Source organism: Vipera ursinii, assembly GCF_947247035.1.
Source record: "Vipera ursinii genome assembly, chromosome: 3".
NCBI lineage: Eukaryota > Metazoa > Chordata > Lepidosauria > Squamata > Viperidae > Vipera > Vipera ursinii.
In genome coordinates, this window is record NC_139516.1 from 7,273,042 (window position 1) to 7,417,220 (window position 144,179).

At 44.3% G+C, this 144,179-nt stretch overlaps 1 protein-coding gene across 1 annotated transcript; it reads left to right on the top strand.

Moving 5' to 3' along the window:
• Positions 1-5,993: 5,993 nt before the first annotated feature.
• On the top strand, positions 5,994-119,416 carry NKAIN4 (sodium/potassium transporting ATPase interacting 4). Its single transcript, XM_083361002.1, has 6 exons — positions 5,994-6,133; positions 49,423-49,560; positions 55,013-55,093; positions 75,952-76,149; positions 111,842-111,902; positions 119,255-119,416. Exons 1-6 carry the CDS (start codon positions 6,080-6,082, stop codon positions 119,341-119,343), a joined length of 621 nt encoding a protein of 206 aa, XP_083217128.1. The 5' UTR covers positions 5,994-6,079; the 3' UTR covers positions 119,344-119,416.
• Positions 119,417-144,179: the final 24,763 nt, after the last annotated feature.

Sequence of the window (144,179 nt, forward strand, 5' to 3'; positions counted from 1 at the left end):
AGACCCTCCCTCTGCCAGAGACCCCCAGATCTGTCCCACTCCTGCCCAGGCCCCCATAGGCACCCTTGATGCGAACGATGTAGAGCTGGCCACGCCCACCCAGTAGGCCATATGCACTCTAGCCACGCCCACCCAATAGGCCACGCCCACCCTGGCCATACCCACCTGGTCCCGAGGGCAACCGCAATGCTGATGCGGCCCTCAATGAAATTGAGTTTGACACGCCTGTGTTAAGTGAATGACAGCTCTGATTCTGTTCATCTAGATGGGCAACAATTATTCTTTTCCTTAAGATGGTAGGTTCTCAGTTTCCTCTCACCCCATCCATTCACTCAAAGAAAGTGGGTGTCTTCCAGCCAGCCCTGATAAAATATATTAAGCATTTAGAATTCATTACCATTGGCATGCTGGTCTTCAAGGAGCTGGGATGACTTTGGGAAACCACAGAGAACTTTGTATCTAAAGGTTGTCACACAGAAGACAGCATGGGCTTATCCTCTGTTACTGTTCTGAACCAGCCAACTACCGGCCTTGTAATAAGGCAAACCCCTATTCAAACAGTAGAGACTGGAGAGCGTCCAAGGCTGAAAAGCGTCTGCCAAGATTTATTAGTCAATTAACAGAACAAGAAACAAAAACACTGGAACTTGAATCCTCAAGCGGAAGGGTTGCTTTCAGCAACCAGCCCTTCCCCAAACACTCCTTTTATTTAGAGTTCAGGGCGTGGCCTCCCTCTGCCTCCTCCCGAGGAGACCCGCAGCCTTTCTCTGCTTGGTCCTGCTCGACTGCCTCCTGCGTCGGGCGTCCTTGAACAGGGCCAGCTGTGGGTCATCATCCTCCGCACTATCGGGCTCACGCAGCTGAGAAGAGGGCCCCGGCTGGGAGCTCTGCCAAGCCTGCAAGCCATCATCAGCCGGTTCGTCTCCCACACACTCCTCCTCCCCCTCATCTGAGTCATCCGATACATCCGAGCCGGCTGCCGAACCCACAGACTGGCCCTGAGTCACAACAGTTACCCCCCACATAACCTGTACAGGTAAATCCTCTACTTATGACCACCGTTGAGGCCACATTTTCTGTTGTTAAGGAGAGAGTTGTTAAGGGAGTTTGGGCCCATTTTACGACCTTTCTTGCCACCACTGTTAAGCGACTCACCGCAGTTGTTCAGCTAGTAGCACAGTTGCTTCCCCATTGATTTTGCTTGTCAGAAGGTCACAGAAGGGGACCGCGTGACCCCAGGACTATCCCAAGCATCATAAATTTGAGTCATTTGCCAAGAGGCTGAACACTGACCCTGTGGCCGTGGGGATGCTGCTAACAGTCATAAGGGTGAAAAATGGTCATAAGTCACTTTTTTTTTTCAGTGCTGTTGTAACTGATCAGTCACTAAATGAACTTCGGCCATTGTAAATCGAGGACTACCTATAATGCTGGCCTTGAGGGACACGGAGGGCAGAAATTTAGGAAGGGCCTGCCTTAATTGATTGGATGGTTAAAAATGACGGTGGAATATTTGCATTTTCAATTTTGGAACAGTTCTGTTAAATTTAACTGTGCAACGCAAGAAAATTAGCTCATCTGGTCAGGATTCCTGTCTGCTTTCCCTGGGATTGCTGACAGAACCAGTGAGTTAAAACTACAAGGCTAACAAGGTTGAAGCCAGATGTCAGGAGGAACTTCCTGATTCCATGAATTACAAGCCAGTGCAACAGGCTAACACTTGAAGTGGCAACTTGGCCTTCCTTGAAGTTCTTCCAACGGACCTTATATGTTCACCTTCAGAAATGCTTTAGAGCAGGGCTATCCAACTTTGGCCACTTGTAAGACTTGTGGACTTCAAGTCCCAGAATTCCCCAGCCAGCATTTACAGCAGACATGTCAAACACAAGGCCCGGGGGCCAGATCCGGCCCGCAAAGTGGTTTCATGTGGCCCGCGAAGCCATCCTGGAAAGAGTGGGGGAACGGCCCCCATTGCCTTGGCCCTGGCCCAGAGACCCTCCTTCTGCCAGAGACCCTCAGATCTGGCCCACTCCTGCCCGGGCCCCCATAGGCACCCTTGATGCGAACGATGTAGAGCTGGCCACACCCACCCAGTAGGCCATACACAGTCTAGCCACGCCCACCCAGTAGGCCACACCCACCCAATAGGCCATACGCACTCTAGCCATGCCCACCCAGTAGGCCACGCCCACCCTGGCCATACCCACCCGGCCCCCTGAGGGCAACCGCAATGCTGATGCGGCCCTCAATGAAATTGAGTTTGACACCCCTGATTTAGAGGATCCAGCATTGAAAGGTGTAGTCCAGGGGTCTTCAAACCTGGCCATTTTATGACTTGTGGACTTCAACTCCCAGAATTCCTCAGCCAGCCTGCCTGGCTGAGGAATTCTGGAAGTTGAAGTCCACAAGTCATAAAAGGGTCATGTTTGAAGACCCCTGGTTTAGTCTAAAGTAGATGACTATTAAGGTGCTTTCCCAATGTATGATTCTATGATTGTATGATATGTCATTGATTATTAATCCTACAAATTAAGATCAGCCCCTCTGAATGTCTTTCATTAGGAAATTAAGCTCTAAATCATTGGTCTTCAAACTTGGCCCTAGTAGGCAGTGCGGTTTGCTGTCAGTTTATAGTCTGGTGATTTGCCTGTCAGTCTTGGTGGGGGTGGTCTTAGAGGTCCTTTGATTGAGCTGTTTACTGTTGGCTTCTTTGGCAGATTCTTGAACATCGCATAGGCCACAGGTCTGCAACCCGCGGCTCCGGAGCCGCATGCGGCTCTTTCAACCATCTCCTGCAGCTCCCAGTCCTCTGCCATGTGCAGTCCAAAAAAAAAAAGTGGGACTAAAAAAGTTCAACCAATCAATTCAAATATGCAGGGTAGGTGCATATCTCGCCTTGGCTCCACTCTTCAGTCAAACCCTGTTCTGCGCATGCGCGCATATATGCGCATGTGCACACGTTTTTGGCGGCTCCCAGTTTTTCCTTTTGTGAGGAAACCGGTTCCGAGTGGCTCTTTCACTGTTTCAGGTTGCTGACCCCTGGCATAGGCAGACATCAACTAGCAGTCAGAAGACATGATGAAAATCCTTTACCAACAAACAGACAATTTTAACTATAGTTTCAATTGGGGAAATGTAATCATCCTAGGGACGCGGTGGCTCAGTGGGTTAGGACGCTGAGCTTGTCGATCAGAAGGTCGGCAGTTTGGTGGGTCGAATCCCGAGTGCCACGTAACAGAGTGAGCGCCTGTTACTCGTTCCAGCTTCTGCCAACCTAGCAGTTTGAAAGCACGTAAAAATGCAAGTAGAAAAATAGGGACCACTACGGTGGGAAGGTAACAGCGTTCCGTGCACCTTTGGCATCTAGTCATGCCGGCCACAACTACGGAGACGTCCTCGGACAAGCGCTGGCTCTTCGGCTTTGAAACGGAGATGAGCACCGGCCCCTAGAGTCGGAAACGACTAGCACGCATGTGCGGGGGAACCTTTACCTTTACCTTTACCTTTAATCATCCTAGAACTAGGCAAGTGAGCCATCAGCAGACACATAGACGCTAACAACATCTACAGACTATGCAAAAGGGACAATCAAGCAGTCCAAAAGGGAACAAAAAGACCCAAGCAGCTCCCCACCAGCATTCAGCACCCAGATCAGCCTAGATTTAACTCCAAGGTTAACATCAGACCCACAATCAAGTAAACAAATGCCCCCAAACTGCCAAAGAAGCCAACAGCAAACCGATCAACCAAAGTGGATGTTTTCTTGCAGACGTTTCACTACCCAACTAGAGAACATCATCAGTGCTAGAAGGCAGTGTGGGGTTTGCAGGGAGGAGAAGGAGGAGGACTGTGGGCTCCTTGGTGCTCTCTGAGCTTGGCGGTTTTCTTGCAGATGTTTCATTACCCAGATTAGGCAGACATCAACAGTGTACGTGTGCCGGTGGCCAAGCACCCAAAGTTCGACCACAGGTCCGTTGAGGGTGCTTTGACCGCCATAAATCCGGGGCACAATCCCCCAGTGACTTTTTCGGTACCGCCGTTAACTTCCGGCCGTCACTAAAGGCATGGTTGTACAGAGCCTTGGTGGAGCAGTGGGCTAATGCCTCCTTAAGTAACACCATCTGCCTGCAATTAGTGCAGGTTCGCATCCCACCAGGCTCAAGGTTGACTCAGCCTTCCATCCTTCCGAGGTAGGTAAAATGAGGACCCAGATTGTTGGGGGGCAATTAAGCTGACTTTGTAATAATACCGCTTGGGGGGGGGTGTGAAAGCCCTAATAAGCAGGCATATACATAGAATGAAGGCTACTGCTAAGCTTGTAAGCCGCCCTGAGTCTTCGGAGAAGGGCGGGATATAAATGGAATTTTTTTAAAAAAAAAAAAGTCGAGGACCACCTGCAAAGGGCAGAATTGGATTAACCCAGTTACCAGGTTACGGGGGTGGTAGGGGACTCTTTTCCTGGGCTCCAAGATCACTGCAGATGGGGACTGTAGCCAAGAAATTAAAAGACGCTTGCTCCTGGGGAGGAAAGCCATGGCAAGTCTAGACAGCACACTAAAAAGCAGAGACATCACCCTGCCAACAAAAGTGCATATAGTCAAGGCTGTGGTCTTCCCAGTTGCAATGTATGGCAGTGAAAGCTGGACCATAAGAAAGGCTGAGTGCCAAAGAATTGAGGCCTTTGAAATATGGTGCTGGAGAAGACTCCTGAGAGTCCCTTGGACTGCAAGGCGATCAAACCGGTCAGTCCTAGAGGAGATCCACCCTGACTGCTCTTTAGAAGGCCAGATCCTGAAGCTGAAACTCAAATCCTTTGGCCACCTAATGAGAAGGAAGGAGTCACTGGAGAAGAACCTAATGCTGGGAAAGATTGAGGGCAAGAGAAGAAGGAGACGACAGAGAATGAGGTGGTTGGATGGAGTTACTGAAGCAGTAGGCGTGAGCTTAAGTGGACTCCAGAAGATGGTAGAGGACAGGAAGGCCTGGAGCAGGGGTGTCAAACTCAATTTCATTGAGGGCCGCATCAGCATTACAGTTGTCCTCAGGGGGCCGGGTGGGTATGTTCAGGGTGGGCGTGGCCTGCTGGGTGGGCGTGGCTAGAGTGCGTATGGCCTACTGGGTGGGCGTGGCCAGCTCTACATTGTTCGCATCAAGGGTACCTATGGGGGCCTGGGCAGGAGTGGGACAGATCTGAGGGTCTCTGGCAGAAGAAGGGTCTCTGGGCCAGGGCCAAGGCAGTGGGGGCCGTTCCCTCACTGTTTCCAGGATGGCTTCGCGGGCCACATGAAACCACTTCACGGTCCGGATCCGGCCCCCGGGCCTTGTGTTTGACATGTCTGGCCTGGAGGAACATTGTCCATAGGGTCGCGATGGGTTGGACGCGACTTCGCAACTAACAACAACAAAGGGGACTCTGGACAGACACCCGGCACGGGAGAGCATCTAGCTCAGGCAGGAGGGTTTATTTTATTTATTTTCTTTTAATCCCATTTATATCCCGCCCTTCTCCGAAGACTCAGGGCGGCTTACCATCTAAGAAGCACAAATCAAATGTGCTTAGCAGTAGCCTTCATTCTATGTATATGCCTGCTTATTAGGGCTTTCACACACACACCCCCCAAGCGGCATTATTACAAAGTCAACTTATTGCCCCCAACAATCTGGGTCCTCATTTTACCTACCTCGGAAGGATGGAAGGCTGAGTCAACCCCCCCCCCCCTGTAGCCGGCGTTGCCCTTTTAAGAAGCGCTCGCCCCTCGCCCACCTACCCACCCCTCCCTCCCTTCCTTTCTCCGCCGAGGAAAGAGTTTGCAAACCGGGTTCTTCTCCAAAGCGTCCCCAGCAGCTGTTAGTAGCAGAGCGCAGCCGGGCTTGTTTCCCCCGGGCAAGAGAGAGCGAGGAGGGTTGCTTGGCGGCCGGGAAAGAGGTTCGCTCTCCGGCCGCTTTTCCGGCGCTCTCCCCTTCTTTCCAGCCGAGCCGAGCCGGAGAACGAGCGATGGTGGCTCTTTGGAGCGCAGCTCGGTGAAATCCGCGCCCGGAGCCAGCGCGGATCTCCCGGGGAACCCGGGAAGGGGCCAAGATGGGATGTTGCACCGGCCGCTGCACTTTGATCTTCCTCTGCACTTTACAGCTGGTAAGCGGCGAGGGGCTGCGTCTCTGTCCGGGAGTAGTAGTAGTGGTGGTGGGGGGGAGGTGTCGGATGCTAAGCTCTTGGGGCAGCGCGTTCCGCAGGCGCAGGCCGGACTACACTACCCATCCTCGGACGCCTGGGCTTTCGAATCCACTCGCCTCCGGGATGCGCCCAGCGAGGGCTGTCCGCTTGGCGAGGCTCTCTCTCTCTCTCCAGCCGCCCTCGGCCACCACCGAGTTGTGCCCGTGACAACCTTCGCGGATGGGTTCACACGACATCCCGAAGGGGCCTTGAGTGAGTGCAATGCGCCATGGGTCTTCTAAAGGAGTCTAGGGAGTGGGACTGGCTTCGCGTGGCGCGTGAATTCCCCCTTTCCAACTCATCGCGGCTGGTAGGTACTCTGGCGAAGCTCAGCGTATCGTGTGAATGCGGCCGCTTAGTTCTTCTGAAACCGGCGAAGCGTGTAGCGTGGATAGGAGCGCTGGGAAGGTTGCCTAGGTGGGGTTTTCGCTTTTCCCCTGCTGAGTTTTGGCAGCCTTAGAGAAACCCCAACGTACATTTCGGATGCATAAATCCCAATGTTTTGTGTTTTGTTTTTTCTTCATCCTGATCTGTCGCGGAGACTTTGGGGGAGGTGCCCGACTTTTTCTCTCTACTCCATGAATGAAAGAGTAAAATTAAAAGATAGCGACTCCCTAAACTCCTTGAAATTGGCTTGTGCATCCAAAAGTGATCAGAAAACTTGGATGATGATGATGATGATGATGATTACTATTATTTTAAAAAAGAAAAAAACAACAATGCTAGTGTTCCAATTTAGCTAGAGGAAGCAGATGGAAATCAGATTGATTGCACCGTGCAGCTCTGTGTGTGTGTGTGTGTGTGTGTGTGTGTGTGTTTTCCATTGGGGAAAAAAATCCTATGGAGGTGAACGTGGAACAGCCATCCACCCACACAGGATACACAGATTTGCCTTCGAAAGGAGTTGTGTTTCAAGTGGAATTGTTTTCTAAAGGCTTTCAAACTACAGCAATCCGCAACTTACATTTTGTTTACTGACCTTTCAAAGTTAACAACAGCACTGTTGTTAACTGACTTATGACCATTTTTCACACTTATGACTATTGCACATGAGCAAAATTCAGACGCTTGGCCACTGACTCATATTTATGACGGTTGCACTGTCCCAGGGTCACGTGATCCCCCTTTTGTGACGTAGGGCAAGCAAAGTCAACGGGGAAGCCGGCTTCACTTAACAACCAGGTTACTAACTTAGCAACTGCAGTGATTCGCTTAATAACTGAGGCAAGAAAAAGTGTAGAATGGGGCAAAATTCCCTTAACTGTCTCGTTTAGGAACAGAAATTTTGGGCCCAGTTGTGGACGGAAGGATCCTTATCCAGATGATCAAAACAGTGACCTCCAAACGGGTTCCGGCATCACCAAACTTTTTCCAGGTTATTTTGTAAGGTCGGAATGGAGAAATTCCTTAACAATGGAGGCAAGTCCTGAGCTTGTCCCGATGGATTAAAAAGGGGATTGCAGCTTGCAAACAAAGTGTGTTTATCTCTCCCACGCAATTCTGTGTGGACTTAGACCCTGTCAATCATTGTCCTCTTTGCCATCTGAAGGCCCGTTCTGAAATTTTGGCATGGCATTTTGCCTTCGTTTGTCTTTCCTGCTTAATTAAAAAAAAAAAATCATTGGGTTACGGGGGGGGGGAAGAGACACCCTTCTTGATCGTCACAACTCCCTTTAGAAACTTTCAAAAAGGGATCAACTGTCTCTCCCTAGAATTCCAGGGTGCCAAAATATTCCAGCCAGCAACCTTTTTATTCCCTCCTAATTTTGCATTCACCCCCAGTAGCTCCAAGAAGTCTAATTTGGACTCTCCATTGTTAGGGAAAGCCTTTGTGCGTCTGGCGCAATTCAGAACGCAAATCAATGGATTGGGGGCAAATTAATACCCTGGAAGAAAACCTTAAAGCAAGGAAAAAAAACTGCCAAACAAAGGACACCAACTTGCCAAATTTATTCCCAACCCTTTTTTTTGTTTTGCAAATACATATAACCAACCAAATCGTTGCTTGCTTTTTTTCTACCCACCTTATTTTTATTACATATATGGGGATATTTTGGAAGGGTTTAAGGTTTTTTTTAAAAAAAAAAAAACAACGTACAGTAAAGAAAATATCTCTCTCTCTCTCTCTCTCTTTCTCCCTCTCTTCTCCTCTCCCCCCTTTCTTCTTCTTCTTCTTCTTCTTCTTCTTCTTCTTCTTCTTCTTCTTCTTCTTCTTCTTTCTTTCTTTCTTTCTTTCTTTCTCTCTCTCTCTCTCTCTCTCTCTCTCTCTCTGCATGTTTTTCAGGGAGGAGAGAAATAAGAATCTGTTTCTCTTTTGTTTTCGAAAACGACAAGCTTAGTTATTCAGCTCCATTTGATTTTTTTAAAAAAAAAATTCTTTAGGGTTTTATCTTTTAAAGTGGGGCGGTCCTTTTTTTCTGTCAATGCCCTGCGAACTGTTGGACTTTCCTTTTGCATTCCCTGGAATAGCCAAAATGGGATTTTGCCAAGGGTCATTATTTATCCTTTGAGTAATGTATAAAACTCCATTGAGTGTGTTAATTCCTTTTTTTTTTTTTTTTGCTGCTAGATTGCACTACTTGCATTTGGCCGAAAGCCTGGGATCTCAGCCAGCTAGAAACAAACAACTTAAACACACATCCACGTACACGTACACACGCGCGCGCGCACACACACACACACAACATTAGGGATTGGGAATTCAGAATAGTGGATGCTTGTCTGAAGAGGGTCTGGAACATAGATTTCTGCACACAAAAAACCCCGCCCAAAACAAAACAAAAAAAAATGATTTTCTGTCCCTTTAGGCATTTCTCATACTTGGTGATCAGGGACGAACAAAGATTCGGCTGTTTTTCGATTGTGGTTTAAGTCTGGTGGCTAGGGGGGGGGTCTCTTGTCTCTGTCCACTCTGGAAATCAGGATCTTTCTCTCTTTAAAAGGGCAACGTCTGTTCGCCTTTCTTTAGGAAATCTCCCGTACTCTCAAGCACAAAATCCAAAAAAAAGGGGGGGAGAGAGAGAAATGAGGCAGGGGGGAGGAAAAGAAAAAAAGAAATTTTGATTTTGGGGTTTTGCTGATTAGATAGATTTCTTGTTATAGAAATGGCTGGTAGACAAGCAGTCCTCGACTTACGACCACCACAGTGCCCAAAATTTATGTTGCTAAAGGAGACGTTTGTTAAGTGAGTTTTGCCCCCATTTTACCACCTTTCCTACCAGAGTTGTTAAGTGGATCGGTGCAGCTGTTAAGCTAGTAACACGGTTGTTAAGTGAATCTGCCTTTCCCCATTGACTGTGCTTGTCAGAAGGTTGCAAAAAGGGATCCCGTGAGCCCAGGGATCCCATGCACCCCGTCACAAATATGAGCCAGTTTCCAAGTGTCTGGCTTTTGATCATGTGACCCTGGGGTCTCTGCAACGGTTGTAAGTGTGAAAAAATAGCCATTACTCCTTTTTTTCCAGCACTGTTGTAACTTTGAACGATCACTAAATGGATTGTTGTAAGCCGAGGACTTCCTCTAACTTCGAAACTGGAGCCTTTAAGAAAGGACACAAATGGGATTTTTATTTGGATATAAAACTGGGGGAGGGGGGGAGAAGGAACCGTAGAACATAAGGGTGGGAGAAATGGAGAGAGGTTTACAGGCATTGTCCTAATCCATATTTAATAAGCTACAGTGGGCTCAGTTTATGTAAATAAACATACTAAGTCTTAAAAAAATAAAAATAAAGCCAAAAATCTTCAGTGACTGGGTGGATCCCAGTCCAAATCAAACTCATCCTATCCTGGCTTGATGGTCAGGTGTTGAACACTGCTGGCAGAGTGGGGCGTTTGTTTAAACGCAAATGCATTTTATTCACGAAATATGCCCTTTCGACTAGCAGCCGTTCACTCGAGAAGAATGGATGATCCCTCTACCTTTCTCATTGTAGGAAATGAGGCTTGAACTATTTAAAAAAAGAGAGAGAGAAAAGAAAAGAAGAAAAGAAAGCAATGCCGTGGCATGGTCTTCTGTCATACTTGCCCTTTGTCCACTAACAGCTATAACTCCATCATTTGATTTAGTGCTCCCACATTTTTTTTATCCATCTCCCCCCCCTCCCCAGGTTGTGGGGTTTCCCCCCCCCCACAAGCGTGGGAGATCCTTGGTATCCAAGATACTAGACAAAGAAACTCAGGAATGCTTTTTTTTAAAAAAAATGGGAAAAGAAAAATGGTCTATGTATATTGAAGGCAGACGTATCCTTTTGAAACAGTCTGCATCCTCTTCTAAAGTTGCCATCACTCTGGACATGTCATCCCACACTTTGCCTTAATGGGGGAAAAAGACACCCCAAAATCTGCAGAATGAGTACAGAGAAGAGAAAGAATAGAATAGAATAGAATAGAATAGAATAGAATAGAATAGAATAGAATAGAATAGAATAGAATAGAATAGAATAGAATAGAATAGAATAGAAAATATGGGATGGAATGGAATGGAATGGAATGGAATGGAATGGAATGGAATGGAATAGAATAGAATAGAATAGAATAGAATAGAATAGAATAGAATAGAATAGAATAGAATAGAATAGAATAGAATAGAATAGAAATTGGAGAATAGAATAGAATAGAATAGAATAGAATAGAATAGAATAGAAAATAGAATAGAATAGAATAGAATAGAATAGAAAATATGGGATGGAATGGAATGGAATGGAATGGAATGGAATGGAATGGAATAGAATAGAATAGAATAGAATAGAATAGAATAGAATAGAATAGAATAGAATAGAATAGAATAGAAATTGGAGAATAGAATAGAATAGAATAGAATAGAATAGAATAGAATAGAAATTGGAGAATAGAATAGAATAGAATAGAATAGAATAGAATAGAATAGAAATTGGAGAATAGAATAGAATAGAATAGAATAGAATAGAATAGAATAGAATAGAATAGAAATTGGAGAATAGAATAGAATAGAATAGAATAGAATAGAAATTGGAGAATAGAATAGAATAGAATAGAATAGAATAGAATAGAATAGAATAGAATAGAATAGAATAGAAATTGGAGAATAGAATAGAATAGAATAGAATAGAAGAATAGAATAGAATAGAAATTGGAGAATAGAATAGAATAGAATAGAATAGAATAGAATAGAATAGAATAGAATAGAATAGAAATTGGAGAATAGAATAGAATAGAATAGAATAGAATAGAATAGAATAGAATAGAATAGAATAGAAATTGGAGAATAGAATAAAATAAAATAGAATAGAATAGAATAGAATAGAATAGAATAGAATAGAATAGAATAGAATAGAAATTGGAGAATAGAATAGAATAGAATAGAATAGAAATTGGAGAATAGAATAGAATAGAATAGAATAGAATAGAATAGAATAGAAATTGGAGAATAGAATAGAATAGAATAGAAGAATAGAATAGAATAGAAATTGGAGAATAGAATAGAATAGAATAGAATAGAATAGAATAGAATAGAATAGAATAGAATAGAATAGAATAGAAATTGGAGAATAGAATAGAATAGAATAGAATAGAATAGAATAGAATAGAATAGAATAGAATAGAATAGAATAGAATAGAGCTTGAAGGGACATTGGAGGTCTTCTAGTCCAGCCCCCCTGCTCGAGCCGATGATTAGGGGACTAGAGGCTAAAACATGAGGAACGGGAGCAGGAATTGTGTATGTCTACTCTAGGTTAATGAAAAGAAAGACTGGCGGTGACAGGATAGCAGTGTTTCTATATTTGAGGGGCAGCCGCCAAGAAAGGGGGGGGTTTCCACCTCTTCTCCAAAGCACCAGAAGGCAGGACAAGAAGCCACGGGTATGGAAACCAATCAAGCAGAGAAGTAACCTAGAATATAGCAGTATTCCAGCATTAGAGGGGCTGCCACAAAGAAGAGGTGGTGTGGTGATGGGTGGGGGTCAACTTATTATACAAAACACGAGAGGTCAGGAGAAGAAGCAACGGATGGAAACCAATCAAGGAGAGAAGCAACCTAGAACTAAGGAGAAACTTCCTGACAGTGAGGACAATTAACCAGTGGAACTGCTTGCCTCCAGAAGTTGTGAATGCTCCAACACTGGAGATTTTTAAGGAGAGATTGGACAACCATTTGTCTGAAATGATCTAGAGTTTGCTGCCTTAGCAGGGGGTTGGACTAGAAGACCTCCAAGGTCCCTCCCAATCCATTCTGTTATTCTGTTAAATGCATCAGGGGGAATTTCTAAATAATTTGTTCAATGCCTGGTGTCTGAACGTTTCTCCTTTCCACCATTCCCAGTCTTCCGAGAGAGATTTGGCCTGCTCCCAAGGAGTTCCTGGCTAACATTTTGACATTCCTCACCCCTCACCCCCCACCCCACCCCGGTGCTTGGCCTGCAGCCTTCTCCAACTTGTCCTCCTCCCAGATGTAGCCCACTCAGGAATACTATCGTTGTGTGGGTCGAGCACATCTGGCCACCACCTGGTTGGAGATGTTTGCCCCTGTCAGTTTCCAGTCCCTCGGGCAACTGTGTGACATCATGTGTCGGGATGACAATAGAATGTTGTGATCGCGCCAATGATTGATTTGGGAAGGCGGAATGTCGCTCCGTCCAAGCGCATTCATAGATTACACTGAGAGTGATGGTTCTTTGTTTGCTACCAGATTTATCATAGTTGGGTACTTTCAAGGCTGGGAGGGGTTGTCAGACTCTTCTCCAAGGCATCTGAAGGAAGGACAAGAAACAATGGATGGAAACTAATCAGCAAGAGAAGCACCTGGTGCAAAGGAGGAATTTCCTGACGTTTAGGGACAATTAACTAGTGGAACAGCTTGCCACCAGAAGTTGTGGGTGCTCCATCATTGAAGGTTTTAAAGAAGTGATTGGACAGCCACCTGTCTGAAATGGTAGAGGCCTATAGGGTATCCTGCTTGAGCAGGGGGTTGGACTAGAAGACCTCCAAGGCCCCTTCCAACTCTTTTATTTTGTTCTCATTGTTCAGCTTTTCCCTGAGAACAGTGTGAATTCTTCTGGAGGCAAGAGGTTTCTGAATAGTTACTGATTCCAAGCTGTGGGGTGGCATGGCCTAATAGTTAAGGCAGAGGTCTCCAAACTTGGCTGCTTTCACCCAACTGGTGACTTTGGTCCACTCACGAGAAGACAGCGAGTTCTAGTCCCACCGTAGGACACCTGAAGGCAGGACAAGAAGCAATGGATGGAAACTAACCAAAGAGAGAAGCAACCTAAGAACTAAGGAGAAATTTCCTGACAGTGAGAACAATTAACCAGTGGAACAACCTGCCTCCAGAAGCTGTGAATGCTCCAACACCGGACGTTTTTAAGAAGAGACTGGACAGCCATTTGTCTGAAGTGGTATATAGGGTTTCCTGTCTGAGCAGGGGGTTGGACTAGAAGACCTCCAAGGTCCCTTCCAACATCATCACCATCATCATCATCATCATCATTAATAATAATAATCCCGTGCCTATGGGGATGCTGCAATACCCATAAGTGTGAAAAATGGTCATGTCACTTTTTTCACTGCCATTGTAACTTCAAATGGTCAGTAAATGAATGGTTATAAGTTGAAGGCAACCTGTATTTTAACATAACTCCCTGGTTCTTTGCCTGGATCCCATGGGTCCTACAAAATTGGCCTAATTTTTAACACTGCTTAAAAACCTGCAAACATTATTATTATTATTATTATTATTATTATTATTATTATTATTATTGTTGTTGTTGTTGTTGTTGTTGTTGTTGTTATTATTATTATTATTATTATTATTATTATTATTATTATTATTATTATTATTATTATTATTTGCCAAAACTGCGAAGAGGTCTCGCAACGTGAGATTTCATTCCTGTTTAATACAGAACCGAGAAGAAGAAGTCAAGATTTAGGGGTGTTTCTATTTTACTTCTTAATCTCAAAAAACATTTTTTTTTTACATTGGTCGTCTCTGTCCCAATTTTGCATGACAGAGGAAAATTAGATGGCCGGGTGGGGAGAAGGTCATGGGAAAACTAACAATCGGAAAGAAAAGTTCAATTTCGCGGCTGGGGTGGGAGAATAATTTAGACTTTTCCAGGGACTACAGCTAAGCAAGGGATAGGAAAGCTATATTAAACTGGGTACTGTGGGAGCGACCATGATAACAGGGTCTTGAGAATCTTTGGCAAAGCGGCTGTTTTGACTTGTAATTTTTCTATGTGAAAAAAAGCCACGTGGGTAAATACTTTTGGGATTCGACCACAGTATTACTTTGGGGCCTGCTGTTTCTTGCATCTTCTGCATGGATAGCTGCCCTGAGTGGTTTGGAGTTGAACAGAGCCAAAATTCATTCATTCAATCAAACAGTCAAGCAAATTAACAAATACAGGTAGTCCTTGACTTACAACAGTTCATTCGGTGACCGTTCGAAGTTACAACGGCAGTGGAAAAAAAAGGGACTTATGACCGTGTTTAAGACCCTTGCAGCATCCCCGCGGTCACTGTGATCAAAATTCAGACGCTTGGCATCTGACTCGTATTTATGACGGTTGCAGTGTTCCCGGGGTCACGTGATCCCCTTTTGCGACCTTCTGACAAGCAAAGTCAATGGGGACACCAGATTCACTTTAACAACCGTGTCACCGATTTTACAACTGCAGTGATTCCCTTAACAAATGCGGCAAGAACAGTCGTAAAATGAGACAAAACTCACTTAGCAAATTTCTCACTTAGCAGCCTACATTTTTTTGAGCAACCTACATTTTGGGCTCAGTGGTGGTCGTAAGTCGAGGACTACCTGTATCTTCTGGTAGATTTCCACTTACTTCAATGACAAAATAGTGGGCATTGTATGTTTCCCTTCATCCTTAGGCTTCTCACATCAGGGGAGCGAAGCAAGGCGTCAGCTACTGCCACCAATTCCTAAAGTGCAGGATACAATTGGTTGCAATCCTCTTACAGGATTTAGAGCTAAGTTAACAACTACGCCAAAGACATGTTTCCTAGAAATCTTGCTGATTGAGAAAGAACGACAGACAAATACATTTTTGTAGTGGAGGGATTGAGCCGGTTCGCACCACTTCGGCAGAACTGGTAGCTAATTTTTTTGTTGCCTAGGCCCAGAATGAACTTCCGGAAGCGGCATGCACACAGAGAACTGGTTGCTCACCTATTTTTTTTATTTTTATTATTACATTTATATCCCGCCCTTCTCCGAAGACTCAGGGCGGCTTACAAGCTTAGCAGTAGCCTTCATTCTATGTATATGCCTGCTTATTAGGGCTTTCGCCCCCCCCCCCCAGTGGCATTATTACAAAGTCAGCTTATTGCCCCCAACAATCTGGGTCCTCATTTTACCTACCTCGGAAGGATGGAAGGCTGAGTCAACCTTGAGCCTGGTGGGATGTGAACCTGCACTAATTGCAGGCAGCTGGTGTTACTTAAGGAGGCATTAGCCCACTGCTCCACCAAGGCTCATATTTGAATCCCACCACTGCATTTTTCCTAATAAATAATAATATAAGAGCCGTGGTACTGCAGTGGTTAAAAGGCTACTCCAGGGGGCAGTATTGCAGGCTAACTCTGCTGACTGCCAGCAGTTCGATCCTGACCAGCTCAAGGTTGACTCATCCTTCCATCCTACTCAGTTCGGTAAAATGAGGACCCAGATTGTTGGGGGCAAGAGGCTGTAAAGCACTTAGAGAGGGCTGTAAAGAACTGCGAAGCAGTATATAAGTCTAAGCACTACTACTATTGCTAATATTGGATGAGAAGAAATAAAATCTGGACCGAGTAGCAAATCTGGATGATTAACAAGCATTTCTGATTTCTGACTGTCTGGTAAAACACATATGCGTGGAGATTAGAAGTGGATAACAGAATAATAGAACAACAGAGTTGGAAGGGATCTTGGAGGTTCTCCAGTCCAACTCCCTGCTCAAGCCGGAGACTGTATACTATTCCAGATAAATGTTGTCCAATCTCTTCTTGAAAACCTCCAGTGTTGGAGCATTCACCGCTTCCAGAGGCAGTTTGTTCCACTGATTAATTGTTCTAACTGTCAGAAAGTTTCTCCTTAGTTCCAGGTTGCTTCTCTCCTTGACGAGTTTCCATCCGTTGCTTCTTGTCCTGACTTCAGGTGCTTTGGAGAATAGCTTGGCTCCGTCTTCTTTGGGGTAACCCCTGAGATACTGGAACACTGCTATCATGTCCCCCCTCGTCCTTCTCTTCATTAAACTAGACATACCCAATTCCAGCAACCGTTCCTTATATCTTTTAGCTTCCAGTCCCTTAATCACCTTTGTTGCTTTTCTCTGTGCTCTTTCTAGAGTCTCAAGATCTTTTTTTATATTGTGGTGACCAAAACTGGACGCTATATTCCCAGTGTGGTCTTCTCAAGGCCGTTATAAAGTGATATTAACAGATTTGAGCAAATTTTCTTTTGCAACAGGTGGCAAAACGAAATTTGGTCTTTAATGCAAACCATTTCCGTAGGCCAGTTCACAGATTTGGTCACCGTAATCAACAGACCAGTAATAAACATAGAAAACAAGAGATGAAGGAGATTACTTGTGCCAAGAAAAAATACAATCAGCACAATAATTTTGGAGGCAAATGCATAATAAAGACAGGCAAAAATTGATATTGCTTTAGGGCAGAGGTAGGCAACCTTGGCCGTTTTATGATTCGTGGACTTCAACTCCCAGAATTCCTGAGCCAGCATGGGGGAACTATGGCCCCTTCATGACTTGTGGACTTCAACTCCCAGAATTCCTGAGCCAGCATGGCTCAGCTTGGAAATCTCTCCCTTACCCCTCAGCATGGCTGGCTCAGGAATTCTGGGAGTTGAAGTCCACGAGTCATAAAAGAGCCAACGTTGCTTACCGCTGCTTTAGGGTATCTAGAATGTCTTTCATGCTTTCTAGCTACATCACAGCTGTAATCTTTATGCTATTTTAACTTTTAGTTGGGAGACGCACAGATGCATGGCCCGATAAAGGTTTGAAATAAAAGAAATAAAATAATTCATGATCTGAAATTCACCCTCTCCTGGAATATTTGTTTTTTTCTGTTGTAATTAATTTATACGCCACCCATATCATCTCACGACTCTGGATGGCTTACAATCCTATAAAAATAATAATATACAAGATTAAAAGAGCAACACAATAAATAAAAAGTTAAACACCACATGAAATAGAAGCGAGTTATAATTCTGAATTAAAAGGAATGGGACTGTCCTTGGCAGCTGCTGTTCCAGATGTTTAAGCTGGTCCCCAAATTCATTCATTTTCTGGAGTCTCACGATGGATGAAAAATAAAATAAACAAGCGGGGCTGAACTTGCACAAGGCCCTCCGCTCGCCCTTCGAAAAATTCATCACCACGAACAGGGTCCAGCTTCGCATTTTATGCAAATGAGGCGCGGAGGCCTTTCGCTGACCCGATTAATTATTTGGTGTGAACACAACCCGAGGCATCCAGCATCAGTGTCACAATTGTTCGTTCATATTTCTTTTTAAATTTTGTGAACGAGAACCGGGATTGGGGGAGGGGGAGAGAGAGAGAGAGAGAGAGAGAGAGAGAGAGAGAGAGAGAGAGAGAGAGAGAGAGAGAGAGAGAAGATTGACAAGAAGGATCTGGAGTCCCCCCCCCAAAAATGCCTTTATCTTTTTTTGCCAGGCTTCGATAATAATGGCAGCATTTGCCTCTGGCCCATTTGCAAAAAACAAAACAAAAACACAACAACAACCCTTCAATTCCCTTTCAAATGAGGCATCAGTTGCGGGGAGGGAGAACATCAGCAGGGGTAGTGGAAATACATGGAGCAGCTGCACATTTGCACAAGATATACACACACCCAGGACGGTGGTGCCCTGAGACCTAATTGGAGTATATGTTGGTTGGAGGGGATCAGAAACGCACTGGTAATAATGGACCGCGGGACTCAAGAGTGCTGGTCGAAGATCAGCGGGGAACCAAAACGGATTGTATTAGGATGACAGGAGAGATAAATGATTCTCTTCTCTGAGTGTACACTACTTAAGCCTTGCTAAACGTAGGAAGAGTAGTTGCAGGAACTGGGTATGTCCAGTCTGGTGAAAAGGAGCAGGGGAGATGTGATAGCAGTCTTCCACTATTTGAGGGGCTCATCTCCATTTTTTAGCCGGAGGGAGCCAGTGTTGTCTGAAGACATTTCCGTGGTCATGTGGACAGCATGACTATAGGCCAAGGTGCATGGAACGCTACTACCTTCTCACCAAAGTGGTACCTATTTATCTACTCGCATTTGCATGATTTTGAACTGCTAGATGGGCAGGAGCTGGAGCAAGGAACGGGAGCTCACCCAGTCATGTGGCGCTAAGGTCTCGAACCCTGGCTATCAGATTTCCAGCTGGCAAGCTCAGTGTCTTTAATCACTGAACCATCGCACCTCGCAAAGACTCCATAGTTCAACCCTAAGCTACAAATATTCTCTTCTACGACAGCAATTCAGAAATAAACCTCTGTTTGGTTGTCAGTGAGACACTTGCAGATACTTTTATTAGAAAACTACAACATTACATTACTTTTCGACATAATCACCATTCAAACTGAGGCACTTGTCACAACGTCTTACAAGGTTTGAAATTCCTTAGTAGCAGTCACTCGGCGCCAAATCTGGGCACGTGTGTGTGTGTGTGTGTGTGTGTGTGTGTGTGTGTGTGATCAAAAACATCCCAATGGAACTGCTTCAGAAGTTCTTGGGTGCGTCTAGCGGTGTGTGGGCGAGCATTATCGTGAACCAACACCACACCGAAAGTCAGCAGGCCCCGATGCTTGTTATTGTTCTGTACCAGCCTGCTACCGGCCCTGCAGAAAAGGCAGGGACAACCCCTTTTACAAGTAGGCAAGAGGCTGGAATTACGCCTGCCAAATTTATTACCACAAACAAACGGAACAAGACAAACCAAGAAACAGGAGCTTTAAGAAACATGAACTATCTAAGCGGTTGCCTTCAGCAAACCAGCCCTCCCACACATTCCCCTTATATAGAGTTCAGGGCGTGGCTTCTCTGTGCCTCCTTCCGAGGAGCCCCATTGCCTTCCTCTACTCCTAATTGACTGCCTCCTGCGTCGGGCGTCCTTGAACAGGGCCAGCTGTGGGTCATCTTCATCCACACTGTCAGGCTCACACAGCTGGGTCTCCATGGTGACCAAGTGGGAGGGGCCTGCTGAGGGCTCTCATCAGCAAAATCTTCAACCCCCTCAGCAAGGTCTTCAACACCCCCCTCCTCCTCTGAGTCGTCCGACCCAACTGCCGAACCCACAGGCTGATCCTGAATCACAACAGTTATGGATGGTTCATCTGAGTTTTTGTAATGTTTCACAGTAGACTTCTGAATTGATGGTCGCACCGCGCTCCGTGAAATTCACTAGCAGTACTCCTTTGGCATCTTCACATTTGGCGGGATTTTCTATGGCACCACTTCCAGTGTGCTGTTGGTTCACAATAATGCTTGCCCGCACGCCCCTAAATGCACCCAAGAATTTTTGAAGCAGTTCCGTTGGGATGTTTTTGATCAAACCCCCACCCCCACCCCGCATAGCCCAGATTTGGAACCAAGAGACTGCAACTAAGGAATTTCAAAACTTGTAAGACGTTATGACAAGTGCCTCAATTTGAATGGCCGTTATGTTGAAAAGTAATGTTGTAGTTTTCTAATGTGTATAATAAAAGTTCTGTATCTGTGAGTGTCTGCCATTGGTAACCAAATGGAGGTTTATTTCCGAATTGCCCTTGTATCAATGTCCACAGTCTTAGTATTCTCTTCCTAAAATGAATTTGCGGTCCCTGTTGCACAGATTGCCATGCCAACTCAAGTTAGCCCTTCATGGCTAGCAGTGCAATTACTAACATTTATGCAGAATAACAGAGTTGGAAGGGACCTTGGAGGTCTTCTAGTCCAACCCTCTGCTCAAGCAGGAGACCCTAGACCATTGCTGGCAATGGAAAAAAAAGTCACGATACGTCGCGACACGTCATGAGCTAGACTGTGATGTTTCTTTGTGTCATTATATGTGTGTATGTGGGTATATGCTTAATGGTACTTTTTTGAGAGCTGAATGCAATGAAATTTCATTTTAATGTATGCTGATTAGTGTATATTTAAAGTGACAATATTCTATTCTATTCTATTCTATTCTATTCTACAATTTCTGTTCTATTCTGTTCTCTTCTACTCTATTCTATTCTGTATTTCTGTTCTGTTCTGTTCTGTTCTGTTCTACTCTACTCTACTCTACTCTACTCTACTCCACTCCACTCCACCTTATTCCTATTCCTATTCCTACTCCTACTCCTACTCCTACTCCTACTCCTATTCTTATTCCTATTCCATGCTAATGTTTTTACAAGGAGAAGAAATATTGAGCTCCATTGTGGCCATAAGTTCAGGACTACTATTAGCCTGTACGTCATTGGTTCCCAGGTTAGGTTTACCTTGAAGGACTGACACAATGATCTCTCAAGTTGCGATGTGTAAATGTGAAATTGCTGTATTACTCAGCACCTACAGAAGCAAATTCAGGAGGGGGAGGCTTGTGGTGTCTTGATTCTGTGGCTAAGGTCAGGATGTGTTCAGGTTTAAACTTGGTTGAATTCTTGGAGCATGTTTTGCTGTTCAGATTAGTGAATAAAAGATAAGACCCACAGCTGAGAAAGAAAAGAGTTAGAATTGTTGTGTAGCTATCCTTACAAATGTAGTTAAATCAGTTATGTAATGGATTTTCAACCCTTGGGGTAATTAGAACTGGGGAAATCAATGGGGAATGATTCTCTGTTGTTCTCCTCCTTGTAAAAAATGGTTACCCTTAAAATGATAATACTTGTATATTTATATACCGGTATATGTTTGTGTGTATATATAAATATACAAGTATTATCATTTTAAGGGTAACCATGTTTTACAACCATGTTTTATATATATGTTTGTGTGTATATAAGGGACGCGGTGGCTCAGCCGGTTAGGACGCTGAGCTTGTCGATCAGATGGTCGGCAGTTTTGCGGGTCGAATCCCGAGTGCTGCGTAGCAGAGTGAGCGCCTGTTACCCGTCCCAGCTTCTGCCAACCTAGCAGTTCGAAAGCACGTAAAAATGCAAGTAGAAAAATAGGGACCACTCTGGTGGGAAGGTAACAGCGTTCCGTGCGCCTTTGGCGTCTAGTCATGCCGGCCACATGACCACGGAGACGTCCTCGGACAAGCGCTGGCTCTTCGGCTTTGAAACGGAGATGAGCACCGGCCCCTAGAGTCGGAAATGACTAGCACGCATGTGCGGAGGAACCTTTACCTTTTTTTACCTTGTGTGTATATATAAATACAGGTAGTCCTCAACTTACAGCAGCTTGTTTAGTGACCGTTTGAAGTTACAACAGCACTTATGACCGTTTTTCACAGTTACGACCTTTGCAGCATCCCCAGGATCATGTGACCACATGATCAAAATTCAGATGCTTGGCAACTGGTTCATATTTACGACGGTCGCAGTGTCCCGGGGTCATGTGATCATCTTTTGCGACCTTCTGACAAGCAAAGTCAGCGGGGAAGCCAGATTCACTTAACAACCCAGTGACTAAATTAACAACTGCAGTGATTCTCTTAACCAGTGTGACAAGAAAGGTGGTAAAATGGGGCAAAATTTGCTTAAGAGGTCTCTCACTTAGTGACGGAAATGTTGGGCTCAGTTGTGGTCCTACTTTGAGGACTACCTATAAACAAAAAAAGACCGGGAAATAAAGAATCAGCGAACAATTTCCAAAATACAGGCAGTCCTCGACTTACAAGCATCACTAAGCCCAAAGTTTCCATCGCTAAGCAAGACAGCACTTAAGTGAGTTGCGACTCGTTTTACAACCTTTCATACCACGGTGGTGCCATTTTTAAATTAGGAGGGCGGTTGTTAAGGGAATCTGTTTTTTTCCCTTGACTTTGCTTGTCAGAAAGAGATCATGTGACTCCGGGACATTGCAACCATCATAAAGACGAGCCGATTGCCAAGCATCTGAATTTTTATCACATGACCATGAGGGTGCCTCAATGGTCATAAGTGTGAAAATGGTCATACTCACTTTTTTAATGCTGTTGTAACTTTCAATAGTCAATAAACAAATGGTTGTAAGTCATGGAGTACCTGTACTTAACAGTAAATTAGGGATCTTCCAACTTGGCCCTTTTATGACTTGTGGACTTGTGCCTGGCTGAGGAATTCTGGGAGTTGAAGTCCACAAGTATTAAAAGGGCCAAGTCGGAAGACCCCTGCAGTAAGTAAATGAACTGCTTAAAAGTTCTCTTTTTTATCCTGTTGGGGGGGAAAAAGGAAGAACTCTAGTTCAAACCTTGACTGATAACACAATTCAGTGATGTAGCCAAACAGAATAAATGCATTCAAGCCTCATAATCCCAACAGAAGATAATATTATCTTAGCTATTATTAATATTATCTGAGCTAAAATTAGCTCAGGATTGAACTGTCAGGTCCTTGATTATCTCTGAGCTTTCCTTGATTGGAACAAGCCATTTGTACATAAAGAGAGAGCAAACCCCCAACACCCTTCTAGCCCTGATGGTGTTACCTAGTTGGGTAATGAAATGTCTGAAAGAAGATAACCAAGCTCAGAGAGCACCAAGCATCTCCTCCTCCTCCTCCTCCCATAACCCACTCCCTTCTAGCACTGGTGATGTTACTTAGTTGGGTCATGAAACATCAGCAAGAAAACAACCAAGCTCAGAGAGCACCAAGCATCTCCTCCTCCTCCTCCTCCTCCTCCTCCTCCTCCTCCTCCTCCTCCTCACATAACCCACTCCCTTCTAGCACTGGTGATGTTACTTAGTTGGGTCATGAAACATTAGCAAGAAAACAACCAAGCTCAGAGACCACCAACGGTTCCATAAACCCCCATAATGATAGGTATCTTAGCAGAGTTGTGTAGTTTGGGATGTGAAATGAACGAAGTGCTTTTCAGGGCACAGGAAGACACATATAGCCCATAACAGCAATTTCTTAAAGCAGCTGTTATCTTTCCCTGGAAGTTCCCAGTGCTTTTTTGCCTTCAAATCTGAAGCACATGTCCACCCTAATGTGCAGTGGTGAAAAGAAGATCAGATTACGTGGTTTGCATTTGCAACTCCAGCACCAAGACAATTGCAATCAATCCTTGGGTTTCTAGTATACCCAAAACATATTTTTCCTGCATAATTAACTTATAATTAATTGGGGTTAATTAACTTATATTATTTGGGGTTAATTAACTTAATTAACTTATATTATTTGGGGTTAATAAATTTAAGGTTCTTGGTTAGGGCTTGAATTATTAAGTTTCCACTGCTTTTTAGACTATGAATCTAATTGCTGATTACTCAGACATAACAATAATGTATTCATGAATGGTACATCTAAAATAGATTGCTGTCTTCTTACTGAAAATCTGAATTTCCTTTTGCAATCTTCATTTGAATTTCTTAATTAGTCTGAAGTTTTAACTTTTATTTGTTGCAGCTAATTCGCCTCTGCAGAGCAAACTTGTTTGGTTCTCTCTGCATAGACCTTGAAACAGGATATATTTTCAAACAGATTATGACCTTTAATCATGGTGTCATGGCTATCATCTTGACTTTTTGTTTTGTCTGCCTCCCTCTCAAATTTAAGATCAAAAGAAACCAACTTTCCATCACTTGATAAAAATGTAAATGCAAGTTCCACAAGCTGTACAGGGTTAATATCATTCAGCTTTTGCTGAAATTGATGTCCTTGGATGTTCAGTGGATTGAGGGAGGGAAGGGAAGGGAAGGGAAGGGAAGGGAAGGGAAGGGAAGGGAAGGGAAGGAAGGAAGGTAGGTCTTGAGGGAGGGAGGGTGATCTTGAGGGAGGGAGAGAGGAAGGAAGGAAGAACGATCTTGAGTTAGGGAGGAAGAAAGAAGGAAGATCTTGAAGGAGGGAGGGAGGGAGGAAAGGAAGGAAGGAAGGAAGGAAGGTCTTGAGGGAGGGAGAGAGGAAGGAAGGAAGAACAATCTTGAGGGAGGGAGGAAGGAAGATCTTGAAGGAGGGAGGGAGGAAAGGAAGGAAGGAAAAAAGGAAGGAAGGAAGGAAGGAAGGAAGGAAGGTCTTGAGGGAGGGAGGGTGATCTTGAGGGAGGGAGAGAGGAAGGAAGGAAGAACAATCTTGAGGGAGGGAGGAAGGAAGATCTTGAAGGAGGGAGGGAGGAAAGGAAGGAAGGAAGGAAAAAAGGAAGGAAGGAAGGAAGGAAGGAAGGAAGGAAGGAAGGAAGGAAGGAAGGAAGGAAGGTCGGTCTTGAGGGAGGGAGGGTGATCTTGAGGGAGGGAGAGAGGAAGGAAGGAAGAACAATCTTGAGGGAGGGAGGAAGGAAGATCTTGAAGGAGGGAGGGAGGAAAGGAAGGAAGGAAGGAAGGAAGGAAGGAAGGAAGGAAGGAAGGAAGGAAGGAAGGAAAGAAGGAAGGGTCTAATAATAGGAACTAGCATCAGGATGAAATGTCCACATAACAAGTGATTAAGTTGAATAAATTGCCAACAATCCTTCTGAGGTATAATTCAGATTTAAATTCCAGAAAGGAATTTTAAAAACAGCATCTAAACTCCTTTGGTTCAGTGACATTACGAGAGGACCAATTTACTTTAAAACAGCATTTAAAAAAAATATCAAGATTATCCCATAATACAAGTTTGCCATGTGTAAAAAGGCTCAGCTATTTATCCACAACCCAATACTTTAAATGTCTATCGTGCAATATTAAATCCAGATACCAAAACAATTATACAAAACCCAATACTGGCTAGAATTCCAGTGAGATTAAAAAGTAGCTCACAAGTTGAAGTTAAAGAAAAGTGGAATTCTGAAAAAAAAAATCCTTATTCCAGCCAATGTCCAGGGCTAAAAAAAAAAAACAAGAACAAAAGCCCAATAATAAATCTTCAAGTGTGGAAAATGAAATCCACTTTTGCATAATAGATAGATCTAATTTTTACAGTGAGATTCTGGAACGATGCTCTTGACGATAATATTTACATTCACTAAAAGTTGTGGAAAAGAAATAAAAAGAGCTCTTGATAAATAATTTTGCCTGCAAATTAAATTAATCTTAATCACATTTATCTTACCCCAAACACTCAAAGAATGCTGGATCATCTATCTTGATTTTCTTTCATTGGTATCGTTGGCTGAGGAATTCTGGGAGTTGAAGTCCACAAGTCTTTAAAGTTGCCAAGTTTAAAGACCCCTGGGATAGGGATATGTTCAATTTTAGCAGCATAGCAAATGTTGTAGGGATATTTGACAAGCAATAGGGAGAAAGCAGAACTATTTAATTCGTTTTTTGCATCTGTCTTTACACAAAGGGAAAAAACAGTCCAACCTACCCAAACCAGTGCCATAAAAAACAGAATAGAAACGCAAGTTAAGATAGGCAAGAAAATGGTAAGTGAACACCTGTCCAGCCTAGACGAGTTCAAATCACCAGGACCAGATGGATTACACCCCAAGGTTCTCAAGGAACTGGCAGACGTGATCTCAGAACCACTGAACTATATTTTTCAAAGATCCTGGAGCACTGGGGAGCTACCAGAGGACTGGAAGAGAGCTGATGTAGTTCCCATCTTCAAAAAAGGGAAAAAATAGATCCAGGAAACTACAGACCTATCAGCCTGACCTCAATACCTGGGAAGATTCTGGAAAAGATAATCAACAAATCAGCGAATACCTTGATGCAAACAAAGTCATCACTAAAAGCCAACATGGGTTTGTCAAAAGCAGATCATGCCAGACAAATCTTATTACATTCTTTGACCAAGTGACAAAATTAGTGGACCAGAGGAACGCTGTAGATATAATTTACTTGGACTTCAGTAAGGCATTTGATAAAGTAGATCACAACCTACTACTTGATAAGATAGAAAAATGTGGGTTAGATAGCATTACCACCAGATGGATTCGTAGCTGGCTGACAGGCCGTACTCAGCGTGTGGTCCTCAATGGAACCGCATCTACATGGAAGGAAGTGTGTAGTGGGGTGCCCCAGGGCTCTGTTCTGGGCCCAGTGCTCTTCAATATCTTCATTAATGATTTGGATGAGGGGATAGATGGGGAACTCATCAAATTTGCAGACGACACCAAGCTGGCAAGAATAGCCAATACTCCAGAAGATAGGCTTAAGATACAGAAGGATCTGGACAGACTCGAACACTGGGCACTATCTAACAAAATGAAATTCAATGGTGAAAAAAGTAAGGTTCTACATTTAGGCAGGAAAAATCAAATGCATAGGTATAGTATAGGTGGTACCTTGCTCAATAGTAGTAACTGTGAGAGGGATCTCGGAGTCTTAGTAGACAATCACTTCAATATGAGCCAGCAGTGTGCTGCAGCTGCCAAAAAAGCCAACACAGTGCTAGGCTGCATTAACAGAGGGATAGAATCAAGATCAAGTGAAGTACTAATACCACTTTACAATGCTTTGATAAGGCCACACCTGGAATACTGCATCCAGTTTTGGTCACCACGATGTAAAAAAGATGTCGAGACTCTAGAAAGGGTACAGAGAAGAGCAACCAAGATGATTAGGGGGCTGGAGGCTAAAACGTATAGGAAACGGTTGCTGGAATTGGGTATGTGTAGTTTAATGAAGAGAAGGGTGAGGGGTGACATGATAGCAGTGTTCCAATATCTGAGGGGCTACCACAAAGAAGAGGGAGTCAAGCTATTCTCCAAAGCACCTGGAAGCAGGACAAGAAGCAACGGATGGAAACTAGTCAAGGAGAGAAGCAACCTAGAACTAAGGAGAAACTTCCTGACAGTGAGAACAATTAACCAGTGGAACAACCTGCCTCCAGAGGTGGTGAATGCTCCAACACTGGAGGTTTTTAAGAAGAGACTGGACAGCCATTTATCCGAAAGGGTGTTGGATCTCGTGCTTGAGCAGGGGGTTGGACTAGATGACCTCCAAGGTCCCTCCCAACTCTCTTATTTTGTTGTCATTGTTCAGCTTTTCCCTGAGAACAATGTGAAATCTTCTTAAGGAAATCTTCCTTTCTGACTCTGTTAATTCCGTTATTATCTTTAGAACAGCAGTCAAATTCTCTCTCTCTCTCTCTCTCTCTCTCTCTCTCTCTCTCTCTCTCTTACTGGGACTTTAATTGATACTGAATAAATTGGTGCTTGAAGTTTTAATTCTTAACCACCTTGTCTTTCAACTGAGAAAGACAAGATCTAAATCCGATAAATAAGCTTCAGAGAGCTTTTCAAGGTAAATGGGACTTTTGCCATTTTTGAGCCATTGGGAGCATGGAAAATCCTCCTTTGGGTGAATTTTCACGAAAACACGAAGATCGTATAGCTTTCCCGTTTTGGTGCAATGGACACGATTTTATCACGGCCTTGATCTTTGCGCTGTTGCAAAATGCACTTTCTCAAAGGAAAATTCCAGATTCCTCCCTTGTTTCTCTTTTGCTGAATTCCGGTCTGAAAACTATTCCAAATGTACACAACTCCCAAATGTACAGCAAAATCAGTTTCTGCAGATTCTGTCCTCAGCCCTTTTTTGAGCATACAAGGTTGTCCTCGATTTAGGGCCATAACCAAGCCCAACATTTCTGTTGCTACCCGAGACATTTATTAAGTGACTTTTGCCTCCCTTTTGTGACCTTTCTTGCAACGGTCCTTAAGGAAACCCCTGCAGTTGTTAAGTGAATCTGGTTCGCCCATTGACTTTGCTTGTCAGAGGTGATCACATGACCCTGGGACACTGCCGCCGTCATAACTACGAGTCAGTTGTGTCTGAATTATGATCATGTGACCATGGGGATGCTGCAACGGTCGTAAGTGTGAGAAATAGTCACAGGTCACTTTTTTCAGTGCCATTGTAACAGGGACATTGGAGGTCATCTAGTCCAACCCCCTGCTCAGGCAGGAAACCCTATACCATTTCAGACAAATGGTTGTCCAGTCTCTTCTTAAAAACTTCCAGTGTTGGAGCATTCACCACTTCTGGAGGCAGGTTGTTCCACGGGTTAGTTGTTCTCACTGTCAGGAAGTTTCTCCTTAGTTCTAGGTTGCTTCTCTCCTTGACTAGTTTCCATCTGTTGCTTCTTGTCCTGCCTTCAGGCGCTTTGGAGAATAGCTTGACTCCCTCTTCTTTGGGGCAGCCCCTGAGATATTGGAAGACTGCTATCGTGTCCCCCCTCGTCCTTCTCTTCATTAAACTAGACATACCCAATTCCAGCAACCGTTCCTTATATGTTTCAGCCTCCAGTCCCCTGATCATCTTTGTTGCTCTTCTCTGCTCTCTTTCTAGACTCTCAACCTCTTTTTTTTACTAAATTAACCGTTGTAGGTTGAGGACCACATGTACAGAGAACAAGGAGCAGGTGTAGTCATTGTTTTTGCTTCATCAGATTGGAACATGCCCGCCTTAACACTCCAGTTCCTTCGGATGCGTATTTGGGGAGTCTGCTCTGAAACTCTCCGTTTCATTGAGTGATGGACGTGACCTTTTGCCACTCAGAATGTGATGCTGAGATCCGACTTTGTCTCGGGGAAACCTTGGGGAAACACCGCAAAGAGGCCTATAATGATGGTGTTGGAAAAAGCCGGAGACATGACAATCCATAATGTAAATTTTACTAGGCACAGCAAACGAGTACGATAGAAGGAAAGCTAGCTCTGGCATTATGCCAGAAAACTGATAATTAAAAGAGTGAAACTTTCCCTCCGCCCCCACCCCCACCCCCTTCGACACTTCAGCTCACATTGTCCAATAAATCTTCCAGCAATTGTTATGAGAAGAAAACTTCAGTTCGCCAAAACATCTCTTCTTCGGGTTCTCAAGCTGATAGGGAACACCTGTGGATCCCAAGCTCTCTCTCTCTTTCTCTGCCCCCCTACAACTCTAGGCAACCTCGACCATCTTTGGTCTACACAACATTTGGATTTAAATAAGTTCTTAACACATTTTTAGTATTGTATTCTTGGGCATAATTATTTATTTATTTTTAATCTCTTTTTTAACTTTTGTATTTACACTTTTGATATTTATTGCCCTGTACACCGCCCTGAGTCCTTTGGAAGAAGGGCGGTATAAAAATTTAATAAATAAATAAAATAAATAAATAAAATTAGAATTTACTTCACCAATTTATCTTTGTTTTTTTTACTCTGGACAGGACATAGTTGGAAATAGGGCTATGGTCACCCCTCATTTTTATTTGATGATTGAAGAACCTCTTAAGACCACCCCCACCAACGCAGCTAGGGCAAGCCACAAAAATAAACTGGGAGCAAATCCCACTCCTTCTAGCACTGATGATGTTACCTAGTTGGGCAATGAAACATCTGCAAGAAACCAACCGAACTCAGAGAGCACCAAGGAGTCCACAGTTCTCCTCCTCCTCCTCCTCCTCCTCCTCCTCCTCTTCTTCTTCTTCTTCTTCCTCCTCCTCCTCTTCACAAAAATAAACTGGGAGCAAATCCCACTCCTTCTAGCACTGATGAGGTTGCCTAGTTGGGCAATGAAACATCTGCAAGAAACCAACCGAACTCAGAGAGCACCAAGGAGTCCACAGTCCTCCTCCTCCTCCTCCTCCTCCTCCTCCTCCTCCTCTTCTTCTTCTTCTTCTTCTTCCTCCTCCTCTTCACAAAAATAAACTGGGAGCAAATCCCACTCCTTCTAGCACTGATGATGTTACCTAGTTGGGCAATGAAACATCTGCAAGAAACCAACCGAACTCAGAGAGCACCAAGGAGTCCACAGTTCTCCTCCTCCTCCTCCTCCTCCTCCTCTTCTTCTTCTTCTTCTTCTTCTTCTTCTTCTTCCTCCTCCTCCTCTTCACAAAAATAAACTGGAAGCAAATCCCACTCCTCTACCACTGATGATGTTACCTAGTTGGGCAATGAAACATCTGCAAGAAACCAACCGAACTCAGAGGGCACCAAGGAGTCCACAGTTCTCCTCCTCCTCCTCCTCCTCCTCCTCCTCCTCCTCCTCCTCTTCTTCTTCTTCCTCCTCCTCCTCTTCACAAAAATAAACTGGGAGCAAATCCCACTCCTTCTACCACTGATGATGTTACCTAGCTGGGCAATGAAACATCTGCAAGAAACCAACCGAACTCAGAGAGCACCAAGGAGTCCACAGTTCTCCTCCTCCTCCTCCTCCTCCTCCTCCTCCTCCTCCTCCTCCTCCTCTTCTTCTTCTTCTTCCTCCTCCTCCTCTTCACAAAAATAAACTGGGAGCAAATCCCACTCCTTCTAGCACTGATGAGGTTGCCTAGTTGGGCAATGAAACATCTGCAAGAAACCAACCGAACTCAGAGAGCACCAAGGAGTCCACAGTCCTCCTCCTCCTCCTCCTCCTCCTCCTCCTCCTCCTCCTCTTCTTCTTCTTCTTCTTCTTCTTCTTCTTCTTCTTCTTCTTCTTCTTCTTCTTCCTCCTCCTCCTCTTCACAAAAATAAACTGGGAGCAAATCCCACTCCTTCTAGCACTGATGATGTTACCTAGTTGGGCAATGAAACATCTGCAAGAAACCAACCGAACTCAGAGAGCACCAAGGAGTCCACAGTTCTCCTCCTCCTCCTCCTCCTCCTCCTCCTCCTCCTCCTCCTCCTCCTCCTCCTCTTCTTCTTCTTCTTCCTCCTCCTCCTCTTCACAAAAATAAACTGGAAGCAAATCCCACTCCTTCTACCACTGATGATGTTACCTAGTTGGGCAATGAAACATCTGCAAGAAACCAACCGAACTCAGAGGGCACCAAGGAGTCCACAATTCAACCCTGAAACTCTCCTTTCTTGACTGAAGCATCCCTCATTAGATTTGGAAGGGATAAAATTAATCAGCCCTGAGGGTAATATGGTGGGACAGGGACACGGAGCCTTGATCCCTCTCTACTCATTCTCTGAACGCACGATCCATTCCTTAGCAGCAACTGAACTTTTTTCCGCATATGGCAGAAAAAAAGCACTAGGTGAGCAGATCAGAGCTTTTGTCCCAAATAAATATGCATGAGGTTGCATGATTAGCCTCCTGTATGGAAACCACCTTATCTCATGGCAGAGAAAGGCTGGTGTATTTATTATATCAGGAGTGGCAATCATTTATTGGATTCCACCCTCCTCCCATCCCGCTCAGCTCGTCTTCACTTCACTCAGTCAGTCTCTGATGAATCACCTTCCATTTCCCTGACATCGTCTTGATTTGTAATGTAAATTACCAATACCACTTTAGACATGAACACTGCAGGGTTCTAATTACAATTTTCATTAAACGCCGTCTGTTTCACACCTCCAAGTAGTTTTGTGGGTTGCAGAGGGAGCAAAGGGAAATTAAAACCGCAGCGCCTGGGAGCCGGTGCAGAACAGAAAGAATCAATCTGACAGCCCCTTGTCTGAAATGGTATACAGTCTCCTGCTTGAGCAGGGGGTTGGACTAGAAGACCTCCAAGGTCCCTTCCAACTTTGTTATTCTGTTATTACGGTATGTTATATCTGGCAGACAAAGACAACCTGATTCCCACTCTAACAGGATAACAGAGTCGGAAGGGACCTTGGAGGTCATCTAGTCCAACCCCCTGCTCAGGCAGGAAACCCTATTCTGCTATTTCAGACAAATGGCTGTCCAGTCTCTTCCTAAAAAACTTCCAGTGTTGGGACATTCACCGCTTCTGGAGGCAGGTTGTTCCACTAAATAACAGAATAACAGAATTGGAAGGGACCTTGGAGGTCATCTAATCCAACCCCCTGCTCAGCCAGGAAACCCTATACCATTTCAGACAAACGGCTGTCCAGTCTCTTCTTAAAAACTTCCAGTGTTGGAGCATTCACAACTTCTGGAGGCAGGTTGTTCCACTGGTTAATTGTTCTCACTGTCAGGAAATTTCTCCTTAGTTCTAGTTTGCTTCTCTCCTTGACTAGTTTCCACCCATTGCTTCTTCTTCTGCCTTCAGGCGCTTTGGAGAATAGCTTGACTCCCTCTTCTTTGGGGCAGCCCTTGAAATACTGGAACACTGCTATCAGGTAACCCTTAGTCCTTCTCTTCATTAAACCAGACATCTCCAATTCCAGCAACCGTTTCACTCTGCACCGTCTCCCTGAATTATGGGCCACCTTTGGGAGAATGCAGATGCGAATTGCAATGAAATATTCTGCTTTATACTTCTCCTGATCTGGATTCTAGCTATGCCCTCTTCCAGACTGCTCCATTTTTCTTCAGACCTTATTTCTTGTTTACTTTCCTCATTTAACAATCACACAAGGTGGGTACATCATCATCATCATCATCATCATCATCATCAATCAGCCTTCAGTTTTCACATCCTGGACAAGCAGTGGTCATCTATCCTAGCAAAAGATGTTACATATGTGCATAAGTGTAGTCAATAGCATATGCCTTTTTAAAAATATCAAACATGCAAAGAAACAAACATAAGTCCAAAATATCTGTATTACATCCAGAAATGCCAACTTTGCAACCGATATTTCTCATCCATAACTATGGCACCCTAAGGATACCTGCATACATGAAAATGCTTCTCTGGGATCAGTAACGCAGCAGGGATTGCTTTTTCCTTCCAGTAACAGATTGCTGGGAAATACCAAACATGGCCTTGAGAATTCCAATGTTTGTTACAAATTTTTCTGGATGTGGTTGGAAAGAGGCTGTTTGGCGCTGGAGACCACTGCCACGAGGAACACAGCTCTGGGTCGGGGTTCAGAGCAGCTCCGGGTGGGGGCTCAACACGGGCCGCAGCATGGCAACTGCGGGGAGGGGAATCCCCACAGCGGCTGTGGGGAGGGGAATCCCCGCGGCATGTGGCTCCAAGCCGCAGGGGCGGGGGTGCAAAGGACGGGCGGCGATGCCGTAGCAAGACACCGGCATCGCTCCCAGTGACAGCACCTCTGAGTTTAGAAAAAAAGCACTGCCTGTCTTAAAGTTTGGGTGGGGTGTGTAGGTTTTAGGTGACTTTTGTCTTCTTAATCTTCCAGCTTCAACCTTCCTGAATGGATTATTTACACCTGCATTTCTACAGAGCTGGTTTCTGCTTGGGGGAGGGAGACTTGGAGATATTAAGAAAAAACTGGGCATGCTTTTCTGCCTCTTTAAGATCCTTTGAGGAAATATATTTTCCTGCCCTTTTAATATTTCCTTCTCTGGGGGGGGGCTGACTTCCCACATAGGTAACATCATCAGGGTGCTGGAGTTTTTTCTCTGTTAATGTATAAGTGGCTTGCCCTAATAAGTGGCTTGCCCTGTGAACCGCCCTGAGTCCCTTGGGGAGAAGGGCGGTATAAAAATCTCAATAAATAAATAAATAAATAAATAAATAATCAAGGAACTGAAAGAGCAAGCCACTAGTATATCAACAGAGGTCAAACCCCAACTCTCTTCTAGCACTGACGAGGTTACCTAGTTTGGGGAATGAAACGTCTGCAAAAAAAACCCCTCACCAAGCTCAGATAGCCCCAAGAACCTCTCATATGCTGACATTTTTTCCCCAGCCATGCAACCAGGATAAAGGGCAGGGCTATCAAATTTACACAAACCTTCAGGGCTCTTTCAAAACTTGATCCTCTTTCCTTGCTTAAGCAGATGTTGAAACCTGCATTCCCCCTATGGGGAAGGATTCCAAGGTGGAGGTGGGGGGGGGAAAGGATTTAGCTATTTGAATTACATATTCCTCCCCCCCCCCCCCCGCAATGCCTGCACGAGCTTGCAGCACAAGAGCAGTTGTGAAAGGTGGCTAAATCTGCCTTCCCCCTTTGCAGATCAGGATAGCCCTGCGCTCTAGGAGTTTCTTTTTTTAAATAAAATAAAATAAAATAAAATAAATCAGCTAGGGTGCCCAAACTGGGTGCAAGCCCTGAGAACACAGTTTTTGGAGTAGTAATTAAGGTGCTGGCTAAGAAAGCAGGTGACTGTGAGTTCTAGCCTTGGCTTAGGCATGAAAGCAGGCTGTGCGACTTTGGATTAATTATCAGGAGACTGCGGGAGCTCATATTTATGACGGTTGCCATGTCCCGGGGTCATGTGATCCCCTTTTGCCACCTTCTGACAAGCAAAGTGGATGAGGAAGCTGGGTTCACTTAATAACCGTGTTCCTAACTTAACAGCTGGGGTGATTCGCGGCGAGAAAGGTCATAAAATGGGGCAAAATTCACTTAAGAATGGTCTTGCTTAGCAACAGAAATGTTGGGCTCCATTGTGGCCATAAGTCGAGGACTACCTGTATTAAATACTGCCTGTAAATAAAGAACAGCGCTGACCAAGCCCAGCTCGGAGACACAGTGGCAAATTGTCCCTCCTGCTTAATTGCTCTCTTGACCTTCAGGCCCAGGGACCTTGGCTGGGCCTGGGAGTACAAAGCCCAGAGATACGTTTCCTTGGCAACCGTGTCTGAAGCAGCAGCAATTGCACCAACACAACCAAGAATTGGGCAATTGAGTCATGACCTTGGGCCGTAGGCTAAGCTTGCAAGCAAGATGAAACTTTGGACTTTACTCAGTTTAAGCAGGTTAGCCTCATAACACATCCCATGTCAGTGTGTGTGTGTGTGTGTGTGTGTGTGTGTGTGTGTGTGAAATGAAATCTATCTATCTATCTATCTATCTAGCTAGCTAGCTAGCTAGCTAGCTAGCTAGCTATCCAATCTAGCTATCTAATCCATCTAATCTATCTGTCTATCTGTGTGTCTGTCTGTCTGTCTGTCTGTCTATCTATCTATCCAGCTATCCAGCTATCTAGCTATCCAATCTAGCTATCTAGCTATCTAATCCATCTAAACCATTCTCTCTGTCTGTCTGTCTGTCTGTCTGTCTGTCTGTCTCTCTCTCTCTCTCTCTCTCTCTACTGTATCTATCTATCTATCCAGCTATCCAACCTAGCTATCTAGCTATCTAATCCATCTAATCCATCTAATGTATCTGTCTGTCTGTCTGTCTATCCCACAGGTCGGCAACCTGCGGCTCCGGAGCCGCATGCGGCTCTTTGAGCCGTCTCTTGCGGCTCCCAGCCGCCCGGTGCGCGCGCACCTCTTCCAACGGGCAGTGGTGCGCGCGCACCTCTCCAAATGGAGAGTGGCACCGCCCGTTTGGAGAGGTGCACGCGCACCTCCCCGAATGGGCGGAGGTGCGCGCGCACCTCCCCAAACCTTTGGAGAGGTGCGCGCGTACCTCTGCGCGAATGGGCAGCGGTGCCGCTCTTTCAGGAAGCCCGCCGCGGCCCGTCTGTGAAGCTGCCGAAAGCGGCAGCTTAGCAGACGGGCCGCGGCAGCTTCCGCAAAGAGCGGCGCCCCTGCCCATTCCGAGAGGTGCGCGCGCACCTCTCCGAACGACCGGAGGTGCGCGCGTACCTCCGCGCGAATGGGCAGCGGTGCCGCTCTTTCAGGAAGCCCGCCGCGGCCCGTCTGTGAAGCTGCCGAAAGCGGCAGCTTAGCAGACGGGCCGCGGCAGCTTCCGCAAAGAGCGGCGCCCCTGCCCATTCCGAGAGGTGCGCGCGCACCTCTCCGAACGACCGGAGGTGCGCGCGCATTTGGGGAGGTGCGCGCGCACCTCCGGTCGTTCGGAGAGGTGCGCGCGCACCTCTCGGAATGGGCAGGGGCGCCGCTCTTTGCGGAAGCTGCCGCGGCCCGTCTGCTAAGCTGCCGCTTTCGGCAGCTTCACAGACGGGCCGCGGCGGGCTTCCTGAAAGAGCGGCACCGCTGCCCATTCGCGCGGAGGTACGCGCGCACCTCCGGTCGTTCGGAGAGGTGCGCGCGCACCTCTCGGAATGGGCAGGGGCGCCGCTCTTTGCGGAAGCTGCCACGGCCCGTCTGCAAAGCTGCCGAAAGCGGCAGCTTTGCAGACGGGCCGTCGCCATCAGGCAACCGGGAACCGGTTCCATCTCATTTTTTTAAAAATGGCAGCCGCGTGCGTCCGCGCATGCGCAAAAAACCTTTTTGCGCATGCGCGTGCATGGACACACGCACGCGGCTCCCTCTTTTTTTAATTTGTGATGGAACCGGTTCCCAGTGGCTCTTTTTCTTTTTTAGGTTGCCGACCCCTGGTCTATCCAGCTATCCAATCTAGCTATCTAGCTATCTAATCCATCTAATCTATCTGTCTGTCTGTCTATCTATCCAGCTATCTAGCTATCCAATCTAGCTATCTAGCTATCTAATTCTTCTATCTATCTATCTATCTATCTATCTATCTATCTATCTATCTATCTATCTATCTATCTATCTATCTGTTGTGATTCAGCATCAGCCTGTGGTTCCGGCAGCTGAGTCGGATGATTCTGAAGAGGAGGAGGAGAAGGAGTTTGGAGAGCCTTTGGTGTCAGAGGAAGGTTCTGATGGACTGCAGGACTCTCAGCCTGGCCCCTCCCATCTTGTTCCTCCTCAGACTCAGCTGTGTGAGCACGAGGGATTGGAAGAAGACGATCCACAGCTGGCTCTGTTCAGGGACGCTAGGAGCAGGAGGCAATCTAGCAGAACAGAACAGAGGAAGGCAATGAGGCACCTCGGGAGGGCAATGAGGCACCTCGGGAGAAGGCAATGAGAAGCCATGCCTTGGGACTGCTGATAAAAGGGGAAGGTGTGGGAGGTGCTGGTTGCTGAAGGCAACCGTTTGAAGATCTTCTGCTAGAGTCCTGGTCTGTTATTCTTGTTTAACTCTTGTTTAACCTTTCGGTTTAACTCTTGAACTTTTCGTTTAACTTTTGTTTGAACTCTTTGCAAATAAATTTGGCTGGGTTTTTTCCAGCCTGTTGACTATAAAAAGGGGTTGTCCCTGACATTCAAACAGGGCTGGTCGTAGGCTAGAACAGAACACTATCCAGCTATCTAATCCATCTAATCTGTCTGTCTGTCTGTCTGTCTGTCTGTCTATCTATCTACACAGTTTTCATTTGACATTTGAGGTAGATATCTAAGTAGGCCATAGTAGGCTTTATCTAATCCTATACTGCACTGGTATATCCTGTGTCCAGATTTGGTCACCATAATATAAAAAAGATGTTGAGAGTCTGGAAAAGAGTGCAGAGATGAACAACAAAGGTAATTAGGGGACTGGATGATAAAATGAAAAATGGTTGCAGGAACTGGCTATGTCTAGTTTAATGAAGAGAAGGACGGGGGGGGGGGGGGTGACATGATAGTGGTCTTCCAATATCTCAGGGGCTGCCAGAGAGAGGAAAGGGTTGACCCATTCTCCAAAGCACCTGAGAGCAGGAGAAGAACTAATGGGTGGAAGATCATCAAAGAGAGATCAAACCTAAAACAGTTGTTAAGTCGAGGACTACCTTATTGTATGCCCCTCTCTTAGCTATGTTAAAATACCCAGTAATGCACAAAGATAATTTTTGTGCAATATGATGCAGAATAATACCTAACTCAAAAGCAAGGTAATGAATATTGCTTAATTGCAGTAGCATTTTGAACAAGTAAGGGATGCTTAGCTAAAGTGAATCCAATTATTTTAACACTACTTTTGCTTTTCAAATAATTAGTTGAGTTTCTGCTGCTAAATATTTGCATCTATAGCTGAGCTGCCATTAGCATTTAGAGAAACAGCACCTGCAGACCAAATCCTTTAACACCTTTGCACGATTGTGCAGTTAAAATGACTTATAACAGCACTCTCTCCTGCCGCCCACGTTTTTTTCCTATATCATACAGAGGTGCCTTTGCAGCATTGGTTAGAGTAGTAGGCTAACCAACTTTACCATACAGATAATTCTCGACTTACAATCACCATCAGGACCAGAATGTATGTTGCTAAGCAAGCTGTTTGCTAAGTGAGCCACGCTCAATTTTGCAAGCTTTTTGCAATGGTTGTTAAATGAATAACCGTCTTTATTAAATGAATCACTTGATGCTTAAGTCAACCCGGCTTTTCTCCCATTGACTTTGCAAGTTGGGAGGCAGCTGGGAAGTTTGTAAATGGCTACCGCTTGACCCCAGGTTGCTGCAACGATGGGTTTTTAAAATGTTTTTAATTTTTAATTTTTTAATTTTTTATTTTTTATTTTTAATTGTTTAGTTAATTTATTTTGGGGCTGTTATTTAATTTCTTTTAACTTTTGTATTGTTTGTTTTTATTGTTGTTAGCCGCCCTGAGTCCTTTGGGAGATAGGGCGGCATATAAGTCCCAAAAATAAATAATAAATAAATAAACTGTTGTCAATTCATGCCGGTTGCCAAGCGCCTGAATTTTGATCAGTGACCGTGGGGAATGCTGCGATGGTCATAACTCCGAGGACCAGTTATAAGTCTCTTTTTTCAGTGCCGTTATAATGTCAAAAGGACGCTACATGTGTGCTTGTAAGTTAAGGGTTACCTGTACTGATTTGTTAAGGAAATGTTAAAGATTAGGAGAAAAGACATGGGTGAAGTGATCCTAGAGGCGGGTCTCAGAAATTCAGAATATAGACCTATCTGGATTATCTCAAAGGGTAGAGTCCACTTTGATTGTGTGTTTGTGCTTGAGGATTAGCTTCTTATAACCCTTGCAATAATTAGTTGCTGTGTTCCCAGAAGAGTTCAGGCTGGGAAAGAGAGATGTATTCTAAAACAAATAATAACATTAAGGGTTTTTTTCCGGGCAGAATGAATGAACATAGTAGAGATACAACTGAATGTATGAACTTCATAGTAGAATGGGGGTGACCGAAGGGGGATGGAGAGTTACTTTGGTGTAGTGATTAAGGTGCTGGCCTAGAAACCAAGAGGCACTGAGTTCTAGTCCCGTCATGGTGGCCCAACGGTTAGAATGCAGTATTGCAGGCTAACTCACTGCTCACTGCCAGGGGTTCGATCCTGACTGGATGGTAAAATGAGGACCCAGATTGTTGGGGGCCAAGACGCTGACTCTCTAAATCCCTTAGAGAGGGCTGTAAATCACTACAAAGTGTTATATAAGTCTAAACTGCTATTGCTATTGCTTAGGCATGAAAGCTATCTGGGTGACTTTGGGCCAATCACCAGGAGACTGTGAGTTCTAGTCCCCACTTTGACATGAAAGCTGGCTGGGTGACTTTGGACCAATCACCAGGAGACGGTGAGCTCTAGTACCACCTTAGACATGAAAGCTGACTGGGTGACTTTGGGCCAATCACCAGGAGACAGTGAGTTCTAGTCCCACCTTAGACATGAAAGCTGGCTGGGTGACTTTGGACCAATCACCAGGAGACGGTGAGTTCTAGCCCCACCTTAGACATGAAAGCTGGCTGGGTGACTTTGGGCCAATCATCAGGAGACTGTGAGTTCTAGTCCCCACTTAGACATGAAAGCCGGGTGGGTGACTTTGGGCCAATCACCAGGAGACTGTGAGTTCTAGTCCCACCTTAGGCATGAAAGCTGGCTGAGTGACTGGGCCAATCCCTCTCTTAGCCAATCCACCTCACAGGATTGTTGTTGTGGGAAAAATAGGGGACGAAAGGAACATTATATATGTTTACCACCTTGAGTTATTTATAAACACAATAAAGGTGGGATAAAAATGTAATATATAAATAAAAATAAATATTCACAGCCGCTTCTGGCTTCCTCGCCATTTCTCTCGATGGGAATGTAATAACAGGAGCATTCAGGTTGTTAGTGTCATGTTAGCCTGAGGCGATCATCTTGAGAAACTTAGAATCACTTAAGAGTTTTAAAAGTCTAATGTTTTGGGGAAAAGCCCAAGTTGGAGCTGTGAAAACAGGGTGTGAGATGTAGACATGAAGGACATGGATAGGAAGAAATTGGAGCTGTCCAGAAACAATCCAGAGATTTTTAGAAGCAACATATTTTGCAACAGAACAATGGCTTCCACTGCGGGTTTTTCTTTTGTCCAGTTACCTCAGTTCGCACACTGTCATTCTGGCAATCCTTCCTAGCAGTAGGCCAAGTATGAAATTATTTTTCCTTGTAGAGGTAGTTTAGGCCAGGGGTCTCCAACCTTGGCAACTTTAAGACTTGTGGCCTTCAACTCCCAGAATTCCTCAGCCACAAGTCTTAAAGTTGCCAAGGTTGGGGATCCCTGGTTTAGGCATTCCGTCTCATTGCCTTCTACGGGTGATCAGCTAAGTTGGTTAGCAAATTTACTCTGCAAATCCTTTAGTCTCGATCTTGGAACTCCACAATAAAGTCCCCAATTCCTTGACAAGGAATATGTGTCCTTCATCTTCTCCTTGAACACGAGAGAGTGAAACCCATCCAGATAACTCAAGAAAGAAACAGCTTTATGTTTATTCTTTTTTAAATCTCTTTTCAGACAGTGGACTGCTTACTGCTCTCTGAGCTTGGCTGTTTGCTTGCAGACATTTTACTATCAAACTAGATAACATCATCAGGGCCAGAAAGAAGTGGGGCTTAGGAGGAGGAGGACGACGATGACTGTGGAGTCCTTGGTGTTCTCTGAGCTTGGTTGTTTTCTTGCAGACATTTCATCACCCAACTAGGTAACACCATCAGTGCTAGAAGGGAGAGGTGTTTGTGGAGTTGAGGAGGAGGAGGAGGAGGAGGAGGAGGAGGAGGAGGAGGAGGAGGAGGAGGAGGAGGAGGAGGACTGTGCGGAACTTGGTGCTCTCTGAGCTTGGTTTTTTTCTTGCGGACGTTTCATTGCCCAGCTAGGTAACATCATCAGGGCTGTATTTACAGACAACTGACTTCTGTCAGTGTTGGTGAGAGGGTTTTTGGTGATTCCTTGATTAGGCTGTTGTTTACTGTTTTATTTTGTGTGTGTGTGTGTGAGTTGGTAGTTCCTTGACTGGGGTAGTTTTTATTGTTTGATTGTTGGTCTGGTATTAATCCTGCTGTTTCAGGATTAAAGTTTGCTTGGTTGATTTTGGCGAGTTCTAGGAATTTCCAGGATTTTTCTGTCAACTCGGGGGAGCTTTAACACAGCAACTGTCATGCTCCTCAGCTGATGGTTTCCGTTCCTTGTCACCTGGATCTTGCAAAATATAACTTTTTAACCGGAGGATTTCTCTTGCCTTTTACCCCACTCCAATTATTGCTCGACTGCGTTGGGAAAGGAATTCCGAAGACTCGTTATAACAGCTTTCAGTGCTATCCTGGCTTCAAATAGTTGCTAAATGATACAAGTAGTCCTCAACTTACAACGATTCACTTATTGGCCGTTCGAAGTTAGAACAGCACTGGAAAAAAGTGACTTGTGACCGTTTTTCACACTGACGACCATTGCAGCATCCCCATGGTCACATGATCAAAATTTGGGCACTTGGCAACTGGTTCATATTTATGATGGTTGCAGCGTCCCAGGGTCATGTGATCCCCTTTTGCAACCTTCTGACAAGCAAAGTCAAAGGGGAAGCCCGATTCACTTAACAACCAGCTTACTAACTTGACAATGAAGAGCAACAAAGATGATCAGGGGACTGGAGGCTAAAACATATAAGGAACGATTGCTGGAATTGGGTATGTCTCATTTCATGAAGAGAAGGACGAGGGGTGACATGGTAACAGTGTACCAATATCTCAGGGGCTGCCCCAAAGAAGAGGGAGTCAAGCTATTCTCCAAAGTGCCTGAAGGCAAGACAAGAAGCAACGGATGGAAACTAATCAAGGAGAGAAGCAACCTAGAACTAAGGAGAAACTTCCTGCCAGTGAGAACAATTAATCAGTGGAACATCCTGCCTCCAGAAGTTGTGAATGCTCCAACACTGGAGGTTTTAAAGAAGAGATTGGACAGCCATTTGTCTGAAATGGTAAAAGGTTTCCTACCTGAGCAGGGCGTTGGACTAGATGACCTCCAATGTTCCTTCCTTCCTTCCTTCCTTCCTTCCTTCCTTCCTTCCTTCCTTCCTTCCTTCCTCCTATTATTACTATTGTTGTTGTTGTTGTTATTATTATTATTATTATCATCTGCTGCACTAATCATTGTCTCACTTAGCCACAGAATTTTTGGGATCCGTTGTGGTCATACCAAAGACTATAAGTTTGAGGATCCTCTGTACTATAGCTTTTAACATTCAGGGTTTTCACAACTGAGAGTTTGTCTTTTCCTCTGCTATCTGTCGAAGGCCTCCAGGATCACTGGAAAATATTACCAGGCAGGGCTGCACACTATGCATCTGTGACTCTGCTATAAAAATATGGAATCTGGCAGACAATTTGGGCTTTGGTGCCAAATCCTACTATAGGAACCAGAATTTTTTTTTTTAGTGCAAAACGATTATTGCAGCAATCTTCCAGATGTCTTTAAAAATGCACACTTGCCTCCTTCCCCACCCAGAAATGTTGTTGTTCATATTTCTTATAGGACATATAAAAATAAACTATATTTCTTATAGTTTGTCAAATTACAAAATACAAAGAAACCCCAAATAATGGGAAAATAAGGGAGGAGACCCTATACCTTGGTGGTGCAGTGGGCTAATGCCTCCTTAAGTAACACCAGCTGCCTGCAATTAGTGCAGGTTCGAGTCCCACCAGGCTCAAGGTTGACTCAGCCTTCCATCCTTCCCAGGTAGGTAAAATGAGGACCCAGATTGTTGGGGGCAATTAAGCTGACTTTGTAATAATGCCACTTGGGGTGTGTGTGAAAGCCCTAATAAGCAGGCATATACATAGAATGAAGGCTACTGCTAAGCTTGTAAGCCGCCCTGAGTCTTCGGAGAAGGGCGGGATATAAATGGAATTAAAATTAAAAAAATTTAAAAAATACCATTTCAGACAAATAGTTGTCCAATCTCTTCTTAAAAACTTTCAGTGATGGAGCATCCACAACTTCTGGAGGCAAGTCGTTCCACCGGTTAATTGTTCTCACTGTCAGGAAATTTCTCCTTAGTTCCAGGTTGCTTCTCTCCTTGGTTAGTTTCCATCTGTTGTTTCTTCTCTTGCCTTGGAGAATAGGTTGACCCCCGTTTCTTTGTGGTAACCCCTCAAATATTGGAACACTGCTATCATGTGACCCTTTCTCCTTCTCTTCATTAAACTAGATCAGGGGTAGGCAACCTTGACTCTTTTATGACTTGTGGACTTCAATTCCCAGAATTCCTGAGCCAGCCAGGCTGAGGTAAAAGGGAGAGGTTTCCAAGCTGAGCCAGGCTAGGTCAGGAATTCTGGGAATTGAAGTCGACGAGTCATAAAAGAGCCAAGGTTGCCTACCCCTGGCCTAGGCTTAGGCTGCTTTATGATTCATGGACTTCAACTCCCAGGATTCCTGAGCCAGCCAGGCTGAGGTAAAAGGGAGAGGTTTCTAAGCTGAGCCATGCTGGCTCAGGAATTCTTGGAGTTGAAGTCCATGAGTCATAAAAAGGCCAAGGTTGCCTACTCCTGAACTAGACATACCCAATTCCTGAAACCGTTCTTTGTATATTTTAGCCTCCAGCCCCCTAATCACCTTTGTTGCTCTGGGCTGGGCTGGGCTGGGGAAGCTACCAAAGTTGATAAACATTGCTGTAGCATCTGGTTGAACCAGGAGAATTGAACGCTTGGACTTTAAGAACCTTTATCATATTGGGAATGACTTTTTTAATCAGCAGTTTCATAACCTAGCATCTTACTCATTTCATAGCTTAACTTAATAATTCAGCATCTTAGTATCCTAGAATATGTTCCCCGTAGTTCAGCAGTTTAGGAATTTTAAGTATCTTAAATTGGCTCTAATAAACCCATTTAGGTTGCATTTTAGCTTGGTGGAGTTTACATTACAGGAGATTCCTCGACTTACAACCATTCATTTAGTGACCATTGAAAGTTACCACAGCGCTAAAAATGGGATTTGTAATCAGTTGACATGCATACAACTGTTGCACTATCCCTGCAGTCACATGATCAAAATTCAGACACTTGGCAATTGGTTCATATTTATGACGGTGGCAGTGTCCTAGGTTCATATGATCATTTTTTGGGACTTTCTGACATGAAAAGTCAATAGGGGAACCAGATTTACTTAACAGCCATGTTACTAGCTTAACAACTGCAGTGATTCACTTAGCAACTGTGGCAAGAACGGTCATATCATGGCACAAAACTCAACTTGCTTAGCAACCAAAATGTTGGTTGTCCATTAGGAGAACTGACTGCTAAGTGAAAAATCATATAAACCCTGACTGTGCATATCATTTTACTCCAGGTCTCCTTTGCTCAGAGGTTGTGCTGCTCCATCAATGGAGGTTTTCAAAAAGACAGTCATTTGTCCAGAATGGTATAGGATCTCCTACCTGTGCAGGGGGGTTAGACTAGAAGACCTCCAAGATCCCTTCCAACTCCGTTATTCTGTTATTCCAAGGGTGTCAATCTCGCAACATCACGTGACGTGTTGCAACGTATCTTGACTTTTTTTTGCCATTGCCGGCAATGGGGTGGGTGCAGTTTTGCTATGATGCATTCGGCCCCTGGGCTGGAAGTTTGACATTCCTGCCTGTGTTATTCTGTTCTGCTTTACAGCATCACAAGAATATAACTCCAAGCAGGAATTTTCCAGAAGTCAACTCACAAGGAAGCCATTAAAAAGGCAAATCTTATAGCCCTTCCCCGCCAATCCCCTGCCTTTTAGAATGCTGGCTCCAGTGCACTGATAATTAGCAAGAAGAGAATTGGTGTTTGTAATTGCATTCATTGGAGAGAAAGGGATTACAAGAGAGTAAGCAGGTGCATAATGGGGAATACACATCAAAAGGAATACATTAGTATCAGCTGTTTGCCTAGGGTGCTGCTGACTATATAACCACCAGTCCCTGATTAGGCAAACAAAAGCTTTCAGTGTGAAACTGATTAAGGTCTGGTCAGTTTCAGGGTGGCAGCTGGTTCTAATCAATTAATTAAGGTCACAGAGCTGAACTCGTGCCTTTGGCACCTTTTGGGGAAATGCTGTGTTGAAAAGCAGCTCAGGAAGAGATTGCTTATTTAGGCAAGGGGGGGGGGCTGTGAAGGAAAAAAATGGGTCAGGATCAGGACAATACATACTAACTGACTGTAATGGTGAACACATGAGGGAGGGAGAGAGAGAGAGAGAGAGATGCTACAAGGGTCATAAATGTTGGCATTGCTCACAAAGTTACTTTTTCATCACTGTCATAACTGGTCACTATCTGAGGCAGTCACTAAACGAGGACTACCAACAGGTACTTTCAACAACCAAAGGAAGTTTTTATGTACAGCTCCAAATTGTTCCAGCAAATAAATGCAAAGATACAGGCCGTCGATTTGCCTTCCACCAATATTAGCTTTTGTTCAGTTTTTTTTTGTAATTAAAAAAATCTCCCAGGAGGAAATTAGTTCTCAACAGCTATTACCTTGCCTATCCCTAGTGGCAGTATAATATCACACACAGAGAGAGACACAAACAGACACCACAAGCGGTATCTTCTCCAATTTCAGCTTAAGGTAAAGGTAAAGGTTCCCCCGCACATGCATGCCAGTCGCTTCCAACTCTAGGGGCCGGTGCTCATCTCCGTTTCAAAGCCGAAGAGCCAGCGCTTGTCCGAGGACGTCTCCGTGGTCATGTGGCCGGCATGACTAGATGCCAAAGGCACACGGAACGCTGTTACCTTCCCACCGTAGTGGTCCCTATTTTTCTACTTGCATTTTTACGTGCTTTCGAACTGCTAGGTTGGCAGAAGCTGGGACGAGTAACAGGCGCTCACTCTGTTACTTGGGATTCGACCCACCAAACTGCCAACCTTCTGATCGACAAGCTCAGTGTCCTAACCCACTGAGCCACCGCGTCCCTAATTTCAGCTTAGCATCCATTTATTCTCCAGGCCAGGCTTTGCAAAAATTCTGGTACTTTGTCCTAAACCAAATAATCAAGTATTCCTCAGACAAAATAATCCCAAAAGCTGGGTAGGGAAGGGAATCAATTAAAATATGCCAAAAAGACAAGTCTCTCCTTCTTCTCAGGGTTTGGTACTTATACAGTAGCAGCAAAGAATTAAACATCTCAAAGTATTGATCACTGAATGCAAAAAACCTTCATACTGAAGTGTGGTTCAAAATATTGATAGCAGAGTCAGAGTCAGGAAGGCGGGGCAGATAGATAGATAGATAGATAGATAGATAGATAGATAGATAGATAGATAGATAGATAATGAAAGAAGAGCAATATGATGTAATGGATGGAAGTTAATCAAAGACAGAAGCAACCTAGAACTAAGGAGAAACATCCTAAGAGTGAGAAAATCAACCAGTAGAACGGCTTGCCTTTAGAAATTGTGGGTGCTCCATCACTGGAGATTTTTAAGAAGAGATTGGGCAGCCATGTCTATAGAATAGAATAGAATAGAATAGAATAGAATAGAATAGAATAGAATAGAATAGAATAGAATAGAATAGAATAGAATAGAATAGAATAGAATATGGAATAGGATTATGGATTATGGATTATGGATTATGGATTATGGATTATGGATATAGAATATAATATAATAGAACAGAATAGAATAGAATATGGAATAGGATTATGGATTATGGATTATGGAATAGAATAGAATAGAATAGAATAGAATAGAATAGAATAGAATAGAATAGAATAGAATAGAATATGGAATGGAATAGAATGGAATAGAATAGAATAGAATAGAATAGAATAGAATAGAATAGAATAGAATAGAATAGAATAGAATAGAATAGAATAGGGAATGGAATGGAATAGAATAGAATAGAATAGAATAGAATAGAATGGAATATGGAATATGGAATATGGAATATGGAATATGGAATATGGAATATGGAATATGGAATAGAATAGAATAGAATAGAAAATGGAATGGAATGGAATGGAACAGAATAGAATAGAATAGAATAGAATAGAATAGAATAGAATAGAATAGAATAGAATATGGAATATGGAGAATAGAATAGAATAGAATAGAATAGAATAGAATAGAATAGAATAGAATAGAATAATAGAATAGAATAGAATAGAATAGAATAGAATAGAATAGAATAGAATATGGAATATGGAATATGGAATATGGAATATGGAAAATAGAATAGAACAGAATAGAATAGAATAGAATAGAATAGAATAGAATAGAATAGAATAGAATAGAATAGAATAGAATAGAATAGAATAGAATAGAATTAGGAATGTAGCTGGACAGGACTTTGGAGGTCTTCTAGTCCAGCCCCCTGCTCAAGCAGGAAACCCATACCATTTCAGACAAGTGACTGTCCCGTCTCTTCTTAAAAATCTCCAGGGATGGATCGTCTGCCTGAGCAGGTGGTTGGACTAAAAGACCTCCAAGGTTCCTCCCAACCCCATTATTCTATGTTCTAAGAAGGAAAGTTGGATTTATCCTTACAATATCTAGCAGCAATCTTGCCGTCCTTGATGGTTAAGCTAATATGTAAATGCTGGTTCTTTATCTGTACTTTTTGGGTTAATGCAACAAACCATGCTAATTAAATGCCCGATTGAGTAAACCGATTGCAATCATGTGTTCTTCAGCTACCCGGTCTGTATCCAAAATTTCTAAATGTCATCATCGTATGTCTTTTGATCTTGCTAATGGAAGATTAAACGCTTTAACCCCTTCCCACTGGCACCGATGATGCAAAGAAAATTGATTTTGAAATGAAATATAGCCTTCCTTTCTCCACTTCCCCAGATGCTTCAATCGAGATTGCTGGGGGGGGGTACTTGCCCCCATTACTCATGTAATGGGCTCCCCTGGACTCGGAGAATATCACTTTCAAATGTTTTTCTAAACGTTTTCTAAGTTGAGAAAAATAACCGTGAGGCCATCTCTCATGAAGGCCAGAGAAGAAGCAACAGGTTGTTGGGTTGGAGATCTGTCTGGGAGAAAACTTTTTAAGAGACGCAAAAGTATATTTAAGCCTTTGAAGGACACTATTTGTAGCTCAGGCTTGAAATGAAGGGGTCTCTGAGCTTCACTGTTTTCTGGCAGACATTTAATTACCAAACTAGGTAACATCATCAATGCTAGAAGACAGGGAGGGAGGGAGGAGAAGGAGGAGGACTGTGGGGCCCTTGGTGCTCTCTGAGCTTGGTTGTTTTCTTGCAGACATTTCATTACCCAACTAGGTAACATAATCAGTGCTGGAAAGGAGCAGGGTTTGCTCTGCTTATATACAAGCAGTTTGCCCTTACTGTAAATACAGCCTAATTAAAGAACCACCAAGAACATTCCCACCAACACTTGCATACAAACAGAGTTCAAACCCCACCACCTTCTAACACTGATGACGTTAGGTAGTTGGGTAATGAAATCTCTGCAAGAAAACAGCCAAGCTCAGAAAGCCCTAGATCCCAACAGTCCTCAACTTTAATTTGGTTTATGACCCACTGTAGACATGGTGCTCAGTGGGTTAGGACGCTGAGCTTGTCGATCAGAAGGTCGGCAGTTTGGCGGGTCGAATCCTGAGTGCCGTGTAACAGAGTGAGCGCCTGTTACTCGTCCCAGCTTCTGCCAACCTAGCAGTTCGAAAGCACGTAAAAAATGCAAGTAGAAAAATAGGGACCACTCCGGTGGGAAGGTAACAGCTTTCCGTGCTCCTTTGGCGTCTAGTCATGCCGGCCACATGACCACGGAGACGTCCTCGGACAAGCGCTGGCTCTTCGGCTTTGAAACGGAGATGAGCACCGGCCCCTAGAGTCGGAAACGACTATTACGCATGTGCAGGGGAACCTTTAACTTTTAGAGTTCACAACATTGTAAGATCCATGACGTGAAAGATTCACCCAGCTATGATGTATCAGTTCCCAACCTTTGTGGCTTGGTGGCCCGGGGAGAGTCAGGGGTGGGGGAAAAGAGGGACCCCACCCATAACCTCTGGAGGCAAAAACGCCCCATTGCTTAATTGTTCTCACTGTCAGGAAATTTCTCCTTAGTTCTAGGTTGCTTCTCTCCTTGATTAGTTTCCATCTATGGCTTCTTGTCCTGCCTTCAGGTGCTTTGGAGAACAGATTGACACTCCCCCCCCCTTCCTTGTGGCAACCCCTCGAATATCGGAAGATGGGTATCATGTCACTCCTAATCCTTTTTTTTTTCTTCATTAGGCTCAACATACCTAAGTTCCTTTAAGCGTTCATCATACAGATTATCCTGCAGTCTTAGTTGCTCTTCTCTGCACTCTTTCTAGAGTCTCAACATCTTTTTCATATCATGGCAACCGAAACTCGAATGCAGTACTCCAAGTCTGGTCTTACCAAGGTATTATAAAGTGGATTTTGTAATATACGGATGTGCAAATGATCTTTTCCTTTTTTTTTCCTTCTTCTTTTCCAGCTTGTTGCTTTAGAGAGACAAGTCTTTGATTTTCTGGGCTACCAATGGGCTCCGATTCTGGCCAATTTCCTCCACATCATCATGGTGATCCTGGGCCTTTTTGGGACAATCCAGTACAGACCACGCTACATTGTGGTGGTGAGTTTGCTAACGATTCCAAGGCTGGCATTGGAATAATAGCCAAATGGGGATTTGGTGCCCGCTGGATTCAATGAGACTTAACTATTGGAAGATTATTGCACAGTTATTGCAAATTCTATGCAGAATTTTATTGCCTCAAACTAAATGGTGGAACTAGGCCACCAGAACTGGTGGCTACAGGTAGTCTATTGCTAAGCTGTGAAGTGGGTTTTACCCTGTGTTCTTGCCACAGTTGTTCAGTGGGTCACTGCAGTTGTTAAATTAGTAACACGATTGTTAAGAGAATCTGGCTTCCCCATTGACTTTGCTTGTCAAGGTGGCCACAAAAGGGGATCACATGATCCCAGGACAAGGGTCATAAATATGAACCAGTTGCCAAGTGTCTGAATTTTGATCATGTGACCACAGGGATGTTGCACTGGTCGTAAGTGTGAAACGCGGTCATAAATCCCTTTTTTCAGTGCCGTTGTGTCTGACAACTGGTCCTCGCACTTACGACTGTCTCAGCATCCCCACAGTCATCTGATCAACATTTGGGCAGTTGGCAACCCGCCTGTATCTACAACGGTCGCAGCATCATAGGGTCATGTGATCACCTTTCCAGCTGGCTTCCAACAAGCAAACTCAATGGGAGAAACTGGATTTGCTTAATGACTGTCTGGTTCGCTTAACAGCAGCAAAGATTCACTTAACAACATGGCCAAAAAAAAAGGTCATAAAATCAGGTATAACTGACTGAACACCTGTCTTTAGTAATGGAAATTCTGGTCCCAACTGTGGTTGCAAGTTGAGGATTTCCTATATTTATCCACCATTAATGCAGATATTTCCTCTGGTGCTTGGAGCAGCTGCAGGGCCAATTTTAATTCCTGGGGTGATCCAGGAAAACTTCCAACCACATTTTCACAATCTGCCAGAAAAAGGAATTTTGGGTGTCTTTTTTCCCCTAGTAACGGCTGATCTGTTACTAGCTGGCCTGTTGCTGTTTATACAAATTCAAATATGCAATCAAATCCTCGGCTTGTCTATTTTCCCCATAACACATCTGATTGCGACCAGGACCACTGAGATTGCAAGCAGATAATTGCTTTTGATCTACCCCTTCCAATGGAGGAGACTTAATGCACTTCAATCAAGTGTTTTCGCTTTGTTCTGCAGCCTTTTGGGGGGGGGGGGACAGCGCAACAATCTGGCAGTTCATAATACAAGTGGCTGCAGCTTTTAATTGCCAGCCTAAAGGGTGTTTGCTTGTGGGACTGTTCTTATATGGAGCTGGCCATCCATGGTAATCATCATTAGTCCCTGCATTATGTAAGGGAGCCTTGGGGGTCTTTACATTCCAAACAGCCACAAGACTAACTCTCCCCAATTTGATTAATCACATTGTTACCTGCCAGGTTCTGATGTCAGCACTACTCGTTTGCCAGGCAGGAAACATATAAGCTAATTCATTTTATTGTAAAGCTACATTAACGGAATCTTAGAAGTCTGAAAATACAGTTTATTTTTATTTATTTTATTACATTTATATACCGCCCTTTCCCTGAGGACTCAGGGCGGTTTACAGGGAGTTAAAAAACCAGCAATACAAAAGTTAAAACCAATTTAAAAAAGATTAAACTAGCCCTGTGCAATTAAAACCCCGATTAAAATAAATTACTCCTCAGCCTGGGCCCGAGAGCTCGAAGAGCCAGGTCTTCAGGCCCCGGCGGAAGTCCTCAGCTCCACTGGCAGCTGGTTCCAGAGGGCAGGCGCTCCCACTGAGAAGGCCCTATCCCTGGGTGTCACCCGCCGGCAATCTCTTACCGGTGGGACCCTGAGCAGACCCTCCCTGTGGGAGCGCACTGGGCGAAGGGCATTTGATGCCGGCAGCAGGTGTTCCCTCAAATACCCTGGACCCAGGCCATGTAGGGCTTTATAGGTCATCACCAGCACCTTGAATTTCACCCGGAGGGCAACCGGAAGCCAATGCAGCTCGCGGAGTAGAGGTGTTACATGGGAGTATCGGGAGACCCCCATTACAACTCTCAGATCTAGTTCCAAAAGTGCTTTTTCCGCAAGGCAACTGGACTTTTTTCCACCCCCTCTTTGAAGACGTTTCGCTTCTCATCCAAGAAGCTTCTTCAGCTCTGACTAGGATAGTGGGGAAGGGAAGGATTTATACTCCTTGCAGACAGTCGGTCATTTGCATTCTTTTAGAGAGTCGCTGAGGCCACCTGGAGGTTTTTTCTGTGTCCTCCGGGTCACCCGAGTAGTGCAAAAGAGGGTGGAGCCTTCTTGGAACGGTTGAAAGGATTCTCGTCAACGGCTCTCATCTTCAGCCAGAGCTGAAGAAGCTTCTTGGATGAGAAGTGAAAGGTCTTCACAGAGGAAAAAAAGTCTGTCTAGACCCGGGGTAGGCAACCTCGGCTCTTTGATGACTCGTGGACTTCAGCTCCCAGAATTCCTGAGCCAGCATGGCTCAGCTTGGAAACCTTTCCCTTTCCCCTCAGCATGGCTGGCTCAGGAATTCTGGGAGTTGAAGTCCACGAGTCATCAAAGAGCCAAGGTTGCCTACCCCTGGTCTAGACAGACTACCAAATCTAAGGCCCCACGTAAGTAAGGATGTGTCAAGGGGTGAATTTTTTGACACTCAATGTTAATGGTCTCAATGCTCCTGTTAAGAGAAAAAAATATCTTAACTAGATTAAGGAAGTGTGGAGCTGATGTATTATGCCTTCAGGAAACTCATATTAAGAAAAGCCAAATTAATTTGTTGAGTTACTCTAAACTAGGGAAATTATTTGTAGCGTCTGCTGAGGAGAAAAAGAAAGCTGTAGCAATGTATGTTAAGGAGTACTTGCGTCCTAAAGAATTATGGGCCGACCCGGAGGGGAGAAGCCTGATGCTGGAGATAGAAATGGTGGGAAGCAAAGTGTTACTGGTAGGCATATATGCACCTCATAATAATCAGGGAGACTTTTTCCAGAAAATATATCGGAAAATATTAAACCTGGAGTATGAGCAGATGTGTCTCTTGGGGGACTTTAATGCGGTGGTAGATAGGGCTAAGGATTACAAAACAGGGAGGGGTTGATTTGAAGAAGAAAAAAAAGGGAAAGACAGAGGAAAAAAAGGAAGTCCGGTTGCCTGGTGAAAAAGCTCTTTCGGGACAATCATGAGCTAGATGACTGAGAATCTCCATAGCCATTTCCCAGATCCAGGTTTCCTAATGCAGGGGTCTCCAATCGTTGGGGCCACGGCTGCCTACCCCGCATCCTGTTCAGAACCAGGCTGCACAAGCAGTGGGCAAGCATGTGCGTGCAGCTCCACTTGCGTGAGTGGCGGGTACTCATGCTCACGCATCAAGCTCCACTGCAACGGACTTCCCCATTGACTTTGCTTGTTAGAATACAAGGTCCTTTCCAAAGACACCACCAGAAAGTTGCGTGAGTTTTGCCCCCTTTCTTGCTACAGGTGTTAAGTGAATCCCTGCAGCTGCGAAGTTGGTTGCCATGGTTCCGACAGATGAAACTCTTCAAAAGAACTTCGAGGCATTTTTTACCTTAAAGAATCTTTATTCGAGTCGCATAACTTCCGGCACTTACATAATCAAAGCCAAAATCTGAATTCCTCTCCCCTGGGCACATAGTATCAAAGCACAATTCCCTTCTCCAATTAACAGTCATAAATCACATTCTCCAATTAGTTTGAAATGCGGGCTTTCCCTCCCGCCATTTCTTATCATCTCTTATTTCAATAACCTTGGTTCTCACACTAGTTAGAGTATTGTTATGTCTAACTAAACTCCCATGCACATTCCTCCTCCCCCTCACCTCAGTATCATCTAATTCTAACTCTAATTCTAAGAGTAAAACATAAGAAGGGAAATGGCTGCATCTCCATATGTTGTCAAAGCAAGAACATCTGATGTTAGCAGCGTTGACCTCAGTCACACAGTTGTGAGGTGAATCTGGCTTCCACCCTTGACTTTGCTTGTCAGAGAGTCACCAAAGGGGATCACATGTTCCCTTCCCCCCCCCCCCGGGACCCTGCAACCGTCATAAATATGAGCCAGTTGCCAAGTGTGTGGATTTTGACCATGTGACCGCGGGGATGCTGCAACGGTCATAAGGGTGAAAAATGGTCATAGGTGCTATTGTAACTCTGAATGGTCACTAAATGAATTGTACATCAAGGACTACCTGTACTTAGATAAGATAACCTTTATTGTCAATTTTACTCTGATCACTCACTGACCCACATTAAAAATGAAATTCTGTTGTCTGCTCTCAAAAGAAAGTATATATCTACCCATACCCATACATAACACACATATGCATATACTGCACACACACACACACACACACACACACACACACACACACACACACCATATTTTCCCCAAAATAAGACCTGGTCTTATATTAATTTTTGTTCCAAAAGACACATTATTTTCCGGTTAGGTCTTATTTTCGGGAAAATACGGTACTAAATGCGTCAATCTGGCTGACGATCTTAACCGGGGCTTATTTTTTATATATAGTATATATTTATAAAATTACGAATCCCAGGCATATCTGTGTAGCAATACGAAGTTCTCGAACTCCAGGAAGAATATAAAACAGCTGTTTATTGTTAAAATAGTAAAAACAATAAAAGCAATAAAAACAACTATTTACAAACCTAAAACTTCCCGGAGTTCGAGAACTTTATATTGCTACACAGTATATATTTATATAGGGATGCAGTGGTTCAGTGGGTTAGGACGCTGAGCTTGTTGATCAGAAGGTCAGCAGTTTGGCGGGTCGAATCCTGAGTGCCGCGTAACAGAGTGAGCGCCTGTTACTCGTCCCAGCTTCTGCCAACCTAGCAGTTCGAAAGCACATAAAAAATGCAAGTAGAAAAATAAGGACCACTACGGTGGGAAGGTAACAGCGTTCCGTGCGCCTTTGGCGTCTAGTCATGCTGGCCACATGACCACGGAGACATCCTCGGACAAGCGCTGGCTCTTCGGCTTTGAAACGGAGATGAGCACCGGCCCCTAGAGTCGGAAACGACTAGCACGCATGTGCGGGGGAACCTTTACCTTTACCTTTATATATTTATATATGTTTGTGTATGTATGTACACACATGCACACACACACACACACACACACAAGCACACTAATCCCTGTCCATTTTGAACACATAGCAGAAAGAGGAAACTTGAAAGTTCAGAAGGTTGATGCTATATGGAACAAAAGTGTGGCTGAATCTGGATGTTTCGGCTTCAGATACCACGAAGTCACCCTCTTCTCAGAAGGTAACAAGGAAAACAGGTTGTGAAGAGGATGTGTGGCATATACTGTATGGTTTGGGAAAGGTGATTTTAAAAAAAACCATTTTCAATAAGGAGTAAGATTGTTTTTATTTCCTCCCTTTCTCCCCTCCCCTCTCTTTCTTGCATGTCCCATCCCTCCACCCAGTATGCCATCTGGATGGCCATTTGGGTCACCTGGAACATTTTCATCATCTGCTTTTATTTGGAGGTCGGGGGTCTTTCGAAGGTGAGTGACGTTTGGCTCTGAGCATCTAAAAAGAGGGGGGGCAAAGGGGCCTGGCCGGGGGGGGGGGAAGGGGGGAGTGTCATGGCATGGGGTGGTGTCTCAAGTCTGCTGGTGGGAAGAATCTGCTAAGCCAGAGCGGAGTGTGGGTCAAGAGGTCTTGTGAGCAAGGCCTCTGCTGGTTATCACACAAGATTCAGGTTGGAAAAAGAAAGGGGGGTGGTGGTGGAAGAGGGGATTAAGTTATTCTTCCATAAAATGAATCCAATTTAGTGCTGTACTGCCTCTTCAAAGAAAAGGCTATCAGTCACTGCAAGCTTCCTTGCACGGTTTGGGGCGTAAATTAATTTCCTGAACATCCTTGGCTCTCGCTCTGTGTTGTTGTGTGGATTCGGCTTTTTTCAGCTTCAAACACTTTCCTTCCTTGGGCTTTTAAGATTTCAAAGCTCTTATTTTAGACAAAAATGCAGCGAGACTTCTTATGTTGTCCACGCATACTATCAGCCGACCTCAGTGCCCAGTATAGATCAATAATCTCTTCCCCAACCTTTCGAGATTGGGGGCTGGAGCAGAGGGAGGAAAGAGGGAGTGATTTTGCGGAGGGGCAGGTGTGTGTGTGTGTGTATGTGCGCGCGCGTGCACGCCGCATGAGTGTCCACAGCGTGACTGGGTCCACAAGCGCCCATAGCAAGGCTTGCATGAGTGGGACAGCGAGCACCCATGACAATGCTTGTGTGAATGGGACTGCGACCGCCTGTGACTTTCCCGGTGATGCTTGTGCAAGTGGGGCAGTGTGCACACAGACACACAAGCACCGACCGGTCACTCACATGGCCCGGTGGTGATTAGGCCACGGCCCACAGGCTGGGGACCCCCGGTACAGGTAGTCCTTGACTTACAACCCATTTGTTTAGGAGCTGTGGTGGCCCAGTAGTTGGAATGCAGAACTGCAGTTCGAGTCTCAGCGGCTCAAGGTTGACTCAGCCTTCCGTCCTTCCGAGGTCGGTAAAATGAGGATCCCGATTGCTGGGGGCAAGAGGCTGTCTCTGTAAACCGCTTAAAGAGGGCTGTAAAGCAGGGGTCTCCAACCTTGGCAGCTTTGCTGGCTGAGGAATTCTGGGAGTTGAAGTCCACAAGTCTTAAAGTTGCCAAGGTTGAGGAGACCTGCTGTAGTGTACAGTGTAGTGTACCACTGTGAAGCGGTATAGAAGTCTAAGTGCTATTGCTACTATTGATAGTTCAAAGTTACAGCGGCACAGGAAAAAGTGACTTATGACTGTTTTTCACACTTACGACCGCTGCAGCATCCCCCTGGTCACCTAATCAAAATTCAGATGCTTGGCAACTGACTCACATTTATGACAATTGCAGTGTCCCAGGGTCACGTGATCCCCTTTTGCGATCTCCTGAGAAGCAAAATCAATGGGGAAAGCAAATTCACATAATATCCGTGTTATTAACATCACAACTGCAGTGATTCATTTCACGGCTGTGGTCAGAAAGCTCATAAAAGGGGGCAAAATCCACTTAACAGCTCTCTTGCTTAGCGACAGACATTTTGAGCTCGGTGTGGTTGTAAGTCAAGGACTACCTGAAATTTTGCCCAGCATTTCTTCCTGCATGCAAATGTTTGTGTGTAATTCCAGTCCTTCTAGACTAGAGAATTGTTTGATGTGGGTCAGATGTGAGTAGCTAGAGGTACATTTTCTCTCCAGTGCCTAAATATGTCTGTCTGAACTAAAAGTGGTATGTTGTTGGGTTTTTTTCCAGAATACACCTCTCGTTGCATTTAAGTTTTTTCAAGGTTAGATTTAAATAAAGGGTGTTAAGAGTTGTTTTGGCGATGAAGAACTGTCTAAGAAACAGCTTAGAAAAACAAAGTAAATATTCAGCTACACATCTAGAGAGAGAGTTGAGTTCCGTGACAGTTGCAAATCAATTTCCACAATATTAGCCTTACACACTGGGAGTTGGTGCAGACTGAAAACAGACCTTCCCAATATTTGAGGCCTTTGTTGTAGTTGGCTTCTCCCGAAGGATTCTGAGCATTGCAGTTGATTGCCAGTATTGGATTACTCCAGGAAAAATAGCTATTCTTCCTCTATGGCTCTCTGGAATGCTAAAATTCAGGATTTCCTAAGCAGTGGAAATATTCAATAAAATAAATTTAGGATGTTAACAGTTTTGATGGGATTTCATTCTGTTTCATGCAGCTTAGAATGTGGAATCCTCCTCCTCCTCCTCTCTCTTCCTCCTCTTCTTCCTCCTCCTCTTCCTCCTCCTCCTTCTCCTGTCAGGTAAAGGTAAAGGTAAAGGTTCCCCCGCACATGCGTGCTAGTCGTTTCCGACTCTAGGGGCCGGTGCTCATCTCCGTTTCAAAGCCGAAGAGCCAGCGCTTGTCCGAGGACGTCTCTGTGGTCATGTGGCCGGCATGACTAGACGCCAAGGGCACATGGAACGCTGTTACCTTCCCACCATAGTGGTCCCTATTTTTCTACTTGCCTTTTTACGTGCTTTCGAACTGCTAGGTGGACAGAAGCTGGGACGAGTAACAGGCGCTCACTCTGCTACGCGGCACTCGGGATTCGACCCGCCAAACTGCCGACCTTCCGATCGACAAGTTCAGCGTCCTAACCCACTGAGCCACCAAAGTTCTGATTCTTGCACTTCGGGTGGCCTCAATCATTGTTAATTGATGTTGTTGTGGCGTGATTTTGATGTTGTCTCTCCATCATCTCCTGGGTCTGCCTCGTGTCCTCTGACCTTCTCCTCTTTTTGTATGTGCCCTACATATGGTACTATATCAAAATTCTACCAAAATGAAATGACTTAAGACTCGGATGGAATGTTGGAAAGAATGTTGAACATTCTGGCATTGGTTGCTGACTTAAAGTTGATTCCCCAGAGGTACAGGTGGTCCTCAACTCGCAGCCATTTCTTTAATGACTGTTCGAAGTTACAAAGGCAGTGACCGTTGCAGCATCCCCATGGTCAAGTAATCAGAATTCGGCTGCTTGGCAACTGACTCGTATTTATGACGGTTGCAGTGTCCCGGGGTCATGTGATCCCCTTTTGCGACCTTCTGACAAGCAAAGTCAATGGGGAAGATAGATCCGCTTAACAACCCTGTTACAAACTTAACAATTGCAGTGATTCACTTAACAGTGGCGGCAAGAAAGGTCATAAAACGGGGCAAAATTAAGCTAACAACTCTTTCTCTTAGCCACAAAAATTTAGGCCCAATTGTGGCTGTATGTCCAAGACTATCTGCACGTACAAATTCACACTGTCCTTTAGGCTCACTGATGTTGGAGAGGATAGAAAATAGTGTGTGTGTGTGTGTGTGTGTGTTTTCCCAAATCTTTCTTTTCAAATTGAAGCCTTCCAAAGTAAGCAGAATTTATGCAAGGAACGAGGGCCAAAAATCCCAATAAAGAACATCCTGGCAATCCAGAAAGAGTAACATAGGTCATCTTCTTTGCTGGATCTTGTTCTAAATCAGGCAACTGGTACACAATCTGTTCTCAACAACACTGAAGGGAAAATGTATCCTGGTCTCTAAATGTCGAAGGGCAAAGGCATATATAGAAAAATCCACCTCTCTGCTCCTAACTTCCACATTTCTTTATTTATTTTTCCCCGTGGCAATGTAGAGCTGGGCTGATCTGTCTTTGTCAGCCGAAGGTTAATATATAGTGACAAAATGCAAGGAAGTGCAGTGAGGCAGAAAAGATGGAGTTGTTGATGTGCTAGCTGGCGGGAACGGGTGTCCTTTTCCGTGCAAACAGGTGATGATCCCTGTTAAATTGTGGGTTCTTGGGTGCAGGAATGACGACGCGAGGCTGAGTACAGGATAACTCATATTTTTATTTCTTGCTGGAACTGTACTGAGGCAACAGCTGCAACCAGCCGCAATATATAGTCTAGCCCCTAGGTGGCAGCCAATAGGTTTGAACCAACCATTGCCGCCTGGGGCTAGCCAATTGCAGGAGAGGAGACAGTTAGTCTGGGTTGCTGGAGAGCCGTTAGCTGCTCCAGCAACCCAGGTGGTGTATCACAAGAGCCCAGTACATAACAATCCCGATGGAAAAAGAGGAGGAGGAGGAGGAGGAGGAGGTGGGAGAGAAATTAAAATCTCTTCTCAGTCCTCTGGCTCAGGATGTGGAGAGGAATCCTATAATGGCCTCCTCGGAAGAGCTGCATCCACATTTTCATTCTACTGCCGCCTCAAATCTCTGATTGTAGGTCATTAGTCTTTAAACATCTGCATGGATCTCAGCAGCAGTAACAGTAATAGAGTTGGAAAGGACTTGGAGGTCATCTAGTCCAACCCCTGCTCTCATAGGAGACCTATACTATTTCTGATAGATGGCTGTCCAGTCTCTTTTTTAAAAAAAAACCAGTGATGGAGCACCCACAACTTCTGAAGGCAAGCCATTCCACTGGTTAATTGTCCTCACTGTACAGAAGTTTCTCCTTAGTTCCAGGTTGCTTCTCTCCTTGGTTAGTTTCCATCCGTTGCTTCTTCTGCTGCCTTCAGGTGCTTTGGAAAATAAGTTGCCCCCTCCCTTCCTTGTGGCAGCTCTTCAAGTACTGGAAGACTGCTATCATGTCACCCCTGGTCCTTCTTTTTGCTAGATTAGGAATACCCAGTTCCTGAAGTCATTCTTCATATGTTTTAGCCTCCAGCCCCCTAATGATTTGTATTGCTCTTCTCGGAACTCTTTCCAAAGTCTCAGCATCTTTTTTTGTATTGGGGTGACCAAAACTGGATGCAGTATTCAAACTGTGGTCTTCCCACAACTTTGTACAGCAGTACTACTGCTTCATGTGAACCTTGATTCCATCCTTCTATTAATGCTGCCTAGAATTGTGTTGGCCTTTTTGGCTGCTGCCGCACTCTGTTAGCTGATCTCTAAATTTATTTATTTATTTTATTTTATTACATTTATATACCGCCCTTTCCCGAAGGACTCAGGGCGGTTTACAGGGTGATTAAAAAACCAAAATACAAAAGTTAAAAACAAATTTTAAAAAAAATTATATGTGTCCCTGTCTAAATAAAACCCCAGTTAAAATAAGATTAATCCTCAGCCTGGGCCAGAGAGCTCGAAGAGCCAGGTCTTCAGGCCCCGGCGGAATGAACGGAGGTTGGGGGCAGTCCTCAGCTCCACTGGCAGCTGGTTCCAAAGGGCAGGCGCCCCCACTGAGAAGGCCCTATCCCTGGGTGTTACCCGCCGGCAGTCTCTTACCGGTGGCACCCTGAGAAGACCCTCCCTGTGGGAGCGCACTGGATGAAGGGAACTTGATGCCGGCAGCAGGTGTTCCCTCAGATATCCCGGACCCAAGCCAAATGGTTGTCCACCAAGACTCCAAGATCCCTCTTGCAGTTTGTACTATTGAGCCAGTCTGTGCCTGTACTTTTGAATTTTCTAGTCTAAGTGTAAAACCTTGCTTTCCCCTATGTTACGTTATGTTTTACATTATGTTTCCATCCATAGGAGAAGAGCAGGCAGAGCTGTGGGGAGGGGGTGAAATTAAGCACATCATCAGCTTAGAATCGGTACGTTCCCACAAACAGTCTAAATTCTGTTGATTCTCATCTGGTGCCAATTTAGTATTGAACTTTAGTTGACTGGAGTCTTGTGTGTAGCCGTGAGCAATAAATCTTATGAACTGTGACTTAACGTCTCCAATTGTCACACACACCCCAAACTAAGGATGACAGGTGTGAATCCTCCAAGCTGAGTTCTTTATTGTTTCACACCTATGGACAGCATCTTGCCCGTCGAGGGACTCTTACGCTCTGCATGTACAGTGTACAGATAGTCCTTGACTTACAGCCACAACTGAGTCCAAACTTTCTGTTGCGAAGTGAGAAAAATTGTTAAGAGAATTTCCCCCCAGTTTACGACCTTTCTTGACACAGTTGTTCAGTGAATCACTGCCGTTGTTAAGCTAATAACATGGTTGTTAAGTGAATCTGGCTTCTCCTTTAACTTTGCTGGTCAGAAGGTCGCAAAAAAGGATCACCCTCCAGTCGTCATAAATACGAGCCAATTGCCACGTGTCTGGATTTTGATCATGTGGCCACGGGGAGGCTGCAACAGTGTTAAGTTTGAAAAAGGGTCATAAGTCACTCAATGAATGGTTGTAAGTTGAGGACTACCTGTACTCGGAAGCTGATAGGGACTAGGAACTCAGGTGTAACACCCATGTTTAGCTGCACTCTGTGTAGCCGTTGGGTAGTCTCCAGAAGCAGGACCGTGCAGAGCCTATTTCAGTAGCCCATCTACTGTTTTTTTAGGACTACAGGCAGCCCTCAACTTACAACAGTTCATTTAGTGACCTTTCGAAGTTACAGCGGCACTGGAAAAAAATGACATGACCATTTTTCACACTTATGACCACTGCAGCATCCCTACGGTCACATGATTTACATTCAAAGGCTTGGTTCATATTTATGACGGTCGCAGTGTCCGGGGATCATGCGATCCTCTTTTGCAACCTTCTGACAAGCAAAGTCAACAGGGGCATACGGGTCTACTTAACAAGCCGTGTTACTCATTTAACAACTGCAGTGATTCACTTAACAACTGTGGCAAGAAAAGTTGTAAAGTGAGGCAAAACTCACTTAGGAAATTTCTCACTTAGGAATTCTGGGCTTGTAAGTCGAGGACTACCTGCATACCCTACCTTGAAAATCTCTCAGTGGTGCTTTGTTGTTGTTGCGAAGTCGTGTCCGACCCATCGCGACCCCATGGACAACATTCCTCCAGGCCTTCCTGTCCTCTACCATCTTCTGGAGTCCATTTAGGCTCACGCCTCCTGCTTCAGTGACTCCATCCAGCCACCTCATTCTCTGTCGTCCCCTTCTTCTCTTGCCCTCAACCTTTCCCAGCATGAGGCTCTTCTCCAGTGAGTCATTCCTTCTCATTAGGTGGCCAAAGTATTTGAGTTTCGGCTTCAGTGTCTGGCCTTCTAAAGAGCAGTCAGGGTTGATCTCCTCTAGGACTGACCGGTTTGATCGCCTTGCAGTCCAAGGGACTCGCAGGAGTCTTCTCCAGCACCAGAGTTCAAAGGCCTCAATTCTTTGGCGCTCAGCCTTTCTTACGGTCCAACTTTCACAGCCATACATTGCAACTGGGAAGACCATTACTGCCTTTATGCGTTTCATGTTTGCCCTCAGCTTTACTTCTCCTCCCCATCTCTTCATTTCTCTCCGTCCTGAGTGTTAGGATGGCAGTTTTGCACTGCAAGGCGATCCTCCCTTGGGGATGCTCATTATTACGGCTTCTACTACTGCTAGCTCCAGATTGCGTCTTTGACCCCATCTGGACTCTGATACCCAACTGAAGAGCAACCAAGAGGCGGAATTATGGGTGAGAAGCAGCAAATGAGGATCAGAGCAGCCTCTGCGGACCGCGATGGGGGATATAATTTATTCCCTCTCCCTTCTGAAACCATGACGGGCTCTGATTCTCTTTGGAAGAAGCAGGTTTAGGAATAGCTAATAGCACTTAGGGTCTAGGTAGGACAACTCGCCACGGGCAACTCACCGCAACTCACCATGGGACAATTCAACGCTGTATAAATCATTACATTCGGGTACTTTTATTATGGGTGACCACGTTTTCGTCAAAATTATTGTCACTCTCGTTACTTCTGGATCGACTTTATTCTTATTGGCCACGGTTCTGTTGAAATTAATTAAACTTTTGTATTTGTTGAATTGTCCCCCGAGTTGCCCCACAGCGGGTTGTCCGCAGGAAGACAGCCATGGTGAGTTTTCCCATTCCATAGCATTTAGGCTTATATATCACGCCATAGTGCTTTATAGCACCCTCTGGCCAGTTTACAATGTCAGGGTCCTCATTTTACCGACCTTGAGCCCGATCAGGATCGAACTTCAGGCAGTGTGCAGAGTTTGTTAACCACTGTGTCACCACGGCTCCGGGTTTGCTGCTTTTACAACAATATGGACTTATGGGGAGGTCTTCTGGTCTATGTTTACATGATGTATTCCTGATCCTGAAGCTAGAGATCTACCCCTCAGCCACTGACATCCTTCCTTCAAAACAGGGGTGTCAAACTCAATTTCATTGAGGGCCGCATCAGCATTGCGGTTACCCTCACGGGGCCGGGTGGGTATGGCCAGGGTGGGCGTGGCCTACTAGGTGGGCGTGGCCAGCTCTACATCGTTCGCATGAAGGGTGCCTATGGGGGCCTGGCAGAAGGAGGGTCTCTGGGCCAGGGCCAAGGCAGCGGGGGCCGTTTCCTCACTGTTTCCAGGATGGCTTCGCGGGCCACATGAAACCACTTCGCAGGCCGGATCCGGCCCCCAGGCCTTGTGTTTGACATGTCTGCTTCAAAACATCCTGAACCCGTTCTTTAATCTAGCAACATGTTGCAACCTCTCCTTGATCTGCTAAAATCTGGTGGAAATTTTCAAAACTCAGGTAAGCACCCTGGAATACAGGCAGTCCTCAATATGCAGCCATTCATTTAGTGACCATTTAGTGACCAAGTTATAAAGGCACTGTAAAAAGTGTAATTCATATAGAACGGATTAACATAGTTGGAAGGGACCTTGGAGGTCCTCTAGTCCAACCCCCTGCTCAGGCAGGAAACCCTACACCATTTCAGACAAATGGCTGTCCAGTCTCTTGTTAAAAGCTTCCAGTGTTGGAGCATTCAGAGCTTCTGGAGGCAGGTTGTTCCACTGGTTAATTGTTCTCACTGTTAGAAAGTTTGTCCTTAGTTCAAGGTTGCTTCTCTCTTTGATTAATTTCCATCCATTGCTTCTTGTCCTGCCTTCGGGCGCTTTGGAGTGACTTGTGACTGGTTTTCACACTTATGACCATTGCAGCACTACCGTGGTCATGTGATCAAAATTTGGATGTTTGGCAACTGACATGTATTTACAACGGTTGCAGTGTCCCAGGGTCCCGTGATCACCTTTTGTGACCTTCTGACAAGCAAAGTCAATGGGGAGATCAGATTCACGTAACGACTGTGTCGCTCACGTAATAACCACAGTGATTCACTTAATACTCGTGGCATGAAAAAGATTGTAAAATGAGGCAAAACACACTTAACAACTGTCTCACTTAGCCACAGAAATTTTGGGTTCAGTGATGGTCGTCAGTCAAGGACCAGCTATATTGCTTCGGACAGTGAGATAGGGCAGCATATAAATTTAATAAATAGCAACCATGGGTTGCTATTGTCTGAAATGGTAGGGGGGGTCTCCAGCTTGAGCAGAGGGTTGGACTAGAAGACCTCCAAGGCCCCTTCCCACTCTGTTATTCTGTTAACACCTGCAATTTTCTTGGTAGCTCAGTGAGAAATGGTTCCTCAGAACATGTAGCTAAAAGATATAGAAATATAAAGACTGCCCCCTTCCTCCTGGTTAATAATACATTTTTTGCCTCTTCAAACATGCAAAATTATTCTGCCTTCAAGCTCTTCTCAGATCTGGTCTCCCCAGACTGAATTCATCTGAAGGGGCCTAACCATGCCTTTCTTTGATAACGAAGGGAGGCTGCTGAGCGTGGAAGCCCATCTGCCTCGCGGCCTCTTCCGTCTGTCCCTGCAAAGAGGAGAAATATTTGCATTGCAATTTCCCAAAGGAGAGGCCTCGCCTGGCGTGCCCTCATTGTCTGCGTGTTAGGCAGAAAATATTCAAATGTGTTAATCGGACGCATAATCCTTTCACCGTTTTAAGGTTTTGCATGTGCGGTCTGCAGGTGGACGGGCTCAGCCGTCGTGGCTTAGATCCCTAGAGCATATATCGGCAATGCGGTTATGCAAAAATGGGGCAGGCCGGCACTTCTTCCATTGCAGAGTGTTCGTATGCTTGAGCCCATTTGGCCTAGTGGTTAAGGCATCACCAGGCTAGAAAACAGGAGATCATAAGTCCTGCTTTAGCCATGAAAGCCAGCTAGGTGACTTTGGGCCAATCCCCAGGAGACAGTGAATTCTAGTCCCGCCTTAGGCAGAAAAGTTGGCTAGCTAAATTTGGGCCAGTCACCAGGAGATCAGGTTCATGCCTAGAGAAGGAATAGTAATTGAATCAGAATACAGCTGGAAGGGACCTTGCAGGTCTTCTAGTCCAGCCCCCTGCTCAAGCAGGAGTTTCTCCTTAATTCCTAACAGCGAGAACAATCAACCAGTGGAACAACTTGCCTTCAGACGTTGTGGATGCTTCATCACTGGAGGTTTTTAAGAAGAGACTGGACAGTCGCTTGTCTGAAATGGTATAGGACAGACATGTCAAACTCACGACATCACGTGACGTCTCAGAGCTTTTTCCCTATTGCCGGCAATGGGGTGGACGCAGTTTCCTCGTGATGCATCCGGCCCGCAGGCCGGCAGTTTGACACCCCTGGAATAGGATCTCCTGCTTGAGCAGGGGGCTGGGCTAGAAGACCTCCAAGGTCCCTTCCAGTTCTTTTCTGATGCAAGTTCTAGTCCTGCTTTAGGCATGAAAGACAGCTGCATGACTTTGGGCCAAGAGCCCATCAAGAGCCCATCAAGAGCCCAGGTGGAGCAGTGGGCTAATGCCTCCTTAAGTAACACCAGCTGCCTGCAATTAGTGCAGGTTCGCATCCCACCAGGCTCAAGGTTGACTCAGCCTTCCATCCTTCCGAGGTAGGTAAAATGAGGACCCAGATTGTTGGGGGCAATTAAGCTGACTTTGTAATAATGCTGTTTGGGGTGTGTGTGAAAGCCCTAATAAGCAGGCATATACATAGAATGAAGGCTACTGCTAAGCTTGTAAGCCGCCCTGAGTCTTCGGAGAAGGGCGGGATATAAATGGAATTAAAATTAAAAAAAATAAAAATAAAAATAAAATCCCCAGGAGATAGTGAATTCTAGTCCCGCCTTAGGCAGGAAAGCCAGCTGGGTGGATTTGGGCCAATCCCCAGGAGACTGTGAGTTCTAGTCCTACCTTAGACATTAAGCCTGCGTGAGTGACTTTGGGCCAATCCCCGCCTTAGCCGTGAAAGCCAACTGGGTGACTTTGAGCTAGTCTTTCTCTCTCAGCTCAGTCCGCCTCCAAAGGTTCTGCCGGTGAAAAGAGGAAGAATAAGGAATATTAGCTATGTTCAGCGCCTTGAGTTACTTATAAAGTGATAAAGTTGGGGTAAAAATCAAATAAATAATAAATATCCATCATGCTATTATTCTCTTTCAGCATGATGGGCAATAATCAGCAAAGTTCCGAAAAAGAAGTAATAAGCGAAATAAATACATTAAAGGCCAAAAAGCAAAGTAATCTAATTAGATCTCCAGCACTGTTCACTATATTTTCCCATTGTTTTGCTATCGTTGGATGTCACCCTGGCTTTTATCACATCCCATAAAAACACTTCCGTTTGTTGTTGTTTTTTGAACTTCACACCTCTCTCTTTTGGGGATTCTTATCAAGGCCATCCAGTCACACTTACTTCCCTTTCCTCTTTACACATTCACTCTTTCCTCAAATGCTGCATGATGACTGCATTCAACTTACAGCCAAATTTCTCCTAACCTTCTTCCGTGGAACCAAAAAGGTCAAAAACATTTAATTTAATTTAATTTATTAATATTTCTATACCGCCCTTCTCCCGAAGGACTCAGGGCGGTGTACAGGGCAAGAATAAAACATAAAGTTACAAAAATTAAAAAGTAATTAAATACATGCCCATAAAAAACAATAAATACATTAATAAAACCCCCAATAAAATGATAATAAAAACCCCAGCAATCCCACCCTCAGGCCAGGCCGGCTTGTTCGAACAGGTATGTTTTCAGATCGCGGCGAAAGGAGCGAAGATCGGGTGCCGTCCGGAGCTCAACCGGTAACTGGTTCCATAACTCCGGGGCGCCCACAGAGAAGGCCCTCCCCCTGGGGGCCACCAATCTACATTCTCTGACCGGTGGCACCCTGAGGAGTCCCTCTCTGTGGGAGCGCACAGGGCGGAGGGAAGTTGACGCCGGCAGCAGGTGTTCCCTAAGGTACTCCGGCCCCCTGCCATGTAGGGCTTTAAATACCATTACTAGTACCTTGAATCTCACCCAGAAGACAACTGGCAGCCAATGCAGCTCACGGAGCAGAGGTGTGACATGGGAGTATCGGGAAACTCCCGACACAACTCTCGCGGCTGCATTCTGTGCCAGTTGGAGCCTCCGGGTGGTCCTCAAGGGCAGCCCCATGTAGAGAGCGTTGCAGTAGTCTAGTCGAGAGGTCACGAGCGCGTGAGTGACCGTGCATAGATCATCCCGGCTTAGATAGGGCCGCAACTGGCGCACCAGGCGAACCTGGGCGAAAGCCCCCCTAGTCACAGCTCCTATATGGTCTTCTAGGGTGAGCCGTGAATCTAGGAGGACTCCCAAGTTGCGAGCCCTATCTACGGGGGGTAATAATTCGCCCCCCATAGCGAGAGGTGGAATGTCCGAATAAACCCGGGATGAAGGTATGCAAAGCCACTCGGTCTTGTCGGGGTTGAGTTGAAGTCTGTTCCTCCCCATCCAGACCCGAACCGCCTCCAGGCAGCGGGACATCACGGCGAGGGCATCACTGGGGTGGTTTGGGGTCGAAAAGAAAAGCTGGGTATCATCAGCATACTGATGATACCCAACTCCAAAACCACGAATGATCTCACCCAGCGGTTTCATATAGATGTTAAACAGGAGAGGCGAGAGGACCGACCCCTGAGGAACTCCACAAATGAGAGACCTCGCGGTCGACCTCTGCCCTCCTGCCAACACCGACTGCGAGCGTCCCTGGAGATAGGAGGAGAACCACTGCAAAACCGTGCCTCCCACTCCCAATCCCCCGAGACGCCGCAGCAAGATACCATGGTCGATGGTATCGAAAGCCGCTGAGAGGTCTAATAGGACCAGGACAGAGGAATGCCCCCTGTCCCGAGCCCTCCAGAGATCATTCACCAGCGCGACCAATGCCATCTCCGTGCTGTACCCGGGCCTGAAACCCGATTGGTACGGGTCTAGATAATCCGCTTCATCCAGGACCAGAGGGAGCTGATGTGCCACCACACTCTCAACAACCTTCGCAAGAAAGCGAAGGTTGGAGACAGGACGAAAGTTGTTCAATATAGCTGGGTCCAAGGCAGGCTTCTTGAGGAGAGGCCTCACCACCGCCTCTTTCAAGACGGCGGGGAAGCTACCCTCACTCAAAGAGGCCAATATAACTGCCTGGAACCAGCTACGTGTCCTCTCCCGGGCTGCATAAACCAGCCAGGAAGGGCACGGGTCCAATAAACATGTGGTGGTGCTCAGCCTCCCCATGATCCTGTCCACTTCCTCCGGAGTCACAGAATCAAACTCCTCCCAGGTGATATCGACAAGACCGCCCGTGTCCTGCTCGACAGACTCTGCCCAGTCAGAGTCCAGACCGGTCCGAATCCGAGCGATTTTGTCCGACAGATGCTGGTTAAACTCCTCGGCACGACCCTGCAAGGGATCCTCCCTCACCTCCTGATTCAGGAGGGAGCGAGTCACCCTAAACAGGGCGGCCGGGCGATTATCTGCGGACGCGATAAGGGTGGCGGTTAGACCTCGCCTCCCTTATCGCAGCGAGATAAGACCTAGTATAGGTTCTTAGTCGCAATCGATCGGATTCGGATCGGCTGGATCTCCAACCGCTCTCTAGGCCCCGTCTCCGACGCTTCATCTCCCGGAGCTCCACGGAGAACCATGGGGCTCGACGGGATCTGCACCGGGTCAGGGGCCGCAGGGGTACAACTCGGTCAAGAGCCTCAGTGGCTGCCCTTTCCCAGGCTTCCACTAAGGCGTCTGCCGAGCTGTGAGCAAGGGAGGCAGGTGGGGACCCCAGCGCCGCCTGGAACCTCTGGGGATCCATTAAGCGTCTGGGGCGGTACCACTTGATAGGTTCCACACACCCACGGCGGGGGGTGGCAAAACGGAAGATCAGCCGCAGGAGATGATGATCGGTCCATGACAGGGGCATAACAATTGGGGAGCCCCCACCAAGATCATCTAACCACCGTCCAGATAAGAAAACTAGGTCAAGGGTGTGGCCTCCCTCATGAGTCGGTCCCGAAATTACTTGCGTCAGGTCCATGGCCGTCATGGAAGCCATGAACTCCCGAGCCAACTCAGATGATCCTCCCAGAGATGGTAGATTGAAGTCCCCCAAAACCATAAGTTTCGGGAACTCAATCACCAACCCAGAGAGGACATCGAGAAGCTCAGGCAGGGCTGCTGCTGCGTGACTAGGCGAAAGGTACACCAGCAGCAAGCCCAACTGCGCACCAGGGCCGCATCTCAAAAAGAGAGACTCACACCCGACTATCTGGGGAACGGTGGCCTCCCGTGGGCACAAGGTCTCCCTCATAACAGCGGCCACTCCCCCACCCCTACCCTGAGCCCGAGGCCGGTGCAGCACCCGGAAACCTGGTGGGCAAAGATCAACCAGAGGAATGCCGCCCTCTGGGCCCAACCAAGTTTCCGTGATGCAAGCCAGGTCCGCCTGCTCACCCTCGACCAAGTCACGGACAAGAGGAGCTTTGTTAACGACCGACCTGGCATTCAAGTACACCAGCCGGAGCTCAGGAGGCTGCACATCCTCACTCCCGGGACCTCGGGGCGGAACCAGAGGGTCGGAGTGCCTCACCGCTTGTAAGCAGCGGAGAGACCTTCCCTGAGATCGATACGGCCCTCTGTTCCTACACCTGCTGCCATTCCCTAACGTCGTGGGAATGGGTAATCCCACGACTGGCCCTGGAGCCCCAGAAGCGACCGACCCCCGCTCCTCCCCCCCGCGATCCGCCTCGGCACTGGCCTGAACAGAGGTTGTTGGACTGCCCCCCTCGTCCAAACAACCAAAAGAAGAACCCTCCCTCCTCCCTAACCCCCGAAAAATTTTTGACAAAAAACAAACCAGGGGCCTCTTGTTAGGTTTACGTCGGAGGCCCATACCCGTGCCCAGCCATCTCTCAGGGTCCCAATAAGTGGGCCCTTCCTCGAGATTGTGCTCGGCTGGAAAGGCGGGTCGCCCCCAGGAAGGGGGAGCACCCCTGAGGGCGAGCAAGTCCGTAGAGGAATACCTAAAACAAGGCATAAGAGCAGTCCAGATACAGGCAGTCCATAGTCAATTAATTAAGGAGGGTCTAAGCAGAGGACAAATAGGTGTCCCGAGCCTCCACCCAGCCGCTGCCACTCAGCTGGGTGCAACCCCAGGACAGGCCAACCACCGTCCTCTCACGACAGTCGCAAAGCCTATTCCTGGGGGAGTGGTCCGAAACACCCATCCTGGGTATAGCATGTCCCCTAGAGCTCTCACCTCTAGGGGCAGCAGATGTAAGTTCAAGCCACCCTCTCACGGTGGCTAGTACCCAGGGAACTCTGAATCCTTTGGGGATGATATATGGATGACAATAAGCAACAGTCCGAAGGCAGAGATATAATAGTATCATAATCCATCATAATACGCCATCAAAGTCTGCACTGCTAAATAACCGAGTCCTCCGTTGCTCTGCCTTTCCAGAAGATTGTTCATGGCCACAACTCCATGGGCCCTCAATTCTGCAGTCATTGGGGCCTACCAGATTGTAATCAGCTAAGTCTAACTCTTTTAGGTCCAAAAATCCAATGGCACCGACCAAAATCACAACAGGTGCCACGGAAAGCATAGGTCTTTCAAGGGACCGCTGGGCTCCATTGGGATCCACCGGAGTTAACCGGCTAGCCCAGGAACCTTCGAGGCCACCAACAGCAGTGAGGGTACCAGGCCATCTGGAAAAAGCAAAGCAAACAGGGGAGAAGACAAGTTGAGTGCAGCGTCGCCGCTGAGCCACCAAGGCTGCTGCCACCACCAGAGCGCTGCTGCAGACACCGCCGCCATTGCTGCCGCCGCCAGGACGCCGCCGGAACCAAGAATGATCCAGCCATTCCTGCCGCCGATGGAAAACGGGCCGAAAAGTCTCAGGCGGGAGCGGGCAAACGGTCGGGCAAACGACCTAGGGAGCAGTCGATAACAAAGGAGGCCTAGAGCGGCCCGGGAGCAATGCCGCCGCCGCCGCCGTCGCCATCAGAATGAGCCGAGAACGCCGCAGCCGCCACAGCCGAAGGCAGACCAAGCCGACCACAAAAGCGGCCCGAAACGGCCCGAAACGCCTCCGCCGAGACCGCCAGCAGCCAGGGACCCTCCGAAGACGCCGGCTCCACCGCTCCACCGCCGAAAACGCCGCCACCGGCCGCCGAAACCGCCAGACGCCGCAAGAAACGGCCCGGAAAACGCCCGAAGCAGCAGGGAGGCGCCACGAACATCCAGTCCGAGAAAGCAGCAGACCAGCATCAGCAGACCAGCAGTCCAACACCATCCAACTGCCAAATCGTTGCCATCACTATCACCCCAAAACAGAGGGTATAAACACCCCTGGGGGGCTCCTGGGACGCCTGTTTTCTGGGACTTGCAGAGCTCACCCTAACAGATCCGCCTGCATGTCCGCCATCTTGATCTTTCTTGCATGGCCTTCTATCTAGCTGTTCTTGCTTCTTTCGACAAATATCCTGTTCTTTAGAGAAGACCACTTGCCACTTTAATGCTGCCTTTTCACTGGTATTCGCATATCATGAAATCGAAATATTTGTAGCTTAGGATTGAACTGTAGGGTCCTGGTTGCCTTCTGAACTTGGTCATGTTCTTGCAGACATTTCATTACCCAACTAGGTAACATCATAAGCGCTGGAAGGGAGGAGGAGGAGGAGGAGGAGGAGCTGCCCTTGGTGCTCTCTGAACTGATTGCTTTCTTACAGACATTTCATTGCGCAACTAGGTAACATCATCGGTGGTCGAAGGGGTGTTATGGAGAGGAGGAAGAGTGTGGGGTCCTTGCTGCTCTCTGAGCTTGGTTGTTTTCTTGCAGAGGTTTCATTACCCAACTAGCTCCCATACGAACTCAGCTCACAGGGCTGTTGTGTGCAAAATAGGAGAAGGAGGGAATTTTAGGTATAATGAAGGCAGGATATAAATACGTAAAATAAATAAAAATAGAATAAAATTTCCTATTGCCCTAGAATAGAGTTGAATGTGGATAAATAGTTGCGCTCATTCAGACGTGTTATTGGCTGTTCCACTGGCACCGTAGGATCAAGCTGATAAAATAAGTTCCCCTACTTGCAATGGGTGTTATGTGTGTGTGTCTATCTATCTATCTATCTATCTATCTATCTATCTATCTATCTATCTATCTATCTATCTCCTAGAATCCATATGGGTCAATCTAAAAGGAAAGAAATAATGACACAGTTATAGGAGTACACTACAAGCCACCCAACCAAGGAGGAGAAATAGATGAACTTTTTGCTAAACAACTAACAAATCTATGTAGGAAACATACCACTGTAGTAATGGGAGACTTCAACTACCCAGATATCATCTGGGAGACGAACTCTGCAGCGAGTGGGAGATCAAAGAGATTCCTAACCAACCTAGCTGACAACTTTCAGGTGATTTGGATATCATGCAAACGTGCTTGCTTAATAGAAAATAATTCAAACAACGTCTTAAACTTCAAAAGAGCTGATTTTAACAAACTCAGAGAGAACCTAGGAAAGATATCCATGGATGAAAATCCTAAAGGGGAAAACAGCGCAAGAAGTGTGGGAAGCTTGCTTTCAGAAGTTGTGGGTGCTTCATCACTGGGTGGGGTTTAAGAAGGGATTAGACAGGCATTTGTCTGGAATGGTATAGGGCAGGGGTAGGCAACCTTGGCTCTTTTATGACTTGTGGACTTCCAGAATTCCTGAGTCAGCTATGCTGAGAGTTGAAGTCCATGAGTCATAAAAGAGCCGAGGTTGCCTACCCCTGGTATAGGGTCTCCTGCTTGAGAAGGGGGTTGGAATAGAAGACCTCCAAGGTCCCTTCCAGCTATATTCTGATTGATTGAAATGTGCTGTCATCCAGACTAGTCAAATATGAATTCTTTCCCAGGTCAACATTTCCTGTGTAAACAAAGACAATTTCTAAATATAGAAAATAAAATCCTTTCCTTTGAAATCCTAACTTAGCACAGGCAGGCTAATTTTAATAAGGCAGATGGGGCTAATTTTGTATTATTACTGTAAATGTTTACCAAATCATACCGTGGTTGTTTGGGTTTGGCTTGGAGTAATATGTAAACCTAGTTTTTGTGGCTTGTGAATAATAATTTATGGCTTCAGCATGTTGTATCCTCCTAACTAATTATGGTTTATTCCAGTAAACAAAAATGCTATTTATAACATGTTCCAACTGGGAAGTTGTCCAACCACATGGAAAATTAAGGAATAAAATATAACAGGTATTCTGTCTGTCTATCTATCTATCTATCTATCTATCTATCTATCTATCTATCTATCTATCTATCTCCTTAATAACTTTAAAAATCCTCGAACTCTGGATAATAGTAAAACAGCTGTTTATTGCTTAAAAGCAGTAAAACAATAAAATCAGCCATTTATAAAACATAAAAATCAACTGTCTTAGCTTTTGCTGGTCCACTGCCAGCGTCATCAGAGTAAGCATTGGGGGTGGAAGGTTCACTTATAAACCCAAGTGACTTCGCGCTCTACCCATTGATCCTGTGATGGGCTTGCCTGTTCTAATTAGCTGTAGTTGCTCTAATTGTCCTGAATCTCCTTTTCTGCATTTTAATCCTGTCTCCCTCTTTCTTCCCATTGTTCCTTCGTCTTCCTGTTCTATTTTACCCACTCCGGTCAGTCCTATCTGTCCTCACTGTATCTCATCCCCTGGTATATTTGCCAATTTTGGGGATCGATCTATCTATCTATCTATCTATCTATCTATCTATCTATCTATCTATCTATCTATCTATCTATCTATTCTATCCCATCAGTCTACATCAGGGGTGTCAAACTCAGCCTTCCATCCTTCTGAGGTAGGTAAAATGAGGACCCAGATTGTTGGGGGCAATTAAGCTGACTTTGTAATAATGCCGCTTGGGGTGTGTGTGAAAGCCCTAATAAGCAGGCATATACATAGAATGAAGGCTACTGCTAAGTTTGTAAGCCGCCCTGAGTCTTCGGAGAAGGGCGGGATATAAATGGAATTAAAATAAAATAAATAAATAAATAAAATTTCATTGAGGGCCGCATCAGCATTGCGGTTGCCCTCAGGTGGCCGGGTGGGTGTGGCCTGGGTGGGCGTGGCCTACTGGGTGGGCGTGGCTAGAGTGCGTATGGCCTATTGGGTGGGCGTGGCCAGCTCAACATCGTTGGCATCAAGGGTGCCTATGGGGGGGCCTGGGCAGGAGTGGGACAGATCTGAGGGTCTCTGGCAGAAGGAGGGTCTCTGGGCCAGGGCCGAGGCAGTGGGGGCCGTTCCCTCACTGTTTCCAGGATGGCTTCGTGGGCCGCATGAAACCACTTCACGGGCCGGATCCGGCCCCCGGGCCTTGTGTTTGACATGTCTGGTCTACATCTATCTATCTATCTATCTATCTATCTATCTATCTATCTATCTATCTATCTATCATCTATCTATCTATCATCTATCTATCTATCTATCTATCTATCTATCTATCTATCTATCTATCTATCTGTGGCTTTTTCTTAATTTTTCTTATTGCCTTTTTTTTAATCTATGATGCTGAAAGTATGTGTTGTTGAAACTATGATTGTGTGCCGGTCCATGTGTTGTGACTCCTTAATCTCTAAGCCTGTTCGTGTGTTGTAACTCCTTAATCTGATACATCCTGCTTGGGTGTAGTCAGTGGCTCAGTTCTCACTTCCTGCAAAGAGAAAAAAAATCCACAATTCTACAAATCCACAGTCTCATTTTAGCCTTAATCCTAACCTGCTTATGTGAATATAATTACACAGTAGTTAAAATGTAAGTCCTCTTTAGGGTCCTCCTCCTTTCCTCCTCCTCCTCCTCCTCCTCCTCCTCCTCCTCAACCCTCCTTTTTCCTGCTTAATCCATAAAAATGAGATCAAGTAAAGTAGATTAAGCAAAACCCTACTTCTACCAAGTGCATGTGCACCCTTTCTAGCCACCCTTGTTAAGTGAATCACTGCAGTTGTTTAAGTTGGTATCACGGCCGTCAAGTGAACCTTGACTTTGCTTGTCAGAGAGCTGCAAAAGGTGATCCACATGATCCCAGGACATGACAGCCATCATAAATACAAGTCAGTTGCCAAGGGTCTGAATTTTGATCAGGTCACCATGGGGAAGCTGCAAGGTCATAAGTGTGAAAAAAACATTGCTGCAACAGTTGTGAATGGCTTGTCTTCAGAAGTTGTAGGTTCTCCAATATTGGAGGTTTTTTTAAAAAAAGATTGGCTGGATGACTTTGGGCCAATCACCAGGAGATGGTGAGTTCTAGTCCTGCTTTAACCAGGAAAGCTAATTGGATGGCTTTGGCACAATCACCACCAGATAGTGAGTTCTAATCCCGCCTTAGCCATGAAAACAGGCTGGGTGACTTTGGGCCAATCACCAGGAGTCGGTGAGTTCTAGTCCCACCTCAGTAATGACTTCAATTTTCCGAATTCCCCAGACAGCGTGAGAAATTTAGACTTCACACATCACTCTAACTCATACGTTTGTTTGATTTCTGGTTGAATATACTGCGTTGGCATCCGCCATGGTAACTTCTACATCATGGCTTTGGCTTTGTCATTGGCAAGCCAGACACCTGAGGCAATGATATCGTTCAACAAACAGCAATTATAAAATGTCTTAGCACGATGAACGAACCAGCTTGCTGTCTGTATACAGAATGCTTGGCATTGTGCAAGAACAGCCTAGAGCAGTGCGAAAGCTGATCTCTAGCTTTAGTTGAAAAAAAAATGCATTGCTCATTGGAGTTTTTAACTTCTCCTCTCAGGACAGTGAACTTTTGACGTTTAACATCTCCCAACACCAGTCATGGTGGAGTGAGAACGGTCCTGGTTGCGTAAGGAAGGAGACGCCCATGATCGGCATCAAAGGTCTGGACAGCCATTCCTACGTTTCTGTGATCGGTTGCGCCTTGGAGTACCGTTACATCGAGGTCGTGCACAGTGCCCTGCAGATTCTGGTGGCGGTGAGTACACCCTCTGGGTTCTTGACTGATGAAGCATTGGAGAATCAGTGGTCCGGTATAAGAGGTGTTCTCTCCTCAATGGAATTTAATGAAATAATAACTCAAGAGGTGAATTGAATGGGGAAAAAAGATCTACCGGTGTTCCCTTCAGACAGAAAACACTTTTAAATAAACAAACAAACAAACAAACAAACAGCAGTGTTAGAATTAGTTTAGAATGCAGTATTTCAGGCAAACTTTGCCAACTGCCAGCAGTTCGATCCTGACCGGCTCAAGATGGTCTCAGCCTTCCATCCTTCCAAGGTCGGTAAAATGAGGACCCCAGATTGTTGGGGGTAATATGCTGGTTCTGTAAACCGCTTAGAGAAGGCGGTATACAAGCCTAAGTGCTATCGCCGTTGCCATTGCCATTGCTATTTTCTTTTCTGTTTTGTTCTGTTCTGTTCTGTTTTGTTCCGTTCCGTTCTGTTCTATTGGCATGGTGGTACAGGTGGTTAGAAGGCAGTATCACAGGCAAACTCTGCCGACTGCCAACAGTTCGATCCTGACCAGCTCAAGGTTGACTCAGGTTTTCCGAGGTCAGTAAAACGAGGACCCCAGATTGTTGGGGCCGATATTGCTGACTTTGTAAACTGCTTAGGGAGGGCTGTAAAGCACGGTGAAGTGGCATTGCTATTTGTAGACCACCTTTCTTGCTTTCCAGGGTGACTCTGGGTGGCTTACGATGATGGAGTCGAAGTAGAAATATGAAACCCACTGTATTTATGAGAACAATGAAAAAGGCAATGATTAAATACGTCCTTCCTGGTTTATTTCGTGCCTTATCGGTGAGGCCTGCCCGGTGCTTCAATTCAACCTGAAAAAGGGGCTTTAGAAGGTGCGATGCAGGTTAAAAAAAAGAAGCACAGGGTCACAGCTGCCATCTTGACCTTTTTTGACCTCTCTGTGGACATCTCTAGTTGGTCCTCAGAATGATAAGGATTTGGATCACTGTTCGCTGAGCAGCCCACAGCTGCAACCCAGGCGTTTCTCCTGTTCACCTTCGCACTGCGAAACTGAGAAAAAGACTTGGGATTCTTGGCTGTAAGGAATTCCTCGATTTACAACCGTAATCGGAACCAGAATTTCCATCGTAAGTCATTGCAGACCTAAGTTGAGTCAGACCTGATTTTCTGACTATCTTTATGGTGCTAAGCAAATCACAGCTTCCCCAATGGACAATTTTTGTGGGAAATTGGGTGGGCGGAAGTCACAACTTGCTATCATATGATACGATGGTCATAAGTGTAAGTTATGTGTTAAGTGTAAGATGTTGAGACTCTAGAAAGAGTACAGAGAAGAGCAACAAAGATGATTAGGGGACTGGAGGCTAAAAGATATAAATAGTGGTTGCCGGAATTGGGTATGTCTAGTTTATATCTGTCTTTGAACATACAGAGTAAAACCTCAGTTTTCTGGACCTTGGGGAACTACCAGAGGACTGGAAGAGAGCAACAAAGATGATTGGGGGACTGGAGGCTAAAACATATAGGGAACAGTTGCTGGAATTGGGTATGTGTAGTTTAACGAAGAGAAGGGTGAGGGGTGACATGATAGCAGTGTTCCAATATCTCAGGGGCTGCCCCAAAGAAGAGGGAGTCAAGCTATTCTCCAAAGCACCTGAAGGCAGGACAAGAAGCAACGGAGGGAAACTAGTCAAGGAGAGAAGCAACCTGGAACTAAGGAGAAACTTCCTGACAGTTAGAACAATTAACCAGTGGAACAACCTGCCTCAAGAAGCGGTGAATGCTCCAACACTGGAGGTTTTTAAGAAGAGACTGGACAGCCATCTGTCTGAAATGGTATAGGGTTTTCTGCCTTAGCAGGGGGTTGGACTAGATGACCTCCAAGGTCCCTTCCAACTTCTTCTTCTTCTTCTTCTTCTTCTTTTTCTTCTTCTTCTTCTTCTTCTTCTTCTTCTTCTTCTTCTTCTTCTTCTTCTTCTTCTTCTTCTTCTTCTTCTTCTTCTTATTATTATTATTATTATTATTATTATTATTATTATTATTATTATTATTATTATTATTACAAGGATAGAAACATTGAGGGCAGAAAAAGACCTAGTGGTCTATTAAATCTGCCCTTTGAGTTTTCGTTTGCCTGGTTTTGTTTTCTTTTTGATTAATTAATTTTAATGATCAATTTACTGATTTATTATTTATTTTCCTGTTTTATTTTTTATTTACTTTTTTATTGATCGATTGATTATTTTTTTGTCAGATGATGGACATGTGTTTATCCCAAGCATGTTTAAATTCAGTTACTGATCTGGCTACCTCGGCTGGAAGTTGGTTTCAAGTTTCCACTGCTCTTTATCTGTGAACTAATATTTTCTGACATGACTTTTGAACTTCCAGCCTGTCATCCCAACTTCGTGAGGCAACTGGACTTCCTTGTTTTTCTTTGAAGACGTTTCGCTTCTCATCCAAGCAGCTTCTTCAGCTCTGAAGCTTCTTGGATGAGAAGCGAAACGTCTTCAAAGAAAAGCAAGGAAGTCCAGTTGCCTCACGAAAAAGCACCGTTGGGATAACTATGACCTGGATGACTGAGAATCTCCATAGAAATTTATTTATTTATTTATTTATTTATTTATTTATTTAATTTATATACCGCCCTTCTCCCGAAGGACTCAGGGCGGTTAACAGGGCAATACATAAAAACAAGTTACAAAATTAAAAATTATTAAAAAGTAATTAAACAGTGCCCATAATAAATTAATACAGATTGAAAATTAAAATCCATTTATAAAATCCCACCCCGTCCCATCAGGCCAGGCCAGCTTGTTCAAAGAGATGGGTTTTAAGATCGCGCCGGAAGGAGCGGAGATCGGGTGCCATCCGGAGCTCGACCGGAAGATGGTTCCAATTTCCCTCCTGTCAGTTTGAAGTTATGCCTCCGTGTCCTTGATTTTCGCTTAAGTTTGAAAACGCTGCCTTCTAGAACCTTATTCATTCGTTTAATATATTAAAAGGGTTCAATCATGTCCCTCCTTTCCTTTCTGTCCTCCAGGCTGTACATATTCAGTTCCTCCAACCTTTCCTGATATGTTTTGTCCCTCAGACCGTCCACCATCTTGGATGCCCGTCTCTAGTCTCACTCTATCTTATCAATATCTCTTTTTTCTTTTTTAAAGTGAGGTCTTCACGTGGAGTGAAGTGTTCCTCAAACCGTGTTGTTAATGTGATAACATCCTTTGGTATTTAACAGGCCTTCCTGAATAACGGAGGCCCTTTCCCTCAACTAATTTGTTAAAACCAGGTTTCGCTGTCTTTAATTTAGCAAGCTAATGCTTTCCAGCCCTACTTCCATAGAAAGAGAAGGTTTGAGTATATCTGTACGCAAGTCTGTGTTTGTGTGGGTGGATGAGTGTACATGTGCATGAATTTGAATCTTAAATTTAGTAGACTCAGGCAAAACAAGGGAAGAAAGCAAGGCTACGCTCGCTAAATGTGGTATTTTATCGTGGCTGCCTGCCCATCATTTCTGGGGTTGTGGCTTTTTTTAATCTGTTACAAGCAGCGGAACCGTATGGCACATCAAAATGTATTGCTTCTGATGGTCTCTTTGCTTGTTGTTCAGCATGAATTGGGGGAAAAATATATGTGATTTCCTCCAGAAATCTCAAAGCATTTGTCTTTTTTGCTTTCCAAAACCCCACCACATCCTTTGCAGTTAGAAAATCCTCTTTTACAAACAAGCAGAGACGGCGGAGATACTATTTCCAAGTATCTGCGTTCTGCAAGCAAATTTCAAGAGTTTCAGAGTTTCCTTTCCAGCTCAAATTAAATTCAGGTCGTACAAAAACCACACTCCCTTGTTCCCTTCTGTACAGGAGATGAGGCTTCAGAGAGGCAGAGCTTATTTAAAAGTGCCCCTCCCTTAAGAAAAACACAAACCCCCAGTTTGCTTCTGGAAGCATTTCTGTGGATAGATAAATCAAGTTCTTTATGAACAGTGTCTGCAATGGAAATATTTATAGGTGTGTAGAAGAGAGGCCACTGAAGGAGGGGAAGGCCATCCAATTAGACTCAACTTGTATGTTTTCTCCCCAAGGAAATAATAATAATAATAATAATAATTAATAATAATAATAATAATAATAATAATAATAATAATAATAATAATAATAATAATAATAATAATATACTCTGCCTAAAAACAATGCTTTTTTGATAAATGTCTATGGAGTTTCTCAGCCATCCAGTCACAGTTATCCCAAAGGTGCTTTTTCACAAGGCAACTTGACTTACTTTCTTGTTTTTCTTTGAAGACATTTCACTTCCCATCCGAGAAGCTTCTTCAGCTGTGACAGGATGGTGGGGAATGGAAAGATTTATATTCCTTGCAGACAGCTGGTCATTTGCATTCTTTTAAAGAGTCGTTGAGGCCACTTGGAGATTTAGCTGTGTCCTCAGGGTCACCCAAGTAGTGCAAATAGTAGTGTTTAGTAGTGAGTAGTGACTCTGAGGACACATGAAAACCTCCAGGTGGCCTCAACAACCCTCTAAAAGAATGCAAATGACCAGCTGTCTGCAAGGAGTATAAATCCTTCCATTCCCCACCATCCAGTCAGAGCTGAAGAAGCTTCTTGGATGAGAAGTGAAGCGTCTTCAAAGAAAAACAAGAAAGTCCAATTGCCTCCTGAAAAAGCATCTTTGAGACACTCTTTGATATTGACTCTTAGTGACAACATAGGTAGAATTTCTCCAAGATGATCTATCTTCAACTTGGTAGACTAGACTAGACTAGACTAGACTAGACTAGACTAGACTAGACTAGAATAGAATAGAATAGAATAGAATAGAATCTTTATTGTCATTTTAAATGTACACTAATCAGCATACATTAAAATGAAAGTTCATTGCATTCATCTCTTAAAAAATACCATTTTGCATATACCCACATACACACACATATATGACAGAGAAACATCACAGTCTAGTTTGAGTGTATACATATAGACAGCACACACACAAAAAAAGAATCCTGCAACTTTACAAGACAGATGGCATAAGGAACAAAACGGTTACAAAATCTAGTAGTTCTGCTATAAATACTTCAAAACCTCCTCCCAGAGGGGAGCAACAGACACAGACCGTGAAGTGGGAGTATGGGGTCTTTAACAACACTTCAAGCTCTCACATAGTGCTTATAAACAGTGTCCTGAATAACGGGAAGCGAGCTTCCTATGATCTTCTCGGCTCTCCTTACCACACTCTGTATGGACCTTCTTCTATCTGAGGCTCTGCTATCACCAAACCAAAAAGTGATGCAGTTTGTTAAAATGCTCTCAACTGTGCCTCTGTAAAAAAATGGCCAGGACAGAAGGAGAAAGATGGAACTTCAAGTCTTCCAATGGTGCACATATGTAAATTAAATCCATCCCTACCGTTGGTCCCTGTTCTCGTCTTTGCCCTTCCACCTTTCCCAAAATCAGGGTCTTCTCCATAGAGTTAGGTCTTAATATGGTGTGTCCAAAGTCGGACATTTGGGTCCTGATCATTTGTGCCTCAAACAAAACCTCTGGGTGGATTTGTTGGGTGATCCATTGCTTTGTTATCTTGACTGTCCACAGAATTTTCCAATATCAAAGTTCAAGTCATTAATACTCTTCCTTCAAAGTCCAACTTTTGCTTTCCCAACAAATACCCTAGCTTGCACAGTTCTGATCTTGGTAGGTATAGACCAGGGGTAGGCAACCTCAGCTCTTTTATGACTCATGGACTTCAACTCCCAGAATTCCTGAGTCAGCTATGCTGGCTCAGGAATTCTGGGAGTTGAAGTCCATGATTCATAAAAGAGCCAAGGCTGCCTACCCTTGGTATAGACACATCATGGTGCTTGAGTATCTCTTCCAAGGTTTTCACTGTCACTCTATGAAGTTGCCCACATGGATAAATGAATATGCAAATTGGGTGGCCAGACTTTAGGCAGGCCTCTGATTATGTTGCTTGCTTTCCAAACCTTACTTCCACCCCCAGCTACATGCTGTAGACATCATTTTCCTGTAAATATAAACGTCTAAGAATAGTTGAGACATTTAGCAGACTGCAAGAAATGTACAGCTCCTTTATGTACAAACCATATGTGAATTTAGGAATAATCTCCTCTTCCTCCTCCTCCTCCTCCTCCTTGTAAGAATAGACATACATGTAAGTCTCCATTAGCTCCCTGAATGAATGCCACAAAATGACTGCATTATTTGAACTGATGCTATTCCAGTCATATTTCCATAGAAAAATTGGCAATTCATTCCAGCTTGACAGAAACAGGCAGTGAAAAATTCAGCCAATCCAACATCTTGTCCTCTTTCAGCATTGCTATGACGATTTCATGACGTTTAAATTATATCAGATTTTTGCTCTAATGTAATGACAAGTCGATTCTTTTAAAAAAACAACTTCCACTTGTCCTCCAATGGAATCTTCCTTTCCTCTCTTTTGCACATGTGAAGATATGCAGTGTGTAAAACCTCAACCACCACTACTCAAGCGCTCGCCTCAGTTGTACACCTGCTAGCTCCGCATTTGCTGACTTTGGGGTTGTGTTAAACACCACCTGGTATCAATTTGCAATTAGCACTAAATGGAATATCCATTCCTACAAACACCTGGCCTACTGATGCTAATGTACAGTATGTACACAATTGTACAGTAATGTACACAATTCATTCATCCATCCAGGTGGCTAGGACTGGTTAACTTACAATATTCTAACATACACCACTATTTTACCTTTTGTGATAGCCTGATCTGAGTCCATTGCATGGACTTGGAAAAGTTCCTGTATTTCCAGGGATAGGAAATTTCCTCCAAGGTGGTGTCCAGTTTCACAATTTTGCAAGTCAGTCCCAGCAGCTGCTAGGGGCTGACTTGACACATCTGTTGCTTCCCAACTCAGCTGCAGAGCAGACCCACAGAAACCTGACACTGAAAAATTTGACATTGGGTCTAATGACAACATTATCTCCTGGGTCTAATGGTGCTTTCAGACAGGAGGGGGGGAATTTCAGGACTGTAATGGGAAGATCTTGTGCTCCTCCCTACAGATTCTGACCCTGATTCTCCTTTGCAGCACTTTCTGTTTATTATAATCCTCTCCCCCAATCATGAAATGTTTGGATGCTTTGTTGATAGCAAAGATGGGATATTGCTGTCCTCCCTTGCAGCCTTGTCTGTTCCCTCTTACCAAGCCGTTTGGTCTAATCTGTAGTTAAGGCATCAGGCCAGAAACCAGGAAACCGTGAGTTCTAGCTCTGCCTTAGGGATGAAAGCTGGCTAGGTGAACAGAACAGAACAACAGAATTGGAAGGGACTTTGGAGGTCTTCTAGTCCAACCCCCTGCTCAAACAGGAGACCCTATACCAGGGGTAGGCAACCTTGGCTCTTTTATGACTCGTGGACTTCAACTCCCAGAATTCCTGAGCCGGCCATGCTGAGGGGAATGGGAGAGATTTCCAAGCTGAGCCATGCTGGCTCAGGAACTCTGGGAGTTGAAGTCCACAAGTCATGAAGGGGCCATAGTTCCCTCATGCTGGCTCAGGAATTCTGGGAGTTGAAGTCCACCAGTCATAAAAGAGCCAAGATGGCCTACCCCTTCCCTATACCATTCCAGACAAATGGTTGTCCAATCTTTTGAAAACCTCCAATGAAGGAACATTCATAATTTCTGAAGGCGAGCCATTCCACTGATTAATTGTTCAAACTGAAAGGGAATTCCTCTTTAGTTCTAGGTTGATTCTCTCCTTGATTACTTTCCATCCGTTGCTTCTCGTCCTGCCTTCAGGTATGTTGGAGAATAGGTTGACCTCCTCTTCTCCGTAGCATCCTCTTAAATATTGGAACACTGTCACCCCAGTCCTTCTTTTCAATAACCAAGGCACACCCAATTTCTGCAACCGTTCCTTATACGTTTTAGCCTCCAGGCCCCTGATCATCTTTGTTGCTCTTCTCTGCACTCTTTCCAAAATCTCAACATCTTTTTTTTACATCATGGCTACCAAAACTGGACGCAATATTCCAAGTGTGTTCTTACCAAGGCATTATAAAGTGGTACTCACACTTCATGTGATCTTGATTCTAAGTCTCTGTCAATGCAGCTTAGGACTGTGCTAGCTTTTTGGCGGCTGACCTGGGACCAATCACCAGGATCCTACCAATTGAATATGGATCTTTAAAATCAAACTTGAATCCATTTTTAAAGCTTTTTTTTTTGTTAACACATCCACCAAGAAATGGTGTCATTATTAAGGGAAGTGTTTGTTATTCCCATCCATCTCTTCCTTCCCATATGACAGATTGAAGCCTTGCAGAAATATGGTTTGTGTCAATTTGCAGCAGATGACAGAGTAAAAACTGGAACAGGATCTGTTGGCATATGTTACCTTTCCACCCTTAATCATTGCCCACTAGCAAATACATTTTTGAAGGTAAAGGTTACCAATTGCCATCTGGGTACCGCAATTCCATCTTTGTCAAATGTTCCTGAGATGATAATGATGATGATCATCATCATCATCAACATACAACTAATAAGAGGTGGAAGGGACCTTGGAGGTCTTCTAGTCCAGCCTCCTGTTCAAGCAGGAGACCCTATACCATTTCAGACAAATGGCTGTCCAGTCTCTTCTTAAAAACTTCCAGTGTTGGAGCGCTCACAAATTCTGGAGGCAGGTTGTTCCACTGGTTAATTCTTCTGTCTGTCAGGTCATTTCTCCTTAGTTCTAGGTTGCTTCCTGGCACTTCTGAAAATCTTCTCACTAGCTTTTTCTCTGAACATTTTTTGGGTTTTTACATTCACAAGGAATTAAAAGCAGCAAGCAATGCTGGTTAGAATAAGACAAGCAAAGAAAAGACATTGTGACAGCAAATGAATGTAGGACTAACATTTGGATATCCATCCTGTTTCCAGAGAGAACAGCTGGGCCCTTGTTTAATTACGACTCCCCCTGTGGTCACATGACCGCATGTTGGGTTGCTCAGCAACCAGCCCATATTTGTGGCCATCGACAGCATCCTGCAGTCACATGATTATTTGACCACGTTTTGCCGAAAACTGGAATTTAAATCCCAGGTTTCCACAAAATTGGCCTGGAGAAAACATTTGATTGGCTTAATGACTAAGAGGGCATTTGTTTAACTACTGCCGCAAAAAAGGGTCATAAAATCGGGTTGTTCGTGTGGTCACCTGCTTTGCAACCCTCATGGCTTACGACGGTAATGGGCAGGCTCCGTTACAATCACAAAACGAGGACTTCCGTATTACAAAGAGGCTTCTGGGACGGCTTGAAAAAGTTCCAGATAGTCCTCGACTTACAGTAATTCGGTTAGTGAGGGTTTGAAGTTACAACAATTTAGCGACTGTTCGAAGTTACAGCGGCACTGAAAAAGGTGACTTATGCGACCGTTTTCCACACTTTTGACCGTTGCAGCATCCCCAGGACCACGTGATCAAATTCAGACTCTTGGCAGCTGGCTCATATTTATGACAGTTGAGTGTCCCGGGGTGTGTGGGGGGTCACGTGATCCCCTTTTGCGACCTTCTGGCAAGCGAAGACAACGGGGAAGGCAGATTCGCTTAAGATCCGTGTTACTAACTTAACAACTGCTGTGATTCGCTTAATAACGGTGGCAAGAAAGGTCGTAAAATGGGGCAAAACTCACTTAACAACCGCCTCGCTTAGCAACAGAAATTTGGGGTTCAATTTTGGTTCTGAGTCAAGGACCAGTTGTAATTCTTTTGTACCTCAGAATTAAGACGGAGCCAGACTGCAAATACAGTCTTCTCTTAGGAATAAAATTTGCTCTTGTTTTGCTAGGCTACACCCGGGTGTGTGTGTGGGTGATGGCCACGAGATTAAAAACCTAAAAAAAGAGGCCCTACTACATGAAATTAGAGATCCCTTTAATATAGCAATATAGAACGTGGAGCCCCAGGGAAATCTTGAACGTGCTCCCTCAAGGCAAGGACTGAGATGTAGTCATAATTGTGATAGAGGAAATTAAATCCACCAGGAGTAATCACGTTCATGGTACTTACTTTAATTCAGTTCCGTTCAATTTTATTACTTTGAAATTCAAAGTTTCTTCTCTTCCTCCATGCTTCTCGTTTTGTGATCCTCACACATCCAATTTTTATTTTTATTTTTATTTTGCCGCGGCAGTTAAGTGAACCGCTGCAGGTTGAAAATAATATGGTGGTTAAAGTGAGTCTGGCTCTCCTTCCCCCCCCCCACTTGACTTTGTTTGTCAGAAGGTCGCAAAAGGGGATCGCGTGACTCCAGAACATTCCAACCGTCATAAATATTTTTAGCTTCATATGCCCTAAAAATCTCTTATATACCTTCCTGTCATGACAGCATGCCAAGAATTCTGTCAGGTCAGCTATTATTTCTTCCACTATTCCACACTCATGTTAGCCAACCAAATTCCTGGGAAACCCACATTCATGACATGAGAGCAGTATGTTTCCATTTCCTCTCCTTTCCCCAAAGTCTTAGCTCTTACCAAGTCTTAGCAAAGATCTTCCATAATTTCATTGCCTAAAATATTTTGTTCCCTACTGTATAAGGGCTTGCAGCGCAAATATGCAAAGCACATTCTCAGATTGGATGGATATAGATTAATTGCATCGGTATGCTGCCAGGAACTCACAGTGTTTACAAAGAGAATGCAAAAGGAACAAAAGCCTAGAAAGTCACTGGGAAAGAAAGAGAAAGAAAGAAAGAAAAAGAAAGAAAGAAAGAAAGAAAGAAAGAAAGAAAGAAAGAAAGAAAGAAAGAAAGAAAGAAAGAAAGAAAGAAAGAAAGAGCAGCCACCCGAACAAGATGGTAATTAATATTCTAAGCAATCATTATCCTTTGATGGAGGGCACCATAATAGGTCAACTCAAATAACAAACATAGTTTATAATGTCTTGAGCATTCTTGCCTCTAAGGCTGAGAAAGTTTATTGTTGTGAATTTAGTATTATTCAGAGAGACAGAGAGAGACAGACAGACAGACAGACAGACACACACACACACACACACGGACAGACACAAACACAGACACTCCTGAAATTTGTTTTTCTTACCACGCACATATATACATAACCCTGTTCTGAACCAGCCCTCTTCTAACAAACCCCTTATCAGAAAGAAGAGACTGGAGAGCGTCCAAGGCTAAAAGGCTTCTGCCAAGATTTAATTACGCAGTTAACAAAAACACTAGAGCTTGTCTTCTCAAGCGGAAAAGTTGCTTTCAGCAACCAGCCCCTCCCCAAACACTCCTTTTATAGAGAGCTCAGGGCGTGGTCTCCCTGTGCCTCCTCCCGAGGAGTCCCATAGCCTTTCTTTGTTTGTTCCTGCTCGACTGCCTCCTGCGTCGGGCGTCCTTGAACAGGGCCAGCTGTGGGTCATCATCCTCCGCACTCTCGGGCTCACGCAGCTGAGAAGAGGTCCCCGGCTGAGGACTCTGCAAAGCCTCCAAACCATCATCAGCCGGTTCGTCTCCCTCCTCCCCCTCATCTGAGTCCTCCGATACGTCGGAGCCGGCTGTCGGACCCACAGGCTGGCCCTGAGTCACAACAAACCCGAACTAGACTGTTGTTTCTCTGTGTCATATAATATATGTGGGTATATGCATAATTCTGTATTTATTTATTTATTTTTGTCATGTTTATGTAGTGTATATCGGAGGTTGTGACCCTCTGAGAGCTGTATGCAACGAAATTTTATTTTAATGTATGCCGATTAGTGCAGGGCTTTTCAAACAGTGGTACGGGTACCACCTGTGGTACATTGGCACCTGGCAGGTGGTATGTGACCATCCTAGAAAAGTGGTAGTGGGGGAGGGGAATGAGCTGAACTGGTGGCAGCACCGCACAAGCCTGAGTGAGAGACGGTTGGAGCTGCAGGGCTGTCAGGGCTCAGCGGAAGCGCCAGGATCAGCGCCAGGCTCCAGCTGGAGCTCGGTGCTGATCCTGGCGCTTCTGAGCCCAGAAGAAGCACCAATCATCTGGAATGTTGCAGCATCTCCAGAGTCTTGAGATTTACATTCAGATGCTTGGCAACTGATTCATATTTATGATGGTCACAGTGTCCCAGGGTCATGTGAAGTGACCAAAACCTGCTGCAACCACCCAGCAGATGGGGGGGGGGATAAAAACCAAACAACACACACACACACACACACACACACACACACACAACACCCCCTCTGCATTTCTCAACAGAAATGCTCACAACAATGAAAACCTCGGACAGGAGGAAGAGCGCTGCCGGGCAGGCAGGCAGGTGTCTTGCTCGGCTGTGGCTTGTGGGGGGCACTTTTTTCAGTGCCATTGTAACTTCAAACAGTCCCTAAGTGAACTGTTGTAAGTCGAGGACTACCTGTACTTCATCACTTTTTTCCTTTTTTTTTTGGTCATCAAGTTTTTGACACCTTGCCATATTCTAAAAGTGTGTTTAGAATATGTTGCCATATTCTAAAAGTGGTACAATGGATGAAAAGGTTGAAAAGCCCTAGATTAGTGTATATTCAAAATGACAATAAAGTTATTATTCTATTCTATTATTCTATTCTATTCTATTCTATTCTATTCTATTCTATTCTATTCTATTCTATTCTATTCTTATTCCCATATACTCTTTTCCTCCTGTCTGCTGCAAACTTCAAAAGTGGCTATGAGAAAATAGAACAAGAAAGCCACCATGGCAGGGTCAGAAAAGTCAAAATGGCAGCCCCAATCACACAAAGACCTAGCTTTTTCAACACATGTAAGAAAGGTGTATGTCTCATACCACTTTTTAATGCCTTGGTAAGACCACACTTGGAAGATTGCATCCAGTTTTGGTCACCACGATATAAAAAAGATGTTGAGACTTTAGAAAGAGTGTTGCTATGCAGATACATAACAAATAACAACAGAGATGATTAAGGAGCTGGAGGCTAAAACGTATTAAGAACAGATGCAGGAATTGGGTATGTCTGGTAGTCTAATGAAAAGAAGGACTAGGGGGTGACAGGATCGCATCGTTTCAATATTTGAGGCAACTGAAGGTAGGACAAGAAGCAATGGATGGCAGCTAATCAAGGAGAGAACCAATCTGAATAGGAAATGAGTAAGATGTTAGGTTATGAAACTGCTGATAAAAAAGCCATTCCCAATCAGATAAAAGTTCTTAAAGTCCAAGCGTTCAATTCTCCTGGTCAACCAGATGCTACAGCAGTGTATATCAACTTTGGTAGCTTCCCCAGCCCAGCCCAGAACAACAAAGGTGATTAGGGGGCTGGAGGCTAAAATATACAAAGAACGTTGCAGGAATTGGGTTGTTGTTGTTGTTAGTTGCAAAGTCGTGTCCGACCCATCGCGACCCTATGGACAATGTTCCTCCAGGCCTTCCTGTCCTCTACCATCTTCTGGAGTCCATTTAAGCTTACGCCTCCTGCTTCAGTGACTCCATCCAGCCACCTCATTCTCTGTCGTCCCATTCTTCTCTTGCCCTCAATCTTTCCCAGCATTAGGCTCTTCTCCAGTGAGTCCTTCCTTCTCATTAGGTGGCCAAAGTATTTGAGTTTTAGCTTCAGGATCTGGCCTTCTAAAGAGCAGTCAGAGTTGATCTCCTCTAGGACTGACTGGTTTGATCGCCTTGCAGTCCAAGGGACTCGCAGGAATTGGGTATGTCTAGTTTAATTAAGAGAAGGAGTGAGGGTCACATGAGAGCAGTGTTCCGATATTTGAGGGGTTGCCACAAAGAAACGGGGGGGGGGTCAACCTATTCTCCAAAGCATCTGAAGGCAAGAGAAGAAACAATGGATGGACATTTATCAAGGAGAGAAGCAACCTGGAACTAAGGAGAAATTTCCTGACAGTGAGAACAATTAACCAATGGAACAACTTGCTTTCAGAACTTGTGGGTGCTCCATCACTGGAGGTTTTTAAGAAGAGCTTGGATAGCTATTTGTCTGAGATGGTCTAGGGCAGGGGTAGGCAACCTCGGGTCTTTTATGACTCATGGACTTCAACTCCCAGAATTCCTGAGTCAGCCATGCTAGGAGTTCTGGGAGTTGAAGTCCACAGGTCATAAAAGAGCCAAGATTGCTTACCCCTGGTCTAGGGTCTCCTGCTTGAGCAGAGGGTTGCAATAGAAGACCTCCAAGACTCCTCCCAACTCTTTTTACTCTGATATTCTTTGATTGCACCCCTTCATTCCACCTTGGCCATTCTTCTCCAGTGGGTCCAAGAGAAACCAAGATGTTTATGCTAAGAAATTTGATCTTAGTTATTACAAGCAGGTTTTAACATTTCCTTCTTGTCCCTTTGTGACATAAACCTCAACACTGACCGATGATGAGCCCTTTATTTTTTATTTTTTATTTTAATAATATTTATATACCGCCCTTCTCCCGAAGGACTCAGGGCGGTGAACAAGGCAAGAATAAAAAATACAAAGTTACAAAAAATAAAAGAAGGATTAAATATATGCCCACTAAAAACAGTAAATACAATATTAAATACAATATTAAAACACCAATAAAAACAACAATAAAAAACCCCACCAATCCCCCATCAGGCCAGGCCGGAAGGAAGCAGCTTGGCCAATCCACCCCTCCCTTCCTCCCTCCATTTTTACTTCTTCTTTAAGCTCTCCTGTTGCTGGTTGAAATATTTAAACACCAGAACGGAAAGCTTTTAACGTGGGTGAAAATTCGATTCAAACTGCTGTTTGAGAGACATCCCTTATGAAGAAGTCTCAGGACAGCCTGTTTGGAAAGCTGAAGAACAAGAAAGGCATGCAAAGGGATGTAAACTGGTTGTACGTTTATCCCTCTGTTTGCAAGAAATTTTAATTTGAAAAGAAGTCTCTCTAGAGGGGAAGGAAAGAAGGAAGGAAGGAAGGAAGGAAGGAAGGAAGGAAGGAAGGAAGGAAGGAAGGAAGGAAGGAAGGAAGGAAGGAAAAGAAAGAAAGAAAGAAAGAAAGAGAGAGAGAGAGAGAGAGAAGAAAGACCTAAACAAAAACTATAATTCTCACACCTTTCTTATCATTAGAAGAAAGAATAAGGAAGAAAGAAAGAAAGAGAGAGAGAAAGGAGGGAAGGGAAGGGAAGGAAAGGAGAAAGGAAAGGAAAGGAAAGGAAAGGAAAGGATTGTGTATCATTCATAATCTGAGTTTACAAGCTAGCATGCTTATCTTTGAAAGCATACATTTTGCATTTCCAAATGAATGTCTCCAAGCAGCTTGGTGTGGACATTCAGGATTGATTCATAGGCTTCTAAGAAATTAGATTTCATGCTTTGCAGGTGTGGATTTTCTCCCCCAAAGGAATGGAAAAGATCCTTCTAAGGTAGCTCAAGAAACCCCACATGGACACAGATCAAACAAAAAGTAAAAGCCAGCTTGGTCTAGTGGTTCAGGTATCAGGCCAGAAAACAGGAGACTGGGAATTCTAGTTCCATCTTAGGCATGAAAGCTGGTTGAGTAACTTTGGGCCAATCACCTGAAGACTGTGATTTCTAATCCTGCATTCGGCATGAATCACTAGCTGGGTGATTCTGGGCCAATAACCAGGAGACAGTGAATTCTAGTCCCGCCTTAGACATGAAAAGTAGCTGGGTGACTGTTATGTATCCAGGTGCAGGCATCTGCATAGCAGCGGCCACTAGGGGGCATTGGCCTGGATGGTTTTGGCAGGAAACCCAGTTTCGGCGGGAAACCTAGGGCCAACCCCATTGGCTAGCCGCCTACCTGGCCAGGTATATAAGGACGCCAGGTAGCCCTTGTTCTCCAGTACGAACTCCCCACAATAAAGAGCTGAACACGTACTCCGGCTGGCGTCTCTTCCTTGCGTCAGAACCACTACATTACAGTGACTTTGGGCCAATCAACAGGAGATGGTGAGTTCTAGTCCCACCTTAGACATGACAACTAACTGGGTGACTTTGGGCCAATCAACAGGACGGTGAGTTCTAGTCCCACCTTAGGCGTGGAAGCTGCCCTGATGACTTTGGGCCAATCACTCTCTCAGCCCAATTCACCTCACAAGGTTGTTGTTGTGGGCATAGTACACTTGGACTTCAACAAGGCATTTGACAAAATAGACCACAACCTAGGAGATGAAATTCAATTGTGAAAAAAGTAAGGTAAGGAACGGTTGCGGGAATTGGGTATGTGTAGTTTAATGAAGAGAAGGACGAGGGGGGACATGATAGCAGTCTTCCAATATCTCAGGGGCTGCCACAAAGAAGAGGGAGTCAAGCTATTCTCCAAAGCACCTGAAAGCAGGACAAGAAGCAACGGATGGAAACTAGTCAAGGAGAGAAGCAACCTAGAACTAAGGAGAAACTTCCTGACAGTTAGAACAACTAACCAGTGGAACAACCTGCCTCCAGAAGTGGTGAATGCTCCAACACTGGAAGTTTTTAAGAAGAGACTGGACAGCCATTTGTCTGAAATGGTATAGGGTTTCCTGCCTTAGCAGGGGGTTGGACTAGATGACCTCCAAGGTCCCTTCCAACTTATTATTATTATTTGAATCTAGATGGCTCCTATGTCCTATTATTATGTTGGGTCTTAGACTATGCAATGCACAACAGCTGATGTCGCAAATGAATGTCACATTTGACCCGTCTGCTAGATCCTTCTTCCTTCTTTCTTCATGTGAAGAAGGCCATGAATTTACCCCATTCAATGCACCCAACTTAATTTTTGGTGCTTCCCTCTTTTAGAAGCCATTTTACTGATGTAGACTTTCTTCTAGGCTTTTTCATTTTTTTTATTTCATCCCTTTTGGCTTGATGTGATTCATATTTCATGGGAAAGGCAAGGCAAAGTCAGCTTTCAGGAGATCCCTAAGGTGTTGGGTTTAATTATTGCTGAGAACAGATCATGTGGAAAAGCAAGGTGTGTTCCTTGAATCCCTCTGTTCTGGAATCTTCCCTTTTCCAGATGAGCAGAGAGGCTGATGTAACCTCTTTGCAAAGTGAAGAACTGCATAGATGGTTTCTGGGTGAATTAACAGAACATCATTCTTGGTTAAAGCTGGGGTAGACGTGACAGGAGTGAACATTTTGAGGGCTGAACCTGGAGCTGAGTTTTGGTAGTACAAGGCTAACATAGAACATCATAACTCATACGGAATAGAGAATAACAGAAATGGAAGGGACTGTGGAGGTCTTCTAGTCCAATCCCCTTCTCAAGCAAGAAACCCTAGACCATTTCAGACAGGTTGTTGTCCAATCTCTTCTTAAAAACCTTCAGTGTTGGAACATTCACAGCTTCTAGAGGCAGGTTGTTCCACTGGTTAATTGCTCTCACTGTCAGGAAATTCCTCCTTAGTTCTAGGTTTGCTCTCTCCTTGGATCAGTTTACATCTATTGCTTCTTGTTCTGCCTTCTGGTGCTTTGCAGAATAAATTGACCCCGTCTTCTCTGTGACAGCCCCTCAAATACTGGAAGACACCTATCATGTCATGCCCTAATTCTACTCTTCATTAGATTAAACAGATCTAGTTCCCTCAACAGCCATACATTGCAATGTATGGCTGTGAAAGTTGGACCATAAGAATGTATGGCTGAGTGCCAAAGAATTGAGGCCTTTGAACTATGGCGCTGGAGAAGACTCCTGCGAGTCCCTTGGATTGCAAGGCGATCAAACCGGTCAGTCCTAGAGGAGATCAACTTTGACTGCTCTTTAGTAGGCCAGATCCTGAAGTTGAAACTCAAATACTTTGGCCACCTCATGAGAAGGAAGGACTCACTGGAGAAGAGCCTCATGCTGGGAAAGATCGAGGGCAAGAAAAGAAGGGGATGACAGAGAACGAGGTGGCTGGATGGAGTCACTGAAGCAGTAGGCGTGAGCTTAAAGGGACTCCAGAAGATGGTAGAGGACAGGAAGGCCTGGAGGAACGTCGTCCACGGGGTTGCGATGGGTCGGACACGACTTCGCAACTAACAATAACAACAAGTTCCCTCAACTGTTCATTGTATTCCTTAGTCTGCAGTCCATTTGTAATCCTTACTGCTCTTAGAGTCTCAATATCTTTTTTGTATTGTGCTGACCTTGTGGGTGTACCCCAAATAATTGTCAGAAGCATTCAGAAAAAATTGTGGAGACAGCTCCTGGCCCACAATGCAAATCCAAAGAAATTCAGAGGATCACAAAAAAAAAAAGAAAAAAGAAAAAAAAGATTCAGACAAGTGATAGGGTTAGGGTAGTGGAAATTAGTCTGGATTCCCAAGAAGGAGGGGCAGCGGTGAGATTCAGCCGGTTCGCACCACTTCGGCAGAAACGGTAGCTAATTTTTTGTTGCCCAGGAAATCCAGAATGGACTTCCGGAAGCGGCATCCACACAGAGAACCGGTTGTTCCCATATTTGAATCCCACCACTGCATTCCAGAGGGCAGAGAGGCAGTGAAGCATGGAAAGTTTGGGAGAAAGAGGGTTAAGAAGCTTCCTCCTTAGTGATTGCGCTGAAAAAAGCAGCTCACTGTTTTTCACATTTACAACTCTTTAGTGACCATTCAAAGTTACAACGGCATCGTAAAAAGGGACTTACGATCGTTTACCACACTTAACGACCATTGCAGCTTCCCCAGGGTCACGTGGTCAAAATTCAGCTTGACAACCGGCTCATGTTTATGTGACGGTTGCAGTGTCCCGGGGTCATGGGATCATCTTTCGCGACCTTCTGACAAGCAAAGTCAAGGGGGAAGCCAGATTCTTAACAAACAGGTGTCTTAACAACTTAACAACTGCAGCGATTCACTTAGCAACCCTGGCGAGAAAGGTCAGAAAATGGTGAAAAACTCACTTCACTGTATTACTTAGTCACAGACTAAGGACTACTTCTGTATCTTTACTTTTCAAATAGTTTAGCCTGGCAAGATTCTGTCTGTAGGGAAAGGAACATAAAGAAAACTATCGAGAAATAATTCCATGTGTCTTTCCTTCTTGCCTCTTGGAGGGCTTGACACTCACTCACTTTTTCCCCTGCTGTTCCAAACAGATGACATGAGGATCACCAGGAATTCTGGGAGTTGAAGCCCACACCTATTAAAGTCATCTCGGTGGAGAAACACTGGTCTATAAGTGTGATGAGATTAGATTAGATTAGATTAGATTAGATTAGATTAGATTAGATTAGATTAGATTAGATTAGATTAGATTAGATTAGATTAGATTGCCTCTAAAGGTAAAGGTTCCCCTGCACATGCGTGCTAGTCATTTCCAACTCTAGGGGCCAGTGCTCATCTCCGTTTCAAAGCCGAAGAGCCAGCGCTTGTCCGTGGACTTCTCTGTGGTCATGTGGCCGGCATGACTAGACGCCAGAGGTGCACGGAACGCTGTTACCTTCCCACCGGAGTGGTCCCTATTTTTCTACTTGCATTTTTACGTGCTTTCGAACTGCTGGGTTGGCAGAAGCTGGGACGGGTAACAGGCGCTCACTCTGTTACGCGGCACTCGGGATTCGACCCGCCAAACTGCCGACCTTCTGATCGACAAGCTCACCGTCCTAACCCACTGAGCCACTGCGTCCCTGAGATTGTCTCTAGGATTATACATTCAGCAAACATGGAGCTGATGATGCAAATGCTATTTTCTGGCCCTTTGGGGTATAACAGAAAAAAAAGGAGTTATGATCTATGACAGAGGCCCCCAACCTTTTGGGCACCAGGGACCAGTTCCACAGAGAGAGGTTTTTCCGTGGACTGGAAGGTGTGTGGTTTTGTGTGCTGCCTGCATCCCACAGATGGGGCTTTGCCTGTTTGTGCGGAGCAGTTGCTGGCATTCCGTGGCCTGGTACCAGTCCACAGACCAGGGGTTGGGGACCCCTGATCTATGGCACATTTGTCAATCTTAGCAGCTTTAAGATGAGTGGACTTCATTTCCCAGAAATCCCCATCCAGCAAGCTAGCTGGAGAATTCTGGGAATTGAAGTCCACCCTATCTTAAAGATATCAAGACTGAGAAACACTGATCTACTGTATGGTTTTGACGATTAGATAGGCTAGATTACAGAAAGAAAAGAGCCCTGGTCTAATTTTAAAGAGAGATAATTTTACAATTGTACTTATAACTGCTGTAAAGAGAATTAGATAGCGCGCCTTTATATCTTTTTTCCTTTTCGCTTTGTCTTCTACCTATAGAGCCTTGGTGGAGCAGTGGGCTAATGCCTCCTTAAGTAACACCAGCTGCCTGCAATTAGTGCAGGTTCGAGTCCCACCAGGCTCAAGGTTGTCTCAGCCTTCCATCCTTCCGAGGTAGGTAAAATGAGGACCCAGATTTTTGGGGGCAATTAAGCTGACTTTGTAATAATGCCGCTTGGGGTGTGTGTGAAAGCCCTAATAAGCAGGCATATACATAGAATGAAGGCTACTGCTAAGCTTGTAAGCTGCCCTGAGTCTTCGGAGAAGGGCAGGATATAAATGGAATTAAAATAAAAAAATAAATAAAAATTTTCCGTTTGCACTTCAGCTTTCCCTTTTATTTCTTCCTTTTCCTATTTTCTTCCCCCTTATTCTATTTTATTTTGTATTCCTATTTACTCTTGTTTTTAAAACTTTTGATAAAATTACTTTTAAAAAAAAGCTATTATCCAATTTGGTTGGGCTGTCAGGTGGAGCAGTTAAGGGCACTTGGATGTACTGAGTTGTTTAGTTGAATATAATAAGGCATTCCTGCAGAATTGTTGTGATGGGGTGGGTGGGTGGGGTGTCTAACAGATCCTGGGAAAGTGGAGAAGGAAACAGGAATGTTACAAAAGAGACAGCTTAGCCCAGGGAAGGGGAAAGCGTGAGAATGAAAAACAGAGCAAATCTACCTTAATTTACGCTTGGTATAAGTTGAGTGGGAGAATGGCTCTGACGGATTTTCAAGATTCTGTCACATTAAACTAGTAGTAACTAGTAGATATTTTTGAGGAATCTAAGCAAGTCTTGTTTCTTGAGCTTATTAACCTCATGGGACCTGCAAAAATTGGCAGCTGGATTGAAGTGGCATCGTTTAAACATCATCATTTCATCTTCCACCCCCCCCCCTTGCGAAAGTTGCAAGTATTAGGATTCTATTTCTTTTTCTTTTAATTTTTGAATTAAATTTCTTCTTAATGAGAAGTAAGAATGAAAGTAAAGACAGTAGGAGAGTTGGGGGCCAAGGGAAAAGAAAGGGGAGTGTGAAAGAAAAAAAAATAGCAGTGACTTCCAACATTTCTTTTCGTGCAGTAAAATACGGAATAAAGTGACAATCCCAGCTTTTTTACTTTCATATGATTAGTAAATACCAATCATTTCTATCACAACAAACTAATTAAAACCAAAAGTCAAAATTTCATCCCCCCCCTCCGCCCCACCGTCTCTATACAAGAGACAGAAAAAAACTATATATGAAATTTTGACTTTGGGTTTCCAAGCAGTCTCCAAGCAGAAGCGAAACTAGAAAGATTTCTTTTCCCTTAATTAAAACAATTAACTTTGCCATCTCTGCCAGGGCTGTAATGGTCGTACGTGTGAAAAAAAATGGTCATAAGTCACTTTTTTCATTGCTGTAATATATTATTATTATTATTATTATTATTATTATTATTATTATTATTATTATTATTAATAATAATAATAATAATAATAATAATAATAATAATAATAATAATAATAATACAGTTGGAAGGGACCTTGGAGGTCATCTTATTGAACCCCCTGCTCAGGCAGGAAACCCTATACCAGGGGTAGGCAGCATGGCTGGCTCAGGAATTCTGGGAGTTGAAGTCCATGAGTCATAAAAGAGCCGAGGTTGCCTACCCCTGGCCTATACCATTTCAGACAAATGGCTGTCCAGTCTCTTCTTAAAAACTTCCAGTGTTGGAGCATTCACAGCTTCTGGAGGCAGGTTGTTCCACTGGTTAATTGTTCTGTCTGTCAGGAAATTTCTCCTTAGTTCTAGGTTGCTTCTCTCCTTGATTAGTTTCCATCCATTTCTTCTTGTCAGGTGCTTGACCCCCTCTTTTGGGGAGAAGCCCCTGAGATATTGTGACACTGCTATCATGTCCCCCCTTGTCCTTCTCTTCATTAAACTATACATACCCAATGCCAGCAGCCGTTCCTTATATGTTTTAGCCTCCAGTCCCCTAATCATCTTTGTTGCTCTTCTCTGCACTCTTTCTAGAGTCTCAACATCTTTTTTACATCATAGTGACCAAAACTGGATGCCGTATTCCAAGTGTGGCCTTACCAAGGCCTTGTAAAGTGGTATTAACACTTCATGTAATCTTGATTCTATCCCTCTGTTAACGCAGCCTAGCACTGTGTTGACAGTCTCTAAATGAACGGTCTTTAGTTGAGGACTACCTGTATATCATTTTGTAGCAGTTCTGTTTCAGAGGAAATTTAAATTTCAGTCCTTTTGAAGTACTATGATTATACCTGAACAGGGCTTCCGTGTAGCGTGCTGTTGTATGTTGGAGATAATATAAGCTATTAATACTCCAAAATGAATTAATAAAGGTAAAGATCCGGTTGCTTGCTTGCTTTTCCAAGGACAACGGAAATGATAACTTTCAGGACCCCGGCTTCGTATTTCGGGACACTGATGAATTTTTAATCCTACGTCTATTGCTTAATGTCTCTTGCTATCAGCTTTCCCCTGGGTCAGCTGATGGACAAGTGTTGTAAGGTATTTGTTAATAAAAAAAGGATAAAGGGATTTCCCTTTAGCCCTTAGGAAACACATAAGATTTTTTTTCAGCCCAATTTTCATCTCAAGTTTCTGTTTAAAGGTCATCTTGCTACTGCACAAGGAATGGGGAGCTGATTACCATATGATGTCTCAGGCTATCTACGGAGAAAGGTCTAAATGTGGGTGCATGGATCTTTCCCCCCCACCCCACCCCCCAAATTCTCCAGGATTTATTTTACCCATCTTCTGAAATCAGCAGAAGAGATTTTGTTTTAAATTAGCAGTTAGGGTAGCGGTTCTCATCCTTGGCCATGTTAAGATGCATGAACTCCAACTCCCAGAATTCCCCAGCCAGCATGGGAGTTGAAGTCCATGCATCTTAACATGGCCAAGGATGAGAAACACTGAATTAAAGTGACAAGTTCTAGGAGACAATTGAATGCATGTCAGACTTTGCCATTTCAATTCATATCTCAACATCCAGCTCGAGAATCCAAATAAAACTCCAGGCTCATTCCGTCTCCAAAAATCTTACTGTTTATTGAATACACCGCATTGTTAGGTTGAAGCAAAACCTAACTCTGAGGTTCCAACACCAATTCATAAACTTAAACAATAATAATTCTCCCAGCCAAACCCCCAACATCTTACGTAGTCCTTATAAACAAGTTATCTTTGTTATGGGAACCGTCTGCTTCAAATCCACACCTGTTCTGGTGTCCTTAAAAAGCTTTCAGGCTCTCATGGTCTTCAGCTGAATCACAGAACTTTCGTTTCTCCATCTAACCCACTTGAAAGTAACCTCTCCCTCTGTTAATCTAAAGGCAAGTTGAAACGGAGAGGCACGTAGCTGCCAAAGTTTCATCCTTGACATTCTTGTTATTTTTCCTGGCCCTAAACATTTGTTGAGATAAGCAGTAAACAAGCAAATAATTGCACACCATTTTAAGCAGCTAGTCTGGTTGTTTGGCACATTCCTCTTTCCAAGAAAAAACAGTTGTTTATCGCCAATTCAAGGGACCTACCTGCATTAGGTAGCAAAGTCAGAGTGGCATCAACAGCTGGGTTGATCATAGCTGAATATGAACTTTACTTTAGGATATTTGTCTGACTCTTCCTTTTTCCTTGTTATTTTTTCCCACAGAGGTTCTCAGGACTGAGGGTTTTTGAAAAAAAATAATAAAAAACCCTTGTGTTAAAATTGCCCTGTATCATATGGTTGGGAACTATAAACAGAGCAGAGTTAGTCGAGCTTTTCCAAGCTTTGCACTAGCCATCTGGATACTCCTGGATTCTTCCCACCAGCAATTAGACAGATGAAAATTGTTGGCTGCTCTGTGTATTTATTTAGCAATATTCAGAGCTCAGGAATGTAGATATGCAACTCTCTTACAAAGAACTGAGCAGGAAAAACTGTTCTTAGCTTTGTTGTATACCGTCCAGAGTCAATTTTGGATGGATGGATAGATGGATGGATGGATGGATAGATAGATAGATAGATAGATAGATAGATAGATAGATAGATAGATAGATAGATAGATAGATAGATGGATGGACGGACGGACGGACGGACGGACGGACGGGCGGGCGGGCGGGCGGGCGGACGGACGGACGGACAGACAGACAGACAGACAGATAGATAGATAGATAGATAGATAGACGGGCAGGCAGGCAGGCAGGCAGACATTGATAGATAGATAGACAGACAAGATAGATGATAGATAGATAGATAGATAGATAGATAGATAGATAGATAGATAGATATAGACAGACAGACAGATAGATAGACATGATAGACAAGATAGACAAGACAGACAGACAGACAGATAGACAGATAGATAGATAATGGAGAGTGATAGAGAGATAGAGGGATAATACATGGAATGAGCAAGTTGATTACACCCGAGACCAAGTTCAGATTCAGCAAATTTATAAGATCAAATGGTCACTTGTGTCTTTTCAGTTGATAGCTGCCACTTACAACTTTGACATTTTGAATTAGTACTGTGTGACACCAGAATCGAGGCAACTGTTTCCTCTCTGTTTGGTTTTGTTTTGTTTTTTTAAAAAAGGTAAATAACTTGGATTTTAAATTTGATAAATAAAAGTAAGAAATAATAATGGTTTAGGGAACTAAAAGCAAACCCAGAGACTGTGAGTTCTAGTCCTGTGTTAGACATTAAAGCTGGCTGGGTGACTATGGGCCAAACACCAGGAAACAGTGAGTTCTAGTCCCTCCTTAGGCACAAAAGCTGTCTGGATGACTTTGGGCCAATCACCATGAGGCTGTGAGTTCTAATTGTGTTTTAGGCATGAATCCAACTGGGTACCGGGGACCAAGCATGATCTCTCATCCCAACCCACTTCTCAGGCTTGTGGGTATTAGCTACGTCCACTGCCTTGAGTCACTTAACAGGCAGGATAATTGAATAAATAAACACTAAGCCATACCTTAGTCAGGCAGACACTGAAATCTGGTGTGCTGCATCTTCCCTGTGAGCACAGAGAAAAAAAAGGGTTCATCCAATAAACTGTGGATTTTTTGAACCATGTTGGAGCATGATAGGTGCACAAAGACACTGTTAAAAGACGCAAGTAAAATTTCCATTGCAAAAACTTTGCTGTGGATAGCAGCGTCACTGATACAATAGAGCCGGGGCAGGGAACCTTGGCTCTTTTATGACTTGCGGACTTCAACTCCCAGAATTCCTGGCTGGCTCAGGAATTCTAGGAGTTGAAGTCCACAAGTCCTAAAAGAGCCAAGGTTCCCCACCCCTGCAACAGAGGATGGTATTCTTGTACCAGCTGTTCCCGTTTATCATTTATGACTCCCTTTTGCTGCCACAGGCTTCTAAATATTCCTTAATTGCTTGAAATCTCAAGGTAAGCAGGTGTCTTCCAGATTTGCCATTTTTTCCCCCTGGGAGACAGGAAAGCAACCAGCTAAATCTAGCTTGCCGATCACCAGATTAAGCTTCACCCCGTTCTCTTTCTCCATGGCTTAAAGACAGTGTTAAACTTTTGGCCCTCAAACCGCATAACTGAAGTAACATATTTTATAAGGGTCACACTAAAGAGCCAAGTTGCCCCCTGGTCAATGTAAGTAAATGTTTATTAAATAAAGGATTAAAAAATATGATGCCAAGAAGGCATGGGGGTACAGAATTACACCAATTAAGCAGACCTAACGCTAAAAATGATATTTCCAGATTGGTTTTTTTTCCACAGTTTATTATTTAATGTATATAGGTATCCTTATCGTCCACTCTGTTGTGATTCAGGGTCAGCCTGCGGGTTCGGCAGTTGGGTCGGACGACTCAGAGGAGGAGGAGGGGGGTGTTGAAGACCTTGCTGAGGGGGTTGAAGATCTTGCTGATGAGAGCCCTCAGCCAGGCCCCTCCCACTTGGTCACCACGGAGACCCAGCTGTGTGAGCCTGACAGCGTGGATGAAGATGACCCACAGCTGGCCCTGTTCAAGGACGCCCGACGCAGGAGGCAGTCAATTAGGAGTAAACAGAGGAAGGCAATGGGGCTTCTCGGAAGGAGGCAGAGAGAAGCCATGCCCTGAACTCTATATAAGGGGAATGTGTGGGGAGGGCTGGTTTGCTGAAGGCAACCGCTTGGATAGTTCGTGTTTCTTAAAGCTCCTGTTTCTTGGTTCGTGTCTTGTTTGTTTTTGTAGCTATAAATTTGGCAGGCGTAATTCCAACCTCTTGCCGTTTGTAAAGGGGTTGTCCCTGCTTTTTCTGCAGGGCCGGTAGCAGGCTGGTACAGAACACACTCAAGTGGGTTAACTGTCATGGTTGAGCACATTCAGAGAGGACCATCTCTCCATCTGCTGCATCTCTCCATCTGCTGCTTAAAAGTTTGTAGAAACGTCTGACATAATAGCTGGTGGATCTTGCTTTAGTTCTGGTCAAAGAAGGACACCCTCACCTGCTCTGAGTAAGGGCATAGATGGGACTGTGGGGTTTTTGGTGCTCTCTGAGCTGGGTTGTTTTCTTGCAGACATTTCATTACCGCATTAGGTAACATCATCAGTGCTAGAAGGGAGCAGGGCTTCTGGTTTTTGCTGTCAGTTTTGTTAGGAGCGCTGTGTTTCTTGAGTTGGTAGTTCCTTGACTGAGGTATTGCTTACTTCTTGATTGTTGGTTGGGTATTAATCTTATTAATCTCTACTTGGGTGTTGTTGATTGCTGGTGAGGAAGCGTTTTGGTCTCTGTTTTGCTTTTTGCCGTTTTTGATTGTCTCTTTTGAGTGGCATGTCGATGTTGTTTGTTTCTATGTGCCTGTTGATGGCTGATACCCAACCAACAATACAGACAGGGTGGTTCAGCCAAGAGGTAGCCAAGTGGAGCAGGACTTGGGGAAAGTCCAAGTTGCAGAGGAGAGGATTTGGGTTCAGTACCATGGAGAGCAACCCTTCCATCAAATCATAGACAAATTACTCCCTCACAAACCTGAAGCGCTGATTGATATTTACAGCAAATTGGGGCTGAATGAAGTTTTGTCATCCCCAGGAGATAGACCAGATCAGGAAACCAGCTCCATAGGAAGGTTAAAACTACTTTTCTTGGCATTGTCTATAACAGGGGTCCTCAAACGTGGCCCTTTTATGACTTGTGGACTTCAACTCCTAGAATTCCTCAGCAAGCGTGCCTGGCTGAGGAATTCTGGGAGTTGAAGTCCACAAGTCATAAAAGGGCCACGTTTGAAGACCCCTGATGTATAATAACAGAATCTTATTTTCTTGGTAACAGCCTTCCTCCAGCGAATGGAGGATTTCTTCATTGGTAACCAAAGTGCTTGTGATTGGTTTTCTGCACAACCTTTTCCCAAACCTTTCTCAGTCCTGGAAACAGCACTTCCATTTGACACATTCTGGAAGTTTAGCTTTTACCTTTGATAAGTAGTTGTCAAAGTCCAGTTGATTTTTTTTTTCTTTTCCTGTAGATGCCAAATGCGTCTTGTATAAGGAATGCTGAGAGCAGAAGAGACTGAATATTCTTTGTGTAGAATAGAAGTTGATTACGTGCTACTAAATTAGTGGTGATGCTTACATAGATAGATTCTTTATTCCAGAACAGGGGTCTTCAAACTTTTCTGAGTTTGGTGGTTTTCTTGCAGAGATTTTATTACCAAACAAGGTAACATTATCAGTGCTATTATTACTACTACCAGCCAACAGTAAATAACAGTCTAATCAAAGAATTGCCAAATATACTCCCACCAACATTGACAGGGAAGCCACTAGTATTTTTCTGTCCCAGCCTACGTACCTCCTTATTACTTCACAAGGCAACCCCTAATTTAGCAGCAGAGTGGATAAATAAACCACTTTTACTGAAGTTACAGACCGTGTCCCCAAACAGAGCAGAGCACGAGGCAAAACAGGAAATACCTCACTGGTAAAATAAACAGACTATCATCTCTAGACTCAGAAGTTTTTTGCAAACCGTTGCCTCCAGCACCCAACCCCGCCCACACATTCCCTTTTTGTTACACAGCCCCCAAGGCGTGGCTTTTCACTGCTTTCTCCTTCTCCCCTGGAGTCGCCCCATTGCCTCCCTCTGACCTACTCGTGTGACCTGTCTACGTTTACATGCATCTCTGAGGTCTTCCAGCTGTGCTTCCTCTCAGTCTGACTCAGCCTCCCAGCAAAGATGGCTTTCAGCTTGACCACGAGTGGAGGGGCCAGGTTCTTCCTCACTTTGTGAGTCCTGTAGTTCATCAGAGCCTTCCTCTGACTCTGATGGCTCCCCAGGCCCCCCTCCTCCTCCTCCTCATCTGATTCCCCAGACTCAGCTGCCAGGATCACAGGATGGCACAGAATCACAACAAGTATATAGAATGAGAACTAGCACAGAATGATGTTACCTAGTTGGGTAATGAAACGTCTGCAAGAAAACCACCAAGCTCAGAGAGCACCAAAGGCCCCACAGTTCAATCCTGAGTCACAAATACAGTTAGTCCTCGACTTACGACCACAATTGAGCCCAACATTTCTGTTGCTAAGTGAGACATCTGTGAAACAATTCTCTCCCCCCCCCCCCCGTTTTACCACCTTTCCCCCCACAGCTGTTAAGTGAATCTCTGGACTTGTCAAGTTAGTAACCCTCTTGTTTGTCAGATGGTCGCAAAAGGGGATCACATGACCCCGGCTCACTGCAACCGTCCTAAGTATGAATCAGTTGCCAGGCATCTGAATTTGGATCATGTGACCATGGGGATGCTGCAATGGCCCAAAGTGTGAAAAATGGTCATAAGCCACTTTTTTTCAGTGCCGTTGTAACTTTGAACGGTCAGTAAGTGAACGGTTGTGGGCGGTGGCAGAGTGGTGATGGGCAGGGGGGCCAGGTGGGGGCAGGTTTTGGGCACCCGGTCTCTAAAAGTTTCGCCATCTGTGGACCAGACATTCCTAGTACCCGCAGCCATTCATCATACACTTTAGCTCTTTATCTTTACCTCTTTGTGTTATAAAGATAAATCTTTATCTCTTGATGTTACTTTATTACTCATACCATCAAGAGATAACCGAAGCAATCCATCTGTAGCCTTTTCAAAGCCTATTATCCTGGTCTCTGGAATGCTGTGCATTGCTGAGATGCTCAGTCCCAACATACCTTAGCACCAGCCTTTCAGTGGGAGGCTAACTTTTTTCCTTTTTTCTTTCTTTTTTTTAAAGGCTACTGTTATCCCTCATTATTTATTTCCACGGTGCACTCAATCCACTTTAATTAAGAATTAGAAGCTTCACAATTACTCACACCGCAGGAGGACAGTATGATGGACGAGGGAACTCTAGAAAATGGAGTCATTCATTTTTAATAAAGGGGAAGCATACATCACCTAGACACGGAAAAGACGAGGTAATGAGGATTGCAAGGGGGAGCTAATGGCATGCAGCAGGATCCTTCCTGGAAACAAGCTGGCTAATTTTTTAAATGTTTTTGCAAAGAGAGAGAGAGAGAGAGAGAGAGAGAGAGGGAGGGAGGGAGGGAGGGAGGGAAGGAAGGAAGGAAGGAAGGAAGGAAGGAAGGAAGGAAGGAAGGAAGGAAGGAAAAAAGGAAGGAAGGGAGGGAGGGAGGGAGGGAGGGAGGGAGACACGGAGAGATGGAGGAAGGAAGCAGGGCTTTTTTTCTCATAGAACGCTCAGAACGGAGTTCCGGCACCTTTCTTGGATGGAACCTTGTAGGGTAGGCAAGGCGGGTTGTATGACATGTGTGAGTTCCGGCACCTTTTTCTTTTACAAAAAAAGCACAGGAAGGAAGGAAGGAAGGAAGGAAGGAAGGAAGGAAGGAAGGAAGGAAGGAAGGAAGGAAAAAAGGGAGGGAGGGAGGGAGGGAGGGAGGGAGACACGGAGAGATGGAGGAAGGAAGCAGGGCTTTTTTTCTCATAGAACGCTCAGAACGGAGTTCCGGCACCTTTTTTGGATGGAACCTTGTAGGGTAGGCAAGGCGGGTTGTATGACATGTGTGAGTTCCGGCACCTTTTTCTTTTACAAAAAAAGCACAGGAAGGAAGGAAGGAAGGAAGGAAGGAAGGAAGGAAGGAAGGAAGGAAGGAAGGAAGGAAGGAAGGAAGGAAGGAAGGAAGGAAGGAAGACACGGAGAGATGGAGGAAGGAAGGAAGGAAGGAAGGAAGGAAGGAAGGAAGGAAGGAAGGAAGCTAATTCATTTGCCACGAAGGAAGGAAGGAAGGAAGGAGGGAAGGAAGGAAGGAAGGAAGGAAGGAAGGAAGGAAGGAAGGAAGGAAGGAAATTAATGCACCATATGGGTTTTCTAGCTTTGGATTCAGAATTGCAAACATGACGGAGAGCAGCATACGTCATTGTGGACTCTCAGAAATGGTGAGAAAATGATTACAAGTGGTCCGATTTACAACCATTTGTTTAGTGACTGTTCAAAGTTACAACGGCAACGGGGAAAAAAAAGTGAATTATGACCATTTTTCACTCTTACGGCGGTAGCAGCATCCCCACGGTCACGGCATCAAAATTCAGAAGCTTGGCAAGTGGCTCATATTTATGACGGTTGCACTGTCCTGGGGTCCTGGGATCCCCCTTTTGCGACCCTCTGACAAGAAAAGTCCATGGGGAAGATTGACTTAACGGTCACGTCACTACGTTAACTGCAGTGGTTGGCTGAACAAATGCGGCAAGAAAGGTCGTAAAATGAGGCAAAACTCACTCAACAACTGTCTTGCTTAGCAACAGAAATTTTGGGTTCAATTGTGGCCGTTGAGGACTACCTGCATTCTTGGAAAACCTGAGATAGTTGACGGAGGGTATAATTTGAATGAGATTATCTGGTTCAACACTAGATTAAAAGGAGATCCCATCGCTATCCTTCTACAACAGACATGTCAAACACAAGGCCCGGGGGCCAGATCCGGCCCCCGAAGTGGTTTCATGCAGCCCGCGAAGCCATCCTGGAAACAGTGAGGGAACGGCCCCCACTGCCTTGGCCCTGGCCCAGAGACCCTCCTTCTGCCAGAGACCCTCAGATCTGTCCCACTCCTGCCCAGGCCCCCATAGGCACCCTTGATGCGAAGGATGTAGAGCTGGCCACGCCCACCCAGTAGGCCATACACACTCTAGCCACGCCCACCCAGTAGGCCACGCCCACCCAGGCCACACCCACCCAGCCCCTCGAGGGCAACCGCAATGCTGATGCGGCCCTCAATGAAATTGAGTTTGACACCCCTGTTCTACAACATTGGTTCTTTTTAGCTGTATTTTTCATGCCTGATGTTTTCATCCTACAATTGTCTTATTCTGGTTTTGTATTATATCATTTAGATTATTGTAAACCACCTAGAGTTGCTTGGTAGAGAGATGGGGGGGGGGCATATAAATTTAATGAATAAAATTAGATAATAGAAGAGTAAAAGTAAAATAACAGAATGGCAGAATCAAAACATATAAGGAACAGTTGCTGGAATTGGGTATTTCTAGTTTAATGAAGAGAAGGACGAGGGGGGACATGATAGCAGTCTTCCAATATCTCAGGGGCTGCCCCAAAGAAGAAGGAGTCAATCTATTCTCCAAAGTGCCTGAAGGCAGAACAAGAAGCAACGGATGGAAACTAACCAAGGAGAGAAGCAACCTGGAACTAAGGAGAAATTTCCCAACAGTTAGAACAATTAACCAGTGGAACAACCTGCCTCCAGAGGTGGTGAATGCTCCAACACTGGAAGTTTTTAAGAAGAGACTGGACAGCCATTTGCCTGAAATGGTATAGGGCAGGGGTGTCAAACTCGCAACGTCACATAATGTGCCACGACTTGTCATGACTTTTTTGCCATTGCCAGCAATGGGGTGGGCACAGTTTCACTATGATGCATTCGGCCCGCAGGCTGGCTGTTTGACACCCCTGTTATAGGTTTTCCTGCCTGAGCAGGGGGTTGGACTTGATGAGGTCCCTTCCAACTTTATTGTTGTTGTTGTTGTAGTTGTTGTTGTAAGGGACCTTAGAGGTCATCTAGTCCAACTCCCTGCTCAGGGAGGAAACCCTATACCATTTCAGACAAATGCCTGTCCAGTCTCTTCTTTAAAATCTCCAGTATTGGAGCACCCACAGCTTCTGGAGGCAGATTGTTCCACTGGTTAATTGTTCTCACTGTTAGGAAAAGTAAACATAGAAGTGTAAAAGTGAGAGCAAAAACAAAAGCAAAAGTTAAGTGAATCTGGCTTCTCCATTGCTTGTAAGGTTGCCAAGTGTCCAAATTTTGATGCCAAGCTTGTGGGAGATGCTGCAATGGTCGTTAAGTGTGAAAAAGGTCATAGGTCCCTTTCTTTCGGTGACAAAACTTCAAACACTCATCTGCTTCCTCCTGAAGTTTCCAGATCATATTTTTAGAAGGAAAATCAAAATGCAGTTGTTAAAATTCCCTAAAGATCGCATTTTCTCCAGGTCTTTGGAAGAAGCTCACTTATCTTACATAATAGGCAGTCTTAGACAATGTGGACTTGTTCCTTACATAAATAACAAAGGTACATTTAGATAAAATATTTGCGTATCATTACTCAAGCTCTTCCAGACCCCCGCAAATTCCCCTAAGCAATCAGCAGAAGATTAAAATACTGTAAAAATAAGATTATGTTGTACCTCTAAGCATTGGTGCTAAGCATAATGATGATAGATTCTTTTGTTCTCATATCTGCTGTGTTATTTATTGGGATCTTGCTGATTTCTTGTAAAATGAGAAAAATGGAAAGCGTTGTTTTTATTTTATTACTGCTACTAATAGGGTGATTTGTCAGCAACCGTACACACAAACGCAGAGATATCACGTTTCCCCCCTTCAGTGTAAGTAGTGCTGTTCAAACTGCTGAAAGAAATAAGTAAATCAGCTTGAGATAAGATAAGGAAATTGAAATACAGCAACGTTTAGCTTATGCCACCATCAGTCACTAGATTTTTCCATTTTTTCCATTGTGGGCAAATTGTCTTTAGTCTGTCACAGGGGTCCCCAACCCTCAGTCCATGGACCAATACCGGGCTGCGGCATGCCAGCAAATGGTCCACAAAAACAAGCAAAGACCCATCCGTGGGATGCAGGCAGCACACAAAATCACACACCCTCTCCACGGAACCGGTCCCTGGTGCCCAAAAGGTTGGGGGCTTCTGGTCTATGGGACCCCAAAAATCAGAAGAAGCTCACAAAGTGATGGAGTGAACCGCAGCTCACAACAGCTTATGCCTTTTAATAAAATATATTGTACAGGTAGTCTTTGATTTACAATCTTTCATTTAGTGACTGTTTGAAGTTACAACAGCTCTGAAAAAGTAACTTATGACCATTTTTCACAGTCATATGACCATTGCAGCATTCCCATGGTCACATGATCAAAATTCGGAGGCTTGGCAACCGACTCATATTTGTGACGGTCGCAGTGTTCTCGGGATCATGTCATCCCCTTTTGTGACCTTCCGTCAAGCAAAGTCAATAGGGAAGGCAAATTCACTTAACAGGAGTGTCACTAACTTCGCAAGTCCAGTGATTCACTTAACAACTGTGGGGGAAAAGGTGGTAAAATGGGGGGAAATATTTCACAAATGTCTCACTTAGCAACAGAAAGGTTGGGCTCAGTTGTGGGTGTAAGTTGAGGACTGCCCGTATATTGAAAAAATGCTACCAGACACCTTCTGATTTGTTTTAGTTCTCTCCAGAGGTTTCTGTACCATGCTTGATTCCATACATCCACCCAATATTCTGTAGTTTATACTGTAGATACGAGTATATGGAGCTTCTCAGTAATCCAGGCCATGGTTGTCCCAAAGGTGTGAATTGAAGAAGCTTCACGGATGAGAAGCGAAACGTCTTCAAGGGTGGAAAAAAGTCCAGTTGCCTATTGAAAAAGCACCATTGGTAGATGAAGGGTAATAAATCAGTTTAATTGGAAATTCACATGTGGTCCTGGTCTTTCATGACTGACAGCTGTCTCCTAAGGTAGCTTCTAGAGTAGATGCCCTAACTAGTAAAGGAAACATGAATATACTTGTGCTAAATAAAACTCTAAAGCTTCCTCTTTCTGCTATGTATTCAAGATGGACAGTGATTAATATTTATATGTTACTTACATGTAAGGGTGTAGGTCTATACATATGTTGTATATAGTATGTTTAAATGTGTGTTATGTATGTGTACACTTTGACAGCAAGCAACTGAATTTCATTTTTAATGTGTGCTGTTGTGCCCACAGTAAAACATGACAAGGTTATCTATCTATCTGTCTGTCTGTCTGTCTGTCTATCTATCTATCTATCTATCTATCTATCTATCTATCTATCTATCTATCTATCTATATATCTATCTATCTCTATCTATCTATCTATCTATCTATCTATCTATCCATCCATCCATCCATCCATCCATCCATCCATCCATCCATCAATCTATATTGTCCAACCACATGGAAAATTAAGAAGTAAAATATAATAGATATTCTATCTGTCTGTCTGTCTGTCTATCTATCTATCTATCTATCTATCTATCTATCTATCTATCTATCTATCTATATCTGGGCTGTTGTTGCACATGTGACATCCCAGCCATTATGTGTCCAGGCAGACCATTGCTATCATTACAGTTAGCAGGAAATGCTCCACATGGCATAAGAACGATTAAGGTCGGTAACATAGCATGATGTATGTGAAAATGAGCTTTTAGTAATGTAGAGAAGATCTAGTCTACATAGGATGGGGTGAGAGAATGGCCTTGGGAGACAGGAGGAGGACACGCAACCTTGGCTGCAAGTCTTTCTCCTGTCTTCAAGGTCATTCCCATACCCCACCCCACCTGGGCTTCATCTTCTCTACATTACCAAAAAGCTTCATGTAGATCAGTGGTCTTCAAACATGGCCCTTTTATGACTTGTGGACTTCATCTCCCAGAATTCCTCAGCCAGTGTGCCTGGCTGAGGAATTCTGGGAGGTGAAGTCCACAAATCATAAAAAGGCCAAGTTTGAAGAGCCCTGATGTAGATGTACTCAGTGTTGGTGAAGACTCTTGAGAGTCCCTTGGACAGCAAGGAGATCCAATCAGTCGATCCTGAAGGAAAACAACCCTGGCTGTTCTTCGGAAGGGCAGATGTTGAAGCTGAAGCTCAAATACTTTGGCTACCATTGAATGAGAAGAGAGGAGTCATTGGAGAAGACCCCGATGTTGGGAAAGATGGAAGTCAAAAGGAGAAGGGGACGGCAAAGGATGAGATGATTAGTTGAGTCAATGAACATGAATTTGGGCAAATTCCAGGAGACAGTGGAGGACAGAGGGACCTGGAATCTATGGTCTATGGGGTCAGGAAGAGTCAGACATGACTTAGTGATTGAGCAACAACAACAAAGATGTACTCAAAGAAGAAGGAACAACTCACCAATGAACGATATTAGAAGAAAAGGTTCATCCACAACCCATCCTAGAAGAGAATCTAAAGTATCTAGCTTATATGGTGATTGCCTGCAAGAGGGATTCGTAATTCCTGTTTGTCTTTGTTTTCCAGCTGGTGGGATTCGTGTACGCCTGTTACGTTGTCAGTGTTTTTACAGAAGAAGAAGACAGTTGTGAGTATTTGCCGTCAGAGATTGCCGTCAGTGTCTATTGATTAAATGGCTTTCTTTTCAATGCTTAGTGGACTGAAGCTGAAGATGTTGGCACACGAGAACAGATATTGTTACCAATAGGGAACAAATTGGTTCAACTGACATTTCAAGGCAACGTTATGTGTTCAGGTTTTTTTTTTTAAAAAAAAATAATGAACTGAAACGAAAGGACGATGCCTTTCTAATCAAGTTGTTCTCCCTGTCTATGGAGATTCTCAGCCATCCAGATTACGGTTGTCCCAAGGATGCTTTTTCAAAGGGCAACTGGACTAATGGCCAGAGATGACTGCAAGGAGTAGAAGTCCTTCCATCCTCCACCATTCAGTCAGAACTGAAGAAGCTTCTTGGATGAGAAGCAACGTGTCTTCAAGGAAAAATAAAGTCCAGTTGCCTTTTGAGAAAGCACCGTTGGGACAAGTTGTTCTCCAGTGAAAATGTTCACAGAAAGGCAGCCTTTGGGGAAATAATCCACAAAACACATTGTACTGGGGAAAACTATTTGCAGAAAATGTGGTTGTTTAGCACAGCGTTTTCCAACCTTAGGAACTTGAAGATGCGTGGACTTCAACTCCCAGAATTCCCCAGCCAGCATAGCTGGCTGGGGAATTCTGGGAGTTGAAGTCCACGCATCTTCAAGTTCCTAAGGTTGGAAAACGCTGGTTTAGCAGAATGGCCTTTAGATGTCAGCTGCTGGGTCATTTTTTTTAAGTCTTCAGGACACCTTATCATATAGGTAAACAAAGCAAAAAGAAAATAATGAAAGGACAGGAAGAAATCAGGATGAAGTTCAAGCTTTTCTTCCCTCTTTTTCACAAAAACTCTTCAAAGAATTCCCTGATATTACGCAGATGTGCAAGTGGCCATCGCACACTGTTTTTAACATGAACATTAACAGTCAAGGTTGGATTTAACCTACCTATAATGTAGCTCCTTCCTTCCTTCCTTCTTCCTTCCTTCCTTCCTTCCTTCCTTCCTTCCTTGGTAGAGGAATTGTAGGAGACTGCATATGGAGGAAGAATACATTCATAGGCAAGTAGAGCAATCCAATGATGCATCAAAGAACAATCTGTCAGAAGATATCAGGAAAATAATAAAAAGGAAAGAGGAAAGAAGAAAGGAAGATGGGAGAAAGGGATGGAGAGGGGAGAGGGAAGGAAGGAAGGAAGGAAGGAAGGAAGGAAGGAAGGAAGGAAGGAAGGAAGGAAGGAAGGAAGGAAGATGAAAGGCAGGGAGAGAGGGAAGGAGGAACGGAGGGAGGGAGAAAAGGAAGGAAGGAAGGAAGGAAGGAAGGGAGAGAAGGAAGGAGGAAGGAAGGGAGGGAGAAAAGGGAGGAAGGAAGATGGGGAGGGAGGAAGGGAGGGAGGAAGATAGAAGGAGGGAGGGAGCAAAGAAGGAAGGAAGGAAGGAAGGAAGGAAAGATGAAAGGCAGGGAGAGAGGGAAGGAGGAAGGAAGGGAGGGAGAAAAGGGAGGAAGGGAGGAAGGAAGATGGGGAGGGAGGGAAGGAGGGAAGGAGGGAGGAAGGAAGATGGGAGGGAAGGAGCGAGGGAGGGAGCAAGGGAGGAAGGAAGGAAGGAAGGAAGGAAGGAAGGAAGGAAGGAAGGAAGGAAGGAAGGAAGGTCAGCCAACTTGAAATCTTGGTTTTGATTTTTTACATCAGAGTTTAGGCTTGGAAGGGGAAAAAAAAACTTCGAACCTGGGTCACTTTCTCAGAGACTCTGGAATTGCTGCTTAAAAATATATTGGCTGGCTGAGGAGATAATGGCATTAGATCACTAATCTTCCCCTAAACAATGCATTAACTTCAATTGCTCGGTGGGTTTATTTTCTTCCAGTAGATCAGCGAATGAAAATTATAAAACTGGGATTAGGGTTTAGTATGTCAATTGCCTTTCAGAATTGCCTAAGAAATGTGTTCTTTATTGATCCAAACCGCAGTAGAGCTGACCTCTGGCTTTCTAGGGCTTTCAATTAATTGCTTGCATTGTTTTCACCCTCTTTTCTTGAGCCAAGATAAATAATGGTAACCAGAAACTCTGAAAGCAAATTGCATTGCCTTTCATGTGCCCAAAATGATTTATCGGCCAGTTGGAGACAAGTACCGTTTCTGAAAAGAGATGTCTCAACTTATGAAGACATTAGTGTTTGGACCTGCGGAGGCAAATACTTTTTGAAAAACTTTCTTTTTCTTTTCTTTTCTTTTTGTAATTTAAAGCATCCCCAGGGTCACATGAGCAAAATTTAGATATTTAGTAACTGGTTCATACTTATGACGGTTGTGGTGTCCCGAGGTTACGTGATCCCCTTTTGCGATCTTCTGAGAAGCAAAGTCTTTGGGGGAGGGAGACAGATTCACTTAACGACCGGGTGACTAGCTTAACAACTGCAGCGATTCACTTAGCAATTGTGGCAAGAAAGGTCGTAAAATGGAGGGCAAAGCTCACTTCACAAATGTCTCACTTAACGACTGAAACCTTGGGCTCCATTCTGGCCATAAGTCGAGGACCACCTATACAAAAAATAAACCTCTAGGAGGCAAGAATGATTACACACTGTTAAAATTAGTGAAAAGTGTGTTGAAAGATTTAGAAGGCATACATTTTAATGTCAATATCTACAATCATACATTTTTATACAGATGGCTGCTTGCAAAAAATATTTTTCCATGGGAATGTCGCTTCGTACATTAATTTTGCAAAGATATGCAGGTAATCCTCTACTTGCAACCATTCGTTTAACAGCGGTTGGAAGTTAGAACAGCACTAAAAAAAATGACTTACAACCAGCCCTCGCACTACAACCATCGCAGCATCCCACAGTCCCATGAGAGTTGTGTGCTTGGCAACTGGCCTGTATTTACCACAGGCAACATCCCAAGGCCACACAATCCCCATTGGCGACTTTCCCAGTTGGCTTCCAAAGTCAATGCGGGAATTCGATTCGCTTAACAATGGGAACTCAACAACTGGAGATGTTTCCTTACCAGCTATGTGGCATCATCAATGCCAGGGACTTACTGACTGTTTGCGTAAAGACTACGGATAGTCCTCAGCTTACATCCATTCATTTAGTGAAGGCCGAAAAAAGTGACTGAAGGCCATTTTTCACACTTACAACCATTGCATCCCCAAAATTCAGATGCTTGGCAACTGCTTCACATCTGTGACGGCTGCAGCGTCCCCGGGGGGGTCATGTGATCCTCTCTGACACCTTTCTGATGAGCAAAGTCCACAGGGAAGCCAGACTCACTTAACAACCGAGTTACTAACTTTACAACTGCAGTGATTCACTTAACAACTGTGACGAGAAAGGTCGCAAAATGGAACGAAGCTCACTTAACAACCGTCTCACCTGGTAACAGAAATTTCGGGCTAAATGGTGGTGGCAGATCGAGGATTACCATCCACCCTCATGAACATTTAGAAGGGATCCTGAGGGCAATTTGAGATTTACCCAGCACCATACTCATTTGTTGGCTGTCCTTCTGCAAGTTAACCAATAGAGCCAGGAGGCCAATTTAAGCAGGTTTTCTCTTTCTTCCGTTCTCATCTCTTTGTCTGTTGACTCCTCTCTTGTCCACTTGCTCATTTAACACACGGGACGGCATTTTGGAAAGCCAGCGGCATGGGACAGGAAGCAGAGTTGGGAAGAGAAGAAGGCATCCATGTTGGAGGGGGGGGAAATATCTGTATTTCTCAATAACTTCAAACAGAAAGCAATGATGCAGTGGTGATTTATCAAGAAACCCACAGCTAATTTCAAGCCGTTTCCTCTGCTGTCATCTTGCAAGGTGCCAAGTCCCCAGTGCCAAGCCCGGTAATTAATACTTAAAAGCCACCGATATTTCAGTCTCGGAATGACATGGATTTCCGTTGACCAGAACTAATTGGTGGTGCTTGTTTTCCCTGCAATTCTTTGAAATTGTTCCTTTGACATGAATCGGGAGAGACAAGAGAGGCACCCTGTGAGGTGATGTCAACCCCACAAGATGGGCCGACACCAGGAAATCCACAAGGAGACTACTTTTATTGAGATGGGCTGTTAACAGTATCTTATGAATAGAATAGAATAGAATAGAATAGAATAGAATAGAATAGAATAGAATAGAATAGAATAGAATAGAATAGAATAGAATAGAATTACAGAACAGAATAGAAATAGAGAATAGAATAGAATAGAATAGAATAGAATAGAATAGAATAGAATAGAATAGAATAGAATAGAATAGAATAGAATAGAATAGAATAGAATAGAATAGAATAGGAATTACAGAATAGAATAGAAATAGAGAATAGAATAGAATAGAACAGAATAGAATTACAGAATAGAATAGAATAGAATAGAATAGAATAGAATAGAATAGAATAGAATAGAATAGAATAGAATCTGGAAGGGACCTTGGAGGTCATTTAGTCCAACCCCCTGCTCGAGCAGGAGAACCTGTACCATCTCAGACAATGACTGTCCAGTCTCTTCTTAAAAATCTCCAGTGATGGAGCACCCACAATTTCTGGAGGCAAGCTGTTCCACTGGTTTATTGTCCTCACTGTCAGGAAGTTTCTCCTTAATTCCAGGTTGCTTCTCTCTTTGATCAGTTTCCAACCATTGTTTCTCGTCCTTCCCTCTGGTGCTTTGGTGAATAACATGACCCCCCCTCTTTCTTGTGGCAGCCCCTCAAATACTGGAATACTGCTATCATCTCTTTCCTATTTCTTCTTTTCTTTAAACTAGCCAAACCCAAGTCCTGTAGCCGTTCTTCATATGTTTTAGTCTCCAGGCCTTTGATGAGTCTAAACCCTCTGGAGAAAAAGTAGCATATAACTCTTAATAGGTGGTAAATGTCTATGGAGATTCTCAGTCATCCGGGCGATGGTTCTCCCAAAGGTGCTTTTTTCAAAAGGCAGCTGGATTTTCTTTGTTTTTCCTTGAAGACGTTTTGCTTCTCATCCAAGAAGCTTCTTCAAACAAGCTACCTTTTGTAAAAGCTCCTTTGGGTCTAATAGGTGGTAGTAATTCTGTATTCCCAAAATGCATAACTTGATTGGAACAATAATAATTTCAACAACATAGGTCAGGGGTAGGCAACCTTGGCTCTTTTTTGACTCGTGGACTTCAGCTCCCAGAATTCCTGAGCCAGCATGGCTCAGCTTGGAAACCTCTCCCTTTCCCCTCAGCATGGCTGGCTCAGGAATTCTGGGAGTTGAAGTCCACGAGTCATAAAAGAGCCAAGGTTTCCTACTCCTGATATAGGTCATCTCTAACTTGCAACCATTTGTTCAGTAAATGTTTGAAGATATAATGGCACCGAAAAAAGTGACTTATGACTGGTTCTCGCACTTAATGACCGTCATAGCATCCCCACAGTCACATGATCAAAATATGGGTGCTTGGCCCCTGGCATATATATTTATAACAGTTGCAATATCCCAGGGTCAAGGGATCACTGTTTGTGACTTTCCCAACCAGATTCCAACAAGCAAAGTGAATGAAGGTCACCAGATTTGCCTAATGACTGAGGGATTCACTTAACGGCGGTGATTCCCTTAACAAACAAATGTGGTAAAAGGGGTCATAAAATTGGGTGTGACTCACTTGGGCAACAGAAATTCTGGCCCCAGCTGACAAAATAGTCCCCATTGATTTCTTAAAATGAAAAACAGCATCTGAGGATTTTCCAACCAATTGGAAATCCCAAATCCCTCCCTGCTTTTTCTGGAGGCAACTGGACTTTCTTGTTTTTCTTTGAAGACATTTCGCTTCTCATCCAAGAAGCTTCTCCAGATCTTGACTGGATGATGGGGAATAGAAGTATTTGTACTCCTTGCAGACAGCTGGTCATTTGCATCCTTTTAGAGGGTCGTTGAGGCCACCTAGAAGTTCTTTTGTGTCTCCATGGTCACCTGAGTGGTGCAAATGGGTGTGGAGCCTTCTTGGAACCGCTGAAAGGACCATGTTTTGGCCTGGAGATAGATGATGTCATACCCCTCCCCCTCTGTTGAAAGAGGGCTGTTCAATTTTGACCTAGATGGCCTCTTTGACCCCTCTTTCAAACCAGCGGTCCTCTCTGTCCAAAATGTGGACTTTGCTGTCTTCGAAAGAATGTCTTTTTTTCTTTTAAATGCGGATGGACTGCTGAATCTTGTCCTAAGGTGTTTGTTCTCCTATGTTGTGTCCTGAGGTTATGAAATGGTTGTTTTGTTTCCCCTTGCTGTCTGCAAGGAGCATAAATCCTTCCATTCCCCACCATCCAGTCAGAGCTGAAGAAGCTTCTTGGATGGGAAGCGAAGAAGAACAAAGAAAAAGAAGAAGATACAGTTGCCTCATGAAAAAGCATCTTGGGGACAATTATCACCTGGATGACTGAGAATCTCCATAGACAAATGAATTGGATAAAGAGCAGGACAAGAAGCAACAGATGGAAACTAATCAACGAGAGAACAACCTAGAACTAAAGAGGAATGTCCTGACAGTGAGAACAATTAATCAGTGGAACAACCTGCCTCCAGAACACTGGACGGATCATCAGATCGTACCCATCCATACATGACTAGCAGTTACCAAAGTCCCACAGAACTCCAGCATTCAATTGGACATTTGGACATGTAAATTGTACATTTACAGAGCAGTGTTCCAGTATCTCAGGGGCTGCCCCAAAGAAGAGGGAGTCAAGCTATTCTCCAAAGCCCCTGAAGGCAGGACAAGAAGCAACGGATGGAAACTAATCAAGGAGAGAAGCAACCTAGAACTAAGGAGAAATTTCCTGACAGTGAGAACAATTAACCAGTGGAACAACCTGCCTCCAGAAGCGGTGAATGCTCCAACACTGGAAGTTTTTAAGAAGAGACTGGACAGCCATTTGTCTGAAATGGTATAGGGTCTCCTGTCTGAGAAGAGGGTTGGACTAGAAGACCTCCAAGGTCCCTTCCATTCCTTTCACTCTGTTAGTTAAACAGGTTGAGTAGCATCCTATGGCTGAAGCCTGTATCTGCAGTGTTTCATTTTATAGAAGCAGATACTGTTCGCTTGTAAACAATCTGGGAAAACTCCTAGCACTGTCGTGTTCTAATTTTAAAAATATGTAGAGCCATTAAGCATGTGTTTAATTCACCTGCTGAAATCAACGGGGCATTTTGCATGCTTAGATGATGAGTTTATGCCTTTATTTTATTTTGCACCTTTGTTTTCATTTTCTTTTTTTGTGTTACGCTCATGTCTTTGCATCCTCTTATGTCCCGTCCTCCTCACCTTCCTCTCGTTATGTTTCAGTTGTTCCATTGTTATTGCTTGTGTTGTGGATTTTTTTTCTTTCTTTCAGTTGATTTCATTGGTGGATTTGACCCATTCCCTCTCTACCATGTTAACGAAAAGCCTTCCAATCTTTTGTTCAAGCAGACCTATCTGTAAGTATGCTGTAGCGAGGCTCCGATGCACTTTTCTTGGTGATTCTTGAAATAAATCAAAGAATTTTATTAGAGGTGACTACAGGATGTGATTTTTAAAAAATGCCAAAATGGCTTCCACAACGGTACAATCCAAATTCCCCAAAGATACACAGAAAATGGGTGGAGCTTGGATCTGTCTAGCTGTTTCTCTTTCTATATGTGTCTGTCTATATCTGCCTCTCTTTCTATATGTGCCTATCTATCTCTATCTCTATCTATCTGTCTGTCTGTCTGTCTGTCTGTCTATCCATCCATCCACCCAATTACCCATCTATCTATCTATCTATCTATCTATCTATCTATCTATCTATCTATCTATCTATCATCTATCTATCTATCTATCTATCTATCTATCTATCTATCTATCTATCTATCTATCTATCCATCCATCCACCCACCCACCCACCCAATTACCCACCCACCTATCTATCTATCTATCTATCTATCTATCTATCTATCTATCTATCTATCTATCTATCTATCTATCTATCTATCTATCTATCTATCTATCCATCCATCCATCCACCCAATTACCCACCCACCCACCCACCCACCCACCCATCCATCCATCCATCTATCTATCTATCTATCTATCTATCTATCTATCTATCTATCTATCTATCTATCTATCATCCATCTATCACATTTTTTATGGGTAGAGCTTGGACTGACTCTTGTGGCTGCTATCTTGGCTTCCGCCCAAGGCCACCTCTGAATGTTATGATCATAAAGATTCCCTAGCTGATTTTGTTGGTTTTGCCAATTTTTCTGACCTTGAAAATCCTGCACAGACCAAGAAATTGGATTAGATTTTTCCCCCTGATCTGTGATTCTAACCATTCACCTGCTATTGTGCCTGAGAAAAAGCTTGCAGATTCATTTTAATTTTGCCTTACCAACATCAAAGTAGCTAAGGGAAACATTGGTAGGTTTCATAGATTCTCTCACCCACTCAAATGAAAGTTAATAAATAAATAAAAATCAGTAAATCATGGTCATGGATGCACTGTAAGAATGTGATAAGTGAGATGCATAATGGGTAAAAGATATAGAGTCAGTTTGGTGTAGGGGTGAATGTGCTGGTTTAAAACCAGGAGACGGTGAGTTCTAGTCCTGCCTTAGGCATGAAAGTCAGCTGGGTGACTTTGGACCAATCGCCAGGAGATGGTGAGTTTTAGTCCTCCGTAGACATGAGAGCTGGTCAGATGACTTTGGACAAATCAGCAGGAGACAGTGAATTCTAGTCCTGCCTTAGCTGTTAAAGTCAGATGTTGGGCCCACTCACTCATTCTCAGCCCAGCCTGCTTCACAGGGTTCTTGTGGGGAAAAGAGGAGGAGGAAGTAATTTATAAAGTAATAAAGGCAGGATAAAGATATAATAAATAAAAATAAAAATACGTCTAGAATACTGAAAAAAAGAAAAAAATAGGCAAAAACATGATTCATAATGCTGCTTGTTCTCTTTGCAATACAGTATAAGAAGGGAGAAATCACCATCCAAATTTTTAGGTAAAGGTGAAGGTAAAGGTTCCCCCGCACATGCATGCTAGTCGTTTCCAACTCTAGGGGTCGGTGCTCATCTCCGTTTCAAAGCCGAAGAGCCAGCGCTTGTCCGAGGACGTCTCCGTGGTCATGTGGCCGGCATGACTAGACGCCAAAAGCACACGGAACACTGTTACCTTCCCACCAGAGTGGTCCCTATTTTTCTACCTGCATTTTTACGTGCTTCCGAACTGCTAGGTTGGCAGAAGCTGGGACGAGTAACAGGCGCTCACTCTGTTACGCGGCACTCGGGATTCGACCCGCCAAACTGCCGACCTTCTGATCGACAAGCTCAGCGTCCTAACCCACTGAGCCACCACGTCCCTTTCCAAATTTTTAGGGACCCTATTAATACTGCTGGGGTAATTTATTAATCTAATGAATAAAGAAATAAGGGAGAATGCTGGATATTGCTGTAACCCAGCGCCGCCCCAGCCCCCTCCCGGTTCTGAATTAGCTGGGTGGAATGCAAAGCCAGTCAGCCTTTTGGCACTTGAACTACATTCCTGTTGCATTCCCTGAGCCCTGCACTTAATGCAGGAGAGAATGAACAGGGTGAGCTAATTTGACAGAGCTTAAGCAGTGTGGGATTTGGAGAAAGAAGAAAGGAAAGGAAGGGGAGGGGAGGGAGGGAGGAAGGAAAGGAAGGAAAGCAGGAAGGAAGGAAAGAAGGAAGGAAGGGAGGAAGGGAGATCTAGTGCAGGGTTCCCCAAGCTGGTGAACATTGGTTTATCCTAGTGGGAGGTGTGGCGGGGGGTGGGGTGGGGTGGGAAAGGAGATAAATACTCTTTTGAGTTTCAGGATTGAATACCTTCCAAATTGCTCCTCGTTTGGATGGATGCAGCCGGAGATTAAACATTGATTTCTCATGCGGTGGGTTTTTGCAAAGTGGGGACACACAATGCCTCTGTGGAGCAATGGCAAAGCTGCTTGATTTACTAATCCGGAGGAAAGAAGCCTTGAGGACCCGGGGGATGGGGTGGGGGGGGGGGGGAGAAAGGAAGGTGCCTGATCATTTTGCAAGAAAGAAAGCATAAAAATATTGGTGATGAATAATCCCTGCCACCCAGAGTAATGCTTACATCCTGGAAACATATGAGTCCTGAGGACGGCGGTAAAAGCACCCTGTGAAAATGCCCTCCCTAGGTAGCATCGCTCACTAGCGCAACCAAGAGTGTCGAGCATTATAAGTAGCAGCGGGTTTGACACTGAGTGATTTCCTTCTGTGGGCAACAGAAAGTAGAGCATTTAGCAGGTGGACTCCCAATTTGCACAACCTGCCCTGGGAAACCAGAGGGATTCTGCACTCTGCAAACTGACCAGCCGTCAGTTTGCAATGAGTGTGGTTTTCTCTCTTCTAATGCTTGTGGGTTTCTGGTGAATAAACCCCTTTGCATGCATCATAATTCATTTAGTATAGTAGAATTCTTTCTAGCATGTCTGACGGCCTCCGAAGGGATGCTGCAAAATGAAGAGAGTGGAAGAAGAAGAAGAAAGGCACCTGAAGGCAGGACAAGAAGCAACGGATGGAAATTAATCGAGGAGAGAAGCAACCTAGAACTAAGGAGAAACTTCCTGACAGTGAGAACAATTAACCAGTAGAACAACCTGCCTCCAGAAGCTGTGAATGCTCCAACACTGGAAGTTTTTAAGAAGAGACTGGACAGCCATTTGCCTGAAATGGTATAGGGTTTGCTGCCTGAGCAGGGGGTTGGACTAGATGACCTCCAAGGTCTCCTCCAACTATTATTATTATTGTTGTTGTTGTTGTTATTATCATCATCATCATTATTATCATCATCACTTATCCTGGGTGAATCTTTGGATTTTCACAAGGAAGTGAATTCATGGTTGCAAAACTTTGGCCCTCTAGGCCTGAGAGCTGTTGCCTGGAATAATCAAGTGACTAGTCCTTAAGATTGCGAAAGACATGCAGCCTACTTGAGAAATTCTCAGCAGAGAAATTGAGCAGAATTTCCAGGGACGAGGAAGCTGCCAAGCTGCCCAAAAGCTTCCCTGCTCACTCAAGTCAAATACCCCTGCAAAGAGGCAGGAATGTGAGTTGATTTGCTTAACTTACAGATTTCAGTGTCCTGCCTGGAGCTTTTAATAATAATAATAATAATAATAATAATAATAATAATAATAATAATAATAATAATAATAATAATAATAATAATAATAGTTGGAAGGGACCTTGGAGGTCATCTAGTCCAACCCCCTGCTCAGGCAGGAGACCCTATACCAGGGGTAGGCAACCTTGGCTCTTTTATGACTCGTGGACTTCAACTCCCAGAATTCCTGAGCCAGCATGGCTCAGCTTGGAAACCTCTCCCTTTCCCCTCAGCGTGGCTGGCTCAGGAATTCTGGGAGTTGAAGTCCACAAGTCATAAAAGAGCCAAGGTTGCCTACCCCTGCCTTATACCATTTCAGACAAATGGCTGTCCAGTCTCTTCTTAAAAACTTCCAGTGTTGGAGCATAGTAGACAAGGAACATCTCTTTTTTTATTGTCATGACTTGTTTTTGACTAGGCATAGTCTCCAAGTCCTGCCAACGTAAAAATTTGAAAGCATGCAAATGCGAGTAGGTAAATAGGTACCACTGTGGTGGGAAGGTAACAGCGCTCTGTGATGTCATGCTGGTCACATGGCCGTGGAAATGACTTTGGGACAGTGCTGGCTGGCTCAATGGCCTTGAAATGGAGATGAGCAGCGCCCCCTAGAGTCAGCAACAACTCGCAGAGTAGAATCTGCAGAGACCTTTTTATCTTCTTTATAGCAGTGGTGGCAAACCTTTTAGAGACCGAGTGCCCAAACTGCAAACCAAACCCCGCTTATTTATCGCAAAGTGCCAGGGCTGCATCAGCATTGTGGTGGACCCGGGGAGGGAGGGGGGTTGGGGGGGCATGGCCCACTGGGTGGGTGTGGCTGCAGTGGTCACGGTAGACTGGGTGAGCGTGGCCGGGGCCAGGGCGCCAGGGGTCAGTCCCTCGCCATCTCCGGGGCATCTCTAGGGGTGCCCAATGCCGCTTGCTTGCTCACTTCCTGCCCTGTCACTTCCAAACGCCACATGCTCGCTACGCTGGAGAACTCTGCTGAGGCAACGGCATGTGTGCCAACAGAGAGGGCTCTGAGTGCCACCTTTGGCACGTGTGCCATAGGTTTGCCACCACTGTCTTATACTATCCAAGGCTTCACTCGCAGGATTTAATGGTATGTGAGAATGACCTTGGGAGAAGGGAAGAAAATGTTGCAGATCAGCAACAGGCAGAGAAGAGGCAGCTTAGCAATGGAGGAGTAGCAAATGCCTCAGAAGGGATCTTCCATAGTTGTTGTTGTTGTTGTTATTATTATTATTATTATTATTATTATTATTATTATTATTGTGATGGGAAGGGAGAGAGATTTGGGTATGTCTACTTTAATTGAAAAGAAGGATGAGGGGCGAGATGATAGCTGTGTTCCAATATTTGAGGGGCTGCCCCAAAGAAGAGGGAGTCAAGCTGTTCTCCAAAGCCCCCGAAGGCAGGACAAGAAGCAACGGATGGAAAGTAACCAAGGAGAGAAGCAACCTAGAACTAAGAAGGAATTTTCTGAATGTGAGAATGATTAATCAGTGGAAGAAGTTGCTTTCAGAAGCAACTTTGTGAGTGCGCCAACGCTGGAGGCTTTTTTTTTAAAAAAAGAAACTGGACAGCCATTTGTCTGAAAGGCTCTAGGGCAGACATGTCAAACACAAGGCCCGGGGGCCGGATCTGGCCCGTGAAGTGGTTTCATGTGGCCCGCAAAGCCATTCTGGAAACAGTGAGGGAACGGCCCCCACTGCCTTGGCCCTGGCCCAGAGACCCACCTTCTGTCAGAGACCCTCAGATCTGTCCCACTCCTGCCCGGGCCCCCATAGGCACCCTTGATGCGAACCATGTAGAGCTGGCCATGCCCAGCCAGTAGGCCATATGCACTCTAGCCACGCCCACCCAGTAGGCCACACCTACCCTGGCCATACCCATCCGGCCCCCTGAGGGCAACCACAATGCTGATGCGGCCCTCAATGAAATTGAGTTTGACACCCCTGCTCTAGGGTTTCCTGCCTGAGCAGGGGGTTGGACTAGATGACCTCCAAGGTCCCTTCCAACTCTGTTATCCTGTTACAGATGCTTTGAGAGTCTGCAAGATTCTGTTCAGGTAACACCGCAATAAATTTAGACTTGGGTACGTCTGGATTTCGAGTGCTTTTTATCTGGGCTCCCTCACAAGACCGGCAGCAGCCTTGCAAGTCTGAAGGTGCATATCTCCCCCCTCCCCTTCTCACCTTTACAGACCAAGGCACTGGGGAGGGTCCCAACTGAGACAATTGCCAGGCTCCCCTTCCTTCTGTAGGCCCAGCTGCCGCTTGTCTGACGTTGTCTTGTCTGCAGCTCTTCCCCCTGTCTCCCAAAATCATCCTCCCATATCTTTCCACAGTGTCCTTGGTTAGAAACGTCCAGGCTGTTATGTCGTGGGCTCGGGGGTGAGCAGGAATGAATACAGACAGTTGTTCATAAAGCAACACATCCTTTATTGGTTATGACAGAGCTTAATCTGGGCCGTGCCAGCCACTACATATATATATACAGGGCTTTTTTTGTCATAGAACGCTCAGAACGGAGTTCCGGCACATTTTTTGGATAGAACCTTATAGGGTAGGCAGCAGCCAATAGAATGGAACCATGCTTCCCGCCAAAGGTAGATCACTTGCAAGGCTGGAGACGGCCTGTCTAGGTTTCAAGGGAGCTGTTGGCTCACGTGGTATGGTACCACAAGCTCAGTACATAACACAGGCGATTATTGATGTTGCATGAACATTTCTGGAATGGTGGCAAAGCATCCAGGTGGCTGGCTGGCTCTAACTCTGGGCACTTCTCTGTCTGGCACTTCCATCTAAACATTTTGTGTTCACATTTTTCCTAGGCCTGCGTAAGTGACAAGGATCCAGCGACCCGGACCGGTGGGAAACATCCATCCCGCAATTGAAACGCCAAATGTTCAGCTGGGTGCTGGAGGCAGCCGGGGAATGGGAGATGCCTTCCACTTTAAAGAGCACGCCTCCACGGGATCATTGTCCCCTGCTCGGTGCTTCAGGCTTGCTGGCATCTGCTCAGACAATGCCTCATTAGTGGATTTTGTTAGGTTTTGTTATGAATGAATATTTCCTTCTTTCTCTCTCCTCCCTGCCCTTGCCCTATCTTCACTCCATTGGGACTATGAAGAGAGCATTTGGGGAAATACATATTCGACGCTTTTCTTCTGTACGCAAACGAACTCCGTCGCCTCTGGATATTCCGAGGCATAAACTTGGTTATTATATCAGTGGACTAATTCTCACTCCCCTCCAATCCCCGTCTACCCTGAGCAATCTCAACTTTGTCGTTTCTATTAATGGACCAAGCTGTTGATTAAAATTACCTGTATCTCTGAGAATTCTTCTAAAGTGTTGTAGAAAACAGGATTTGGAACAGCCCACTCCTTAAACTCCCCGCTTTGCTTTCTAACTATTCTTCACTTAGGACAATTAAAATGGCTTGGAAGCTTCAGCGGATTCTAGGCCAGCAAAACAGGGCAACGAAAGCCGTAGACAAAGTGTCCGTTTTAGCTCCAAAACCCATTGAGAAGATCCCGACTTACTTGTCGTTTACTGCACTTTCATTTAAAAGAAATACGTCTCAGTTCAAAGGTTTCTTTCTCGAAAGGCAACTGGGCTTTCTTTGTTTCTCCTTGAAGATGTTTTAACTTCTCATCAAAGGAAGCTTCATCGGTTCTGGCAGGACGGTGGTGGTGGTGGGGAAATGGAAGGGTTTTATATTTCTTGGCAGTCGTCTGGTCATCGCTTGCTCACACTCTGAGGGTCATTCAGGCCACTTGGGGGTTGCGCCCTCAGGGTCACCTGAATCAGAGGTCAAGCGGGTGTGGAACCACCTTGGAACTGCTAAAAGAACTGTGTTGTGAACAGGAGATAAGTGGAGTCTTATCCCTCCCTCTCTGTTGAGAGAGGGCTGTTCGGTTTTAACGTAGTAAAAGTAAAGGTAAAGGTTCCCCCGCACATGCGTGCTAGTCATTTCCAACTCTAGGGGCCGGTGCTCATCTCCGTTTCAAAGCCGAAGAGCCAGCGCTTGTCTGAGGACGTCTCCGTGGTCATTTGGCCGGCATGACTAGACGCCAAAGGCGCACAGAACGCTGTTACCTTCCCACCGTAGTGGTCCCTATTTTTCTACTTGCATTTTTACGTGCTTTCGAACTGCTAGGTTGGCAGAAGCTGGGATGAGTAACAGGCGCTCACTCTGTTACGCGGCACTCGGGATTCGACCCGCCAAACTGCCGACCATCTGATCGACAAGCTCAGCGTCCTAACCCACTGAGCCTATCCCTCTTCGAAACCAATGGCCCACATCCCGGATAGAGAGGACCATCGGTTGGAAGAAGGTGGACTTCAAGTCCTAGAATTCGCCCAGCTAGCCACCTCTCTTAAAGTTGCATGGCATAGCTTGGCTGAGGAATTCTGGGAGCTGAAGTCCAGCTACCTTAAAAGTTGCCAAGGTTGAGAAACACCGATCTAGGGGAAGAATGAAAGCCACGTACGTAGACCACAACGCTTCCTACTGTCTATTGCACGGGCTGCGTCAGTGCTGAACTCACAACATCACCTCCACCTTGCAATTGGAGGTGTCAGAAACTGGACCTGGGACCTTTTGCAATTGGTGTCACAAAGCTGTGTGTGAGCCAACTGCAGGTATTCTAGCACTGGGAGGACAGGACTGCAGCCTTCCGCAGTGTGTATTGCAGTGAATCTTTTAAGGATGAAGGTGGAGGACAAGGAAGAAGGGAGAACGCCGAAGTGGCATATGGTTTTTTTTAATGGTGGCGTTAGTTGAGATCCCCATGAACTGAGATCGACTCTTTTATGTTGGCATGGACACAACTGTATACATTTTCTTGGCAATCATACTGAAGTGCGTTATTGATATATTTGTTCAGTTGTGTTCTATTGACTTCCTACTTGAACCTACAGCCCTGAGTGTTTTCCCACCCAAGTCTTAACCTGGGATGGTACTATCCGACTGAGTCCCAAGAAAAACAGCTAGATGCTGCTGTTTATTGACATGCAATCTTCATTTTTACTAGCAACATATATCACTATCTAGGTTGTTGAACCTGTGGTCAGTTGTGCAGCCCCACAGCACTCCATGCTACAATTCTGACTGTCCAGTTCTTCCGTGACCACAACCACATCATACATCTCTCCACAGCAGTGAACATTGTCAGATTCTATCCCCCTTTTCACCACCATATTTTTCCTCTTTTTTTTTTTACTTCTACCAATCTAGGTATTTTCTCCCAATCTTATTGATATCTTCTTCTTCTATGTGCATAGATTAAAATGTTAACTATGTAAGTGACAGCAATAAGAGCCTGGCTAACACCCACTTATTGGATAACCAATAAGTTTGAATCTGCATTCTTTTATCTTTGGTTCTGCATCGTAAGACTGAAGAAGACCGCCCACATTTCAGACACTCATAAATTCCCTCCAATTTGCTGCAGGCTTCCAACTCAGGACCGAGCAGGTTTGACATTATGGGAGTCACAGCCGATCAAGATGGGGAAGCTATAATAATAAAATCTATATACTTGATTAAAGTCTCAGAGTCTCTCTATTGGATCCAGCCTTGAAAGCAATTTTAGATGGCTCGCTCAGACGACCTAACCACGTTGATTTGAGCAAGCATATAAAATTATTGTACTGTTTGACATGTAAGGTGATTGTCATTTTCTAAATTATATTAGATCGTTGTAGGGTTTTGTGGTTCATGGCAAACCTCTAAAGCAGGGGTCCTCAACCTTGGCAACTTTAAGACTTGTGGACTTCAACTCCCAGAATTTCTCAGCCAAGGCTGAGGACTCCTGGTCTAAAGCCTTTAAGGCTAGGTAATGCCCAATAACGTTCTTTATCTGACTTTCTTTGCCTCTTCTTCTATAACAAAATTAAACAAATGCATTGAAGTTACCTGTATACCAAGGTTGACTCAGCCTTCCATCCTTCCGAGGTAGGTAAAATGAGGACCCAGATTGTTGGGGGCAATAAGCTGACTTTGTAATAATGCCACTTGGGGGTGCCCGAAAGCCCTAATAAGCAGGCATCTACATAGAATGAAGGCTATTGCTAAGCACATTGTGCTTAGATTGTAAGCCGCCCTGAGTCTTCGGAGAAGGGCGGGATATAAATGGGATTTTAAAAAAAATACCAGTGGCTGTTACCTTCCATGTTGTACTACGACCTTCAGTTGATGGGGAAAAAAAAACAATTGGGACATTGTCTTGTAAAGGCAGTCCTCTCGACTTACACCCATTCGTTTAGTGACTGTACAAAGTTACAGTGGGCCTGAAAAAAGTGACTTATGACCGTTTTTCATCCTTAGGACCATTGCAGCATCCCCGTGGTCACATGATCAGAATTCAGGCACTTGGCAACTGGCATGTGTTTACGATGGTTGCTGAAATGAGGAATCCTTGGTGCTGGGTTGTTTTCTTGCAGATGTTTCATTACCCAACTAGGTAACATCAGTGTTGGAAGGGAGTGGGGGGCATGGGGGGGATGAGGAGGAGGAAGAGGAGGACTGTGGGGTCCTTGATGCTCTCTGAGCTTGGTTGTTTCCTTGCAGATGTTTCATTACCCAAACTAGGCAATATCACCAGTGCTAAGACCATCACTAGCGCTGATGTCATTACCTAGTTTGCTAATGAAACATCTGCAAGTTGAGAAAACATCAAGGACCCCACAGTCCTCCTTTTCCTCCTACTCTCCCCAAACCCCGCTCCTTTCTAGTACTGATGATGTTACTTAGTTGGATAATGAGCAGTCTACAAAAAAACAAGCAAACTCAGAGAGCATCAAAGACCCCTCAAATCTTTCAGCTCAGCCTATCTCACTCCCATGGACTCCTGAATGAAAAGCAGGATGCAAATCTAAGAAACAAAGAAATCAAATATAAATCCGAGGTAATTCGTGGGATAGCTTCTGTTCTGGAGTTGTGGGTACTCAATCACTGGAGGTTTTCAAAAAAAATAAAAATAGACTGGACAGTCCTTTGACCAGGATAGTATAAGTTGTTTGCTTTGAGCAGGAGGTTGAAGACCTCTCAGGTCCCTTCCAGTTCTATGATTGTATGTTCTGTGTGAATCTTTAATTCTCCTCAAATTCTGCATGCATGTATAGGCCAAGCCAGGCTAAGCTGTTACAGGCAGTCCTCGAGTTACAACTACAATCGAGTGAGACATTTGTTAAGTGAGTTTTGCCCTTTTACGACCTTTCTTGCCATAGTTGTCAAGTAAATCACTGCAGTTGTTAAGTTGGTAACATGGCTGCTAAGTGAATCCGCCTTCCCCATTGACTTTGCTTGTCAGAAGGTCCCAAAAGGTGATCACGTGAGTCCGGGACACTGCAACCGTCATAAATGTGAGTCAGTTGCCAAGAGTCTAAATTTTGATCGTGTGAACACGGGGATACTGCTAAGGTCATAAGTGTGAAAACTGTCATAAGTCACTTTTTTTAGTGCTGTTGTAACTTCAAATGGTCACAAAGGGGCTGCCCTAAAGAAGAGGGAGTCAAGCTATTCTCCAAAGCACCTGAAGGCAGGACAAGAAGCAACGGATGGAAACTAATCAAGGAGAGAAGCAACCCAGAACTAAGGAGAAACTTCCTGACAGTTAGAACAATTAACCAGTGGAACAACCTGCCTCCAGAAGTTGTGAATGCTCCAACATTGGAAGTTTTTAAGAAGAGACTGGACAGCCTTTATTATTATTATTATTATTATTATTATTATTATTATTATTATTATTATTATTATTATTATTATTATTATTTATTATCGTCATCGTCATCATTATTTTATTCATTAAACATGAACCTTAGTCAACTGAACACTCAAACTGACTGGCACAAATGGTTGACAGAGGTTGCTGCCAGCATCCTAGGTATCAACCAGGTATCTCCTTAAAATGTAAGATGTTCTGAGTAGCGCAGTTTTTTGTAGCATTGCAGGAAGCTGCAGTTTCTTGATATATTTTACAAAGTTTCTGGACATAGTTCACAGTGCCCTGATGACAATGGGTATCACTGTGCACATTTCATTCATAATCATGCAGTTTCAATGGCCAGGTCGCGGAATTTCGTAATTTTTTCCAGTTCTTTTTCTTCAACTCTGGCCTCTCCTGGTACAGCGATATCCACCAGCTGTACGCTTCAGTTCTCTACGACTGCGATATCTGGCGTGTTGTGTTCCAAATGTCTTCAAAAGTCCCACAAGATCTTCACCCTCTCATTCTCAACAACTTTTTCCACCCTATGTTGCCATGACTTTTCGGACACAGGCAAGTCGTATTTTTTTTTTATTGAAAAGTTTTAAAATACAGTTTTCCTTTAAAAAGCCCCCCTTCCCCCTCCCTCCTCCCCCCCTACCTCCCCCCTCCCCCCCTCCCTCCTCCCCCCCTACCTCCCCCCCTCCCCCCCTCCCCCCCCCGACTTCCCAGAGCTAAATACAAGGTATATATATATAAAAAAAAGCAATCATAAACAACCATATACTAACAACTATAAATTCTAAAATCCATCACTCTCTAGCTTATATAGGATAAAACAAACCTTAGCAATATTAAATATATATAAAAAACTAAAATAGAAAAAGAAAAAAAAACGAAAGAAGACTTATTCGAATGCTACATAAAACTTCTTAACCCTATACTTGTTCTGGATAAACTCAATCCATTTTCTCCATTCCATAATGTAACGTTCTTGCGAATGATCTTTCAAATAGGCCGAAATCTTCGCCATCTCTGCCAGGTCGGAAACCTTTAAAGTCCACTCTTCTATGGTCGGCAGTTCCTCTTTCTTCCAATATTGACCTATCAAAAGTCTTGCTGCCGTAACTAAGTTCAACATCAACTTAGAGTCCACAACTGTAGCGTCAACAATTATTCCCAACAAAAAAAATTGCGGACAAAACTTTATCCTCCGTTTAAAAATCTTCTGCATATTCCACCAGACTTTTATCCAAAAAACCTTAACCTTCTTACATGTCCACCATATGTGAAAATATGTTGCATCTTCATCACCGCACCTCCAACATTTAGGCTGGTAATTCGGATACATACTTGCAAGCTTTTTAGGATCTAAATGCCATCTATAAAACATTTTGTAAAAGTTCTCTCTTAGATTTTGAGCTTGAGTAAATTTTACGTTCCTCACCCAAATCTTTTCCCATGTGTCCATTGTAATAACTTCCTGAATGTTTTGGGCCCATTTTATCATACAATCCTTAACAAGCTCTGTTTCTGAATCAATCTCTATCAATGCAAGATATATCCGTTTGATATGTGCTGGTCCCTGATTTCTAATTTGCTTTATCAAGTTTTCATCAGTCATTGCAAATCCATTTTTCTGGTCTTCTTTCCACCTGGCCCGTAACTGAATATATTGAAACCAAGTTTGAACAACCTTCTCTTCTCGCAAGAGGCTATATGATTTCAAACACCAAACATTCCTTTCCAAGCTTAAGATTTCCTTGTACGTAGTCACATCATGTTTGAAACCAGCATGTATATTTTCTATTGCGTGTTTTGGAATTGCCCACAATGGTATCTTGCAGCTTAACTTATGTCTATACTTCTTCCAAACTCTCAGCAATGCCTGTCTTAAAATGTGCATCCTAAACACAGTATCTACCTTCTTATCATACAACAAATATGCATGCCAGCCAAACAACAAATCATGGCCCTCAAGATTTAATAACCTCGGTTGCGTCAAATTAATCCAGTCACTTATTCCTACTAATGCAGCAGCTTCATAATATAATTTAAAATTAGGCAATTTAAGGCCACCTCTCTCACGAGTATCCTGCATAATCTTAAGTTTGACTCGTGGCTTTTTCCCTGCCCAAACAAATTTATTGATACCACGCTGCCATTCCTCCAAGTTAGAATCTTTCTTAAGAATCGGTATCATTTGAAATAAAAATAAAAATTTGGGCAGGACATTCATTTTCACTGCTGCAATCCGTCCCAACAAAGACAATTGCAATTTTTCCCAACTCTCCAATTCTTTTCGAATTTTCCCCCATAATTTTTCATAATTACTTTTATATAACTTTGTATTAGAGGGTGATAAAATCACCCCCAGATATTTAACCCTTTTAACAATCTCAAATCCAGTTAATCCTTCTAAGAGAGCCTTCTGTGAAACTGTCATATTTCTAGCCAAAATTTTGGTTTTCTGTGTATTTACTTTAAATCCAGAAACCTTCCCATATTGTGTTATTATTTCCATCAGGTCCACAACAGAGTTCTCTGGCTGGGTCACTGTAACAACCAGATCATCTGCAAATGCTCTCAATCTATAGTCCTGATCTCCAACTTGTATCCCCTTAATTTTTTCCGAATTCTGAATTTTAACCAATAATATCTCTAATGTTAACACAAATAACAAGGGCGATAACGGACACCCTTGCCTTGTGCCCTTCTCAATATTACATGCTGCTGTCAGGCTATTATTAACTATGATTCGGGCAGTTTGTTTTTGATATAATGCCCTAATCGGTTGTAAAAAATTTTCCCCAAAATCCATTTTGTCTAAAACTTTCAACAAAAATTGCCAATTCAATTGATCAAAAGCCTTTTCAGCATCTAAAAAAATTAGCGCTGCAGAGATCTGGTTGTTCCTTTCCAAAAACTCTAACACATCAACTATATGTCTCACATTATTTTTCATTTGCCTACCACTAATAAACCCCGTTTGATCCCCATGAATCACCTGTTGCAGAACCCTCATCAGTCTATTAGCCAAAACCTTAGCAAATATCTTATAATCTGTATTTAAAAGCGATATCGGTCTGTAATTTTTAACTTGAGTAGCATCCTGGTCTTCCTTCGGAATCAAAGAAATAAAAGCTGTTCTCCAAGACGGTGGCACCTTTCCCCCCCCCTCTGGATTGTCTGGAACAGTTCCTTTAACGGTTTTATCATCTCTAATTGTAAATTTTTATAATAGGCCGCAGTCAAGCCATCCGTGCCTGGTGCTTTATCCACCTTCAGTTCCTTAATTGCTGTAAAAATTTCTTCTTCTGTAATCAGTTGATTAATCCCCTCTTTTTGTACTTGCGTAAGAACCGGGATGCTAGCATTCTCCAAGTATATATCAATATCTTTTGCATTAATTTCCTCTTTAGTATATAATTTCGAATAAAAATCCACAAAAGCATCCTTAATAAGATTCTGTTGAAACACAACCCTTCCTTTATACTCAATCTTATCTATATTAGAGGCCCTTTGTTTTTTCCTCAGTCTATAAGCTAACCATCTGCCTGGTTTATTAGCGTTGCAAAAAGTATTATGCCTAGCAAACCGCAGATTGGTCGCCACTTGATCAGCCATTAATTTATCAAATTGTCCTCTTAGCAGTCTAATAGCCTCCTTGATCTTCACATCCTCTGGGTTCAAAATCAAAGCCTTTTCTTTTTCCTTTATTTCATTCTCCAGTTCTTTCCTTCTAGTTTCCACTGCACGTCTATGTCTATTATTCATATATATCAACACCCCTCTCATATAGGCCTTGCTAGCATCCCAAACCATATCCATAGAGGTACCCTTATTCATATTAATCTCAAAAAAATCCTTCATCCGCTGTTTGCATTCTTCCACATTTCTCTGATTTCTAAACAAATTCTCATTTACGCGCCACGAGCGCCTATCTCTTTTCTCCTTATCAATCTCCAACCAAACTGGACTGTGGTCAGAGATAGTTCTTGCACAAATCTTCACCTTTTTAGTTCTCAAAAAAAATCATTAGTCAACAAAATAAAATCAATCCTCGAAAAAGATTGGTGTCTGTCAGAATAAAAAGTATAATCCTTCTCCTGCAAGTGTCTCTCACGCCAAATATCTCGCAATTCCAGGTCATCCTTCATTTCAAAAAAAGATTTAGGCAGTCTAGCATGACTTGGAATGCGCTTAAAAGCTCCAGCCTTATCCAACTGTACATCCAAAACACCATTCCAGTCCCCCATAAAAATAAAAGATTTATAATCCAACTGGGTAAGCTTTGTGTGAAGTAAGCTAAAAAAGTCAGCTTGTTGTTGGTTAGGTGCATATAATCCAACTAAAAGCGTCTTTTTACCTTCTAACAACAGCTCAATCATAACATATCTTCCATGCTTATCTGCTTCAATTAAGTCTGCTGTTAAGGCACTTTTAACATAAACAACCACTCCATTTTTCTTGTTCTCTGCAGAAGCAACAAATTGCGTACCCAGCCTCGAGTTCGATAAGTGCTTTTGATCCAAAACTCTAATATGCGTTTCTTGCAGACATATAACATCTATCTTAAATTGTTTTAAATATTGAAAAACTTTCTTCCTCTTCTGTGGTGAATTTAGTCCATTAACATTCCAGGTTAAAAATTTAGTTGCCATGCATATCCTCCAAAAGCTCTTGGACCACAGCTTTGATAGGACTATCTTCTTTAGGCCGTGCTCCTCCCACTGCTTGGCTATGAGTACGTTGTGAAGATTCTGAGGACTTTTGCTGATCTTGTTCTTTTATTTTCTTTGCTCGTTTTAAAGCAGCACGCGTTACTCTTTGCTCTCTAGGATCATCCAAAGAAATTGTAGCTTGATCTCCTCCAGCACCATTTTCCTCTGTTTCATCCTCTTGATGTTCTCCTTCTCCAGGTCCCTTTGCAGCTTCCAGAAGTGTTAATGGGGTTGCTTTTAAGACATTATTGTAGAAATCACGCGCTTGCTTCACAGTAATCAGCCGATACCTTTTACCTTCATGCATCACCATCAGCCCATCTGGAATCTCCCATCTGAACCTTATATCTCTTTGCTTGAGCTCATGCACGAGAAATGTATAGTCCTTCCTTCCCCTTAAAATCCTTGGAGGGATTTCTTTTAAAACCAAGACTTCTTGTTCAGCAATCACAACTTTAGCGTCATAGGCAGCTTGTATAACTTGATCTCTAATTTCTCTTTTTGCAAAATAAACCACCACATCTCTAGGCAACTTTCTCTGTCTGGCAATCCATGAATTCACCCGGAACACTTTATCCATAGCTGCTCTTATTTCAGATGCTGGCTGGTTCAATACCACTTCGAGAGCCTCAGAGATCAGCTGCTTTAAATCTTCTTTAATATTCTCTTTTAAACCTCAGATTCTGACAGCAAACTGCATCTGGTAATATTGGGCAAGGCTTAACTCCCTTTCCATTTTGTCTCTTGCATTTTCATTCTCCGTGCTTTTACTTCTAATATTGCATTCCTTTGAGCCAGATCATCCATTTTTTCATCTAAATCTTCCACACATTCCGCCACTTTATGCACTGAAGACAAAATGTCTACCTTCATCACGCTGAACTTCTGTTCCATCCTCTCTTCCATTCTCTCCTCCAGTTTCTCCAATTTCTCCTCCATCTGTGCAAATTTATCAGCAATTGATTGATTAATTGATTCCAAAAGTACCTGGGCATGTTTATCCAAAGCATCTCGCAAATCCTTCGGTGTCAGCACATCAGGAGGGTGCAACGCCTGTAGTGATGATTGTTGCACCGGCGAGGATCCACCACTCCGAAGAGTTTTAGGGGGAGGTTTAGCCGCCATCTTTTACTCCTCAATTATGACGCACTTTCACTTAAAGTTTAAAAAGTCCAACAAGCTCGAGAGTATAGTAAAATAATCCTCTTCACCTTTTCCTCTTGTACCGCTCTGCCTGCTCCTTTAAACCATAGTCCTTTCTTCAGGCAGGGATGGTTTGCAGACGCCTGGCTCTGCTCCAAGAAGTTCGGAGCAGAGACGCTGGCCAGCTGGGAGCAACCCAGGCTTCGGGGGAGTTCAATCCTTCAGCCGCCCAAGCTCCAAGCTCAGGCGGCCCCGGAGAACTCGACCCCTACCTGGGGCCTCACCCCCTCCTCTTCTCCCGAGGAGGGGGCTTCAAATTCGCCCGAACAGCTGATCGGCGCTGTTTCGGGCAAAAAAACACACAGCTGAGCCGCGGGCAGCCCGGGAAGGCTGTCTCCGGCGCCGCGCAGCCACCGGAAGTCGTATTTTTTACACAGTGGATTAATTTAGCAACTTGGTCATATCTAGCTTTGTAATCAGTTTGCATCATCATCATCATCATCACTACTATTATTATTATTATTATTATTATTATTATTATTATTATTATTATTATTATTATTATTTGAACTGTTGTAAGTCGAAGGCCACCTGTATATCACCCCCCTGAAAACTAATTCTCAGCTGCTCTTTCTTTCCAAAACACCATTTCTGGGAACGAGCAGTCTTCAAGGGTTGGATGGGGCAAAGAAGAGAAGCGTTCCCAATGGAGAGTATTCTCGTTAATCACACCGCTTTGGGTGCAGCGATTCAGAGCAGGATTGCAGGATCGCTCTGCGTGTGTGTTTACGAGGGCAACCTCAAAAACCCCTCCCTTAGTCTCGGTGCCGGTGGGAACACTTTACTTTATATGTCAAGAAAATTCCTGGGCGAGACGATGCTTGATTTGTCCAGCAGCCAAGAATTACAAACTGGACAGAGTTTACATTTGGGAACTAGGTAATTGCAAACTTCAGCCAAAGCGCTAATGGGATGGATGATACAGATCCTTTGGCTTGTTTGGAACTAAATAGAAATATTTTGTTTTGGGGCGTGTATGTCTTGGATCCCGGCCAAGGGAAGGAATCTTTACAAATTGCAAAGTACAATCTGGGTTTCATTGTGAGGGTTGAAGAGAGACGAGGAATTTGGCTTTTCTGGGTTCCAGAGCCCCCTCGAAGCGGACGGAAAATTGGCCGTAGGGTTTTTCTCCACAATGAGGCAGGAAACACAACAACTGTAAGTGTAAATACCAGCAGTCAGTTTCTAGACTGATAAAGATTCGGGAGACTATTGGGCAATGAGTAACTAGGAAAATAGAGTGGAAGGGACCCGGGAGGTCTTCTAGTCCAACCCCCTGCTCAAGGCAGACCTTATACAATCCCAGTCAAATGGTGGACCAATCTGTTCTTGAAAACCTCCAGTGATGGAGCACACACAACTCTGGGAGGCAAGCTCTTCCACTGATAAATTGCTCTCACTTTCAGAAAATTTCTTCCTATTTCTAGGTTACATCTCTCTTTGACAAGCTTCCACCCATTGCTTCTTGCCCTGCCTTCTGGTGCTTTGGAGAATAAGTCAATCCTCGCTTCTCTATGCCAGCCCCTCAGCTACTGGAAGACAGCTATCCTGTCCCCCCTCATCTAATACAATCCAGTACAATCCTTGGTTGTATAAACAGAGGCGCAGAATCAAAATCACATAAAATATTAGTACCGCTTTATAAAGCCTTAGTTAAGACCACATCTGGAATACTGCATCCACTTTTGGTCTCCACCTTACAAAAAAAAGGCGTTGAGACTTTGGGAAAAGTGCAGAGAAGAGCAACTAAGATGATTAAAGGCCTGGAGAATGGTTGCAGGAGTTGGGAATGGCCAGTCTAGAGAAAAGAAAGACTAGGGGTGACATGATAGCAGTATTCCAGGATTGGAGGGGCCGACTCAAAGAAGAGGGGGTCAACCTATTTCCAAAGCACCAGAAGGCAAGACAAGAAACAACAGATGGAAACTAATCGAGGAGAGAAACAACCTGGAATTAAGGAGAAACTTCCTAACGTTGAGGACAATTAACCAGTGGAACAGCTTTGCCTTAAGACGTAGGTGCTTCATCACTTGAAGTTTTTAAGAAGAGACTGGACAACCAGTTGTCTGAAATGGTATATGGGCTCCTGCTTGAACAGGAGGCTGGACTAGAAGACCTCCAAGGTCCCTTTCAGCTCTATTCTAATTGAAGTAGTCCTTCTCTTCAGCAGGTTAGACAACCGTTCTTCATACAATTTAGCCCCTAGGCCAGGGATGTCCAATCTTGGCAACTTTAAATCCTGTGGACTTCAATTTTTTAAAAAAAATTATTTTAATTCCATTTATATCCCGCCCTTCTCCGAAATTCCCCAGCCAGCCATGTTGGCTGGAGAATTCTGGGAGTTGAAGTCCTCAAGTCTTAAAGTTGCCAAGATTGGACACCCCTGCCCTAGGCCCTTTATCACCTTCGCTCTTCTCTGGACACGTCCCAGGGTCTCAACATCTTTTATGTATTGTGGCGATGAAAACTGGATGCAGTATTCTCTGTTATCCATGAAAATTCTTTGTTATCCATGAAAAAAGCTGCCACCTCTCAGGATTATAGGAAAAAAAAAGTTAGAAAGAATTTCAACTCTTATGTCTAGCTTGATCTTACAGATTAATCCTAGTTCAGGGCTTTGAATTGTTGTAACTCAACCGTATCGTCTTTATAAAGCTTGCTAAAAAGAACGGTGTGAGAATCGTGCCTGGACATTTTTCGCATTTGGTTTTAGCAGCTGCCAAAAAGCTTAACAGAAAAGTCAAAAGTTATTTAAAATAGCTCTTTTAAAAAGCGATCAAAAAATGGGCAAAAAGAAGAATTTCTGGCTACATGCCTCTGCAATGTAGGTTTCCCCTTCTTCTATCTCTATCTAATAGGTAGATATTCTCTGTTAATACAGCATTATCTGGCTTGTTTAAATGTCATTATCGAGGGGTGTATCTTGTGAGGTCCTCCAGCATCGATCTTAGGGCCTCTGCTTTTAAATATATTTATCCATGATCTGGAATCAGGCGCAGCTAATGGAAGAATAAAGCTTGTTGCCGACAACTAAATTATGCAGAGCGGTTAAAACAGTAACGGGTTGCAAAGGGCTCCAAAAGATTTCTGCACTTTGAAAGGAGTGGGTGTCAAAACTGCAGATGTCATTCAAAGTGAGGTGTAAAGTGATGCACACTGGTGCCGAAAAAATAAAAATAAAAATCCCAACTGTAGTTGCGTAAGGTAATGGGATCAGAGCTAGCAGGGGCTGATAAGAAGGGAAAATTTGGAGTAGTGGTAAACAGTTCAATGAAAGTGTCAATACAGTGTGCATCCACTGTGAAAAAAGGCCAGTGGCGTATTAGGGATAATAAGAAACAGTGCACAAAAATGGAGATGTCAATAGGATAATGCCCTTATATAAATCAATGGTGCAACCATATTTGGAATATTATGTGCAGCTCTAGTTGCCGCACTTCAAAAGGGATATACAGATAGTCCTTGACTTACAACTTACAACCATAATTAAGCCCACAATTTCAGTCATAGGTTTTATTGCTCATAAAGCAGATCACCGCACAGTCCACAATTTTGGTCATCAAGTTGCGATGCTCCTGAAGCAGTTCACCACACCAGCTACGACCAATTTTGTGAGGTTTTGGGGTTTTGTATTTTTTTGCAGCAGTCATAAAGCGAACATTGCAATCATTACATGAACCCATTGTTGTTACGGGGCACTTTTGTTTTATTGATGGAAAATGGAAGCAAATGTCAATTTCTGGCCCAAAAAAATATATCATAAATAGCGGTCTTCTGACGGGAGGGTGCTTCAGTTGTAAATATGGGTCAGTTGTCAAGTGCACAAAATGTGGTCATGTGACTGTGTCTGTGTGTGTTGTAACTTTGAATATGGATTGGTAAGTCCCTTTTTCAGGATCCAGAGTAACGGGCAATTTGATCATGCAGTTTTGATGAACTGTAATCAGCAATCGGTGTGATGGCTCAGGGGTTAAAGATGCTGAGGTTCAAGACCCAAGGTCCACGCCATGGGATGAGTTCCCATTATTCGCCCCAGCTCCTGCTCACCTAGCAGTTTGAAACATGCAACTGCGAGTAGATTAATAGGCACCACTTCGGTGAGAAGGTAACAGAGTTTTGTGTGCCTTTGGTGTATAGCAGTGATGGCGAACCTTTTAGAGACCGAGTGCCCAAACTTGCAACCCAAAACCCACTTATGTATCATCGTGTGCCGTGTGGGCGTGGCCCATTGGGTGGGCGTGGCCCATTGGGTGGGCGTGGCTGCAGTGGTACAGCAGACTGGGTGGGACTAAAAAGCTCAATCAATCAATTCCAACTTTGTAAGATTTTTTTTCCCGTGAGAAGTTGAAATTGATTGATTGATTGAACCTTTTTTTTTTTTTGCACACGGCAGCCGAGGCCTAAAGCGAAAATGTTTTATAAAACCCAGCTGAAGGCCTAGGACTGGGGCGATGGTGCGGGTGCCCACAGAGAGGGCTCTGCGTGCCACCAGTGGCATGCGTGCCATAGGTTTGCCACCACGGGTGTATAGCCATGACCACGAAAGGATCGTGCTGGCTCCCTCGGTTAAGAAACAGAGATGAGCACCATGCTGTAGAGTTGGACACGACTGACAGGGAAACCTTTACCTCTAAACAGCATTCAACACACTCTTCGAAATTCAAAGGGAAGGAAGCAAGTTTACATTCTAAAGACTGTGGAGGTGCTACTACAAATTTAGAGCAATTCTGTATTGTAACAGCTTTTCTGGATGGCATTCAATTGGAAGCGGGGGGGGGGGGGAACCTTTTTCTTCCATTGAGTATTGTTAGCTAGGTGGATTCTGCCCTCCAGTGGAAAAGACTGGATATACTTTTTTTCCAAAGATTTTTGCACACCTTCTGTCCAACAATTCAACCACCACATCAAGAATTACCATTAGAACAGCCTTATGCATACAAAAGGAGCTCCTACTGCAGGTGTTTCATGGGGTAGGATAAAGTGTCAAGATGGTGGCCATGATGGTGTGATCAGCACACACACACACAAACACAGAGAGAGAGAAAGAGAAAGAGAGAGAGAGAGAGGGAGAGAGAGAGAGAGAGAGAGGGAGGGAGAGGGGGAGGGAGGGAGGGAGGGAGAAAGAGAGAAAGAGAAAATCAGGTTCAGAGAGTGAAGACCAGATGTTAAGTGTTAAGAAGATTTATTGCTCAAATCTACACCCAAGAATCTAGTCAACTAAAGATCAGCACTAAATTGGTACTAGATAAGGGCCAGCGGAATTCAAGGGGGAGCTGGACTGGAGCGTTTGTGGACATGTAACGATTCTAGGCTGAGCCCTCTCTTGACTCTATCTTCAAGCTAAAGAGAATTTTTCTGACAGTGGGGAAAAATTAATCAATGGAATACAGTAGCTTGCCTCCCGTAGTTGTGGGTGCTCCATCACTGGAAGTTTTCAAAAACAGACTGGACAGCTATTTGACCAGGATGGTATAAGGTCTCCTGCCTTGGGCAGTGGGTGGAACAAGAAGATCTCAGGGTCCTTTCCAGCCCTATGATTCTTGTGAAGACAACATAATAAGATGCAAGTGAGGATGGTGAAAATCTGCATTATCATATGAGAAACCTGCCTGCTGAATGTCTGCAAATAATGTACTGGACTAATGAATAAATGAATTGGGCGTTGGACTAGAAGATCTCTAAAGTCCCTTCCAGCACGCTGTTTCTATGTTGTCTTCTTTTCCTACACACCGTTTTTTTATGCAAGTCGCACGTAAGTCTATACCAACTGCTCTCTTGACCTTTTTTGACTACAGCCTACAGATATGCTTGTCCTACCATTGTAAATATAGCTGAGAACTATTGAATTTTGTTATACCTACTGCAGGTAGATACTCAGAGCTGCATTTACATAATATGTGTGATGTGGGCTAAAGTAGACTTCTCTTAACAGACAACCCAGCTCTTTTCTCTGAGTAGAAGGGATAATTGCAATAAATCAATCAATGAGAACATTGCAGTGAGGAAGCTGAAAACTATCTTCTTTACTAGCCACTGTAAAGACAGCAAAGACATCTCTTCTACTGACCATCTATTTTTAGTGGTGGATTCAAAACTGTACAACTTAAGTGGTTGTGAAAATGAAGTCTCTTAAGACCTCCTCAAGGCTGTCTGATCAGCCTTCTAGGAGACTGCTATGTCTACAGAATACACTCAAATTGTTCACCCAGTAATCCATTCTCCAGTTTCATATAAATACATTAAATAAGCTCACCAGAGGTTGGATTTGTACGGGATGCTAAGCAACCAAAGAGCAAATAAAATCTAACCCAATTTAAAACAACCCAGGGTGTTGAACTAATGCAACCGCTTTGGTTTTCAACTGGCTTGGGGGAGCTCATTGCGTAGACCTTTGCTGAGGTAGTGCAAACAAGAATTGTAAATCCCCAAGGTGCTTTTTCAGGAGCCATCTGGACTTCCTTGTTTTTCCTGGAAGACGTTTCGCTTCTCCTCCAAGAAGCTTCTCCAGCTCTGACTGGATGGTGGGGAATGGAAGGATTTATACTCCTTGCAGACAGATGGTCATTTGCATTTTTTTAGAGAGCCGTTGAGGCCACCTGGAGGTTTATCTGTGTCCTCAGGATCACCTGAGTAGTGCAAATGGGTGTGGAATTGCTGAAAGGACTGTGTTGTAAACTGGAGATAGATGATGTCGTATCCCTCCCCCTCTGTTGAGGGAGGGCTATTCAGTTTTGACCTGTTGTTGTTAGTTGCGAAGTTGTGTCCGACCCATCACAACCTCATGGACAACGTTCCCCCAGGCCTTGCTGTCCTCTACCATCTTCTGGAGTCCATTTAGGCTCACGCCTCCTGCTTCAGTGACTCCATCCAGCCACCTCATTCTCTGTCGTCCCCTTCTTCTATTGCCCTCAACCTTTCCCAGCATTGGGCTCTTCTCCAGTGAGTCCTTCCTTCTCATTAGGTGGCCAAAGTATTTGAGTTTCAACTTCAGGATCTGGCCTTCTAAAGAGCAGATTGATCTCCTTTAGGACTGACCGGTTTGATCATCTTGCAGTCCAAGTTTTGTCTGAGATGGCCTCTTTGACCCCTCTTTCAAACCAGCGGTCCTCTCTGGACTTTGCTGTCTTCGAAAGAGTGGCCTTTGTGCTTTAAATGCAGATGGACTGCCGAATCCTGTCCTGGTGGGTTTGTTCTCCTATGTTGTGCCATGAGTTTATGAAGTGGTTGTTTCGTTTCCCCAATGTACAGATCTGCAAATGTCTCACTGCATTGCACTGAGGAGAGGGAGAGGGAAGGAGGGAGAGAGGGAGAGGGAGAGAGAGGGGAGAGGGAGAGGGAAGGAGGGAGAGGGAGAGGGAGAGGGAAGGAGGGAGAGGGAGGGAGGGAGAGGGAAGGAGGGAGAGCGTGAGTTCGAGTCCTGCCTTAGGCATGAAAGCTGGCTGGCCCTGTCCGTATTCGTGTCAGAAGCATTGACAAAGCGAACCGAAGGTTGCTTCTA

What these genes read in the sequence shown, in the direction of transcription:
- NKAIN4 (XM_083361002.1), top strand. Translation starts at nt 6,080, where the DNA reads ATGGGATGTTGCACCGGCCGCTGCACTTTGATCTTCCTCTGCACTTTA. An exon ending in TCCTCTGCACTTTACAGCTG is followed by an intron (nt 6,134 to 49,422) that starts GTAAGCGGCGAG and finishes CTTCTTTTCCAG; the next exon opens with CTTGTTGCTTTAGAGAGACA. An exon ending in GACCACGCTACATTGTGGTG is followed by an intron (nt 49,561 to 55,012) that starts GTGAGTTTGCTA and finishes CCCTCCACCCAG; the next exon opens with TATGCCATCTGGATGGCCAT.